Source organism: Biomphalaria glabrata, chromosome 12 (genome assembly GCF_947242115.1).
Source record: "Biomphalaria glabrata chromosome 12, xgBioGlab47.1, whole genome shotgun sequence".
NCBI lineage: Eukaryota > Metazoa > Mollusca > Gastropoda > Planorbidae > Biomphalaria > Biomphalaria glabrata.
In genome coordinates, this window is record NC_074722.1 from 33855130 (window position 1) to 33970414 (window position 115285).

A 115285-nucleotide genomic window follows, 5' to 3' on the forward strand; every position below is an offset into this window, starting at 1 on the left:
AAGCTAAACAAAAACGGTAAACTATTTCTATCACACAGATTTATATGTCTAAGTCGATTACGTTTATAATTAACGACTGATCAAAACTAATTGATACTTTTTTTTTTCTTTTTAGGAAACCTCAGCGTTTGCGCTATTCAATTTTAGCTTTATCATTATAGGAATCGTTGGGCCCTAGACCTCTTTTCTATTCCTCTTTTTGGGCTTTACTGCCTCTTTTGTGGGCCTCTTTTTATTTGTAACTGTATAAGTCCAGTTGGGGGATTTCTAGAGCATGCGGCATTCGTTTCACCTTGCTGTTAATGAATTTGCTGAATGTTTTTTGTAACAGTGATTAGTCGAATCCATAGTTTTCCATATGCCAATGGGTTCCACTCCATCCTAAATAAATTGGATCATCTAGCTATATATAATATATAGATAGGCTACTTCTGATGTCAGTGCATTTACAAAAAGGCATTCCCATCATGTATGCTAGAAATAATTTAATTACACAATAAAAGCTAAGTAAAATTAGGTAAGAATGTCAAATTTAAGTCTACATTTAATTTTCTTTTTAATTTTCAACCGTTTTTTGTTCTTTAAATGGCCAATATCGGACCCTATTGGTAATGAGCATGAGCCCATTGAATTTCTTTGTGCTATGGCTGCTAACTTTCTAAGCCGCTGCGTGTAATTGTATAGTTCCATGGTGTAACCAGTCTAGAACCGCTGGGTGGAAGGTTTTAATGTTTTTGTTTTTCTTCGATCACATGATATGTTCAAAATGGCTGCTGGCTCCAGGAATTTCTCCTTTCGGTTTGTAGATCAACACAATATAATGAATATTGCTAGGAAGTTAATTAGTTAATCAAGAGGCCGAACAAGACTGTGTCCTCCAAAACACCACAATAGAAAAAAAAAACTAGATCTAGATTTATATATTATATGGAGAGCTGCGTGACTTGGAAACCACTGCTCGGTTTATCTCAGATCATCATGATCATCTCCTAACTCATCTGAAAATTTTACTAGATTTAACTAGATTTATTATAATTTATAACTAGATCTAGATCTAGCCAATCTAGATGTAAATTGGATCTATAAATATAGAGATTATAGTAGAGTCTAGTCTAGTTACTAAAACTAAGTTAGATATAATCAATCTGATGCATAAAAATATCATTTTAAATATTATAGATCTAGTCTAGTATTATTATAATTATAGTATAATAATATATAGACCAATATATATAATCTAGTACGTATCATATAATAGACTATTGACTATATATAGATCTAGTCAATCTAGTAGATTTAATGAAACAATATAGAATTATTATAGATCTATTATTAATTATACAACACATTTCACATTGCAGATCTCTTATTTGTTTTATTAATGATGTTTGAGTTTGGGCTTATCAGGCTTATACTAGTATAGGTAATATGATGACAAAATCACATACTGACACACTATAGATCTAGATCTACAAAATAATAATAAGATATTATATCTGATTATATCATAGAAGATTACATTATAGAGACTAGAGATCTACTACTTAGTACTATACTATATATATATCTAGAATCTAGTAACTACATAGTAATAGTCATAATGATCTCGAGCTATAGATGATATAGATCTAATCTAGATCTAGATATTATTATGATTAAAGCTATAGCTTCAAGAATGTTAGCTGGCAATGTACTTCATATGTTATACATTACATATGTTAATTATAAACAGAAGATTCTGTTCACTATGGGTGCTAAGCACAGGTCAAGTTATTTATAGAGAAATGAACATGTCAAACAAACTGGACATTGCCTCTATTTCTTTCCCTGCAAGGAGTGATCTTTTAACTAAGAATAGGACACACATCTTCAAATTTTCACCAAAACAGAATACATCCTACACATATCCCTCTATAGACTCTGTGCCCACCCTTAGTATGCAGTCTATCATAGCTCAAAGAATGTTTATTTCACTTTCACCTTTACTCACCTGTCCCTTAGTCTCTTGGAACATTGGGGAACCACACAAGATTTGTTGACCATCTTTCTCCATTCCTGTCTTTTACCTTGGATAGAACCTCTTTCAATGGCAGACCAGTCCATGCTTTTATGTAGTCTTCTCATCGCTTTTTCTGTCTGTCTCTTCTTCTTTCTCCTGGTACTGTTCTCTGAAGGAAGGTCTTTGCAAGCCTTGAAGACCTTCCTAAATATTTTTTTGCAGTAGTTAGCAGGTCATTGTGGGATCCACTGGCTGTAAAAACACTGTCTCTAATCTCTTTATTTGTGATGCGGTCTTTAAATTACATTTAAAGACCACATGAATTCACTTTAGACAGACTCTATGACCACAACAACCTAGCATAACCAACACACTTTCTAGCAGTGTGGAACAGCAAAAAAAAACAACAACACACTATTTTCCCTTGGCACTGACTTATCTTATATCTTATATAATACAGACGTTACTTCAAAAAAGAAGATGATTACGTCCTATGCGTTATGCATTTAGTCATGCATATTAACCAATGACTTAAATTCTGCCAAGTCACTGGTTTTCCTGGCTAGCTCAGGCAACCCATTCCATGCTCTAATAGCGCTAGGGAAGAAGGAGTATTTGTACAAATTTGTCCTAGCATATGGGACGAGGAATGTGCCTTTATCTTTGTGTCTTTCAGAGTATTTTATTAAATTTTGTTTTTGTATTTGAAGATTATGGTTCAGTGTTTTATGTATAATTGCTACTGTACTTTTGAGTCTTCTGTCCTGAAGGCTTTCTAAATTTAGTGATTTTACTAAAGGTGTTACTCTGGTTAAGTGTGAATATTCGTTTGTTATGAATCTCACTGCTCTATTTTGTGTCTGTTCCAGTTTCTTAATGTTATCTTGAATTGAGGGGTCCCAAACGGAGGATGCATATTCTATTATTGGCCTAACCAAGGTTAAATAACATTTTAGTTTTATGTTCTTATTTGATTTATAGAAATTTCTTTTAATAAATCCTAATGCTTTGTTTGATTTTTTTATAGTTTCATCAATATGTGGATTCCATGACAGTTTTTCATTTATTATAACACCTAGGTATTTTGCGTTTTTAGTCTGTGTTACTGGTTTACAATGAATAAGATAAGTGGAATTAATTTGTTTTATTTTTTTTTTGTTACTCTTAATAACTGTCACCGTTGTTATTTTGGATATGATGAATGTCACTGTGGTTATGTTTGATGCTGTGCTACTATTGTCGGCTTCTCAATGTAGGCGTGGTGGTGACATTGGGTTCATGATATAAATCACAGAATAATGAAATGACGCTGGATATAGCAGACACAAATAAGTTTAATATAACATCACATGGTGAATACGATATACAATTCGACCCAGGAGTGGTCAGTATTAATCCAACAGAAATATCACCAACATAAGAACTTAGTAACTATTTTATAACCAACTACTTTAAACATCTAACTCTACTGCTTATATATTAAGTGACTCTATCAAGCGCTTGCTACAAGATCTCTATGTTAACTGACCGCCTTTAACTCTCTGGTTCACCTAAGGTCAAAAGTGTTCACCCTAGGGCAACATGAGTTGTGAATAAGATTACAATATTGATTTAACATTTACAATACAGAATTAGGGTTTCTACTCTATGGCACCAACTTTGAGGTGGTGACAATAACTAACATTTTTCAGGGTGGAAAGACATGCTCCAATTTGATTCCCATTTCTGTAATTCATCTAATTCTCTTTGTAAAATATCTGTGTCTTGTGTTGTTTTTATTGTTCTATATATTATGCAATCGTCTGCAAATAATCTGACTTTAGTTCCTGAGGTAATGCAATTTGGTAGATCATTTATGTAAATTAAGAATAGTAGTGGACCTAAGACAGTTCCTTGAGGTACACCTGAGTTTACTGTTATCAGTGTTGATTTAGAGCCATTTATTATTACAGTTTGTTCTCTCCCTATCGGAAAATCTTTAATCTACTGATGCAATGGACCATTAATGCCAAAATATTTTAATTTTTTAAGCAAACTATGGTGGTGAACTTTGTCAAAAGCCTTGTAAAAATCTAGTAAGATAGCATCTATTTTTTTCACTATTATCTAAACCTTTTGAAAAGTCATCAATTAGTCCTATTAGTTGTGTTTCACATGATCTATATTTCCTAAAGCCATGTTGGTATGGGGTGAGGACATTATGTTTGTCTAAGTGGTTTATGATGTTGCTAAATATTATGTGTTCTAGGACACAAAAGACTGCAAAAGAGAGCACAGCTCAGCAGCAAAAAAAGCTGGCTAGAAGAAGAAATACATTCACTTTCAATGACTGTTACATGCTATTGTCAATCGGCTGTTATCCTTTTATTATTTCAGACACGAGGGACACATGTTTTTTATATACAATCATAAAAAGAAAACAGAGGAGGATGATCCTAAAGACGCAATACTCTATTTTTATCCTCGTTCGGTAGGTTATGTATAATCATGGTCTAGCAATGATAATGTAGTTCAAAGAAACATGAGTTGTTTCCAGGCTGTATTTGGATTAAACAGATACAAATTTGATTGCACTCAATAGTCTGTTGTCTAATTTTAAGTGATTTAGTATGGTGACGTGACCTATTATTTTCAGGTGTCAGTCAATCATCAGGTTGCCCTGGTGGGTGGTATCATTGGATTGGCTGATTTTTGCCTCGAGTTCATACCCCAGTGTGTTCCTAGTATAGTCAAGTTGGCAGGTTATAACTTTGCTTTGCTACAGCATGAGGACTTTATTATTGTAAGTCAGCAATTTAATTAAGCAATTTAAGTAAGAAATTTTAGTGAGAGATTTTATTGTATTTCAATTTTTATTTCTTTAAAAAAGTTTTAGCAGTAAAAAGAGCTAACATATTGTATTGAAACGCTTTTACAAATGTATATTGTTACATTAGGAGTGACTAGCCATAAAAGTATGTAAAGTTCCCCTTTCAGACCTTGTGATCTATAGGGCAGATGATGTAAAGGTCATCTGTTTCTGTGGCCCACGGTTAATGAGGGTTCCATGTGGCCAGCACAATGACCAACTGCCTTTACTTTTCCCCAACTAATATCAGGCACCCATTAGAGCTGGGTGGACTCAGAGGTGCCCATAGATTCCAAAATTAAAAATCCCAGTCTTCATCAGGATTCGAACCTGGGACCCCCAGTTCGTAAGCCAAGCACTTTACCACTCTGCTACTTCGCCTCTATGAAAGTATGTGATAGTTTTGACTTATCCATAAAACACATGGAAAAACTAGTATGGTTCTGCAGTATGTTTAGACTGGAAATAAAGAAAAGAGAGAATATCTTGGTGAGTGTTGTTTGAAATTGAGGCCACCAAGAAAATCTTTCATTAAAAAAGTGATAAGGCTTTGTGGTGTTTCAAATATATGCTTTACTTAGAAGAAGTATGATTAACAAGTTTGACCTGAACTATAGCTACCGTCTTTCAATTTTTTCTCAAAACCTTGGGCTTGCAGACTGAGCAGGCTTAAGTGTCAAAAACTTAGCATCTTATGTCTCAAGTGAAAATCCCTGTCTTAACCTGGATGTGAACCTGTGCTTTTAACCAGGACCCTTATTTGGCCATCTATCATGAGAAACAAAAAAAAATCATTATGTAAATAGCATCAATAATTCCATAGTGTATGAATTTATACTACATTAGTGTAGAACAAATTTTTATATGGATCTATAAATCAATATACAATTTGATTTATTTTTATATATTTTATTCTAAATAATAAGTTATTTTTATATGGCTCTATAAATCAATATACAATTTGATTTATTTTTATATATTTTATTCTAAATAATAAGTTAGTTATTAATTTTAGGGTCTGGCAGACAGTCCAGATATTCCAGACCAGTTCCTGACGTCACACCTTCAGTTTGTCTGGACTACATTTATGTTGTATCAAGGAAGCCTTGATGCTATTAAAGAGGCAAGTAAAGTATATGACATGATCTGAGAGAGATGTTTTATATTGTTGAGGCTAGATAGGATAGTACTACATACTGCAAGGCTTAAAAATAAAAGAGAGGGTTATACTTGGTTCTTCATGACATGATACCATCAGTAAGTTTTGTAAAGTAAAGTTTCTCTTTCAGATCTTGTGGTCTGTAGAGCAGATGATATAAAGGTCATTTGTTTCTGTGTGCCATGGTAAATGAGGGTGTCATGGGGTGAGCACAATGACCATTGCATTTACTTTTCCCGAACTAATGTCAGTACCCATGAGAGCTGGGTGGACTGAGGCGTCCCAAAGAACCTGAATTAAAAATCCCAGTCATCACCAGGATTTGAACCTGGGGGCTGTTACCGGTCGCAGACATGTTCCAAACTGCTAGTAGACAACTAAACCGTTGTAGGCATTATATATCTAAACTAAGAAACCTTCAAATAATTTTGAAAAACTTCCTTGAAAGATAATTTCAAGATTTTCAATGACAGACCCATCCATTCTTTTATGTTGTCTTTCCATCACTTTCTCTGTCTGCCTCTTCTTCTTCTACCTAGTACTGTTACCTGAAGGAAGGTCTTTGCAAGCCCTGAAGACCTTGTAATATGGCCATAGAGTTTTAGCTTCCATTTTTTTACATTAGTTAGCAGGTCATCTAGTAGCCCTGTCTCTAATTGTGATGATCACACTTGCTGGGGATTATATTATCAAACTTGACAATTCAATGAAGTGAAGAAAGAAACATCTCTCTGTATTTTCTTAAAACTTCTTTAATAATACTTCTTCAACTTTCACATAAAATTAACTTCACAATTCAATAACAACTTGACTTGATACTTCATAAATAAAACTTAAAGATACATGAAACTTCATTTAGTATAACTTCAGCTTCAACTAATAAAACTTTAATTAATGGACCTGCTAATATCACAAAACTTATAACCATTACTAATCGAGGACTAAGCGAGGACCCCGTCTAACTGACTTTCTCTTAATTTATACCTTTCTTGATCGTACATTCCAGAATCATGGAAACTTCTCCCCTAATTATTTTAGTAACTTTGACCTTCTAGAAGCTGATGTGTGCTATTTTTTTCCCTTAACCTCTTTCTGTGATTGGATACCTAAAATTAACTTGTTTACGCTGGACACTTGCACTGGTTTGACCTCGCTTCTAGAAACTGGTCGAAATAGGTCACAGACTCGACTCGTGACACTAATCTCTGTGCTTGTGTCTTTAAATGTGATACCTAGGATCCTTCTCTAGCATCTCAATTCCATCGCTAGGATCCTCCTCTTTAGCTCTGCAGTCAGCAGAGACTATAGCTCTGAGGTATTTAAAATTACTGAAGCTTGTCAGCTTTTCACCTCTAATGCTTATGCCCTTTTAAAGCCCTGTTGGCTATTGGTCATTATTTGATTTTTTTTTCAGCATTTTTTTTTTGCTTACCATAATTTGCGGAAGGGACATCCATAATGTCTAAAACAAACAAATACTGTACAAATGTGGCATCAGCAAAATATCTTTATCTCTATTATGATCTTGACAGTTTTCTTTGGTGTATTTTTCTAGGACAGTGTAGATGGTGCCATAGAAAAGAAGAAATAAACTATTTTAAATGAAGAAAAATACTTATTTTTGGGGGGCTTGTGAAAATGATAAAATAAAGGATTGGTGTAAATTATTATGCTTGTTGATTATGATAATTTTCAGACACTTGAGTTATATTTGCGTAATATTTTATTTCAGCGTGTTTCTGATGCAAATTTTTTAAAAGAATTGAATCGTGTGTGGGACATGTATCTACCATTGTGTCAGATTCAAGGCGACCTGCTGTCTCAAGCTTTTCAAGTCTTGCCCTATGTCCAGTTGCACAAAGTAAGATATGTTATTCTAAGGCTTACAAACTATAAGTTCTTGAGCTTGAAATATATCTAGTGAAGTCTTTTTTTTTTTTTCTTGAATCATCTGACCTAAGTATAGTTAGTTTTTTTTAAGGTATCATAAATGAGTCAAACATCTTGAAATGACATTTATGTATGGGTTTATATAGTCAGCAATGATTATTGTAAAGTAAAGTTCTCCCTTTCAGACCTTGCGATCTATAGGGCAGATGATGTAAAGGTCATCTGTTTCTGTGGCCCACAGCTAACAAGGGTGTCATGTGGCCAGCACAATGACCAACCACCTTTACTTTTCCCCCAACTAATGTCAGGTACCTGTTAGAGCTGGGTTGACTCAGAGGAACCCAGAAATGTTTATTTAGGTTTAAGCATTTGTCACAATTATTAATGTATGCACAGGCAAGCTTGGTCAAGAGGCTGAGTACGATTGAACTTGGCTTGGCTTGGCTACATATGAAGGACGCTCGAGGTTTGACACCTGAGTAGAGTTGTGTTTACTGAATGCCTAAAGGCAGCATGGAAAACCTTCTCCCAAAAAAACCTCCCCCACACTGGTCCACAAACGAGATTGGACCATAGCGCTCTGAGCATGCTATAAGCATAAAAGGTTCAAGAGGCTAAGTACGTTTGAACTTGGCTTGGCTTGGCTACATATGAAGAAGGCTCGAGGTTTGACACCTGACTTGAGCAGAGTTGTGTTTACTGAGCGCCTAAAGGCAGTGCGGAAAACCTTCTCCCAAAAAAAAATTCACCACACTTGTCCACAAACGAGATTGGACCATAGCGCTCTGAGCATGCTTTAAGCATAAAAATAGTGCTATATAAAAGTTATAATTTATTATTTATATTTTACAGTTAGAGTAATTTAGTGGGTTTTTTTTTTCGTTTAATATTCAGATATAATGCACTTGTTGTTGTCAGTTCTATTGTTAATCTTGTTTCTTTAGTCTTGACGTATCTTATATATTAGAGTCAAGGCAATCTGTTCCTCCATGCGTCCCATATCTTGCAACGAAGTCTTAGATGTAAGGGTGTCATAGCAGGAGCACTCTTCAATAGAAATAAGTGAGTTTCAGTAGTCTAGGAAAGCTATGTTTGTGAGAGCCATGTTTAAGAGAACTATTTTTGTGAGAGCCATGTTTGAGAGAACTATGTTTGTGAGAGCCATGTTTGTGAGAACTATGTTTGTGCGAGCCATGTCTTTCATGTCCTACTGATCTCTTGCTGTAACATGATTCTTATGCTCATATTCTAATTGGCATGTAGAGATATTTCTTGAAGTATAAGATAGCTAAAGGTGATATCTTTCTGTTGTGTTGAGAAACAAACACATATTAGAAGTGCCATATTAGCATTTACTTTGACTGAAATGGACAGAAAACTTGGGGACAGCCTGAGAACTCTTGCAAAATTAAATGGTATTTACCCTTTTGAGACATTCACCATATCTTCTTGTTCCTTACACATCTAGGACCAGACTCTGGTCACTGGTACCAATCATACAGCCAGGGTTAAGTCTTTCTTTTTTTTTTCCACCCAACCTAGGAAAAAACACTTATCTCTAAGCATTATCAAAGTAGGATAAAATTTTGGTCTTTGATGCCTTGCATTTTATTAGGGACATGAGAGTTTTAACTCTAAGCACATAACAAGGGGAAAAAATTAGTTGTCCAAAGCCAAGTATTAGGACAATGGCTTAAAATTGATTCTTTATGTAATCTTGATTTCCTGAATGCCACCAAGTATTAAATTGCTATTATTACCCTTGCTCTCAATTGCAATAATTTTTGTGTTTCATTGAATAAGAATTGTCCAATTTCTTGTGTAATTCTAGCTACACTTTTCATTTTGAGATTTCTACTCACAAATAAAACTATTTCTTACTTCCTCTAATTATTTATGCTAACAGCATTTAATTGTAAACAGTCAATAATTTTGTTTGTTTTTTTGGTACTGGATAACTGAACACTTAAACTGTGACCTGTATTTGTTGTTTTTTTCTATCAGGGTTCTGTGCACTCAACTCAACAACAATTTGACTCGACAACTGCTACTCCTAATGTCCCACAGTCAGGTGATCTACACTTTTTTTTTCTTTTGCATAGATTGAGATGTGACCATTTATGTTCATTGATTATTCTTGCAATACCAGAATGGGTAGAAACTTCTTAACATGATGAAATATTTTTGAATTATGTTGTTTTTGTTTTTTTAAAAGTAACATAAACATTTTCATACTTTTCAGTTTCCCTGCGTGGAGGCCAATTCTTGTAAGTTTTAGTGCTATCAAATAAGTTGTTGTTTTTTTCATTTACAATGTGTTTTTTTTTTGTTAATTTATTATTTCAATTTTAAATAAAAAGTTATTGATGTTTCTTATTTTGAGATAAATTTCCAAATCAGAATGAAGAGTTTAGCCCTAATAATTGTGTTGAATTAATTTTCTGTAAAAATATCATTGTCCTTATTTAACTATTTATCTGATATTGTTTATGTTTTATGTAAATTTTTAAACATTATGCAAATTTCAGTGACTATTAATGTTTTAATATGTAACTATTATACATTTGTAATGTAATTTGTAATTTCATATCTCTTTCTAGTGCTGGAGCTACCAGGAGGTGTGCGTCTGCTGTATATTTTCTTACCACAAGATGAATATGCTTCACTTGGACACAGAAGAAAGAAGTCCTACACCCAGAAAACTTCAGAGGATCAAGATAGCACACAGAAACCGAATCATCTTTTGCTTCAGAGGCAGAAAGGCTCAACTTCTGGCAGCTTTCATTCTGATGGGACACATGGCAGAAGTGGCATCCAAAGTATCCCAGTATCCCCGCAGAGCAGGAGGGGATTCCCAGCTTCTCCTACTGCCACTGTTGCCTCTGGCACTGACTCTGAGGTATTCATGGACACTGTGTCTGAGTTAAACTTTGAGAATGACAGTAAGTCTGAAGAAACAAAGCTCTCAGATTCTGGGGATAATAAACCAAGGTCTTTCAGACAATCAAAGTTACCTTCCAGTACTGAAATCATTTCTGAAACTAGCCAGATTTTTCCCCCACCAAAAACAAGTGATGCCATGTCCGAAGCAGAAAAAGTTAAGCCGAATACTCTAACAGACATGTCATCCCAACAAAATGAAACGTCAACACAGATTAAAGATTTGAAACAAGTGGACACAAAAAATAAAGTTACAGAAGAAGAAGCACTATTTCCTTCATTAGATTTAACTGCTTTAGTTCCACCAGTTCAAAACTTAACATTAGTGACTGGGGACTCCACTGACAACAGCGTCAGTTTTACTCCCAGTGTCAATGCTAATAACGACGGCAAAACAGAATCTTTGGAAAGATTGAGCCTTGATGTTGATTCTTTAGAAAAAAATGACAAGTATGCTAGTAAAGCTGAGAACTCTATCTGCAGTAAAACCTCCTTTGATGAAGACCTTATTCAAGACAGTGATTTTAAGGATGATTCGGATGAAAAGAATTATAATTCCAATCGTTCATATTCTAGCACTTCAAATGATCGAGACATAGAGTACAAATTGTTGTCTTACGAAACAGACGCAACTTTTCTTACAACTAAATTAGAACAAGGCGCTCACAGTGCTGCTATGACTGATGGCAATTCCTCATTGACCTGTACAGATGAAATGGCTGCTGTTTACCAGGCAGATATTGATGACGCCAACCTTCAGACAACGCTTGCCAAGAGTCATAAAGATATTGATGCATCACTTGAGGTGCAGATTAGCAGCGAAGAAACATCCTCTGGACCTAGGCCAGAGAATTATGATGGGTCACAGCTGTCCCTGGCTGCAGGTGACAACATGAGCGCCAGCCGAGACCGCCTAACGTTTGAAATGGGGGATAGTGAATACTCGGAAGGAGGCATTATTTCCCCAGTGTCAGACCTGAGCAGGCTCTCCCCTGTTCTAGAGCTGACGGGTGATGACAGCCTTCTGTTATCTCCTTCTGATTACGATGTTCAGCTGCGAGTTAAAAATAGGTCTGGGCGTTCCTTTTCTGCTGCTTCAGATTCTAGAAGTTCATCGCAGATATCCCAACGCAATGGATTACAAGAAGTTTTAGTCTATGCTCAAGGCCATTCTGACACTCTTCTAGTCTTACTACTGTCCAGGAGTGCCAAGTGCAGCAAATCATTCATCAACTCTTTAGTAAGTACTTAAATATCAATTGTTTAGTTGTTGTTGTTTTGTAATACTGTGGCTGAGATTAAAACACTGCTTTGATTACCTGATAGTGTTTCATTCCAAACCTGGTAAAGCCAGTTTTTTTTTTTTTAGGGATTTTAGAAAATCCCTCACTGTTAGCTAAATTAAACTGAATAATGCTTTAAGTTGGAATAATGAATAATCAGCATTTACACAAGTCCAGGTGATACAATACACTCTGTTATAATACTAGACATTTCCCAAGTGGAGTAACTCTACTAAAGTTTGTATTATATAAGATAAGATACACTTGAACACATAATGTTCAGATTAAGTTCAACCATCTCTAATTGGCAAGAGTAAAGATGGTTGGTAAATTTCTCTCCATGCATCACCTTCACTCACCCACCCAGTTGAAAACAAAGCTTATTTCATAATGACATAGATCAGATAAGGTGGGAAGCGTGGTCGAGAGTCTAAGTACGCTTGAACTTGGCTTGGCTTGGCTACCTAGAAGGGGTCTCGAGGTTCGACACCCGACTTGGGCAGAGTTGTGTTTACTGAGCGCCTAAAGGCAGCACGGAAAACCAACTGCTAGATACAAGCATGAAAGTAGCGCTTTATAAAAGCTATAATAATAATAATAAGTCACTTGGTTGGGACCTTGGGCTCCAGAAATCAATCACAATTATGAACAAGAAATGTACTTTTAAAAAATGTTCATTCATTTTCTGGCTTTCAGCTGCCTCTGTTTATCATTAGGCTGTCAGATCATCTGCTAGCTGATAACATCTTATTGCTGTTTATCGTATTGTATATGTTATTGCTATATATCTAATTGCTGTGTGTATCTTATGGCTTGTGTATCTTATGACTGTGTATATCTTATGGCTTGTGTATCTTATCACTGTGTATATCTTATGGCTTGTATATTTTATGACTTGGTATTTTATATCTTATTGCTGTGTATATCTAATAGCTTGTGTATCTAATGTCTATGTATATATTATTGCTTTGTATATCTTTTTATTGCAGGTTTTTTTCCCATTCATTGTAGAATTCTTTACTGTTTACTGTTTTAGATAACAGAATAAACTCCTATCCCCCCTCCCACTGTAAACACTGCACCCACCCTTATGAACCTGTCTTCTTCTTCTTCTTCATCGTTCTCATTGTTATGTTGGAGTGTTCATATGACTAGACCAATACATGAGATGAACTGCGCAGTGGTTTCCAAATCAGGGAGCTCTCCATATAGTTTTCTTTCTATTGGGGTGATTTGGGGCCAATGTCTTATACGGGCCTCTTGGTAGAGAGAGCAGTTTTGGAGGACGTGGTCAGCATTTTCTGGTGATACTCCACATGGGCAGATTTCACTGGTTCCAATTTTGAGCTTCCGGAACATGTGTTGTCGCATTCTGTTGTGTCCGGTCCTGAGTCGAAAGATTAGACGTTGGTCTTGTCGGGATAGCTTATAGTAAGCATCATCTTTCTTGTGATTTGGATGGGAGCTCGTCCATTTCTCATTTATTTTATCTACAATTAATTTCTTCATTTTTTCTGGATAGAGTGCAGAGTTTACTTGTGAGTTTGTTCTCCCACTCTTGGCGAGTGTGTCAGCCTTCTCATTTCCTGCTAGTTGTATGTGAGCTGGTATGAACCTGTCAATGATACCCACTTTGAATGCCCAAATTTAGTTCCCCTCAGATCCTATTACCATAAGAACCCAGCATAACTCAGTATCACAATGAGAAAAAAAGCTGATTAAAAAAAACACAGCTTGCTAATTTTCTTTGGTACAGACTGCAATAGAGTTTACGGCTCAGCAGCAAAAAACTGGCTTGATGAAGAAGAATTACTTAAGATGAACACATCTTAAGATCCAATATCCACAGAGTTTATTAATCTGGAACAAATTGTTGCCTGTATGACACATTCTAGAGTATCAGATTCACAATTTTAGTCAATGTATAGAACTGATTTCATTTTACCATACTCATCTACTCAGTATCTTTAAAATTTCTATTTGACAATCTTTTCAGTGGAAATCTTGTCTGTCTCACTTGGCTGAGCTTGACTTTGAAGTGAAGGATGCTGAACGCCATGTTAAAGATGAAACAGAGGTATAATTTTGAAATTTGTACTTACTTTGAAAACTAAATATCAATAGGATTAGTGAAATTCTATGTAATAAAACCCTTTTTTTTTATAATCAACGATTGTTTTAAATAGATCCAAGACTGACTAGATTAATCTTTTGATCTTCAGTCTAGGGTTATGTTTTGATATTCTGTCTAGGTTTTTTCTTTTGATCTTCAGTCTAGGTTTATGTTTTGATCCTCTGTCTAGGTTTATGTTTTTTGTTCACTTCTTGAGTTATAAATAACAGACATTTTTTAATTTGTTTTTCCATTCTACACTTATTTGTGTCTTATTTATTAGTTTGTGTTGTCTTTATTTTCAGAATATTGGAGCCTCCTTTCAGTACATCAAATATGATTCATTCACACAGAGTTTAAAAGGTAACTTTGTCATTTATCTTCCATTATATTTTACAAAGTTATATTAACTCTGTCTGTCTTTCGGTCTGGTAAAAAGTTTGTACACATTATTTCTCTGACACCCAATCTTGGATTAAGCTGAAAATTCATATTTCTTTTACCAGACAACACAAGAATCAATAAAAAAAAAATTAACCTATTAGTTAATTAGCTATTGGTAATTAATTTTTTTTTTGTTATCTCAAATTTTTAAACTAATCAATTTAAATGTATAACATTTTTTAATGTTACACATTAAGAACTTTTTGTCACCTGTCATTGTTGACATTTGTTTTTAAATCATCTCCAAAACATGTACTAACCTAACAATTGAAACAGAAATGAAGTTTCAATCTTTGATACAGAATGAAAAATGAACATGATATGATACATATAAATATATATATATATATACAAGTTACAATGTTTAAAACTTTGATATGGGTACTCACTATTGAAAAAGATAAATGAAGCTTGACTGTTGATATTGAAGGAGATATCTATTGTTAATGGCGTTTTATGCGGACATGGGAAAACCTGTGGTGTTAACAAAAATGCAGAATAATTTTTCATTAATAATTTTGAAAACCTGTGGTATAGACCTTTCGCGAAAGTCAAGGGACTACTGTAATTTATTCAGAAACATTTTTGACTAATCAAAATACATTGTGATCAAACACATTTTAAGTTTAAAAATGTGAGGGTCCAATAGTTATTGAGAGAAAAAAGGGACGAAACATGATGAAGTATACCTAAGATAATCTCTGATGTGGACTCGCGCTATGGACCTCCGATCTGGCCACATGGCCTTGCATGAACCAGGCACCAAGCTAACATCTTGCCAGACAATCCAGGTTCTTAGAAAAGAACATTTTGAGTCAGTAGAATTATCAGGTCCCATATTGTCATCTAGGGTCGCCCTGCCTAGATCCCAGTTGTTTGTGCTTCAAATCCTGGTCAGAGCTCATTGACAAAATTCATTTAATAAATATTTCCCACAATGTTTTTTTTTAATTTTCTTCCATGTTTCCCTGCATTTTGTTCCATGTTTCCCTGCTTCCCAGGTTCAGCACTGCTTCCCATCACAAGTCTAGCCAATGAGATTGTGGACTCCAGTGTCAAGATGCACAAATCCTTCACAGAAATGCCAGATCTTCAAGATATAACTTACAGGTATAGACACTACTTGGTTTTTGGTATAAATAAAACAATCCCATGAACTGGTGGTTGATCCTTGGATGACTTTGTGGGAAACTTTCTCCATGCTTTCTTTGCTTCCTTTCAAAATTAGTTCAGAAAGTCAAGTTCCCCTTTCAGACCTTGTGATCTTTCGGGAAGATGATGCTTAGATCATCTATTTCATTGGCCAATGGTTAACAAGCAGGGTGTCATGTAGCCAGCACAACAACCAACCGCCTTTACTTTCCCCAACTAAAACTCAGGGGTGCCCTAAAAATCCAGAAATTCAAAATCCCAGTCTTCACTGAGATTCAAAAGCAGGATCACAGGTTCAGAAGCCATGTGCTTAACGACTCAGCCACCACACCACTGACTTTCAAAATTAGGTACCCATTTATGTTGGGTGGACTAATGAACAACTTAGAAATCCTGAAAATGTAAATCTTCGACCTGACCAGGATTCAAACTTGAAATCCCTTGCTTTGGAAGCTGAATCCCTTTATAACTCTGCCACCTGAAAATGTATATCTTCGACCTGACCAGGATTCAAACTTGAAATCCCTTGCTTTGGAAGCCAAATCCCTTTATAACTCTGCCACCTGAAAATGTAAATCTTCGACCTGACCAGGATTCAAACTTGAAATCCCTTGCTTTGGAAGCCAAATCCCTTTATAACTCTGCCACCTGAAAATGTAAATCTTCGACCTGACCAGGATTCAAACTTGAAATCCCTTGCTTTGGAAGCCAAATCCCTTATAACTCTGCCACCTGAAAATGTAAATCTTCGACCTGACCAGGATTCAAACTTGAAATCCCTTGCTTTGGAAGCTGAATCCCTTTATAACTCTGCCACCTGAAAATGTAAATCTTCGACCTGACCAGGATTCAAACTTGAAATCCCTTGCTTTGGAAGCCGAATCCCTTATAACTCTGCCACCTGAAAATGTAAATCTTCGACCTGACCAGGATTCAAACTTGAAATCCCTTGCTTTGGAAGCCGAATCCCTTTATAACTCTGCCACCTGAAAATGTAAATCTTCGACCTGACCAGGATTCAAACTTGAAATCCCTTGCTTTGGAAGCTGAATCCCTTTATAACTCTGCCACCTGAAAATGTAAATCTTCGACCTGACCAGGATTCAAACTTGAAATCCCTTGCTTTGGAAGCTGAATCCCTTTATAACTCTGCCACCTGAAAATGTATATCTTCGACCTGACCAGGATTCAAACTTGAAATCCCTTGCTTTGGAAGCCAAATCCCTTTATAACTCTGCCACCTGAAAATGTAAATCTTCGACCTGACCAGGATTCAAACTTGAAATCCCTTGCTTTGGAAGCCGAATCCCTTTATAACTCTGCCACCTGAAAATGTAAATCTTCGACCTGACCAGGATTCAAACTTGAAATCCCTTGCTTTGGAAGCCAAATCCCTTATAACTCTGCCACCTGAAAATGTAAATCTTCGACCTGACCAGGATTCAAACTTGAAATCCCTTGCTTTGGAAGCCGAATCCCTTTATAACTCTGCCACCTGAAAATGTAAATCTTCGACCTGACCAGGATTCAAACTTGAAATCCCTTGCTTTGGAAGCCAAATCCCTTTATAACTCTGCCACCTGAAAATGTAAATCTTCGACCTGACCAGGATTCAAACTTGAAATCCCTTGCTTTGGAAGCCAAATCCCTTATAACTCTGCCACCTGAAAATGTAAATCTTCGACCTGACCAGGATTCAAACTTGAAATCCCTTGCTTTGGAAGCCAAATCCCTTATAACTCTGCCACCTGAAAATGTAAATCTTCGACCTGACCAGGATTCAAACTTGAAATCCCTTGCTTTGGAAGCCAAATCCCTTATAACTCTGCCACCTGAAAATGTAAATCTTCGACCTGACCAGGATTCAAACTTGAAATCCCTTGCTTTGGAAGCCAAATCCCTTTATAACTCTGCCACCTGAAAATGTAAATCTTCGACCTGACCAGGATTCAAACTTGAAATCCCTTGCTTTGGAAGCCAAATCCCTTATAACTCTGCCACCTGAAAATGTAAATCTTCGACCTGACCAGGATTCAAACTTGAAATCCCTTGCTTTGGAAGCCAAATCCCTTTATAACTCTGCCACCTGAAAATGTAAATCTTCGACCTGACCAGGATTCAAACTTGAAATCCCTTGCTTTGGAAGCCAAATCCCTTTATAACTCTGCCACCTGAAAATGTAAATCTTCGACCTGACCAGGATTCAAACTTGAAATCCCTTGCTTTGGAAGCTGAATCCCTTTATAACTCTGCCACCTGAAAATGTAAATCTTCGACCTGACCAGGATTCAAACTTGAAATCCCTTGCTTTGGAAGCTGAATCCCTTTATAACTCTGCCACCTGAAAATGTAAATCTTCGACCTGACCAGGATTCAAACTTGAAATCCCTTGCTTTGGAAGCCAAATCCCTTTATAACTCTGCCACCTGAAAATGTAAATCTTCGACCTGACCAGGATTCAAACTTGAAATCCCTTGCTTTGGAAGCCAAATCCCTTTATAACTCTGCCACCTGAAAATGTAAATCTTCGACCTGACCAGGATTCAAACTTGAAATCCCTTGCTTTGGAAGCCAAATCCCTTTATAACTCTGCCACCTGAAAATGTAAATCTTCGACCTGACCAGGATTCAAACTTGAAATCCCTTGCTTTGGAAGCCAAATCCCTTATAACTCTGCCACCTGAAAATGTAAATCTTCGACCTGACCAGGATTCAAACTTGAAATCCCTTGCTTTGGAAGCCAAATCCCTTTATAACTCTGCCACCTGAAAATGTAAATCTTCGACCTGACCAGGATTCAAACTTGAAATCCCTTGCTTTGGAAGCCAAATCCCTTTATAACTCTGCCACCTGAAAATGTAAATCTTCGACCTGACCAGGATTCAAACTTGAAATCCCTTGCTTTGGAAGCCAAATCCCTTTATAACTCTGCCACCTGAAAATGTAAATCTTCGACCTGACCAGGATTCAAACTTGAAATCCCTTGCTTTGGAAGCCAAATCCCTTATAACTCTGCCACCTGAAAATGTAAATCTTCGACCTGACCAGGATTCAAACTTGAAATCCCTTGCTTTGGAAGCCAAATCCCTTATAACTCTGCCACCTGAAAATGTAAATCTTCGACCTGACCAGGATTCAAACTTGAAATCCCTTGCTTTGGAAGCCAAATCCCTTATAACTCTGCCACCAAGTGCCCTTGTTATCACAATGATACATTTTAAAAAATCTATAGTAAACTAGTGTCAATGTTTTATTCTGTCATTTTAATATTTATCTAAAAATAAACTGTCAATTCTACAATGTTTTTTTCACCACAGTCAGGTTTTTTATTTCATTGTTCATATTTATCTATACTAGTAATTCTTGGTATATATTAACACCTTTGATGACTAAATACAAGACAAATATTTTTGTTTCTGTATTCAGGTCTCACTCGGCCAGTTGTTATGGTCATCGATCTGTCAGCTCTGAGACGTACTTTCAACTAAGTCTGACTCCTTCTGCTGCTGGTATCTGTTCACCCCAAGATAAAACCTTCTCTCTGGAACAAATAGCGGAAAAAGTTTTGCAGAAAGAAGCCAAAATCTCAATGCTTTGAAGTTTAGAAATTTTTTTTTGTTCCCATCAAAAAAAATTAAATATTGGCCTCTTAGACCCATTAGCTAATAAATCCCTCCCAAAAGTCAAGCAGAAATTTTTGTTTGCATTATGATAAACAAAGAAAACATTTTGTTTAGCATTTCAAAATCTAGTCGTAACTCATTTACCAGCATTTCCTTTACCAGTATGCAATCTTTTATTAATTGTTTATAATAATTATTTTTAAATTATCAATTATGAATCTTAATATAGAGATTCAAAATTCTTTATTGGCTTGTTATACTTGTATAAATTCATAAATATAAAAAAAAATTCTGATAATAAATTTGACCTTTCTAACTTGGTCAGAACTTGTTCAGCATTCTATGTCTTTTCATCCTGAGCATCTACTCTTCCATCCCCTTGGGTGTACTGCTCTGGGACGAGTTCAACATTTTTTTTTTCCATTCAGATCTCACCAGAGCTTTTTTCTACAAGTCTGATCTGTTGTAGTAGATTATTCTCTACATCATTGATCCTCTATTCTATGACATTCAGATTCTTTCAAGCTACCAACAATGAAATCTGCTCTTTTAAATGTGCTATTATAAATGGGTCTTAACATAGTTGATATATATTGTGATTGGTGCTTGTCTTTGAATTCACTTTCATCACTTAAGCTTTATATATATTACTGGGAACCTTCCTTTTCCCAAGTATTTACAGATTTTCTGCTTTCTTTCTTTATGTGAGTGTCCAGGTCTTGCATGACTGCCTTGCCTTATGGAAATTTTTGTAAATAGTTTTCTTTGATTTCCTGAGATTTTCTTTTGGTTAAAGGATGAGATCTAATCAAATGTTTCATTCCATTTTTCTATCTCTTAAAAAAAACCATTAAAAAGCCATTAAAAAAACACAGACTTGGTTTTATTGTCTTTCTCTCGTTCTGTTCATCTATTAATATTTGTGAGTTCTGTAATAATAATAAGGCTTGTCTTCGAGTCGAAGATTAATGAGGATTGCAGTATTTACTGCCGCCACGCAGCCTCAGCTGTGACCTACATATTTCGCAACATCCAAGGCAAGCATAACCATTGTCCGCAGGTGATCGATTAAGATTTTCTTTCCACCGTCTGCATCTGTCCTATAAAAAAAAAGCCCCTTGCAATATCAATGACATTTAGCCCTTACTGTGTGTTGTTATCTACATATGGTAATGGATTGAAGGGTCTAGATCGTTGTGAGTTTGTGCATTTTGTTTCTAGTTCGTAAACATTTAATAGTGTTAATAAACATTAATTATTACTCTCTCTCTCTCTGTGTCATGTTGAAAAACATTATGATAGACAGTCTCCCTGTTTTATTTCTAGTTTAATTAAAAATATTATATCTTGGTTTTCTTCCAGGGTTATGACTTTACCTTCAGAGCTGTTCAACAGCATATAATTTTTTTTTTACTGCTTTTATACAATACATCTTTCAAGCTATATTCAAAACATGCTTTTGGACCAGTGGAGGGAGGGGTTATCTGGGATTAGGTTCCCGTGCTGCCTTTAGACACTCAGCAAACACACGCTCTCAGGATTCGAGCTCGAGCCCCCTTGATAGCAAGCCAAGCAGTTGTCTCTTGGCTACACATCCAACATGGCTGTTAGGCTGGCCAGTTGTATTTTGGAAAGTGCTGCCAGGAACTAAGTGACCCAAAATCAAATGATCCATGAATCTATTTCAAAGTAATGAAAAGTATATATATATTTAAAAAACGTATGGATGCGGCAAAAAATGTATATCGCAGCTTGGACTGCTTAGCCATGTGAAATATTGTACTCCTTCTTCATCTTAGGACTCTTATTATTATTATATTGTTCCAACTTGGTTAAGGGTTATTCTGTGGGCCATTATTAATACCCAAGTCCATATTTGTTTCGGAATGTTTATACTTGTCTATGCAACCATTGATGTATTATTTTCATCTCTGTTTATACACAATGTTTACAGTAGCATAGCCATGTTATCAGACTTTGATGTTCACAGTAGTATGTTCATTGTCACATTCCTTCTCGTCATATGTTCATAAACTTTTTAGATTTTTTGTCATTTGTTTGATATCAAAGCTATTTTGTCATAAAAACTTTTTTTTACAAGATTTTTTTTTAAAAGGCATCTTTATTTGATTCAATAGTGCCATTTTGTTTTTACTTTTTTATTTTGATTTGTAATAAAATGTACAAACACTGAAGGTAAATGAGAACCTGGCACAAAGTCTGTCCAAACATTCAATTGCTGTGCAGATCGACAATATACACATTACTTCCAGGCATAAAAATGTGTAAAAAAAAAAAGTTCCTCATCAGACCTTTCAATCTATAGAGCAGATGATGTTAAGGTCATCTGTTTCTTTAGCCAACATTTAATGAGCAGGTGTCATGTGGCCAGCACAACAACAAACCACCTTTACTTTCTACTATAGACAGGTACCCGTTAGAGTTTGGTGGACTCAGGGCGCCCTAAAAATCCCAAAATTCAATATCCCAGTCTTCACGTGATTCTCAGATGTTAAATTCTCAGAAACATCTGTGAAGAAAAAAAAAGAAAACTAAAGGTGATTTTTTTTTGTGGTAAAAACTATGTTTAGTGTTTAGATGTCGAGCAACATGGCAGTTTATTCTACATTGGCAGAAATCTTTGATGCAGAAGAAACATCTGAAAAGTCACTTTCTTCTATATTAGCTTTTCCATGGTTAGAATTGTTAATGCTGTGTAATTACCATTAGATTATACTATTATAAGTAAAGTTCCCCTTTCAGACCTTGTGGTCTATGTTTCTGCGACCAGGTACCCATTAGTGCTGGGTGGACTCAGAGGCGCCCAAAGATCTGAAATTAAAAATCCCAGTCTTCACAAGGATTCAAACCCGGGACCCCCGGTTTGGAAACCAAGCACCTTACCGCTCAGCCACTGTGCCTCATAGATAATACTATTATACTAATTATAAAATCAGTTCATATTCTAATACAGACTTCGATGTTGAATAAACTTTGTGAAACTTCCATTTTGCCTCGTTATTTATTTCTATATCATCTTTTCTATGGTCTTCCATTGCTTTAAACTCATGGTAGAGGAGCGCTTATCCTTTGAACAGCTCCATAGCCGCTAATTTTTAAAATTATTGTAGGCATGGGTAAAAATAATCAAAGTAGCTGTTATATTCCCTCAGAAACGGATAATCTAGAAAGATGTTTTATGTCTCAAACATAGAACTGATATTCTGGGTAGATTTTCTATGCCCAGCAAGAAATGATAAAACAGCTCTCTCTCTCACCTAAGACACCAGTCGGAAACTTGTACATTAAGTGATGTCAAATGTAGATGCCTAAAGTATTCAAGAGAACTAACTCCAACTAGTTTTTAAAGATTATATACTAATAGAACTAGTCTCTTCCGCAATTAAAACCCAAGGATAATTTTTCATATTATTTATTTCCAAGTAGACTAACTTCCTTTGAACACATTGCATTTCCATGAAACTCCTTTTGACCAAGATATATAGAAACATCTTTGCAAACATATTCCATGAACCCCCCCCCACCCCCCCCCCCCCCCCACCTTTCTTTCACAAAACATATACATAAATATATATAATTTATAGCTTATATACAGCACTACCATCAATCTTGTAGCATGCTCAGAGCACTATGGGTTGGGGGGGGGGGGGGGGGGGTATTTGGGAGAAGGTTTTCCGTGCTGCTGAGTTGGGGGTGTTGAACCTCGAGCCCCCTTCATAGGTAACCAAGCCAAGTTCATGTGTACTTATCCTCTCGACCAAGCTTCCCACTTATCCTTTAAACAGCTCCAATATTTGCTTTGCAAATACATATAACCAGGGGCGTAACTAGAGATTTGGGGGCCCGGGGGGATTGACCTCTTTGGGGGCCCCTTGCATTTTGACATTCGACATATGACATGAGATAATGTAAAAATATATAAGCCCAAAATCAAACTGGTTCAGTATATGAGTAAACTTAAAAAAAAAATAATCATTAAGACTCTTTTAATGAATAATACAGTTGTTTATTAGTTAAATAATGCACAAGTGACAAATCTAAATTGATATCGCTTCACGTCGTGCATTATGTGCAGCAAAGAAATCTATAACATCATCTACATCGATACTTTCTAGTATTTGTGACTTCACTGACATTAAAGCCATGATAAGCCTTTCTTGCGTCATTGTGCTCCTGAGATAGTTTTTGATGAACTTGAGCTTTGAGAATGATCTCTCACATGACGTAATGGAAGTGGCCTGAGTTAGCGGTATGTATTTACAAATAAATTTTGGACACCCATTTGGCCCCCCCCCTCAGGTGGGGGCCCGGGGGGATCTTAAAATTCTCCCCTCCCTCCCCCCCCTCCCCCCTTTAGGTACGCCACTGCATATAACCATGTTTACAACTTCATTGTGTCATTAAGTATCTATGTTGAACAACACAAATTATAAATAAAGTCTCAATAAGGAAGCATACTAAAAGACAACACACAAGAAAACTATTTTGTAACATTTATTTTCCAGATCATACAATAATTACCTTCACTTTTGCATGTAACAGACTTTACAAAATGATTAAACATTATTTTTAAGAAGGAAAAAAAACACATATAAACCCAATTTACAATAAGAAGAAAATGGATGGACTGACGCTTAATAGCAGAATAGAATTACGTGGATACATGCATATATAATTCATTGGAAAACTGCAAGAAGAAATGTATAAAGTAATAATTTTATTTATTTTCTGTTTTAATATTATTATAAATTTTTAGGAACAAAAACAAATAATTTTAAAAAATTATAACTACTTTAGAAAACAAGAATGTAGAAAATTACAACACAAACACAAATATTTAACAAGAAAAAATAAACACTATACAGTTTAACATAATGCTAATTGACATTGAAAAAAAAGAAACAATATTTTAAATAATTTTACATTCAGAAAACTAATACACAATTTCATATATTTAAAAAAAAAAAAATATTCTTACCCTTGACAAGTTCATTGCAAATGACAATTTTGTTTATGATATTCATAGATATACAATAAGCTGTAGTCTTTTGTTTCAATGTCAGATAACAAAAATAGGCCTGTACAATAACAGCATTTGATTGAAGAGCCCACAAAGCTAACAACAGGAAATATGCTACCATATTTATCTATAGACTTATACCAATCAATTAAATGTAAAAATACATTGCTGCTAAAGTATGTTGGCATTTTAACACATCAGAGACTCCAGTACACATCATGAAATGTGCCAAATTTTTCCTTTGTTAGTGGACAGAACTCAATTTTTGACCCCAGACACAATGCTGATAAAACTCAGGGAAACACTAACATAGATGAAAGTAACCAATATAGATCTTTTCTAGATAACAGTGCATATAATGAATGTAACAGTACAAATACAAATTAAAAGATAAATAAATTACACACAAAAAAATGTTTAAGATTGAAAAAAATATTGCAATATTTGTATCTCTGAGTAAACCAGTAAAATGTACAATTCTATACAAATATATTATTAATCCTTGATCTTTGTATAAAGTTTTGATAAACACAACAGTAGTGAAACAAAAATACAACAATAAAATCTTCTTGATCAACTTAACCTAGCTAGATAATAAACCAAAGCATGCAAATAATGGACTACTCTCTTTGTCCCCACATCTAGCTCACACCCTGGTGTGTCTGTTTAGTACAGAAGAAAATACTTTTTAATGACATCAGAACACTATAAATCTTATCTTCTTATCTTATATAATACAGACGTTACTTCAAAAAAGAAGATGATTATGTCCTACGTCAGCCCTGTTTGACTTCCTGAATGAATCTCATTATGAGTGTCTAAATACTGTTCATTATTTTTTTTCTTCAGGCTAAGTAGTGTGTTGTGACTGTGAGGTCTGCTCAATGACTAGCCAACTTTAAAAAAAAAAAAAAAAAAAAGTAAAGTTCCCCTTTCAGACTTTGCGATCTACGGGGCAGATGATGTAAAGGTCATCTGTTTCTGTGGCCTATGGTTAATGAGACTGTCATGTGGCCAGAACAGCAACCAACCGCTTTTACTTTCCACCAACTAATGTCAGGTACCCATTAGAGCTGGGTGGACTCAGAGGCGCCCAAAAATCTCAAAATAAAAAATTCCAGTCTTCACCAGGATTCGAACCCGGAACCTCTGTTCAGAAGCCAAGCACTTTACTGCTCAGTCACTGGCCTCCCCTAGCCAACTTTAGTCTCTTATTAGTTCTGGCCGAGTTAAAGACTTATGCAGAAACCTTGACCTGCTTTGTTGTATAAAATGTCTGTGATGCAATATATTTCAAGTTAAACCCCTTCAATTGAACTTCCTCATGTATTTTGTTTTGTTAAATGGTGTGGTGGGGGTGTAAATGCTGTTCATGAAAGCTGTTCAACTGATTGCCTATTGTTTCATGTAGATTTTTCTAGTCCTTAGTTTACATCATTTATGAATTTATGAACTACAAACTAAGTTATTTCAATGTTTGAGGTTGAATTAAAACATATAATCTTCACACAGTCATCCTAATGATTTGGAGCATGTGCTCAAGCTGGTACTTTTAGATTTACGGTACACTCAATGCTCGGCAACCAGTTGAATGTCTGTAATTAAATTATAATTCTTCAGAGAACTGCACCAATTTGAGTGGCATTTTGTGTCCATTTCTGTTAATTGGACCAAACTTTGAGAGACTTTATAGTACATCTCTGTTAATTCTACCATCCTTTGAATGGAACTTATTGTACATTTCTGTTAATTCTACCATCCTTTGAATGGGATTTATTGTACATTTCTGTTAATTGTACCAACTCTAACTTTATGGTACTAATAAATGGAGATTGTCAGAAAAGAAGCATAACATTTAAGTACAAAAAGTCATTTACACCACCAACTAGTTTTATAAAGTTAACCATCACTTTGTCACTTAGGATGGTGTTGGCTCTTACGAGATATGTTTATCATAAATTTCTCTAAAATAATAACTTTGTAAAATATTTTAGAGCAGGTAGTGAAAACATTTTAAAATGTTACAACATAGATCCAGATGATGATTTGATAGAATAAAAAAATGTATCAACACCATGTATCATAATTAATCAAGGCTGCACCAAAATAATATATATATATATATATATTTATAGTTATTGTATAAAGCATTAATGATTACAGGTTTCACAATAAATAAGCCACTATATCAATGAACATATAAATAAAGGAGGTCTAGTTAATAACACTTGGACATTGTAGACAAAAGCTAGGCCTACATTAGGATTATATAGCTTGCCCTTCAGACAGTGGTTGGTCCTAAGTTTAGAATAGCCACACTATCACAATAAATATAATACAAATGTCTTACAGTTAAAAATAAGAAATAAAACGAAATTTTAAAAATTGTACAAAGGATATTCATTTTATGGCACTTTGTAAGCCAACAAAAAAATAGTGGAAAAAAAAAATAGAATAGTACAACTAGAAAAACTGTGGTTAATATAAAAATCTTTATGTCAAAACTGGTATCATTAAAGAAAAAGTTTCAATGAAACCCATTTCAGATTTTGCGATCTATTGATGTAAAGCTCATCTGTTTCTATGGCCGATGGTTGCAGAGGTTGTCAGGTGGTCAGCATAAGGACTAACCACCTTCACTTACCCAAAGTATGTCACCCCCCCCTCCCCTATTTGAGTTTGGTGGACTCCATCAAGATTCCAAGACAACCCCCCACCCCCCGTTCTTCTAGCCAGATATTTACTGCTGAGCTGTGAGCTCTTTTGCAGACTGTGCTAAGGAAAAATAGTTTGCTGTTCTCTTCAGTTGTTCAGCACTGCCGTACAGGGTGTTGGTTATGTTGGGCTGTAGTGGTAGTAGGATCTGCCAAAGGTGGATTAGGAAGGAGCATTCAAAGAGGATGTAGTTAACGGTTTCATAAGGGTGGGCGCAGATGGGGGAGTTGTGTGGAATTTATTTTGTTAACATGGTAATTTAACAGAAGTGTGTGTCCTGTTCTAAGTTGGAAGATTGTAGATTGCTCTTTACCTAGCCTATACTAAATGCTGCCCCCTCTTCAACCCATATCATTTCAATACAGAATACATTTTTCTATTAGAAAAAAAGTGTGAAAACACATTGAAATCTCTCAAATATAAGATAAATTTGTACAAATATTTAATTTTTTCATCAATTGGTTATTATTTAAGTTTCATAGTAGAACATTCATACATGCAACAGGACTTTGTTTATAATAAGAGACAAATATTAAGACTTTGACACTGATACATAGGCCCTGCTTTATTTCATTGGTAACATTTTTTTTATTTAACTGTCTCAGTTGAAATATGACAAAATTAGTTTCTGCTGAATTCAAGATAATTGAAACTAAGAAACAAAACTACAGTAAGGTCAACACCTGATACATGGCAAACCTTTCAGTATGATGCCCAATGGTAGAAATAACATGAGGCTGATATGAGGAAAATGTAAAAAGGGGCATCCTTGAATCACCTGGTGCCACACCTTCATGGATGACCTACGGGCAGTGGACACCAGTTGGGAAGAGGTTACAGACATTGTTGGAGGCAGTTTTCTATGGAGAATGCTTTCTGCCTAATGTAAAGAACAGCAATGGATTATTGAATCTAAGTCTAAGTAACTTGACTTATATCAGGATAATTGAAACCTAAACATCATCCAACTAATACAGTAAATTCTGTGTTGATAAGGTTGGATTTTCAAATATTGACAACCTCCAAGAGGCAAAAGTATTAACTAAGAAATGAGGAGTACATGCTCATTCATTCTAATTATGCATAAAATGTTTTTTAAAATGCCTGATGCTACTCAATGTCACCATGTAGCAATGTCCTGAGCTTATCCATTCAACACCCTATCAAGGGAAGGGATCCATTTAGCGAGAAACAAAGGGAGCTCTTACAAACCAAACTATTATGTATAGACCGTAACCCAGACACAAGCCTTGCGACATAATCAATACAAATCCTACAAGGAAACAGTCCACAGATAATCAATAGTAAACACACAAAAAATGGCCACAGCTTTCATCTTTCTACATAAATAAACTATTCACAGTTCAATTTATTATAAACTTTCTGTGTATATTATAAGTTAAACATTATAAAGTATTTTTGAAGCATTTTTTTAAGATAATGGTTCCAATTCTATCTTAACAAATGCTTGTACTCAATGTAACACCCTGCTTTCAAGTAATTTGACAAATTACAATCAAAACATAAATGATATTTCCTACATAACAAGTCACACAGTAAAATGCCTTGAAAATAAACAAAAATTGAAATATAGAAAAATAAATGTAGTTTAAAAAAAAAGAGAAGAGAGAGAAAACAAATATATATTCAAGTGAAATGAAATAAAATTCAAGAAATGTCAAATGAAATAAAATATTTTAAAATGCCAACAGGAATAAACCCAGATAAACCAAGATGAAATGTTTACTTGTTATAAAGGTGCTAATCCATTCTGTAAGCAATAGTCCAGCTGAAATAGAAAACAAGCAGAAATAAAATGTACATTTCTGTGAAAAGTAAAGCAATCGACTTAAACTAACCTTAATAATATCAGAATTGTAGTTGAATAATCAAATCCTATCATACCATGAGTTCATAGTATTTTTTGGCCATTGTTTCATTAAAGAAGGACAACTCTTTCTTGAAAGTTGCTCCCTGAACTCCTTGTTTTTTGATTTTCTCCTCCAACATGTTCAGGACATACTCCTGGAGAGTTGGACTGTTAGCTGGCGCCTTCACTGTCTGCAGATACTGCTCAGAACTGCCCACAACATCCAGCAGAGGTCTGTGAACCTACAGATACAAATTGAATTGGTGACTTAACAGTAAATTTCTGCATGTAGGCGTCTATCGTTTGACCTTGCTCTTGTTTGCAAGTAGCTAACCTGTGCCTAGCAAACACCTCATTCTTTGGTTGAATGTAGATGCCATTTAGAGTCTGGATTGCTTCATCAAATGTCTCTTTATCAAGTATCATTTGATATACAGCAGGAGAGATATAGTTTATCAGTAGTTTCTTAGTATCAAGATTATCTACTGATATTACTGATATAAAATATGGAATATAATTTTCATAACATATAGTTTAGCTATTCGAGATCATTATGGAAATCACTGTAGGCCGTGCTTGAATCAGATTCTTGAAAATGACTTTTCTTTGAAGTCATTGTCAGGGGGAAACAGTTTCAGGATTTGGCTACCAGTACTGTATTTTCCTTAGTATGACTCTCTCTGGCATTTTATGTTATGAATGTTTCCCCTTTGCAACTGCCAATGTGACTAAAGAGGCCAATCTTTGAAACACATCTAAGGTGGCAGGTTAGACATTTGTAAATCAATCACCAGATGCTGCGTTTTCTGCCTTTTTACAAAGCTTATATCAACTCATTCAGTCTAGTACAAATTTTGAAGCTATTATTTCTTCTTGAATCAAGTTGAAACTTTGCACAATTTCCCATTATCCCCAACAACAGAAATCAATCAAACAATTAACCATTAGTTAATTAAATAGTGGTAATTAATTTATTTTGTTTCATCCTGAAAAAGGAAAATAAATCTTTGCACTGTTTTTTTTTTTTAAAGTACTTTTTATATTTTGCTAGTTTTTGCCTCTGGTTCACCAAGTGCCAATGCAGGAGCTCTCATTTATGCTTGCCCTAGATGTGGGCCCACATACAAGTCTCACAGCATTGACTAAAAGCACTTGGAGAAGTAATGGACACAACTTAGAATTGTACACAAAGAAATAATAGGCACAGTGTAAGATTGTGTAGTCTCCAAAGAGGTCAGGCCTTGACCAACATATCAAAGCAGCTCCTTGGACAACACACACAATCAACGTTTTTGAATGTAAGCTTTTTTTTTTTTTTGTTGACCCACTCACCTGAGGCTCAGGTAACTCTGAGAAATTAAAGTGAGAGTCCCACACATTGACTTGAATACTTGCCCCTGGCTAGAGATACAAATGAAACCTTTTCATTAAATATTCAAATACGATGAACCAAATATTAGTTGATGTACATATATTTATGTATGAATGTCACTCTGCAGATCCACATACATGGTCCAATAGAATATTTAATAAGAGATATGGATAATTATAGCAGCAGTACTTCACTAGTAAAAAGTAATGTTAAGTATCCCTTTCAGACCTTATGATCGATGGGGCAGATGATATAAAAGTCATCTGTTTCTATGGCACACACAGTTAACAAGGGTGTCATGTGGCCAGCACAACGACCAACTGCCTTAAATTTTCCCTGACTCATGTAAAGTACTCACTTGAGCTGGCTGGACTAAATTCTAAAAATCCCAAAAATTCAAAATCCCAGTCTTCACCAGGACTTGAACCCAACACCTTCAAAATTCAAGCACCTTTACCTGTCAGCCACCATGCACCTATTTCACGAGTGTATCTATTTTTGGTTTTACAATTCTGTTAAAACAGTACAACGGTAAAAGTAAAGTAGTTAAGTTCCCCTTTCAGACCTGGTGGTCTATAGGGCAGATGATGTAAAGCTCATCTGTCTACTTTTGTATTAACCAACTATTGACCTTAACACATTGTCATTCTAAGACTGATTTCTATTAACATATTAATATATAAATGAAGTCAGACATTCGCATTGTTTTATAAGGTTCATTGGTCATTTACATTTAAATGCTAAACTATAATAAACTAATGAAACAATTGCACAATATTTTTTAAACGCAAATGTTACTGGACATTGTCAAACTTACTATCTTTGTGCTATTGTTCCAAACAGTTTTACTCAGAGCTGGAACAACAGATAAGTTGGACAGATCCTCTAACAGTTGGTCATTCAGAGTCTTGGTCAGTACAGGGGCAATGTGGGTGCCAGACATGACTGCATTGCTGGAAGGAGACAAAACACAAAGTGAAAAAATAATTCCAACAAACTTTGTCAAGTAGGGTTGGCACCAAAGTACTAGAACAATGGCCTAATAAACCATTAAGATTAATGAGGAATGCAGTATTTCCTGTGACTACGCTGCCCCAGCTGTGACCTACATATTTTGCCACATCCAGGGCAAGCATAATCATTGTATTACATATAATAACAAGGACTGAAAGCAGAAGCCTATAGAGCAGTGGGCAAAAAAAAATGTTTTTCTGTGCACTTAAAATTCAAAGCTACAAAGACTATGAAAACAATGTTTAATTCAAATGTATAAAATCAATTTATTTGACGATCTAGAAAGGAGATGAAGCATCAATAAAACGTAAGTAAATTATTATTTATTATTAATGCGTTTGTAAAATGTCTTCCATGATGAGTACACTACGTTCCAATCTCTTTTATGGACTTGTGGGTAGAGGGGTCATCAGGAGAAAGTTTTCATGCTCCCTTTACATTGTTATTCTATGGACTGAGTTTGAACAAGATTGAATCCTACGTCAGCGATGTGTGGAATTCCATGGGTTTATCCACTGAAAGACAAAGAATTATGCACAGACATCAACTCTCAAACAGAACATAAAACTCACCAATCAAACAAGGGCACTGCAGCCCAACCAATCAGCTCCCTGTCAGTGATTTCCAGAGGAGTGCCATCGGCTTTGTGCACAGTCCCAGCAGTCTTGTGGTCTGCTTGAGCTTTGTACAGCACTTTGAACTTCAGGAGTTGCACAATCAGGCAAGTGTTGCCATCGTAAAAAGGATGCAGCTCCTAACAATGACAAAAAGGTATATCATGCAGCACTAGGTCTAGCTTTTATGCTTTCTGTTAACCCACTTCTGCCTATTGCATTAGCCCCGAATGAAGTTGATCTCCCAGTAATGCAAAGCTTCACTTATAATAAGCTAAGGACAGATGTACCTGATTCAGCAACAAGGTAAGTTTATTTTAAGTAAAAAAATTAACATTTTAAATTTTGTCAGAGGTAAATAATGTTTCAAACAGATGAAGAGATAATTCTATAGCTAATAAAGTGCTAATATTACTGCTAGTCTGAAGGCAAGCAACTGGCACCAGTAAGGTTCAGGCAGGAGGGGCTCAGTCTCTAAGAGAAAACTCTGAATCCAAACCTCTGCTGTCTTGGGGCTATACCCAAACATGGAAAAGGCCTTGAGAGTCAACACTGATAAACAATCAGGAGCTGGTGACACTTAGGCATCTTGCAGCACACAGTGCTACACCCTGGAAGAACTTACAGAGCTATTGATCCCCAATGTACTGGGGAGGAACCACAGCTAATGCCCAGAACTTCTCTCATTTCTATGAGGTACTCAAGAAGGCCATAAAATGTTACTGTATATATACTGCGTTTAAGAATTATTTTAAACAGGGTTAATAAAATAAGTTGTTTTTGTTTATTTTAATAAAACAATAGTTTTTATTAGTTGTTGTTTTTTTCCATTCAAAGAAGTTCTTCCTTTGGCTTTGGAAAAAGAAAGTTTTAAATTAAGATAGGCAGAACTTAGTTTAACAGTCTAATGGAGAAAACAAAGAAGACTCTGAGTTAACAGTTCTACCTTAGCTCCATCCTCCCAGATTGGTGCTGTGATGTGACTTGTTGGCACCAGTTTGGTGGTGATAAATTTTTCTTCTTTGCCAAAGCCCTCTTCTGACGGGGTCATGTATTTAGCTTGTCGTCCTGGGATGATGCGGGCAAAACATTGGATGTAATGGCCATCTGCTCAGTAAAAAGTGGACATGAAAAGAATGATGTAAATATACTGTAAAATTATTTAAGACATCAAAAAAAATATTTTTTTTAAAGTATAACTCTTTAAAATACACATTTTCTCTTTGCAATAAAATATTCTTTAAAAGTTACTGAGATTGATGTTTGTAAAAGAATTACTATGTTGGTGTCTAATGTCATAAGTTATGTCATATAACTCGTATGATATGTAATATAGACTATAAAAATGACTCAAATGACAGTGGTTTGAATCTCAATATGACAAAAAAATTGCTCACGACCATTCCTCTTTGTTTTGGGGTACAAAGCAAAAGTTGCTAAGAGACAAGAAAAGGTAAAACCTAGCAGTCCATTTATTCATAATTGATTGGTCAACCTAAACCTACACAAAGTGAACTAGATCAGCAATGCCAACGCTAAGGTTTCTGAACAATCTTCACCAATGACATGAATCCTTATGTTTATAAACGTTACAATAACCTCAAATTGTGACTATCACCTACCAGGTAAACCATACGCAGACTTGATTTCTACTTTCAGTCCAACCTTTACTCTGTAACGTATACATCTGTTCAAAACTAGGTCACCCGCTAGTTCAGTAACTCCTTGCTTTTTAATGTCCAGTTTTTCTAAGAGCCAGTTAGTGAGCTGAATGTCTGATCCACCTAGAGTCCATCAAAATTTGAACGTATTCATAAAATTTCAATTTTATCCTTAATTGATTTGAAATATTTATTACTATCCAAAATAAAGTTCTATTAAAAATTCCACATCACCTCTAATAAAAGTCAAAATGTAAAACTAGTTTTAAATGAAATTCTATGATTTTAATAACTAATCATCATACAAAACTGTACCCGAGTTTGTCACATTTTCAAACTGTTGTAAGCGTAGGATCATGTCTTTTTCACTTCTAGGATTGATCTTGTGTTCAGTCTCGTAAGTCGCAAACAATCTGTTCTCTGAGACAGTTGGCTTGCTAGACTCTGATTTGTAATAACCAGATGAGTAGCTTGGAGCTGGCACTGGATCCTATAAAAGATATGAGAAAATACTGTAATTGTAATAATAGAGCTGTCTATAGCACTGAATATAAGATCTGCTACTGCTTTGTCATTATCTACATAAACTTAGAAATGACATACCTCACTATAAGGCAGGAGTCGGATAAGCAAGGAACATCCAGGAACCACTGGGTTAGTGTCAAGGTCAGTTGAATTCATCTGACTCAAACCTTTTGTGTTGGGCATACCAGAATGTAGTCTCAGCTGATGCCCTCCAACATGTAACAAGCCCTCCTGAAATGTGACATTTTATTGAGCTCCTGACAAGACACAAAACAAGTTTCAGAGAAGCACAATCCATTTTTTTAAACTAATTTTGCTCCTAAGAGACTCGACTCATGGCAGGGGCAACATTTTAGTTCATGTCTTTGATCCCCAGCTGTTCACAGAAAATTTATATTTTCTTACAACCAAACTTTTACTTTCTACATCAACAATCTTGTATGAAATACTTGCTCAAGTTTTATGGAGAATATACACATTTTGAACAACCAGGCGAGGATTTAAACCCATAAATATTTGCATATTAACACTCTATTAATCAATTGTTATTTCCAATTAGAACAGAGCTCAAGGGTCTCCATTTGTTTTAAACTGAAGTAATAACAATCACTGTATTAACTAAATTGTGAGGCCAAGTGACGACCAAACCAAGGGGACTGAAGAAAACTGAATTTTTCATTAGAGATGTAACTTAGTTGTGTTTGTTATACACCTCAAGACAGCACAAAAAAACTTTCTTTAGTTTACCCAATTCTCCTGCCTGTCCAGAAAAGAGATTGAACCACAGCATAACGAGGATGACGTGGTTGTATCTGTAGCATATTTTTTTAAAGGGTGAGGTTTCAAGCCTCATGCCCAACCCTCATCCTTTTCCTGGGCTTGGGACCGGCAAGGTGCTTCCTAAGGTTGCCTCTTGGCAGAGGTATAATGAGGATGCTTCAGACGCATCGAGAAGTAGACAGACAAAACTAAAATCTTTGTTTTTGATCATCCTCTACTCACCCCTTTCTTCTTGCCTGGATTAAAAACCCTGACCAATGCGCTGCCCACCATGACCATCTTCTTGGTCTCCAGGTCGTAGGTGGCCACTCTCAAAAACACTAGCAGCTCAGGGTCTGCTACCTGACCTCCCTGGTTGATTACCATCCTAAAGTTGAAGGTGGGTGACCTGGAAGGACTTTCCAAGTTGGGCACAGCCTGAATGTCTTGGAGATTTGTTATGTTGCCAGCTCTAAGAATTCGTCCAGTAACCTAAAATAATACAAATTCAAGAACATATATAACTATTACAAGATTATCTACCTTAGGTATAGGACTAAATACATCTGAAACAAAAAATTATTTTAAAAACACTGTCTCTTTAATGTGAAAGTGCTACATAATTTTGATGATATATTTATATCATTTGAATGATTGATTTATTTCATTGAAACTAGGGTAAAAGTATAGCATTTTGAACTAAAGTACATCTATTTATATTATATGAACTTAGCTATTCTAATGTGGTTTAGAAAAAAGTGATATGTCTGGAAAGATTATTAACTACATTTTAGGGATAGATGAGCATCAAAAAATAACTAGTCTGCTAATTTGGTGAATAATTAGAGAGAGAAAAAAACAAAACAAAGCTTTACAGAATCATGATCCAAATATGCACTAAGAATAATGCTAAGAAAAAAAATCAAAACTCTATTCACCTATAAAATATTCATATTTTATAAATATATGTCCAAATATATTCAAATGTAACTTTTCCTAGAACTGAGTGAGATTGTTTGAAAGCATGAGTCCAGAGATAAAAAAGGTGCAGTAATTTATGCGGCTATAAAGAATCAACTATGACCTACATATTTTGGCACATAGATGGCGCATGGATATAGGTAGGTTTTTCAAACAGAGAAAATTATCAAACTTATAACAATGTCTAGATACATAACCATTTTTTTTACCTTAACTATAGTGGCACTGTCAGGAAGATATCGGACTGAGTCAATGTATAGAACAAAGGGATCCCTGTTGGTTGTAGGTTTGGGATCCGACTTGGCTGCAATGGGTTTAGTTGGCACCCATGGGTCCTCCACCTGTTCTTGACGAGGGGTAGGCTTGGGGGCAGCTTGGGCAGGGACAGGTGGTGGTGGTGTGGGCTCTTTCTTTGGTGCAGCAGCTGGTCTGTTGATATTAAAAGATAGCGCTGATAAATATATAGACAGAATTATGAAAAGTATTGGCATAATTATATAAAAAAAAATTTTTTTAATGCAGTCAAGTAAAACAATACAAATGCAACAAAAACTATGCCTTTAACTTTAAAATATTATTTCAAACTGTCAATAGTCAATATTATTCTAACACATTTGAATTACTTTGTAGGTCTCGTGTCCAAAGGAGGAACAGGGGGTGGCAACTCAGGTTGTGGTTTGAATGGCTTCACCTTGCGGCTGGTTGGCTCGTTGTTGGGGTCAAAGACATAAGCAGAGAAGGTACAGTTGTACCCAAGGAGATTCCCTGTTCATATGAAGTATATTAAATCAATTGTCCTCAATGATTACTTAATGCAAGATCTTTTCACTGCAATTCTTAGAAAATGACCTTGCGTCTGCTAGTCCACTGCAGCTGTGCAGTGCAATAATAATTAAATAACTGAAATTATTCCATTTAATTTATCCATTTTATCCAATTTAATTTATCCACTTTAATTTATCCAGTTTACCTAATTTAATTTATCCATTTTAATTTATGCAGTTTATACAATTTAATTTAATGAATAACCAAAAGAATAACATTAATAATATGAGAAAAAAAATATCTAAAACTATGAAAATCTTTACATAATTTTTTTTTATTCTAAGAAGTTGATTTATTTAACAGACGGACCTGATGAACTTTGGTTAAAATAAAATGACTTGAAAAAAAAAAAAAAAGATACATAAATCTACTGACCTTCAACCCTGTCCTCACTGGACGGAGTCTGCGGCTGAGTTGAGATCAGACTGTCAGGGATGTCTCCAGGATGAAGGGCCACAGTGACATCACCATCCAGCAATGAGTAACCCTGATTGTCACGGTGGCTGGCCTGACGATGCAGTGGGATGCGGCACCAGCCCAGAGTTACTGGTCCTGTCAATAATTTAGTATATTCGCACTAATGAAAGGAAACTATTTTTGTGTAGAACGCTGGCTGAGTTAAGAAGTGCAGGGAAAACTCTTTTTCTTACATTTGATGTACTAAATGTAAGATCAATTCAAGATCACAAACATTTCTACGTATTCCAACACCAACTGAGACCCAGTCTACTTTGATTTTTGCCCAAATCACTACGTAGGCTTTTGGATGTTGGGCTAACATTTTTATTAAGTGTTCTACATTTATAGATAACATATGTCTAAAGTGTTATACATTTATAGATAACATATGTCTAAAGTGTTATACATTTATAGATAACATATGTCTAAAGTGTTATACATTTTTAGATAACATATGTCTAAAGTGTTATAAATACATGGATAACATAACTATAAACTGTTTCAATGTTTAAATAGGGATAAAATATTCCAAATCTTAGGACCATTGAGAGACGAAGGATAAGTAAAGGAAAAAAAAAAAAGTAAAAAGGAAGCTATCCCTTTCAGACCTTGCGATCTTTTAGGCAAATGAGGTCAAGCTGATCTGTTTCTATGGCTGATGGTTAACGAAGATGTCATGTGGCCAGCACTATGACCAACCACATTTCCTTGCCAACGTCTTTTGGGCACCCATCAGAGCTGGATGGACTCAGGGGTCTCCTAAAGATCCTGAAGTTCAAAATCCTCATTTTTCACTGGGATTCAAAGTGCTATACCTCTCAGCCACCACGCTCCATAAGAAAAAGTAAAGAGGTGTTTCCTTCACTCAAGTAGAGTGTTAATAAAGTAGTCCATAATATGGTGGACAATTAAAAACGACGACAAAGAGGAATGTCTTATATGCCTCCGAGTTACTAATTATTGCTCAGTACAAATTATTTTTTTTTTTAAGTTTCATTTTTTTTCTTTTCTCCTTCCCACTTAAATTTGAAATATTTGTTTTCTTTCTTTGGGCACAGTTTTTATCCTTCCTTACATTTTCAAATCATATTAGTGTTCATAAACAAATATACCTTAATGCCTATATTTGATCTCTATATCATTTAAGAATAAACAACTTCAAGGAGGCAACAGACCTGATTTTCTTCCACTTTTATGATTCAACCGCTCCAGTTTCATGATGACATAGGGATATGCTCCCAGCTCTCGCTCAACATCGTACTGCGACAGGTCCAACATGTCATAAATGTAGCGCTCTTCTGGAAACTCTAGGTCCAGGAGCAAGGAGCCATAGGTGTCTTTGCTCTTGGAGGTGACCACAGAGAGGCTGTGAGAGAATCTGGAGTGGAGCTTGACACTGCCGAAATAGACAGCCACATTGAGACGCAAATCTTGAGGCTGGAGGTCAGATAGCCATGATTCCTTTGGGAGAAACCAAGACAGCATTTATTTACATGTTTTAATTATTTCCATTCTTGTTTTTAGCATGTATATTCTGTCATAATGGTAATTTACAATAAATTATTCTTAGCAAGCATATTATGTCATCATGGTAATTTAACTTAAATTGGGGTATTATTTTTTTAATGTAATTCCATTAATGCATATTTTCAAGATAGTTCAAATCAAAACATTGTTATCTCTGTCATTTACATGTCAAGGTCTCAAGAGATGTGTAAACAGGTAGTTTATTTACACAATGCTTTCTAGAAACTTGAAGTCTCCATAGAAGATCGGAGAATAAAGGGAGTTAATTAGAAATGAAATGTTTTTACATCAAGATGTTCCTATATTTGAAACCTATAAAAGGGAAGACAAGATTATGAGGGGGGGGGGGGGGGGGGTGTCATTCATCAAACAAGTTTCAAGCTTCAAGTTAAATAATTTGTGAATCTATTACTGAAATTAAATTACACAGTGTTAATAGTGGGTGTTCAATCTTTTAGTGATTATTATTTGTGATTTCTTGGTGTATTAAAAGTGTTTTATTTTGTAAAGTGGCTTTCTGTGATTTCTTGACCTAAACAGAAGACTTTGGACATTGGGTCATTAGATAAAACTTTTATGAATACCAAAACTTGCAAACCACTTAATTCTATCTTCACAATCCTTATTTTTTAAGTAAATTTTTTTTTTTTTACCACTCAGATTGTAATCCAAGGTTTAGTTTAATGGGGAATATTTATACATGGAGCTTCCAGTATATCCAGAATATAAGGTATCTAATTTGAATAGCATTGTAGTATCACATCTATAAGCTATTTCCTTTCTCTAATACTGTCCTAAAATCTAATATTAATCCTATCCTAAGTCAGTCTGACATCATTGATGTTTATAAAAACCCATACCTACACTTAATCTGTCCATAAATCTAACACTAAATCTCCAGACAAAAGGATTTTCAAGCAAGATGTACATAGTAGTCCTTGCACTAGAAACTTATTTTAATTTGTTTTGCTCTATTTTCTAAGGAGTGCTTTCTTGGAAGATGTGTTCTACTGATGTTGACTATTACCTTCAAGACTGAACTGGAGGGAATCGTTAAACTGGTTCTCATGTTTTTGATGCCACAAGGTTTCAAAACTCCTGAGTCGGGTGACTCTCTATCTGTGATGGGTTCACTTAAGGCTGAACTCACAGATCTGAAACAGAATATGGCAACATTATCCAGATAGGACAGAAAATAACTCTGAAATAATTGTTACCTTAATAACAGAGTTTCTATTCCAAGCATACTCACAACTTGGTGTCTATGATTACTTCAAGTAATGATATGCAACAGTTGTTTGTTTTTTTTTAAAAAGGAAGATTCTATAAGTAAATGTAATCTTTAATAGCCAGTGCTCAATTCTATTATCATTTGTTATAATAGAGCTCTTATGTTTTTCCTTTGCAATTATATAAAATATTTGTTAATGTTAAATAAAAAGTAAAAGCCTAAACAAAAAAATAATTATAAAGAGTTAGATTTCAGACACTCCAAAATGTGTTAATATGCCATGAGAAGCAGCGTCTTTATTGATATGTTCAAAATAAATTTTAACTAGATGATTGTATCACAAACGACATCTTTTCTTTGATTTTTTTTTTCCAGTCATTTGATGTTTTTAGCTACCATTCAGCACAATGATATTTCACATAGGTTCAAACTAGTACCACTTACATTGGTCGCTGCCTGTTGAACTGGGAGTTGATATCCATCAAATCTTTCCCATTCTCCACATGTATCCAGGCCATCTGAAAGTCTACTGTGTACAACTTGCAGGGCTCCATTAAAAAAACCTAAATGACCCAGAATGAACAAACAAGTTTTTTTTTAATCCATGAAAATATCACAAGATAAACATAGATATCTATATTAGATCTTTATTTTGATATGTCAAATAAAATCTACCTCTATGTAACCATGTGTCTAGTTTATTTCATCCTCAGGTTTTCATAAATGTAGGCAAATCAGTAAATTAACTTTTTTGGTGTATTCGGTGTACAGAATATGGAAGTCTTCATAAGTGAAGTATCTTAAAAACCATATTATAATTTCTGTGCACTTTTCAGCACTTCAGAAAAAAATTTCCAAGTTCTTTCCCTTGAAGCTCAAGTAATTTTTATTATTTATTTGGCAACAGTGATCTTTCAATACCACCTCCTTGACATTGGTTATTATTTGGTCGATTCTTTCATAAATATTTCCCCATCTTCCTCTTTTCATTTTCTTACTATTTTCTTTAGGTACCATTATATTTCTTACATGTCTTAATATTGCTTTCTCTTTTTTTCTCTTTCTGTACTTCTATTACTTAAACAATGTAGTCCGGATTTAAAAAATCAAAGTGTAAATTGTTTCTAATTAATTGAATCACAGCTAGGATTGAGGGAATAAAGCATGACAATGTTGGGTATGGATGCTGGCTAGAGCAAACTTTGTGCCATATTTGCATTGGATCAAAATGAATGCTGATAGATTTTTAGTTTCTGTCTACTCGCATACTTCTATCTGGTTTTATTTTAAGTGATTTTCATGTCACAATGAGAAAATTAATATTAAGACTCAATTTCTACAAACTGTAAGTTTTTACATTTCGAAAAATAATGTGTACCTCTTTCATTGTGATATAATCATAGGCTTCCATAAACTTATGCCGCAGCAGTTCCATGAGGCTAAGACAAACATTGATGATCGCTGACTGGGACCAGTTCTGCATAAAGAGTTGATCCCATATGTACATTACACCTGGAGTGTCTAGCACACTCACAAAACCCTGTGTCAGAATATACAGAGATTTTAATGAATGAACTAAGTTTGAATTAACATGCAGGACTATCTTCATAAAAACTTATTTCAATTGCACGGAGACAATACAAGACACTGATCACAAACACACTAAAGAACTCTTTTGTTCCATTGACATAAAAGTAATTGAATATAAAAGCGAGCTGTCTGACCTAAACTTCACATGCAATATCTGAGTGAAAACTGATGTGAATGCTTGCTGTCCTAATGTTTTGCTATGTGGAAAGCTCAATTGTGAGATGAGTTTCCTCATGTATAATAAAGATATATTATTATTAAATGTTTAAATACAAAATTGTGTTTTCAAATCATTTCATTTATTTAATAAAACAATTCATGAATATAAACTGTGTATTTTAAATGTTTGACTGTGATTGTTAAATGAATGTAAAATGCATTTGTATATTCAACTTTAATTTAAGTATCATTGCATTGTGTTAAAAGACGTTTTTATAAAACAATTTCCTTCAGGATTATAAAGCAAGTTATCATTGTTATTTATTGGCTCCCAATTACAGCAGAATATATTATCTGTTATTATCATTTAGATAAAATATTATTAAGCCATGAACCAGTCTAGCCATACATTTGTATATATTTGTAATGACTAACATGGAAATAAAGGCTCTAGATCAGTGATCTCCAAACTGTGTTCTGCAGAACACTAGGCTTGAATAGATGTTCCACAAACTACTGGAATAATTAACTAGTAGGGAAGTGTTCCGCTAAATACTCCAAATGTGCAAAGTGTTCCATTAAGGAAAAAGTTTGGGAACCACTGCTCTAGACAAACACTGTAGGAGAAAAAATAGCATAGAAGCTGTGAGAAAGATAAGACAGGGGCTGAACAAAACCTAAAAGAGAGCAACCCATCTCATAGCAAACATTTGTCCAAGTTAATCCAGCCTCTTATAGCTAGCACTACTAATACATCCTAAGTACCACAAAAATCACCTCATTTATCAGAATTAAATATTTAGCTGAATAATAAATGCACAGAAGCTTTATTATCCTGTAGGGAAGTGTGTTTTACAGTAGTGTCTTTTACACTTTTAAACAATATTCATGAAAATGAGTTTAAGACACATACAAATATGGTAGAATGTAATCTCTTTCAATGTAATGCCTGTATTTTTTTAAAAATTCAAGACAATGGGAGCTATGTCCATCATTCCTACATTCAAGTAACCACACTGTCCTAACAGTCTTAATTATTGAAAACAGCACTTCTCTACCTCTCCTATCCATCTCCTGAGAAATATTGTAGGGTCTGCCAAGAACTGTGTTGAGGAACTAGGGGCCCTTGGTGTGTTGGTGGAGGTCAGCTGGAGAAGTGCCTCAGCCTTTTCTCTCTCTTGGTGAAGTAGCTGGACCAGGAACTCCTGTGGGTTATTACAAAACATACATTAGTGTCATCATTTTCCCTTACAGACAAATTGTGTATGTCAAGCAATAACTGTTAATACATTTTGTACTCAAATGTTCTACAATTTGTTCAAAAAACTCAAAACATGCTCCTCTTCATTCCTTGTCATCCTGCAAGAGGTTTGGATTAAGACATAATTGTCTGAAGAATGCCTAAGACTTGAAAACCAAGTTCCATAAGAGTTATGAATATACATTGAGAGTTCATATTTTTCTATTATCAAATTTCTTTCTTTTTTTTCAAAGATTTTGTTCTTGGTGTCAAAAGTCAGAGCATTTTACTTTTAATTAGCATGAAGATTAAAACCCAAAGTAAAATGGAATTAATAATGTACAGTTTGAGTTTTGAGTTTAGGCACATCGGCACAATTTAGGCCATGTCGTGCCTAATAATGTACAAAATAACTCATTTCAACTGAAGAAGTTTAGATGTATCAGACAACTATTGGTCAAGAAAATATAGCAAAACATATGCCCAAAGTCTCATCATAGCTTGGAAAAGGCTTAAAAGAAAATATAAATAAAAGGTGTAGCCAAGCAGCAGGCTAATATGGCTTCCAGATCAAGGAATCTCAAGTTCAATTCCTGGTGTCTACCAAACTTCAAAGATATGGATACCTGGCCTACACTGGGGAAAGAAAGATTTGTCATTGCGCTGGCAGTGAGCTATAGAAACAGATGAGCTTTACATTATCTGCCCCTATGGAACTCAAGGGGTAATAAGATGGAGAGGGGCTAACGTGTAGGTATTGTTAATCTGTCACCTTCATTGAAAAGTGGGGGGAAAAAAAATAATTTTAATGCCATCTTCTCAGTGCTCAAAGTTGATGCAACAGCAAATCTTATGATCTCTCTATCGGTTATTTTGTATTCATTAGGCAATTAGCTTACCTTTGCATTGACCAAAGCATTTATAGGAGCTATACGTTTCAAATGATCATAAAGCTGGGGGTCATCACTTTGTAGCCTCATCATCACCTGCTCAGCCATGGCAAAGACGTGAGGCCAAGTCGGAAAACAGTTACAGTTTAGCATGTCCAGATACATGGCTAGCTCCAAAACATGTTCACCTACAAAATAATTCCAATCATAATCATCCTATGATTTATAAGGATATGTTTTATACAACATAGGACAATGGTGGCAAAATATTCAAACAAAAACTATTTGAATGACTAATCTCAAAGCCAAAAGTAATAATAATACTTGTACAATTAGACAGATGCCACATAAAATAAAGCAACTGTTACTTTAAGTTTTATTGTTAGATTGTATTTCTGCAGCGAAAGGTCATGGTTGACAAGTAATGACAAGTTTATTTAAAACGATGACGGTTGGTGCATAAGCTCTAAAAAAATAGTTCAGACATGACTAAGAAAGGGGGAAAAAGGTAGTATTTAAAGGACGGATATTAAGAAAATTCTAACATCAGAAACACATTGTCTGATCAACACAATCTCATCGTAACATCAAGACATCGTTGTCATCTGGCACTCAAACATATATCGTCACAACAGTTAATTAGTTCATAAGAAGAAATTAGGAGGCAAGCACAATGACACAAATGCATTTGAAAAATAATCTGTCTTAGCATAATTCTGATCTTCACCAGAAATTGAAGCAAGGATCATTAAGATTTGAGCGCTCTGGTCTTTGGACACACTCTTCCATTTAATTCAAAACATTAGTTTCTATTTAAATTGTTGGAGTTTCTGTTAGTAAATGAAATAATATCTAACTATGTTACCTTTGTCATCCAACATAGCTTCTTTATTCCTGAACGCCAGCTGAAGTGGAAACAGCCAGTAGACGAGGTAAGGCTCATAGCTTCTATCATAGACATAAAGAACGTTCAATGCCCTGATGGCTTCTTTTAAGTGATCCATGTGTTTGTATGGTACCATGCTTGTAGTTTTACTGTAGGTCTGTATAAAGTAAGAACCAATCAATAGAGAACTATTTTATTCAATGTTTTTTAATGTGGTGTGGTGTGAAAGGTAGGCGATGTAATGCTTAAAAGACCAGCTCTTGCATCAGTTTGCTTTAAAACAGACCAACGGCAGATAATGGTTATGTCTGCAGTGAAGTTGGCACAATATGTAGATCACGTTGCTTCCCAATGCACCATGGCACAAGGTAAGCACATCGAAAGTAAATGCAGCCATACTTTAATATCAAACTCTGCTAATAAAACCAGATGAAGCTGTGATTTGATGCAAGCAATTAATGATGCTTGGGTGTGAGTAGATTATTATGTCAAAGAAACCATTCAACTTCACAGCTTTTTAGGAAGTTAAAGCAAACCTTTAAAATCCTCAACTCAAAACCCTACATTAAGAAAAAGTTCTTTAAACCTAAACTCTCTCATTTTTTGCATAGCCACATGAAGTATGATACTCCTCCTTAATCTTTGGACTGGAAGACAAGTCTTATCATTAATGATGAAAAGGAAAATTAGGTAATAGGAAAAGTTAATACAACAGTCTTCAGTGATCATCACAATTCATAGAATGGAAGTCAAACTTGGAATGATTGTAATAACTCTAATGTACACAAGAAGATCCTACCTCCACTACAGCATTCTGTAAAAACTCTAATGTACATAAGAAGATCCTACCTCCACTACAGCATTCTGAATAAGTCCATTGATTGGAGACTGAGTTGGCTTCTTTATCCGCAGCTCTGTCAGTCCTCGTGTCACAGCAACTGCAAACCTCTCTCTCACTATCTTCTCAACAAAACTGTTACAATGTCAACAAGAAATTATATGAAACGAGAACCTAAAAAATTGTTTTGGTTGGGTTTTTCATAATTATTATCAATTACACAAGCAAAAAATGAAAATGAAATGTTATGTTTCAAAAAATATTTTTGTGTTAATGTATACAACTCAATTAGTCAATGATTAATGAACAATAATTGGGTCGGTATTGACTACACCATACATACAAACTCACATAAAAATATTTTATTAATGTTAATTAATTGCATGTATATTATTCTTATGTTAGAGGCTATACATTTTTTATACAGGCAGTAAAAAATGTAGAAAATCAAATTTTTCAGTAATGAGATTAGAACAAAAAATTTTCGATATTCAAACACTGCAATGATGCTTTATTTCTTAATTATTATTTAATTCGATAAACAAATGACTAAAATATAGCTCTATCTAATAAAGATATAGATACACATGTATGTTGTAATACAAATCTTACACTTCTTTCATCTTTTTCCTTTCTGCTTTGAAAAGTATGTCAGCCCACATGTAGGCCCGTAGAGTCCCAGGCAATTGGCGACCATGAAGATGGCTGGCCACCACTTCAAACCTTCTGGGGTCCCTCTGAAGAAGGGACACCACTGCTGCTCCGATTGTGTCACTCTGTGGACCCCATAGTGGCGGTGGGTCCCCTTCAAGCGTATGGACCTTGGCTGGGGAGAAAGTGCAACAGTAGACTTTCCTTCTAGGATAAATGTTTAGTGTTGTGTAGCAAGAGCTCTTCACCCTGTTACTGTCATAACTCAACATGTTAATACTTTAACTTTAAACTCAACATGTTTATAAAACAATTTCGATAGTCTGTTGCCCATAAAACATTTGATTTAAAAAAATGATATTTATTTGACATAATATACATTTCCATGTCGATATTTAATATAGTACTTTAAGGATGTCAGGAAAAAGCAATAGATGAATTATATTCTTTAAAAATAATTGACTAGCCAATTCTTAATCTGTAATCAAATAACAGCAGAGGGAAAATAAAACTATTCTTTTTTTTGTAGTTGTTGAAGGGGTTCCAATAAGAAAAATGTTTTTTTCTTAAACTAAGCACAGGTTTTTATCATTTTAACTGCTAAATTTTTTTAGTTGAGAAAACAAGTAAAAATTGTTATCAAAATATCAATCATAAATGTTTATTTTCAAGTGAACCATTTGGCAATATGAAACTATATATAAACTACTTTACTGGGCTTATAAAAAGCAATTCACTATACTAACTTTTAAATTAACTAATTTGCAATACTTTACTCTATATGGACTACTAGACAAAGCTTAACTGTATATTAACTATTTACAATATTAAACTGTAATAAACTATGGGTTTTACAACATGAATTATTTTGGTTGAAAAATGTACAATAATTATCTAAAATCTTTTATTTTCTTCAACAATATCAATTCTTTCTTCTTCGCACCATCTCAAAAAGCACATTGAAAAAAACAACTACTTCTGATGTTTATTTCAACTCTTTCTTTCCGTAATTTTTTTCCTCGTTTCGACGGAATTATTCATTTCACTCATATATATTCCACTACCCTGTAATGATTAAACTTTAATAACTTTTTTGTTTGTTATCAGAAAATGTTATATTTGTTATACAATTAAAGGAAAATGCATACCCTTTTTAGATAATTTAAATTGATGTTTATGAAATGAAAAAAAAAATTATTTTGGATAGTGAAACTTCAAAGTTAAAACTTATTGACTATGGACAAGTCTCCCTTAAAACTAGATCTCGACTAGATCTAGGCAATATTTTATGATCCAAATTAAATAAAAAGTCTTTTTTTTTATGATATTTATTTGTATTCTTACTAATCTTAATATATAAAATATGTAAAACATTTATATTAATTGTCTTGAGGTCACTATCCCATGTACCCCCTATAACAATTAATATGAAAAAATAGAGCCTTTTTTAGCCCATATTCTTTAAAAATGTTTCTTTTGTAAAAACACAATCAAAATGAAAAAATCCGTAATTTTTTTCCCAAAGGAAAACTACTTAAGATTTATTTATAAGCAATTAAAAGCATTTTGTATGTAAAGATAACAAAATAACTGACTTTTTAAAAATAGACAATAATATCATTGATTAGGCTGAATAATGGGATAAAATCAACGATGATATCGTCGGTTAGGAGAGAATGAGTTAAACTTTGAGATGAGAAGACTCCACCCAAATAATGTTTCAACAAAAAAGTGAGTACTTACTCCTAATTTGTGCTGTGGTTGGTACAGAAACTTTTGCTGCTCCTGAATCAGTTGCCCCTATTTGTTTCAGCCTGCTGGGTGCAGGAACTTTGTAGATGTCAGAGTTGTCTGCCTTTCTTGTTACCACTTCACTCTCCTTAGCTTTCTGAGAAGTTACATAATGAAAGAAATCATGTTAGATTTGTACCAGTGAAGCCAAAAATTTCATCATATACAAACGCTCATTACTGCATAGATGTCACCACTTAACAAGTAGAACCTATCTGATTTAATATAGAATGTGTGATTTAATAACAAAAAGATGTACATGTTTGTTCTCTCAAAACCTACCAGCAATCTTTTCTCTTGTAAATAAAGTTCTCTGTCAAGTCCTGTAGTGAATATGTTAAACGTTTCTTGCAGGAACTCTGCATAGTATCCAGTAGGAGGTGGCTCTCTACAAAAATGTGTTATTAAATATTTCAAAAAGACTTATATAGTATATTTTCTTGACAAAACAAAAATGATTGGGGAATTAAGGTTCAATCATAACTTAGAATAAAAGAGGAAACTTTGAGAAAAAAAACATTCAATAAGAAACCAAGAAGTGAAGAAAAGAAGTAAACATAGTGTAACAATATACATGCTAGTAATTTGAAGCCATTATAATAGTCAGACTGTTGTAATACATACCCAGGACCTATGCCAGTCAAAAGGTAACCATGACCTGTTTCTTTGACTGCCTTGTACATCTGACTATTAAGCCAGTTTTGAGCATCAGTCTTTAAACGGTTTTTCTCCTTGGCTGAAATATGGATGGGTTCCTGAAATGGAAAGAATGTTCATATGCAATTTACATCATTTAATTCACACATAACCATGCAATTGCGGAAAGAGTTTGTTTTACACAAACTCATAGGTGGCTCCTGTGAGTTATTCATATTCATACACATTATGTAACACACAAACTTATGAATATATCACATCCACAACACTGATCTTGAATTAACTAATATGGAACCATCATTTCATAAACAGATTTTGTATATTAAAATTAAGTTTTTTGACAACTTGTAACCTTTTCAAAGTTGCAATACACCCTCTGAACCACACAAAGTGGTAAAAAAAAGTTTTGTATACAACTTATTAGCTTAGCCTAAAAGTCCATTTGAAAAAAACAACAACTGACCAACATTTCTGGGTTCCTCTGTACATGGGACAAATATTTCTCTACAAAATGTTTCCCCAGGACTTCCAGCAACATCTCTTTCCTCTGAGGCTGATGAAACTGTTTCTCTACTTTCTGCGCCAAATTGTGACAGATTTCTTCTTCCAGCTGAAAAAACAACACCATGTAGGAGGTAACTATTCATGACTAATTGAAATGGATAAAACTGAGATTCTTTTCATTATGACTAAAACATCGTTCACTGAGATCATCTTATCGCCAAGTTTATCCTGATCTCATTACATCCAAGCACATCGACAGCTTGTCACATTTATCACAAGCACATCAATGAGTTATTAAGCACCTCAGCATAAAAACACAATTATAATAGAGAGTTGTAATGACTCAATAATAATACGCGTAGAAGTTGGGTCTCTTCCTCATCCGTTAGTCTGTCTCTTCTAACTTTTTAATGTACCGCCGCGTCACTAATGAAATACTCGATTAAACCCAACTTCTACACATCTTGCTATTGAGTCATTACAGAGTTACTAAAACTATGAGGTAGGAAATTACATTAAAAAGACATAGATTAAGATATTGGATTGTTCACTGCTCAATTTTCATGCTACAAACATGCTCAGGGAGGGCACTCTTGTCCAATCTCTTTTGTTGACTTGTTGGGGGGAGGGGTATCTGAAGATGATTTCCATACTATCTTTAGGTGTTGAGCACAACTCTGTTCGAGTCAGGATTCAACTTCGAACCTCCTTGATAACCAGCCAAGCGGTTCATACCAGTCAGCCACACATGACATTTATTAATTCTAAAATTAATTTAGTTAGACAAAAGAAAATGAAATAATGAGTTATGTTGTCTTAACATATTTTTCAACAGGCTACAACTTCCTAAAAAGCTGTGAAGTTGTATGGTTTCTATGACATAACAATCTGCTCACAGCCAAGCATCATTAATAGCTTGCATTAAATCACAGCTTCATCTGGTTTTATAAGCAGAATTTGATATTAAAGTTTGACTGCATTCACTTTCAAATGCTTACCTTGTGCCAAGGTGCATTGGGCAGCAATGTCTGCTGGTAACAGGAGTTGATCCAAAGCTGATTAAAGGGACGGTAGTCTGCTTGTTGTTTAGAGCTCCGAGACGCGAGGGTTAACTTTTCCTTCTGAGATTTATCCATGTTTAGTATTAATGTAGATGAAAATGTTTTTCTTTTATTTACAATATATCACAGCTACGCTTTTATTTAAAATATGTATAAGGGACTTAACCCATGTTTGGTTGTCTTGTACTGTAGACTAATTAGTCAAGTTCATTAACAGCATTGGTTGTGTTTTGATTAACAGTTCATGACGCTATGTCTGGTATTCAGCTGTTGATGATTTGTAAATCTGGAGGCTTGTCCCCATAGCAATATTTTATGCTGGAATCCCTGTACGAGTTTTCATGTTGAACACTCTACACAAAAAAAAATATATAAAAAATTAAACAAATGAATAGTCAACAACTGACAAGTATATTAAATTAACCCAATAGCTCCTATTTCCGGTTAGGGAGGTCCTAAGCAAAGAGGGATAACCCCAAATTTACAAAATCATAAGGAATAAATATTTTGAAAAAATAATCAAATTTAAGATCTAATACTAATAAATAAACAAACAACTTTCAAAAATAGAACAATATGTCTAGTTTCAAAAATTAAATACTTCTAATACCTTTAGAATATAAAAAAGCTTAAAAAATACTCATTTTCTCATGTAGGGGTTTATACACTGGGGTAAAAGGGCCTGTTCAGTTGAAAAGTCATTTATGATTTATTACAATGATTTGTAATCATGCTCGAAACAAGACTTAAAGAAATCTTCTATTTAAAAAGTTTAAAGCAAGTTTATTGAACAGTGAATTTTAGAAACGTTCTACAACGGTTTACAAAAAAAAAAACGAGAAAACGTTTTGGACTGCAGAAGAGCTAATTGGTTAAAAACAGAACATAATAGGAGAATCTGTAGCTCTAAAGAAATGCCAATCTTTCTCCTTAGACAAAGAGCACCATCTAGTAACATAAATAATAATAATATTTATTTATCAAAAGCGCTGTAACCATGTAGGCTCAAAGCGCTGTGATAACATTACAAACACAAAATGAGAGATAACATGACAAACTAATCTAAAAAAGTTTTAAACAGGCAGGTCTTAATGTTCTTAAAAGTAGTGTAGCATGTTGTATGTCTGAGATAAATGGGGAGTGAGTTCCAAACCTTTGGTCCGTGCACAGAAAAAGTCCGCAAATAAAAGAATCAATATGGAGCAAATGACAATAAAAGCAAAACACACAAAAAACGGCAGTAAAGAGACTAGTTAGATATCCATCATGTTAAGGTTGTGGAGGATTGATACACTCAATATGAACATGAAAAGGCGACAAAGCTGCCTTGCAAGAAGATTAAATAAAATTTTTTTTTTAAAGAATCAAGTGGAAGGGACAGATCTGAAAGAATTGAAATTAATTAACTAATATCATTTAATATGGTTATCTCAATAAGTTGCCCCCTAGCACAGGATGTGCAAGGTAAAAAAATTTAACAAGACACAGTCTGAGCTGTGCTAAATTTAAACTAAATTCCTGCATACATTGTCCAAGGCATGCTGATTACATATAATTAAATTCCACCAATTACCTGAGAGGAGGTCCTACATTTGGCTAAGCACAAGTCAAACAGGTTCTCCACTTCCCTTACAAACAAGTTGTACGGAGCTTCCTGGTTTTCTTTTAAGATTTTATTGAGCAAATGTTGCTGAAAATAAATGTATTGGAAATATTTTCTCAGCTCTGGTGTAATTACATCTAGATTATATGATTACTTACTGGCCATGGCTATCCATCATTAATTGTAAAGTTGTAAATGTTTATATGCATATAGTACACACAAAATAGACACAATTTTGATCAAATGGAATGAGGGAGACCCATCAAGTAATTATGAAGATATTTTCTAATTATGCATATCTTTATGCAGCCTATATCTTCTTGGTTCTCATTATCATGTTGGAGATGCAGATAACCAATCTCAAATCTGCAATGAACTGTGCATTGTGTCCATTTAAAACATCTCTCCATAGTTATTTTAAAGCAGATTCTCGTTCACCACTATCTCAATTGAACCGCCTGATAAAGTATTCTGCTTTGAAAAAGCACAGCTTTTCTGCTGACACTCCACAAGTGCATGTTTCACTTATTCCAAATTTCTGAAACGTATGCTTTCTCATCAATAAATAAGATATATCACCTGAAGTCCACAAGCTAACTTCACACTAGAAACATGACTTAGTTGACATTTAAGAAAAGAAAAAAAAAAAAAAAGAATTGTAGGAACTAGACAAGATTAATATGCCACTACATACACTATCCCAAATATCTGAAAAAGATAAACTGTTACAATAATTGCAATCAAAAAATGTTTAAAAATTAAGAAAAAAACAAACAACATAGGTTTTTATATAGTTAAGTACAAATTAAGTAATACAAGCAATAGATAACAATAAATCTCTAAAAAAAACGGAAGCCATGTTTCAGAAGTCACCCAATTAAATTTACTCAGCCCCAAAGATTCCAGTGAATAGACACCTCCTTAAAGTGGAGGACAACTATACATATCTGGGAAGCACAGTATCAAATGATGCATCACTTTTAAGAGACGTTCATAATTGTCTGGCTAGTAGTGCTTTTGGATGTCTCCAAGCAAGAGAGGTGGAACAAATTGCTCCAACTCCCTACAAAAAACCAGTGTCTACCAATCAGTGGTTCTCTCAACCCTTCTATAGGATCATATGGATCTGAGACATGGGCACTACAGGCCATAGAGAAGTAAAGTTCCCCTCTCAGACCTTGTGGTCTATAGGGCAGATGATGTAAAGGTCAAATGTTTCTTTGGCCTACGGTTAAAGGGTGCCATGTGGCCAGCACAACAACCAACCCCCTTTACTTTTCTCTTACTAATGTCAGGTACCCATTAGAGCTGGGTGGACTCGAGGTGCCCAAAGATCCCGAAATTAAAAATCCCAGTCTTCACCAGGATTCAAACCCGGTACCCCCGGTTCAGAAGACAAGCGCTTTACCGCTTAGCTACCACGCCCCCAGACTATAGAGAAAGCAGCTAAGAATTCTTGAAAACTTTCACCAAAGATGTCTACGCTCTATCATGGGCATATGTTGGCAAGACAGCACTACAAATAATAAATGCAAATGCAGGTAGGGCAGTATACTAATAGTTACTACTTATAGCTCAACAGCTATGCTAGGCAGGGCATGTATCTCATATAAGGGATGACCCTGCCAAAGGCAATCTTTTTTGGTGAGATGAAAGGTGGTTGGCATAACAGATGTGCCCCATCGAAACACTTTAAAGATCAGCTTAAGTGCCAACTAGCTTGAACTTTAATAGAAATTCAGTTGTTATTATTATATGGGAAGACAACATAAAAGAATGAACAAGCTTGCCATTAAAAGAGGTTCTATCCAAGGTAAAAGACAGAGAGGAATTGAAAAAGACGGTTTACAAACCTTCTTGTGCCCCAATGGTCCAAGAGACTAAGGGATAGGTGAAGGTGAACTATATGATCTACACAATAGCGACAGGTTAAAAAAAAAATGATAAATAGAACCAGCTGGTGGATGTAGAAAGATATAAAGTGTGGAATGTGGTGAGACAAAATAGACTGTCAGAAAAACTGCCGAGAATTATTCAACCTTTCTAAACTTCAAGGTAAGGTAAAAGTGTGAAAAACATTTAATAAAGATCACATCATACAGAAACCAACATTCAATCTAATGCCTGCAACTAGTGCTGTTATATCTGTACACTTGTTATGTCAAAAAGTAACAATGGCTGAATGGATAACAAGTAATGAATTAGTGATGACATACTAATATAACAGACTCACATTCTTTGGCTGCAGACAACAGGAGACACAGTACTCATACACACTACAGCAAGCATTAGATAAACAGGTCTCACAGGTTTGATGCTTTGTTGATGGATTTTTTGGATTGCAACAGTTGTTGACCCCTACATGCTCTCTCCGACAAACATTACCTGCCGAAAAAAAAGACATCCCATATGATTACTATTTATACTAGAAGAGACACCAAGTACAGAAAATGTATTCTTATTGTAGTATATTTAATAAATAAAGAGTAACTATAAACAGAATCATTAAACCAATAATATAAGCAAACCATTTTTGTCTAATAGAGTAATTTTTTTTTTTAAATTCTGCATACCTTTGTGGTCAACTATCAGCCAGCGACCTTGCCTAGAATTTCTACACTTAACAATCTCTGTATCATTAGAATCTTCAGAAGGCTGCCACTGAAAAGGTTGCCTTAGAGTTCTCTTTGATTCATACTCAGAAAGAATATAATCAGATGACTGAGGAATAGATTAAAATACCATTAAACAATCATTGTTAACTCAAAGCATCTCTAGTAAAACCCCTCATCAATAGGCCAGCATGTGAAGTAAATTATTAAATAGTATTAGTCTTTTTCTGTCCTTGGGAAATCATAGTAAACTAATTGGCATTATACAGAAACAAAATCTAAACACACTATCAGATAAAAGCTTAAAGAGTACATATGATGATTAAATCTTAACACACCATTAAATAGATGCTCTAGAGAACACAAATGTGTTGTGGAGTGTGTGTTTCTATGTCAATGGTGGGAAGAGGTTAGCAATTGGTTGAGTGATGCAAGAAAATACATGTTATTGTAGTGTTAGATTTTTATACCACTACTAAAGTCTGCTACATTGTTTCATTTTATCTGAAGTTGAATTTGTTTATACTGTAATAGAAGTTATATTTAGTATTGTTCAAATAGATGTTATTTGTGTTATTTAAAGTTTTTAAGGTTAAAAAGTTAAGTTATATTACGCCTACAATGATTTAGTTAGCAGTTTGGTGCTACAAATCAATGACTGTCTACAACAATATGATAGTATCAATGTGAATAAAGTCAACAGTCTTCTGACTGGTTAGTTGGCTGCTATATGTTTAATTGTCTTGGGGTGTGTAATTGGGATGTATGGGTGACAGGCATAAACCACTTGGCTATCTATCAAGAGGGCTTGAGTTCAAGCTGGGTTGTGTATGCTGAGCGCCATGGAAACATTCTGACAAAAGAGATTGGACCATAGCGCACTAAGCATGCTATAAACAAGATAGTTTTGGTACTTAAAACACACTCTCTCTCTCCTGCCGAATACAAGGCAGGCAGCTAGAATTTATAACTAGAAACACACACATATATATATACAGGGCTTTTTTTTTACGGTAGGCACAGGTACAGCGTACCAGCACCTTTTTGAATGTGGGAAAAACATTATTGCTTTTCTTGTATTCCACCATGGCACATACATAGAGTGAAAGACTCTGTAATTATAAAATTTAGCTCTAGAAATAACTAAATAATCTTTATGTAGACTAGATCTCGACTAAAGAAGTCTAGCTAACAACTGATGAGTTTAGCTCTAGAGAGTCTATTACTTTACTAAAACTATCTAGTCTAGATTAATAAATTTAATAATAATCTAGTCTAATATATAAAAAAAAATGAGACGAAATTAAGTTAGACTTAGATTAGTTAGATTTAGATCTATACTTTTTATAGGCTTAGGCTTACTCAGACATTGAGTTACTGGATCTCAAGTCTTAGTAAGTAAGACTAATCTAGTCACTAGAATCTAGATGGATCTGGAGAAAGACTGTCATCACTGGTCTTCAGACTTGGCCCTAAATGTCTAATATTAATAAAAATTATAACTTTATATGGAGTAGATCTAGCTCTATGATAAATCTAGAGTAGACTAGAATCAAGTGACTAGATCTAGTTCATTCTAGATGATACTGATAGCATATATATATATAGACTCTAATTCAAATAAGTATAGTCACTTTAGATATATATATATATATATATATATATATATATATATATATATATATATATATATATATATATATATATATATATATATATATATATATATATATATATATATGATATATTTAAACATATTATATCTATATTAACTATACTCTATAAACTCTATAAGACTTTAGTAGACTAGATCACTAGATCTAGATCTATATATAGATTAGATTTATAAGAGATAGATTTAAAAAAAAAATAATAGTAGATCTTGACATAATAACAATAAATAGATGTAGACTCTAGACTGACTAGACTAGTAGTAGTACTAGACTTTTACTAGACATAATTTGTCATACTGACATAATTGTAGACAATTCAATGAATTTCAATGTAGTACTACTAGTAACTAGTAGATAAAATTTAGATCTAATGACTAGAGTAGAAGTCTCTATAAAAAATAATAAATTTAAATATAAAATAAACTCTTATACTTATTAGAATCTATAAATATAATAATAATATAATCTTATAATGTCTATTAGTATTACTATAGACTATAGAGTATAGATCTAGATGGCTGCCTGGTCGTGCGGTTTGCACGCTGGACTGTCGTTCAGATTTATCGATGGTCCCGGGTTCAAACCCTGCCCGCTCCCATCCCCCGTCGTCCTGCGGGAGGTTTGGACTAGGAAGTAATTATCTTCAACTCTGAAGGAACATCCGAAACATGTAAAACATTTTACAAAACATTTTACAAACATTTAATTAAAATGTATTATTTTTATATTATAAACTTTTATATAGATTATAGATCTAGACTCTAGTAGACAATAAACTATTATAAACTAACTTAATAAATTACTTACTTAACTTACTAAGTCTAAGTCAGTCTAAGTCCTAAGTAATAAGTATAACTATTACTAAGAGTAAGACAAAGACACTAGATAGTAGATCTAAAATCTAAGTATTACTATTAAAAAAGTATTATTTAGAATTAGATTGTTACTAGATCTATAACTATAACTGACTATAACTAGATTAACTAGATCTAGAATATAAATTAATGTATTTAAAGAAAAGTAGACTCTATATGAGTATATCTATAATTATAATAAACTAGTTTATTAGTTACTAATAAACTCATAAAGATGATAAAGACTAAAAGGAGTAAAAGTAAAAGTAGTAAGTAAAAGTAAAGACTTTACTTTACTTTACTAAAGTCACTATTAGTATTTAACTATTATCTTATTATACCTTTGACAGCGTGGCTGATAAGAAATAGATAAAATAACAAATAAATATCACAGCTAATACCCAACGTTTTCGCAAAACGCGAGGGTACAACATTGGAATCTTAGTAGCCTAGTCTAGAATCTAGATCTAGAGTCTAGATACCTCTATATTCTAGATCTAGATAACTGCATCCGCCATGGGGCATAATAAACAAAACATTATATCTAGTTGTACAGATTTTTATAGATCTAGTGACAATAGTCCATTTACTTCATTTAGATGAGAAAAATTGTTCATTTTAAATATTTTTAAATATGTTCAATGTTTATTTACAGATTTTTTACTTTAGGGAATAAAATAATATTTAAAACTTTTTTTTTAAAATAAACCCTTCTTCTGTATAGATTCTAGGATCTATTTATTTATTTTTGGCAAATTGAATAGTTTGGGAAGGTGGGGGAGACTATTTTTTTTGTCACTACAACGCTTTAAAAACAAAAGTAGAACTTTTAGCATTAAAAAAATAACTTGAATCATCTAGATCTATAATTATTGTGCCGTGACCGTCGCCTTGATCTACTATATAATATATACAGGTTTTAGAGGTTTGACTAGAATAAAGATCTATTATGGACGTATACTACTCTATAAATACTATAATAATTAATAATAATAATATATTTTATGCTATCTCGTCTTAGACATATAATCTAGATGTAATATCTAATTTTAAAGTTAAATTATAAATGTAAATATATTATTATTAGAATAAGAAGTGTTTTTTTTGGTAATAACAACATTTATTTTGTAGCCGCAGAAAAAAAATATGAAAAGAATTAAAGATCAATATTACTTGTTATGGTGACTGATAGATTTCTATATTTTTTAACGCATACTCCCCTTCGTCTGAGATTTACGTCATCAAATATTACTGTCCTTTCTAAATTAATAAAACGCAAAGTACACAGTGTCAGTGTGTCAGTAGGTTTGAGTAGATCTATAAAGACCTAGATTATAGTCTAGATCTAGTCTACACTTAACTAAGACTAAGCTTTGTCTGGATCTAGACTGGGAAGAGACGTGTCGATCGGCACGTAAAAAATACTTGGATTTGTAACTTGTTCTTTTACATTTTGATTTTGTAAGTTCCTAATAAATTTTAAAGGCTAATAATCTGAAATCTGACTTACTTACTCTTCAAAGACCCTTGTCTTAGACTTAGACTTAGATCTACATCTAGTGTCACTTAGTAAGAGTTAGTAGTCTTAGAAAGTTAGATTTTAGATCTAGAGTCTACTATCTAGATTAGAATATCAATATAGTATATAGAATCTAGACTAGATCTATTATAATTCTATACTTATAATAGCTATATTATACTATATTAGTGAGTGTATATACTAGTTACTACTTTTCAATAGTCTATGAATGTATGATGTCTATCATAATTAAGTATAGACTAGTAAAGAATATAATTATATATATATATATTATATATATAATAGTAATAGTAAATTAAATAGATCTAATTTTATAGTAATTATTCTAATAAACTATCAGCATCATCTAAAATCTAATATAAAGTAAAGTAACTAAATTTAATAATTTAAACTAAAGTTATACTCACAGTCACATACTGTGACATGATAGTATAATTCTATAATTTACTATAAAATAAAATATATTAATTATAGACTATATAGATTATAGATCTAGTTACTCTTTTAGTCTTATCATAAGACTTATGTATAGTACTATATTGTCCATAGTTGATACTATAGTATATATAATATAATATGTCTGATTCTGATGAGTTATCTTTTCTTCTTTTAATGCTTATATTTGTTATTTATTGTAGATCTATATATTTTCTAATTCTATTAATAATATTAATATATACTAATACTATATATAGTAATTGATATATAGATCTATAAATATATATATATATATGAGGCGCTGTGGCTGAGCGGTAAAGTTCGAATCCTGGTGAAGACTAGGATTTTTAATTTCGGGATCTTCGGGCGCCTCTGAGTCCACCCAGCTCTAATGGGTACCTGACATTAGTAAGAGAAAAGTAAAGGCGGTTGGTCGTGCTGGCCACATGACACCCTTGTTAACCGTAGGCCACAGAAACAGATGACCTTTACATCATCTGCCCTATAGACCACAAGGTCTGAAAGGGGAACTTTACTTTTTTTACTATAAATAAATATAAATATATATATATATATATATAATCTAATATTAAATATATTTAACTGATCTAGACTAATGCTAGAGTCTAGACTTAGGACCAAGTCTAGTTCTAGTGAAGTCTAGTCAGTCTGGTAATAATACTATATAATTATTATAGTAATCTGCTCTAGTCTCGTACCATCTACTCTAGTCTCGTCTACTCTAGATTTAGATTTTTTTTTTCTAGAGTTCTAGTCTAAAAGTAAATCTTAAACTTTTTCCCCATCAAATTAGAATCTATTTCAGATAGCTCTTATAATCCGAACACCTGACCTAGTCAAATTCTCACTCACCGAACGCATCACTTTTTTAAATTAGTAATTTATGTTTTTTTGTTTGGCCAATTTAGAAAGTTTCTTTATTTTTGTTCTATTTCTCCAAAGCAGATGTCAGTTTGTTTGATTCTCGGTAACCATGTATGTAAAAGGAAAGATATTGCTTTTACTTTTACCTTCCCTGGCAACTTGCATGCATATAAAGGATGAGGGCTAGATTATGAGCCTGTTTGCATGTTGTTTTGTGTGTGTGTGTGCGCGCATGTGCGTTTGTGTGTGTGCATGTGTGTATATATTGGTGTATACAGAGAGAGAGAGAGATGTCTTATTAGCATCCTTTTTAAGAAATACCCTTTAACTTTGATACCTCCACATTTTCAATGACACCCGAGACCTCTTCCTAGAATCATTTGTTATGTGTGATGTTAGGCCCCTGATGATTTCACATAGTCCCACCCTCCCGCCATGGGAAATGCTTTCAGAGTCAACCATGAGTAAACATCAGGAACCGGAAACCCTTAGGTAGTTAGAAGTACTCAGTGCTACAACCAGGCAGAGTCTTCAACGACGCTTATCCCAAAAATGTATTGGCATTTTTTACCATTCCCTTGGATACATCAGCTACGTTAGGAGGGGTAACTGCTGTGTGGGCAACATTGTTGCAACCATAGTGTCCAGGAAAGTTATCTCATTCTTGAGATGATCCATAGTCGCTTTGCAATGGTCGGAGGCCATAGACTATAAATATATTTTGCATAGGGGAATCTACCTCTTTTAATACAATCTTAATAATTTTATAAGTACACAAATATAATTTCTTAGCAATTACATAAGTGACTGCAATCAGTGTTCAATGAAAGGGAAAGCAAGAAAACTGCATTTGGTGTAGAGGTGAAGTAACCCGATTTATTTTAAAATAAAATCTTAACTTTGTCGTAATACATAGGAATACAGCTACTTTTATTGTCCATTAGTTGAGGAAGAAGAATCTTCTTTCAGTTTTTTATATGTTAACCTTTACCAAATTAAAAAAAAAAAATTCTCCTAGTTCCCGAAAGCTGTGTTCAGATAAAAGAATCTATGATAGATAATATTAATATATATATATAATATAAGATATACTATAGATATAGAGTGACTAGATTCTAGATCTAGATAGAATCTATTATTGTTTTTAACATTAGTAGGCGTAGATTTGCAATGTAAAATCTTTGTTTGAGTCAGTACTACAGTAGAATTCAATACAGTTAGAATTTAGGTGAGTCACCCTTGGGGAGCCGGAGACCCTTAAGTAGTTTGCAGTGCTCAGTGCTACAATCTGGAGGAGCCTGCGATGCCGCTGATCCCAAAATGAATTTATCTCATTCTTGATCCATAGCGCTGGTCTGCGTTGTCAGTGTCAGCTGATTATGCACACAATTACCTCAAACCGCTTTGCCAGGACAGTTATAACAATATACAGGTGTAAGTCATATAAAAAAATGTGATGATATAGATTTAAGATCTATCTAGATTATAGAGCATATATATATATATCTAATCAAATCTCTAGAATATCTAATCTATTGTAGTGATCTAATTTATCTTCAGACTGAGTGTAATATTAAAATATAATTCTTGATTCTAGACTTTCTATTAGCAGTTTGATAAAAGTCTCATACAGACAATACACTAATAAAACATGTTAAAAATATCTTGAAAATAAAATTCCAATCACAATAATTTTATCATTGATTTTTTTTTTTTTGAAGAAGAATTTATAATAATACATAAAGCATATCAGCATATTAGTGTCCTTTTAAATTATTATTTTTTTATTTGTCAATTCTTTTTATTGTATACACATGTGTCTTTTTTATTTTAAGATTGGATAATTGATTTTGATCTAGATCTATCTTCTATGTAATGTGTAATGCTGTACATGTATACTACAAAGAGATAAGAATTATGGGATATGTCTAATGTCTAATCATGGGGTTTATTGAATCATAAGGCTTAAAAAATTACTAATTGTTTTTAGGACTCTGGTATATTTAGGTTATAAATATTGTTCGATTCTATCTGTTCTATTTGTTTGAAATGAAATTTATAACCTTACTATTTTAATGTGGTGAACCACAGATTTCATTGTCACTGTATTTATACATATGTTCCTGTTGTGGTTTGATAGTATTGAAAAGGCGAACACACTTAACATTGTATACAGTTACAGGAGAAATGAATGTCTGAGAAATGCAGGACAGAATTGATGAATAAGTTTTGTAAGAGTCAGGTTGAAGTGGTTGTATTTGTATTTTTTTTTTAAATGTTGCTGTATTCTAGAGGCTCTTTGAATGTAAATTATTGATATACTGGTATTTTGTATTGGAAGGTCAAACCATTAATGTTTTCTTTTTTTTTTTAACCCAGTGACTGATAAATATTTTTTTAAAACAACTTTTGTTGACTTAATGTTTGAGGTGGTACTGGGCTGACTAATCTAAGATTTCAGGTCCACTTATTCACTAGAGCTTATCACCACTTTAGACTGTGTGTAGTTGCACACTCACACAATGAAACAATAGTTCAATATTTTAGTGATTTTTAGTTTTTCTCCTTAAAAAAAAAAGACTTTTTAGGTTATAAACGTAACTTATCTGTTGTAAACTACTGTTTGTTTACCTGCTTCGGATGTTCCTTCAGAATTGAAAATTATTACTGGACAGTGGGAGGTTCAAACCTTTAATCCTCAAAATGACAGTCCAGAGCCACAGAGTGTACACCACACAACTAGGCAGCTATGTATGCTTACGTTGTCTACTATTCTTCCTTTTATATCACAGATCTAGTGGTAGTGTGTTATAACACAAAGCTTTCTAGATATTGTATTTAGGTGATGGGCTGCTCACACCTAACTGTTAATCCAAAATAGATTAGTATTTTTTATATGCTGTTATTCTTGTGCCTATATAAAGATATGGGGTCGTGATGGCTGGGTGCTTAAGTGCTTGGCTTTTGAACCTGGGCTTCAATCTCTGAAGGCTGGGAGCTTCAATTTCAGGATTTTCAAGACATTCCTGAGTCCACCCAACTCTAATGGGTGCCTGACTTTAGTTGGGGAGAGTAAAGATAGTTGGTCGTTGTGTTGGACACATAACACCCTGCTAGTTAACGGTTGGCCAAAGAAGCATGATCTTAACGTCATCTTCCTGTAGATAGCAAGGTCTGAAAGGGGAACTTCACTTTTACTTACATATAAGATACTTTCCTCTCTTTTTTTTCTTGTATGTGTGTGTGTGTGTTTGCACTACTTGGAGCAGGGTGGCTAAGTGATGCTAGTTATTAGTGCACAATGTTCATCATTTTTTTTTTTTTTAGAAATTGTTTATTGTGTGCGTATGTGTGGGATGACACAGGTGTATTTTATCAATCACTAATTAGTTTCATTAGCATTCATTTTTTGTACACAGTGGAATAAGGGGAGGGGTGGAATAATGAGCACAAAAAGAGAAACAATAATCCCCTGTCATGATATGAACTAGGCCAGCTGAGCTCTCATTTTGATAATGAGTTTCTGCTAAGCCACAACTATAGACAGGAGGCGTTACAATACTCTCCCCCCCCCCCCCCCCAGTGACTCATATTTAGTGTTTGTTTTGTTTTGTCATTATGTAACTTCTCATTATAAGCTTTATTATCTATTTGATGAAAACCCAATGAGCCATTAGGTAATCATAGTTTGCGATGTGTCAACGAGCCGACTTGAATGTTCGGTATCGTATTTCAGCCGGGTTGATGACCAATTTAATAATATTAAAGTTTACACCCTTTAACATGCTGTCTGTAGGCTCAGGTCACTTCAACCTTTGACAAAATTACAATTAACGGACGAAAACAATAATTCTAGATCTATTAGGAAATAAAATTATTTAAATTAATAGAAATCTTGACCCACAAGTACTGTTTACTTCTCATCCACTATTTAAAAAAAAATGCTTATCTGGCATATATAATCAAATTGTATTTCTACTGCATGTAAATAAAAGGTCAAAATGTGTAAGGGGGTTAGGTTGGGTTAGTTTCGGGCGTTCCTGTTGTTGACTGAACAAAAATACTTCTAAATGTTTTGATTCAAACAAGAGCCATGATTATATAGGTGCCGGTTAGGCTCGTTTTAAAGACCGCAGGAGAGAATCGCATTAGTAGAGATCACTTCTGCAACTTGTAAATGCCTCCGTGTTTCAAGTACATTGAATGTCTGTAAAACTTGCGTCAACTGCCGAATAAAACCATCCAACTTTCAAAGAGACGGCAGCGACGTCATGTCACTTATCCCCGTTACGATATCCCCGAGCAGACGAGTGTTTCTGAGGAGTAAACTTGTGGCCACTGTTGAATCTTGGAGACATGGATAGATTCTAATTCTAGTTTCAGGCACTCTCTAAATACTAGAATATCTAACTATGGTTGAATAGTAGCCCTACGCGACGTAACTCTGTGCATAGGCTACATTTAGAGTTTGAAAAGGTTTACAAATTAAAAATCAATAGATTCAAGTATCCATTGTAATGAATAAACTGCGTCTATTTACCGCGTTTGTTGTTCTTATTCGATACATTTTGTTATTCTTAGTGTTCAATGTTTATATACCGGTAGATTTCTGGTTAATTCTAGATATACCTTACCCTCACGGTTTCTAAGTCCACAGCGTACACTTTGACACGCGTTTGATGGAACCAATCACTCGGTACGTGTAGGAATGTTGTCTTCCTTGGTGCCGTGTCAACTCTTAGTGATCACCAACACATATAGATCTTGTACCGCTACCTCGCCTTAACATGCGTGTGTGTGTGTGTGTTCCGCCACGGCCCCTTACCTTTTTTTTTTTTTTTTTATTCGGCCAGTCACCACAACATTGAATTTAATTGGGCGTATTACTGTCACTACGTGAGTTGAAACTGGATATTGATCTACTGTCAAATGTAGTGATTGTAAGGGACATTGTAGATCTGCCGTAGACTGGGAACGAAGCGACTGGTTTGATATAGCGATATCGACATTGGCCTAGATTGTAACGCTTGACTATGTGAGCTCATCCCCGACTGAAGATGCGTTTGTAAACAATCTTGCCTTGCCTGTAGACCTAGACCTATTTGTCACATGTTCCACGACGTAACGGGATGTCCGCGTACTTCAAACAAAATTTGTTTGGCTTGTTGCGCCAGGAGTTGGGGGTCACAATAATAGGACTTGTTATGTTCTAGTTCTTGAACTTTTGACCTCTGCTGCTCGCGACGATGTAGGTTGCCAGATAGGCTGAGCTAGATCTAGAACCCAGTGTTCTGATGCTAGACTTGTAAAACGATAGATCTGTATGAGGACATTTCTCTAGATCTATATTGTTCGGTAATAATAGAATTACTAATGACTAATTTTATAATATGACGTATTTTAAAGTTGTTTTTTTTAAGTTTGTGTGTGTTTCTTGACGCCCTAGATCTAAGTGCTCTATGGATTATGGAGATTTTTTTTTTGTTTTTTTCCCCGTCATGTGTCATGATGTAAAGTAATATTGCCTGCAAATAGACCTTTCTCCCATTACGTAATTCTGCTGGTTTATTTATCTAATTTTGTAAACAGCATTGCTTTATGCTATGTTACTCATTTTGATACATTTAGCAAGGGTTCTGCAAATTTTTACTTTTTTTTTCATGTGTCTATATCTACCAGTATATTATTGAGATCAGGGTTGATATTTAAAATATAAATTGGTTACATAGTTTTTATGCCCTTTTGAAGTTTTTCTAAATGGAGCCCAGTTGTTTATTTAGAATAGAAAAAAAAAAGTTTTCTTTTATATCCACAATATATATGCGTATATATATGTATATATATATAGAGAGAAATAAAGTTCATCAAATAGTTTTGATTACCAACTTTGTCCAGAAAGTTGAAGCTTAAGACCTACATGCCATACTATTAGTTTTGCCAGTTCAAATAAATGTCTGTACATTTTTTTTTTTTAAGATTCCTGATCTACTGATGCACCCAAGATGAGCACAGTTCCTGAATCTGACATGGCGGCAGGGTCTTTAGTCTCCTTGACGGATATATTTATCCTGTCATTAGCCGGAGGCTTTGCTCTTTACTGGTTCTTCATCAGAAATAAAAAACAAGAAACACCTAATTTTAAGAAACTCACTATTGCGTAAGTTTTTTTTTTTTTTGTCTTTTTAATTTTTCATTGAGAGAATTTTATCTGTAAACAATTTGATGTGTTGTTGTATATAATTATTTTTAACCTGGACAAAAATTACCTTAGTATTAAGTTTATTTAATTTGCATATTTTATATTCTTTAGTTTCTTAATAATTGTCTGGTATGCCCTTCTTTCTCCCATGTTGATGGATCTGAGTTAGAATCCTGCCTGCAGCAAACTCCTGCTGTCCTCCAGACGGTTTAGGTTTGGATGTAATGATCTTTATTTCTGTCCTAAATGTTTTAACACATGTGACTGACCTACATCTGTGGACCTTCCTGACAACACAGAGCTTCCATCTAATTCTTTCCAATATTTGAACCTTTTTGCTGAAGTTATCACTGAAGTCTTAATGCCACTAACCATATTTAGATCTTTTTGTATGCCCACTTTTATCTTCTGCTTTGGGCTCTGATTCAGTTCTTGAATTTAGTATTCTGCTCATCGGTGATAATGAGAGTGGATTTTTTTTCTTTATGTTTAAGTAAATGTTTCTCTCTTTTTTCCTTGTCTTTTTTTAGGCCAGTACTTGAAAGATCAGAGTCTAGTGATACGTCATTTATAACTAAGATGAAGAATACAGTGAGTACATTTGTAGCTTTAGTAGTAGTATTCAGTATTAATGATGTAAATGTAGAGATAGTGTACCTTGTGTGCTCTGCATGCAACTAATACTGGTCCAATTGGTGGTAAGGAAATTCTGTATCCATATTATTCTTATTTAGACTTAGATCCTCCCATGCTGTTAGGCCCATTGGACGGAAAGCTGTCTCCATAAAGATCTGTGACTGGCTATATCGGAAGCCTCTTCCCACGTTGTGTCCAGTGCTCTGAGGTCCTCCATGAAAGTGTGGGGACAATTTATACAAGGATATTCCTGTTTCCTCGTATTGGCCTCAATGTCATTGCAATTCAGTACAGTTTAAATAATTATGTCTTATATGGACCTGATGATACTTTGGGCTAGTTAGGGAAGTGTGGCTGAGTAGCTTAAATCGCTTGGCTATCTATCAGTGGGGTTTGATTTCCAGTCCTCACTTTGAGCTTTTTGAGTTTTTTTTTAGCTGAGTGCTAAAAGGTGGTACTGAAACGTTCTCCCAGATACCCCCCTCCCCCATATGTCCACAAAAGAGATTTGACTCAAGTGCATTGAGCATACTACAGCATGACAGATGTGCTATATTAAAGCTATGTAAAATATGGTAATAACTGTTTGGTTTGTATACACCATTGAAGCTGGATTGTAATTATATTTGAAAAATGTGTGTATTCTAATAAAGGGTTTGGTTGTGTAACCTCTTCCCAATGGAGGCCAAAGTTTTTTTTGTCTGGTTTATGCATTCAGCTCAAGTTTGTATGTTTTTTCCTTTAAAAAATTTATTGAAAAAAACTGGAACTGTTTGTTTGACTAGAGATTTGGGTATGATGGGGTAACAAGAATAAGTGACTACAGGGTTGTCATATGTTTCTAAATATAGTTTCATCTGGATAGAAATAAAGAGCATAGGCCCTAGATAGAACTTGAAAATCTTTACATACATATGTATATACCTATATTGTTATAATTTAACAACATAAAAAGTCTACGTCTGTTTTTGATTAGTTTAAAAATGTGTCTAAATTGTCCTTTTTATTCAGTGTAATTTTAAAATCTTATGCAAGTTGTATTCTTTTATTTTAAATATATACAAAGCACTTGCTGATGTAGTATACTTGTGTAAATGATTTTTTCTTTGCCATAGAAATTAATGAAGTAAAATTGATATCAGTAATTGAAATCGTTTGATTTTTTTTTAATGTTATTATTAAATGTAAGAGCTCAACAACTAAAGACAATTAGTACCTGAGGGTAACTAAAGTTTTACTGAATTGTAGATGTTTGAGACTAGTAATTTACCATACATAAATAACAATTAGTACCTGATGGTTGATATTTGTGAAAAAATAACTAAAGTTTTACTGAATTGTAGATGTTTGAGACTAGTAATTTACCATACATAAATAACAATTAGTACCTGATGGTTGATATATATATAGTTGTGAAAACAGAAAACTAAAGTAGAACAGCATAGTCTTGGGTAGAACTTAGTGCTACCAAAATCCATTTGTTTTTTTTTTTATTTGTTAAAAACCTTTGTTTTTGTAATAGTGAATTAGCTTTTAAATCTTTCTTGTCCTAGCAGTCATTGTTGATACTGTCACAAATGTCTGTTTTTAATCTAAACAGAATAGGAATGTAGTGGTCTTTTATGGATCGCAGACTGGAACAGCTGAAGAGTTTGCAACACGGTTAGCTAAAGATGCCTCTCGGTATGGCATGAAAGGAATGGTTGCTGATCCAGAAGAGTGTGAAATGGTAAGTAATTGTGTGGTACACAGCTGATGATATAATATTATATATAAGTGAATTTACTTTGTTGGATTTGAGCACTATAAATATTCAATATATATATAGAATCCACCTCTCTAAAGTTGTTTTGGCTTCTGTCTACCAGGAAGACTTGACCAAGTTAACAGAAATAGAAAATAGTCTGGCTATCTTTTGTATGGCTACATATGGTGAGGGTGATCCAACAGATAATGCCCAGGAATTGCATGAATATTTATCCAATGGGAATGACAAACTGACAGGATTGAGATATGCAGTATGTATTCATCATTTATAGGTTAACTTTTTTTTTTCCCTCATTACAAATGTTTTTCATTATGTTTTTACTGAATTGCTGATGTCTGAGACTAGTAATGGACATAAATGTATATATCTTTTTCTCTCTTTTTTTTTTTTATGTTGGTGTTAAAGAATTGGATATTTTGTTAAGAAGATTTGAGGTATAAACAGTGTTGTTGAATTGATTGTGTACATAGCTAGTAGGAATAGGAAGTAGTTTTATTTATTGTCTCCTTGTTATAAGCTAGAAACAAATTGGTAGACATGGTTAGCCAGAAAGGTTAGAGATGAATTAGTTAGAGACAGGATTGTAAAGAAACAAAGAAACAATATTTTTCTTTAGACAGCAAACCTTATTATTATAGAATACATTTTGTGAATTATTGATTATTAGTGATCTGATAGAATTTTTGTTGAAGCTTAATTTATGTTTTGGGTTTGTAAAAATCTTAAAGTAATGTTCAACATTTCTGTTCATTCATCCAATGTTTGATGTTCTTTATATATAAATATATATAAATATATATATATTATGAAATGTTTTGTACATAGCTCTAACAAAAGTATTCTGTACATGTCTTGCCAGGTGTTCGGTCTCGGAAATAAAACCTATGAACATTACAACTCAATGGGCATATTTGTGGATAAACGTTTGGAAGAGCTTGGAGCAGAGAGAGTGTTTGAGTTAGGCCTTGGGGATGACGATGCCAAGTGAGTAAATAGATATGTTCATGTACTGGCTGTCCTTTAATAATCTTCTGTCTTTTCAGTTTTTAAATTACAGAATCTTCTTCTTCTTCTTCTAGCAGACTTTATTGCTGCTGATCTGTGAGCTCTTTTGCAGACTGTGCTAAGAAAAAAAAGTGTATTGTTTTCTTCAGTTGTTCAGTACAGGGTGTTGGTTATGTTGGGCTGCCTAAGGAGGGTTAGGAAGGGGCATTCAAAAAGGATATGGTTTATGGTTTCATAAGGGTGGGCGCAGTGTCTGCAAAGGGGGAGTTGTGTGGAGTTTATTTTGTTCAGATGGTCATTTAATAGAGGTGTGTGTCCTGTTCTTAGTTGGAAAATTGTAGATTGTTCTTTACAGAATCTAATCACTCACATCTGATTATTCAAAAATTCTTTTTCCTTTCAGCATTGAAGAAGATTTTGTGACATGGAAGGAAAAGTTCTGGCCTGCTGTTTGTGCTTATTTTGGTGTTGAAGCCACTGGGGAAAATGTCAAGTAAGTTTCAAGATTCTACATCTTTTTGACTGAAGTCTTCTGAATTTGTACTATTGTATATAAGAGAAAAAGAACATGAATGATTTATAATTTAAACAACTGAATTAGTTTGTGCTTTTACAAACGGTACCAAGTCTCTATTTATCTTATCTTTTAGTACAAGGCAGTATGCTCTCACTCCCATTGCTGAAGATTTTCCAAAAGAAAAAATATTTACTGGAGAAGTGGCTAGAATTGGAGCCTTTGCAAATCAAAAACCGTAAGTTGCTTCTGAATCTTTACCCATCTGAATAGTTTGTTGTTTTTTTTTAAGTAAATTACTCAAATAATTCTCATGAATAGGCTCCATATCTAACTAGAATTATTTATTTTAATATAGGTTTGTTCGAATTCAGATCGATTTGTTGTTAATCTAATTTCTCATCTATTTTTTCTCCAACTCCACAAGGGCGGGTTTCGCTAGTCTCGACTTTTAGCTTCCAGAACATATGTTATCTCACTCTGTTGTCTTTGTACACACACCATTTGTCATATTGTGTAGCTCTGACATCTTTAAGAATAACACTTAGATATTCTGCCATGGTAATATTTTAAGTGAGATTATCACTTAATATACCACAAATTGTTTTATTTTTGGAATAGCTTTAAGAACATTGCGTAAATCTATAAGAATGTATGTATACTTGGTTTAGGAGCACTGGGAAAGAAAATGATCACAATCATTCCTTCTCTTAACATGTTAAAAGTTTTGATTTCTATCTCTTTGCTTGCAAAAAGGTTTTTATTAAATTTCAGAATCGGTAACTGTTTAAAGGGCACATGATCTTTATGAGTGACTTTGACTTAATATGTTGCAAAACATTATTTTCTTGAATATAATATGTTTGTGTTGTTTTTCTCTGGCTAGACCATTTGATGTGAAAAATCCCTATTTAGCACCAATCCTAGTCAACAGAGAACTTCACAAAGGTGGAGACAGATCTTGCATGCATATAGAGCTGGATATATCTGAATCAAAAATAAGGTCAGTGGAAATATTGAAATATATTCCTTAAGCTTCTCATTTATGAAAGATTTTATCTGATATTTGTTTTTATAAATATCTTTATGCATTGTTATGCGCAGATATGAAACTGGTGACCATGTAGCTATCTACCCAATAAACGACACAGAGATTGTGGAGAAACTTGGACAAAGACTTGGAGTAGACTTGGATACAGTGTTCTCGCTTACTAATATTGATGGTATGTTGTCAGTTAATTAATGTGTCCTGTGCGTAATGAATGGCATTAAAGCTAGGTCTTGAAAGATAGGTTATAATTCACATTTTACAAAGCTGTCTCGGATTCGAATCTCTGTGAAGACTGGGATTTTGAACTACCAGATTTTTAGGATGCCCTCGAGTCCACCTGACATTAGTTGAGGAATGTAAAGGTGGTTGGTAGTTATGCTGGCCACATTATACCCTCATTTACTGTCTGTCTTAGAAACAGATGTCTTACATATTGCAATGCCTGTAAGGAGTATTTACTTATTAAACATTAACATGACCAGTAAACCACATTACAAATACAAACATGATTACAAAATATACTTACATGAATACAAGTGTGAACATCACACAGAGTCCACAGATATAAGTACATGACTAAACGAGTGTGGTACTGCTTTTAGAATTATGCTGAATGTGCATGTTAATGCCAGTGTTTGACTTATTCCAGAGGATGCCAGCAAGAAACACCCATTCCCCTGTCCTTGCTCTTACAGAACGGCCTTAATGCACTATGTTGATATCACCAACCCACCCCGCACCCATGTCCTGGGAGAGCTGGCCGAGTACACTGACAGCCCACAGGACAAAGAATTTCTTCAAAAGATGACACAAGCAACTGACGAAGGAAAGGTCAGTCAATTCACCTCTTTAGATTCACATTCAATGCAAGATTTATTTCTGGTATACCAATCAGTTGATCTAATGGCATTGTCAGACCTGCCTACCGTTACTCAAAATGCGTATTCGTTACGCAAAATCTCCCAAAAATGATAGTCAGTACGCAAATATGCATTTAACCCGTCGCGTTACGCATTTCGTATCCTTTTTTTTTTTTTCTCTCTTGACTAGCTTACGAGCGGTCACGAAGGTCACGCTAAGCCATCCTGTTGGGAAGGGGGGGGGGGGACAGAAAAGGTGGGGGAACACATTGTGTCCAAATCTATACGTTGATTGATTCTTAAAAGCAATTAGATGTAATCTTATAAATGAAGAACGCAGAGTGAGGGAGTAGCAGGTTGGTACCGTCAGTTAGCTGATACACCAACGTGACTTTTTTTTCTTTTGTAAGTTCATTAGTAGAAATTAATTATGTTGAATCCCTGATTCCTGTATTCATTTGTATAGAAAAAAATATCGAAGTGCTATCGATTCAAAACACATTGAGTGACATTGTAGATATCTAGTCTAGATCTAGATCCGGATTGTAGATCTAGAATCTAGATAAATTGTTATACAGGAATAGATCTAGCTAGAGTCTAGCTAGTCATTACGTCAAATGTCATGATTCTCTACATTACTCTACAATAGTCTACACTCTAGATCCAATTTAGTTGTAGTAAGATTTAGAATTTAGATTGACTAGATCTAGATCGATAACATCTACTACCATCTAGTCTAGATCTAGACTAGATTCTTAGTCTTAGTATAGAATAGATCAAGGATGAAGGTAGGCCTACGAAGTTTGGAGTAGACCTACGTTTGTAGCGGATCCACGGCATCGGTAACACTCTTGATCCCAGATCTAGAGTAGATTATATTATATAGACATAGATCCAGATCTAGGCTAGATATCATCTCTATTGTCGTATTGATCTAGATTTAGATTGTAGATCTAATCATGACATCTAGATCTAATATAATATATATATATATTTATATATATATATATATATGACAAAATAGTGGATCGCGAAAGTGTTAAGCATTCTGGTGCCAAAATATGCATTTTGACCATCAGCGTTACGCATTTGGACTTTTTTTGGTAGGCAGGTCTGCATTGTTTATTATTATTTTTATAAATAGGTTCATTAACCTTTTATGAGTTTTATTGTTTCCATTTTATAATATGCTTTTAAACTTTGTACCAATTAATAGAATTGCCCCTTAATTTCCTCTATCAAAATCATTTTGGAGAAAGTCTTGGTGTAAATTAATTCATTCACACTAAGAATTAGCCATTATTACAAAAATGTGGTCTATTGTCAATAATTATTTTGGTAAAAGTTCAATTAATTGAACTGGGTAGGTTCTGAGAGCTGAGACATTCTGTGTTGGCATCAAGTTCAAGTCCAAAGGCATTGAGGAGCCATTTACGATAGGGCGACATCTAAAAAGGACCTGCTTTTAGTAGCCTTTATTTGGAACAACTATTTAACATGTAAACCTTTTTAAAATACTGCACTTATTAATAAGTTTAGTAATTAGTAAGAGCACATTTTTTGTTGAAATTTGACCTATGGTATGTATTTCTCTTGAAGAAACTGTACCAAGACTGGATTCATAATGACCATAGAAACATCTTGGCTGTGTTAGAAGACATTCCCTCCTTGAAGCCACCAATTGATCACCTATGTGAACTGTTACCACGCTTGCAGCCGAGGTTCTATTCAATATCATCCTCTCCTAAGGTATGTGCTCAGCAGTCTATGTATTTGTAATTTTAGTTTTAAATTCTGAATGTTTTTTTTCAAGAGGATTGTTTGTTTGTTTTTTGATAATGCCCTTTTTTGTCACTTAACTATTGGAGTTTCTTACTAACCCCACTTTGTGCTTATAGAAGAAAAAAAAATTTAAGATCAACATTTTAGCACGGCCGGTTATCAACAGTGTATGAACTGAATAAGTAATTGTAGCCTAAAGCTTTTGTTTTCATTGTGTAGGCTAGAAAGTCAAAACTGTAGAGTTTTTTTTTTTTTTTTGTGGCATCTGGCTGAGTGGCATAAACCACTTAGCTACTTATCAAGAGGCTCCAGCTCAAAACCAGACTTAGGCTGTGTTGTGTTTGCTGAGTTGCCTAAAAGGCAGCACAGAAACCTTTGCCTAGATACCTCCTCCCTTTATCCACAAAAGAGATTGCATGAAAGATGTTCTAAGCTAAGGAAATTTAAAACATAATCTTTTTGGGGATTTTCAGTAATCTGAATAAGTCAGTTTGAATGTTGACAAGCGTTTTGCTTTTCTTTAAATTCTTGTGAATTTCATCTGTGAAACTTGCTTTATTTTGTCATCTTGAAGATGTCTTTGAATATTTCATTGCAATTTTTTGACTTTCCTTGTTGTCTAGGTCCATCCTAAGAGCATCCACATCACCGCTGTCCTCATCCAGTACACCACTCCAACTAAACGTCTTAGCAAAGGTGTCTGCACATCTTGGTTGGCCACCAAGAAGCCATCAGGAGATGGAGCACAGATGCGAGTCCCTATCTACGTCAGGAAATCCCAGTTCAGGTTACCCTTCAAGACAGTGACCCCTATTGTCATGATAGGACCTGGCACTGGATTAGCACCTTTCAGAGGCTTCATACAAGAGAGAAATTACTTCCGCGAAGAAGGTATTTTGTAATACATGTAGTTTATAGTTTTTCCTTCCAACGTCAATGTATTTGTTTTACAATGCTATCCATCTAGTTATGGTTACATTAAAAGAAGAGAACTTTGAATTATTTCCCCATTTAGTTGATAGCTTTATGTTTTACATGTTCAGTGTGCTTTATATCTGATGCTAACAGACTCATTTGAAATAGAACCTTTTGAAAAAATTGCCCTTATGAAGTTTGGTGCATTAATGTTGACTTCATTAAAAATACTTCTTAAAAAAAAATGAAGAACCCAAATAGTTTTCAACATTGTTAAGAATAACTACAAATTGTTAGGATGCAAACCCCTTTACATAAATAAACTGTAATTCTTCATTAAATTTTAGTAATATTTGTTGACCTCCCTCAGTGGTGGAATGACTATGGTCCATCTCATAAGAAATGAGTTGAAAGCATGAGCTTTAGCTAAATTCCGAACATTGTTGTCCACACAACACAGTTCCCACATCTCCGCCCAGCTATAGAATGGCAATAGTCAATACAATTTTAAATAAGCCACGTCACAGGTTCATCCAGAGTATAGCACTGTGTATAGCAAGCTTCAGCTCCTGATTTTTCTCAGGGTTCTTCTTTCTTCTTCTTCTAGCCAGCTTAATTACTGCTGAGCTGTGAGCTCTTTTGCAGACTGTGCCAAGGAAAAATAGTGTGCTGTTTTTTCTCAGGGTTAAGTCTAGATGTTAGGGTAGAGCCGCAAAGCAGCAGAAGTTGAAATTCAGAGTTTTCCTTCTCCATGGTGGGCAGCCAGCTAAGGCTGCTTGTTAACCAGCCCCTCCAAGCCAAAGCTTACAGTTACTCAACTTTTCCCCTACTTCTCTCAGTGATAACAGTTCTGCCAGACCCATGATCTGAGCCACATGTAAAAGCTAGGAGTTGGACAGGTTGTGAAAGCATTTTTATATGTAGTGGAGTGCTTATTTCCATTAACACTTCTGTCAACGACAACCTTACCTTAGTAATCTAATGTCCCTAAAAGATGTTTACCTGCGTTCTTGTCAGGGAAACCTGTGGGGGACACTATCCTGTATTTTGGATGTCGCAACAAGAGTGTGGATTTCATCTATGAGCAGGAGCTGTTGGACTATCAGGAGAAGAAGGTGCTAACACTGCACACAGCCTTTTCAAGGGACCAGGAACATAAAGTGTATGTCCAGCACTTGATTGACCAGAACCATGATGAGATCTGGAATGTCCTCAACAATAATGGCCACATCTACATATGTGGGTAAGTCCAGACATGGGTACATAGAATTGTAAATGTTTTGGTGTGTCAGCCTCACACTTTTTTGTTTAAATATATTTAAAAAATTGGAGATATTTTCATAGTGATCTTGGTTTCAAGTGCTTCTTGAAGAAATGGGTAAAATGGTCTCTCTCTATATGTTTGCAACTTGCTGCAACTTATTTTATTTTGGTTATTTTCTAAATCTTCTTTCTACCTTACAGTGATGCTAAAAATATGGCCAGAGATGTCCACGCCATGTTAGTGAAAATATTGACCACTAAAGGTCAGATGAGTACAGCTGATGCCGAAGACTACATTAAAAAGTTGCAATCAAAGGGACGCTACTCTGCCGATGTTTGGAGTTAGTCCCAATCATCTAGTTATTTTGTTTATTCTATTTTTAAAAAATTTCAATGTAAAAAAAATTCAGTTCGGACATTATTGGCAATAATCAATTACTTTTACAAATTTATTTTTAAATGTATATAAAAAGTATTTCTACATTTATTTGAAGAATACATTTACACCAAATAAAAACTTAGCAAATTTTATCTCTGTTTTATAATAACCATGTTTCTCATCTTATGTCCCATATTGTAAAAGTTATTTCAATCTGATAGAGAAAGTGAATGATATAGGATGTGTTTATACAAGAACCATCAGTGTATATAGTCACCTGTTTTATGTATTTCTTTTATAGCATATTAAAACTTAACATATTCCCAGGGGATTTATAGCAGTGAAACCTCAAGATATGTATTCACTTTGCAGACACATTTTTTTATAGCATTTTAACTTCATCTAAAAATGTCTCGAAAAAATATTTTATAATCACAAGTTGTTTAGTGCCAACAATAGTGTGTTGATAGAATTTATTAAAATGACAGAAGTCATTGCAGGGCATATGAAATCTAATAGCTCTTGATTAGGAGTGGCCAAAAGGCAATTTAGTTTCCTATTTGATAATGGCTTCATTTATATATACTTTAAGTTAATGGAGATCCACCAATTAACAGATTGCAACAAAATTAGCAATATGCTAGCACGAAAAACAAAAAGGATTATTCTTGTTCATTGTCATATTACCGGTACTGCAACAACAAAAAATCAGTTATTTCTTGACTAATTTTACAAACACCTTTGTTGTTCTTTTGTATCCCATTTCCTTTATATTTCCATAATCCAGTGCAAACCAGTAATGCTTTTGATGCGTCACTGTTAAGTGCTATACAGGTTTAGTGCTACACAGGTTTGTTTTTGTTTGACTGAGCTAAGTGTAGCTGTTTTGAGCAACAGCTAATGAAAATGTATGTTTCAATCAATGGCATTTACTGATTTAATGTTGCCTGATTTAGGGTCACCGGTTATGAATCCAGAAGAATAATAATGTATTTGATATTTTTGTTTGTTTTTCAATGTTGTCTGTTATGAATTGTGAGAATAATGTATTAGTATGTTTATGTAAATTTTTAGTTTTAGATCACACAATTTGAAAGTTTTGGTTGGATGGGGAAACACAAAAAGTTGGATTTGTTAAGATGAAATAATTGTTTGATTTTGCTCATGCACCTGTTGTAATGGAATCATGCACAATAAAACTGAAAACATGGCCCCTCAGTGTTTTATGCAAAGAGCCTTGTTTTGTTTGTACCTGGGTTACCTGTTGAGCTGGGTTTGTGTTCCATAAGATGTAACTGTGTTGACATGCACATAGATGAATTTTGATTGGTGTTTTTATCTATCATTTGTAATATTTTGTTTTTTTAAAGGATATATTTTCAACTGGTATTAATCAGTATCTTTTGTGTCAGACTTTTGTAATGAATTCAATAAATCCTGTGATGAAGAGCTGAATAAAAAGTTCAAATGACTGTGTTCTTTAGTATGACTAGTTTGTAATGTTTTCACTTTTTTGAAGGTAGGTAGCACCACACATAATCAGGCTGAAACAGTTGCCACTAAAAGAAAACACATTTAAATATCGACTGTTCTATTGTTGTTGCTGCTGTAGTTTTATTTATTTATTTTTTAACTTATGAGATGAACCAGGTTCAAATCTTGCTAGGCATAAACTATAGCTCTGAGATCTGAGCCAAATTTAAAACATTGCTTTATAATTAACTTTGATCCTGGGCCAAATTTAAAACATTGCTTCATAATTAGCTTTGTTCTGAGCCAAATTTAAAACATTGCTTCATAATTAACTTTGATTTGCTTACATTGGTTTCCAGCAACTTATCTCACTAACACACATAAGCACACAGCTATCAGGACACACAGTTCTCATCTTTTGTCTAAATAGCTGCGGGAATGTTACTGTCTTTAGATCACTTATATTTTCAAAATAACTTACCAGTACATAAAAAAAAACAATATTCAAGAAATATTGAAATGTTAGTTTCTTTCGGAGATTTACATAAATGGTGTCCAATCCTAAAAGAGCAAGCTTTTTGGTGCAGCCATTGTACAGATCATGGAGTGATAAAGTATTTTTAGAAACCATACAATTGGTGTGCACTTGTCAGCACTCTAGAATCAAATTGATAAGCTTGTAGCACAAAGTAGCATTTAAAATCCTTACATCAACTCACTCTCTCCGGTAAAAAGTTTGCGCACGTTATTTCTCCCATTCCCGATCTCGGATTAAGCTGAAATTGTGCACAGTCTTTTACCTAACAACACAATCAATTTTTAAAAAATTAACCAATTAGTTAATAAACTATTGGTAATTATTTTGTTTGGCATCTTGAACAAGGGAAAGATAGATTAAGATAGATTTCAGAAAGAGTGGTCGAGTGACGCACGGACTGCGGATTGACGCTTCACCGATGCAGCAGGTGGGGTCGTATAGGTATCTGGGCGTCATCATTGATGCATGCGTTCGTGGGAGGACCACCATGGAGCTCTGTCGGGGAAGGCAGCCCGGCGGCTGTTTTTCCTATACAGACTTGAGTGGCTTTGAACTAGATGGGAGAATCCTAGATGGTTTTTGCGCGCGGCTATCCAAAATCTGATAACATACGGAATAACTTGTTGGTAAGACAACGCTTCATCTAAATGGTTGCGCCGCTTAGAAAACATATAAAGGGCATCAAAAGTCACACGCACAACACTACCATATTTAAATAAACTTTTTAAACAAAAATATCTAGGAAAAATCTTGGAAGACAATAGCCACCCGCTCCATCATAACTACGTCTAGTCGTCGCGAAGTGGGCAACTTATGTCAATAGAAACAAGAACAGAGCGGTACAAAAACTCATTCATTCCTTATTCGGTCAGACTATACCAACGCCACTTGTTGATCAAGAAACATGAAAAGGACCACTATATCTGTGTGTAGCCGCTGAATGAACTCTTTATGTTGTGTCAGTTCTATTTATGTGAATGTTTCTGTTGTAATATGAGAAAAGATTCCTTGTAATCACAACAAACTTCCATAAGGATCAATAAAACAGTCTTAGTTTTAAAAATCATACTTGGCAGATGCGGTGGTATAGGTTGAATTAGTCCAATTTATAAACAGTTGTCTGAGTCTTAGTGAACACAACATGAATAATAGGACAAGATAACCAAGGCATGCGTTCTTAGCAAGCTACTGTACGGCACTGAGTCGTGGACTAGCCTACCTTTTCAAAGCAAGAGAGAAAACTCATTCCACTTGCCCTGTCTCCGAAGGATCTTGAAAATAACATGGAAAGAAAGAGTGTGCAATACTGAGATCCTCGCGCGAACGGGCCTTCTCAGCATCTTTACAGTTCTCATGCAACGCCGCCTGCGCTGGCTCGGACATGTTCGCCGGATGGGGGAAAATCGCATCCCAAAAATCATTCTCTACGGGCAACTCGCGTCTGGCTCAAGAAAATCTGGACGCCTCTACCTCCGTTACGTGGATGTGATAAAACGGGATAAAATCAGTGAACATTGATACTGACCATTGGGTAGACATAGCCTTAGACCGCACTAGTTGGAGAGAGACGGTGACCAAGAAAGCTATGGACAGCGAGAAAACATGGGCCTCAGCTGTTGAAGAAAAGCGTGCCATATGAAAAATGGCCAGCTCCTCTACCACCAAATCGAAAGATTTGTTGATTTGATTTGTTGATTTGAGGCACATCGGCACAATTTAGGCCATGTCGTGCCTGCAGTCCCTTAAGGACTACTCTCTCTCTAAACAACAAGGCCAAATCGAAAGCCACCTTGACCTGCAATATATGTGGACGGGAGTGTCTCTCCAAAATAGCCATAGTCATATGAAAAAGTGTTCGAGATGAACCATAGTCGTTCTACGACTGAAGGAGGCCAATGACGGAGAAAACTATACAATCTTCCAAGTTCATAAGCTCTCCACTAGCAGAGTGGTTACCGTGTTGGCTTGAGAAGGATTGAGCTCAGTTCGAATTCAGGCCATTCCCTCTTTCTTTTTTTACTTTTATAAATGCTTTTTTATTGTTAGTCTAGATCTATTACAAATTTAATTACACGACTGATCCAAACTAATTGATACTAATACGCTTAATATAAGTTCTGTTGTTTTTTTTTAAAGTATTTTAAAATGTGTTTCTTGTTATAAATTTGTTTACCATTCTACATTTTAATCCAACTACACCATTTCATAGAATGTAAAAATATATTGATAAATAAGAATAGATGTCTGTGTGTGCATGCATTATTTTCAATGTACTGAAATTCCTACATTTTGTCATGTTTTAAACTATTTGTATGATAATATGACTATCAGCTTTTTTTTTTTGATGCAAACATAATAATCAGACCATCATCAACAAAACAAACTGTTTTGTTTTTCTTTTAATTTTTTTTCACAGATGAATGTGTCTAAAGTTGTATGAGTCTTACGAGAACGTATTATTAAACAATACAACAGCAAATAATTTTAAAATAAAATAATAATAATGCAAGGAAAACAGTTTTATGAGATTTGAATATTATTTTCTAAATGATTACAATGCAGATAGAATCTATGTTTTAATAATGTGCAAGTTTATCTTCCAGCAATGTTTGATAAAATCCTTTAAAAAAAAATAAAACCAGCTTACATTACATACCATATAGGTTTGTTGTCCAATAAGGATAAACCATTTACATTTGGGTTATCAGTGGACATTAATAGAGTTCTATACTCTACTTTGTATGTATGTGTGCATTCATTTTTGTGTTTAGTGATATATTTCTCTTTCCTATATTTTTATGAACACATATTATAAGTTTTAAGACTTAAAGTTACTCTTCTGGTCTTGCGATTTCAATTCGCCTGCTATCTTGTATGTCAATAAAAGTCCCATTTGTGCTTTGACATAAGTGGTGTTAAAGAAAAAAAAAAGGAAGTTGTTTAATTCTGAATCCTGGAGCTTCCATCATGAAAGACTGACGTGTTTAGCCACTTAGCTGTTAAAATACTTATAAAAGTAACATTTGTGAAAACAATCAAAACAAAAGCATCAACAAATATTTGTTTTTGAAAGGATCATTTTTATTTTTTCCTTTCTATTATAAATGTGTAGATTTACAATTCAATTTAATAATCAAAGTTAATGTCCAAATAGTTGGCATCAAAGTAGTGTACACGAACGTAGCCATCCTCACCACCACTGCTGTAGCTGAAAAAAGAAAAAAAATTCATGGATTAAATCCATCTACATGGTAGATGGTACCATTAAGAATTCTGTAAGATTTCATGGGCTGATGCAGACATAATTTTTTTTTAAAGATTTATTTAGGAGTGTGACTTGCTAGGATATAGTGACTTTTAAAGGTTCATTTTTGTTTTATTCTAGTTTTACCTAAGTGTGAGCTTGCGCTCCCAGAGCTATTTTTTATTTTTGTTGCATAGGTTAGAGCTATTTTTATATATTTTATTTTTATAGGTTAGTGTCAGATTTTATAATTGTACTTCCGCATATGTTATATAGGTTAGTGCGGGATAGTATAAAAAGTGATGTACGTTCGTTATTGCTTCTTCTTAGTTAGTTTAGTCTAGGTTAGTATGTCTGGTTACTTAGGGGACTCTAGCCCCTTGGTCGTAGACTGAGGTGCACAGATTGAGCCCACCCAGTAGCGCTAACATCTGCCTACTGTATAAAATTTAATGTTGGGCAGAGAAAAGGTCTTCCAGCGCCTCTTGACCTGCTCACATAAGTGAAAAAAAAACAAACAATCTTATAGTAGTGCAAATTTCCCACATTTCTCTAAAAGCACCATCATTCATTTCCATAAGTCAGTCCCATGAATCAACTGTTTAGGTATGTAAAATCTCAATCACCATATTAAGCCTCATCATATCTACACATAATGGCATCACATCTTCTTATAGTTTACAGACGTTACTTCAGAAAGAGAAGATAATTACATCCTAAGCAATTCATGTGTTAATCTAGTCAAGTATGTTACTTAAACTCTGCTAAGTCAGTTGAGTTTTTCCTGGATGATTCAGACAACTTCCATTCTCTTATACTAGGGTAGAAGGAGCACTTGCACAAATGTACTTCTTAGTGTTTTTCTGAGTATTTTATTAGGCTTTGGTTTTTGTATTTGTAAATTATGGTTCAGTGATTTAAGGATTATTGCAACCTTTTGTTTACTCTTCTACTAAATGACCCAACAGTTCAAGCTTCGTGAATTCATTGAGTATAGCATGTAATGGATACATATAACAATGCCAGCTTGCCATAACATATATAAATTCTACTTCTAAGTGAAGAGTATTGTAACTGCCTTTAAGTTTCAGGATTTATCATGTCTGTTTATTTTGGTTTCTGAGTTTATACAAATGAAAGATTCAAATTTCTGGGTTAAATTTTAAAGATATAAATATCAGACCCAAGGACTAGTCAATAAAGACTTTAAAGCAACTGCAAGAAAAAGTAAGCCAGAAACATTTACCTCTTTCCATCTGGGTGAAAGGCAACACTGTTAATAGGTCCAAAGTGGCCCTTAACCCTGCCAAATTCCTCTTCAAAGACTAGGTGGAAGAAGCGAGCGTCAAATTTGCCGACTCTTGTGTTAGTGGTTGTTACCTGCATAGCCTCTTGGCCTCCACCAAGCACAACCTGAATGATCACAACAAAACATTTGTTGAAACAAAGTGACCTATATATATATTGTACATTTTTATAAATGACCTGTTCAAATGAATGTATTACTATGCATATTTGTAAAAGTATAGTACCCCTTATAGACCTTGAAGATTTATGATGTAAAGGTCATCTGTTTCTATGGCCCATTGTTAACGAGGGTATCATGTGGCCAGCACAACCGTTACTTTTCCCCAACTTATGTCAGGTACTCATTAGAGCTAGGTGGACTCAGAGGTGCCCTAAAGATCCCGAAATTAAAATTCCCAGTCTTTACCAGAATTCGAACCTGGGACCCCCGGTTTGGAAACCAAGTGATTTACCACCCAGCCTCAGTATCTCCTGCACATTTGTTAACAAGCTTAAAAAATAAGAGAAAAATTGTACAAAATCAGCCATTAACACAAGATGACAACATCAGTACAACAAAAAATTCTCACATGCTCATGTAAAGGAGATATTGCAGCTGAATTAACTGGCCTTTCTGTTCTGTAGGTTTTCTTCAGCTCTAGAGTATCCATATCAAACAGCTGATGATTACAAAACAAGAAAAACATTTTTAAAAAAACTTCCTTTATACAACTTCTAGAGCAATTGTTTTTCCTCTTTAATAACTTATGAATCTTAGATTAGATAACTATGAAACATTTTACCCCCCCCCCCCTCCAAAGGAAGAATCCTGGTCTACAACAATTTATAATATTCCAATGATAGGCCTTTAGATTTAGACTTATGAGACAATGCGTACAATTTTCCTGAACATTTATTTATTAAACTCTTGATCTGTCTTACATTCAGCCATTCCAGGACATAATAGTCCTTTCAAAACCAATTTTTGGATTTAAATCTAGCCAAATTTAAGTTTATTTCTATTTTTACTTTAAAAAATCATAACCGTCAAGTTTCTAGGATAAAAGCTCGAGCCATTTTTGAGATCAGCGTCCAGATTCCATGAAGTTCTAACTTGAATAGAGGTATTGTAATAACAATCATATTCCCGTCAACAAATACACAAGTAATGCTAAGGTTAACATAAAGTGAGCTGGGTAGTTGTCTACCTTGGCAGTGTTATCTTTAGAAGCTGTTATGAACATGGTGTAATCCTTGTAAGGCTGGATGTCATTGATTTGTTTAGTGTGATCTTTGCAGCTCTGCACTGTCTTGCCAGACTAAAAATATGGAAAAATAAATACATGTATCAACAGATATAATAAGAAATATTGTTCCTAAACACACAACTCCAAATCATTAGAGTAAAACTGAAATTTTTGTTTTTAAATCTAATACTTTATTTTAGCCAAAGATTTTTCAGCAAATTGCATAAATTATAAGGATTGTTTATGTGCACAAATTTATCAATAACTTGTTTGGCTAATAAAATGTGCATGTAAAGGACAGGATACAAAAGTGCCCTTTAGATAAAACCTCATAATCCATAGGCTTAACTTCTTCAACAAGATTTTTTTTTTTTTAAATATTTAAACCTTTTTTTTTTAAGGATTCCATTTAAAACAACATATACCACGTTTTAATACCTATATTTTCTCAAGTATCTACTGCATTGACTTACTTTTATATCAAATATGCAAATTTCTCCATTTTCATGACCTGTGACTATAGACTCCTCATATGGACCCCAGATAGCTGAAGTTATTTTTGATCCTTCAATAGGTATTGTCAACAGTGGAGTGTTAGAAGCTGAACAAAACAAAAAAAAAACATATTTAAGTTATCTAAGTACATATATATATCTTTTCTTAGTACACTTACAAAAATATGCAAGAATAGAAAAGCTTATCATCAATCAAAATGATTATAACGCTGTGTATAATGATATAAAACATACATAATGTTACAATTCAATTATATTAGGTTATTTTTTTTGGAACTAATTAAAAACGATTTTACTTTGAGATGTAAAAGATAGATAGTAATATTCAGTGGCGTGGCTAGGGATTTGGGGACACAGGGGGCTGCTTGACCTTTTTAGGGGCCCCCACATTTTGGCATTCAACATAATGACATGAGATAATGTATTTGATAAATATACAAGTCTAAATTCCAATAAGTTCAGTATATAACTAAAAATACCATAACACAAAATAATCATTAAGACTATTTTAATGAATAATACCGTTGTTTATTGTCAAGGCAATGCACAAGTGACAAATCTCAATTCTTATCGCATATCGTTGTGCTTTCTATGCAGCAAAGACATCTATAACATCATCTAGCAATGCTGCCTAGTATTTTGGAATACAAGTAAATAGCAAGATTTCATGGCAGTGGCGTAATATTTAATATTTAGTGTAAAGAAATTTAGGACATTCATTTGGGGTGGGGGCCTTTCAAAATTTCGACCCCCCTCCCCCCAACCTAGCTATGCCAATGGTGCTATTCTTTTTGTTGTAGAAAAAATAAACTCTACAATGAATGAAGAAAACAGAACTCTTACATTACAAAGAAAAAAAAAATGAAATAAATTCAGAGAAAATTCCCTTAAAACAGTTATTGCTCACCTAGTTGGTCACCATCTCTTAAATCGTATACATGAATTTCACAATTACAGCCCATAGTCTTATCAGTAGTAAACATGATGAGGTTGCCACTGTATGAGAACCCATTAGACCTGACTGCAGTCCTAGTTTCTATGGAGTGCAACTGTGAACCTGGCAAACATAATTTAACAAATATTGGAATTGAAGAAAAATCAGTACTGCTAAAATGTGAACGAAAATGACTTAAATGATAAATTTAAAACAAAGAACAATATTAAATAAAAACCAAGATTAAAATTTTTAAATAATTGTTAATTATGCTAAGTACAATTTTGCAAATGTCACTGATATGATAGTACCTGAGTTATGGGAGAATTAGTTTTAAGGTTTAGTGGCTATTTTCATAACTTTGATAGAAAAACATGAAATAACTATCTTTTTTGGTAACACAGCATTCCAGAGTGATCACTGGCAGTTATATTAATTATAGAAAACATAAGATTATAATAAAAAAATAATTATAACATATGAATCATGGATGCAAGCAACAGAGCCCCATTATTTCACCTGTATGGAAAGAGGGAGGGGGGGGGGGGGGGGGGGGCTATTCTAAAAACAAAACAAAAAAAAAGCCTGCAAGCATATTGTATGATACTAAGCTGTTGTATGATATTCTGGATGATACCAACCTGTTTCACAATCCCAAACTTTACAGAAGTTGTCTGCAGCACCAGTCAAGACTTTACTTGTGTCCCCTGATTATTATAGTTAAGGCTTTGTCCTTGATGTTATAACATAGAAGCTAGTCAAAACATCTCTAGTTAGGATTAAATTATCATTAAATGCATTAGAACTGGGAAACGCTGTCTCCACCAGGACTCAAACCAAGAGACCTTCAGATTAGCAGCCAAGAAAACCAACTTTGCCTTCCCATCCCAATTCACCTTAACTTTAAAAAGTGTTAAGTTGAACCAATCTGAGTCACTAAAACATTATGTTAACAGTTTATAAGTGCACTAAAAAAAAAAAAAAAAAACAGACAAAAAGTGCAGGTTTTGCATCATTAAAAATTGTAGGCTATTCAAATTAATTTAATTTTAAAAAGAAAAGAGGCTTTAATTTTTTAGGTTCATTAATGTAAATTTTTTAATGAAAAAAAAATTAAGACACTCAAGCATCCCTGGGAGTTTCAACATCCAAGCTGCTGCTCTGGAGATCAAAGGAAACAACAGTTAGTTAGCTTACTGTCTATTTCACGACAGCTAACAATATTTTTTTTTATAAAATGCAATTCCAAGTCCACTAGATGACAGAATCTAAGTGGTCATAAAAGGCTAAAATCAATAAACTTGATACAGCAATATAAAACTGTTTTCTATCAGATTTAAAACATCTAAATGCCAATAACCAAATGCCCAGACAAACGATTCAACATAAGGAATGTGTGACTGAGCTGTTACATTGTCATAAAAATATACCATGAACTTATTAAGGATACAGCTACAGTCAATGCACCACACAGCACCATTGTGACCAACAAATGTTCCAAGCCTTTCACCATTCAAAGAGTACCAAACATTGGGCTGGGAATCTTTAGCACAAGAAAAAATAAGATCCCCTTCTCTGTTGTACTTGATTTGAGTTATGGACCTCTCATGGCCATGAAGCATAATAGGTTTCTGAAAATTAAAATAAAAAAAAAAAAGATAACTTTGGCTAACATGTATATATATATATATATATAATATATATATATATATATATATATATATATATTATGTTTAAATTATAATATATTTTACTCAGACCACTGCTAATGCAAACAAGACTGAAGTCAAATATATGCATCTATGTAAGTCAAGCTAATTATTCTGAATCATTTAACAAAAATAAATATATTATAATACTAAGGGGTAAGAGTAATGTGGCATTGTTTATTTCAAAGTTTGTGTATCTAAATATTTGTGTAATTATTAGTCTATCAACAAAACAGCAACATTAGCAGATTTGTAATTTGTTAAATTGTCACTGAAGCGACAATTAAGTTTAATCCTTTTAAATTCGATCCAGAGAATACAATATAAATCCCAATGTTGAAATGAATCAGAAATCAGTAATAAACTGACCTCATTAGTGACAAAATTTTGTTTTGTTTCCGCTATCAATGATTCATTCTTTAATTTACTTAATATCTTAAAAATAAATTATTCCTCATACGAAAAAATATGTGGCTCCTCTACCACCAAAACCAAAGCCAAAGCCACCTGAACCTGTGATATGTGGACAAGAGTGTCTCTCCAAAATATGGCTCCACAGTCACATGAAAAAGTGAGATGAACCATAGTCCATAGATCTATAAATCTAGTCATTCTACAAATGAATGAGGCCAACTTCTTAAACTTAAGGCAGGCGTCTTATGGCTTATGGTATGTGATGGCTTCAGTCTTAAGGCAAGCCGCTGCAAGGCAAGGCAATTACCTGTAAATACCTGTTAGTAGTGTTAGTACTTTAATTAAAGACACTTTAAATTAAATTTTAATAGTCTTAGCGATAATGACTAGAATAGATCTATCTCAACTATCTGCTATCATCTGGGTCATTGACTCATAAACTCATTCTAAGTCTTAGACAGTCTTAAAACACTTAAGACGAAAGAGTAGGACTTAGTCGACTTATACTGACTCACTGACTTAGACCTAGATCTCTAGAAACTATTCTATGATTATATAAATTATAAAGTAATATGATATCATATGGACTCTAGATTAGTCTAGAGTCTAGATTAGATATAGAATCCAGAGTTAGAAATTCAACATTCAAGTTACATTGAATCACATTGTGACTGATTGTCCTACTAGACGACTATAGTCCTAGAAAAGGCAAACTTCAGTACAAAGAATCTAAAGTTAGTCTAAAGATATCTAAATTATAGATATAGACTGTCATGTCGTTATTGACAATGACTGACAGTCACTGACTTACACAGTATTCTGAGTATTATGATATTAAGACATATTATGAATGAATACAGAATAGGGGGGATTATTTTTCATGATTTGTATCCAGATGCCTGAGAAGTTTATTATTATTTATACATCTAGATTCTCTAGTAATTTACACAAAAATAGATCTAGTTTTATAAACAATGATAATTACCATGATTAGTTCTGTGTTAAGCTCTTGATTAATCCAAAATTAAAGTAAACGTAGATATATTTTGTAATGTTGTTATACAGCCTTGTTGTACAAGCATGTTTTTCTAAACATCAACCGGAAGTGACAGATTCGCATGTTCCATCAACAGGATTGTCCAGGGAAACCACCATTTGTAAAATTGACATTTTAAAAAATTGCCTTTGTATTTATATAATTACTCTGTTTAATTTTATTAATATTAATTTTCAAAATGTATAATTTACAACTAAACCTATATCATTGGGACAAATTTGGGACAAGTGCAGTAATGTTCTTTTTCTCTGTACTAGTATATTGACCCCCACCCACTTTACATTGACTCTCCCAAACAAAGGTAGCCTTACATGATGTCATCTAGTTAACGGCCCCTGATAGGGGGAAAACCTCTACAACATCTAGATCTAGATAATAGTTGTGTGTGGCCTATCCGTCTATCCGACTTTGTTCTCAAAATCTAAAAAGATATTGAAAATCCGATTTCAAGTTATTTTGTTGAAACGTTGGGGCACCACATAGATCTGTCCGCCGTCTTCGACCATTCCTCTCTCGTGTTTCACCATCTTATGAAATACGGACGTTACTTAAAAAAAAAACAACAACAGAAGATGATTACGTCCTACGCGTTCTCCCTAGGTAGAATATCTTTCAGTGACAGGCCTGTCCTCTCCTTGATGTTGTCTTCTCATCGCTTTCTTTGTCTGCCTTTTCTTCTTTTCCCATGTGCTTTTCTTTGAAAACAATTTCTGTAGCAGCGTCTACTTTTGTGTTCTTAGTAGCCTAGTCAACTTATGTATTTTCTGTTGTATGAACTATTGGGCCTAATAATTTAACAATTTCATAAAAAAAAAGAAAGATTGCGTTTTGTAATTCTGTACTGTAAGTAAGCATTTTTTAAAAACAAGATTTAATAAGCATCAATAGTACTATTCCCATTGTTATTTTTTTATAGGTAGTCTATTATGATACTACCCTGTTTAGACAGTTGACAAAAGGTTAATGCTTCTTCCAAAGACCAAGTATAAGAGAGGTCAACCATCAATAATTTAATCACATTCTTTAGTCTTAGGCCTAATGAAATACTCAGAAAGACACACAGATAGAGGCACATTCCTTGTTCCATAGGACAGAAAAAAATCATATAAATCCTCCCTCTTCCCTACTGACATTAGAGAATGTAATGGGTTGCCTGAATCAGCCAGGAAAACCAACGACTTGGCAAAGTTGTAGTCATTGATTAACATGCCTGACTAGATTGACACTTGAAATGCGTAGAACGTAATTATCTTCTTTTTGAAGTAACGTCTGTAATATATAAGATAGCACCATAAAAATCAGTTCATTGAATAGGCCTACGTAAGAATATTAACGAATAATAACAACGTCAACGGACCCTGTTACGTCCCCTGCATATTCGTCTATTTTGTATAGAGGGAGGATTGTGGTTTGTTGATAGTTTGTACTTCATAGCTGCTGATATTCTTGCTGAAGAGATCGAAACCTGCCTTTGTACTTTCATTGCTTACCAAACACGCGTGAACTTTTCGGGGGCCGAAACGCAAACTCTTTTTTTATTCCTCATTAATCTTCGGACTCGAAGACAAGCCTTTTTGGTTTATTCATCGTAATTTAAGACTATCTTTGCGTTTAGGAAGGCCTCGAGCACTACGCCTTTTTAAGGCCTGTTTTGGTCAGCAGAAAAATTCAAAAGAATAATGGTCAAATGCTCTGGGAAAATTAGAAAGTTTAAATGCGCATAAGCCTGCTTGAACAAACCGCTCTGTCTGGAAGAGGTCCAAGTCATTTTCCTATGTTTTACCAAGCTAACCGTTCAGGAGTCGCCATTATTGTGACGGTCCCTTGGGGAACGGCGCATTGATTATCGACAGGGACGAGGAAGCTCTCTTTCAACTCCGCACCGTGCAATGGAAAAGCTCTCGCATTTTACCAATGCATTCATACAGAATTTAATATATAGATTTAATTATACTAATTAAGAGTTGTTGTAATAGCTCTATACGTTGTTAGCAAATAGCGTTAAACAAAAAAAACAAAAAAAAAACGAAACTGGGTATTTCTAAAATCTGATACTTGTGTAATAGTAAAACAGGACCTACCAAAATAAATTGTAAATAGAGAGCAAATACCTATATTTATTGTAGTAAATATAGGTCTGTGTTTTTATATAATATAATTTTCGTAACTTCTTCTATAGAGAAATGACTTTTGTAATTTCATTTACTGAAAATTTGGGCTATTCGAGTCTGACACATATATACTTTTGATGTGCAGCAACAAAGCCCATTCTTACTGTAACTTTTTTTTTTTACTAAGACGAGATAAAATAATTCGTAGAAGCGATATTGGGTAAGGACTATTCTTATATATTGAAGATATTTTTAGTTACCAGTAGGTAAGCATTCTATTGTTATTATTCTAATTAGGAAACAATTTACAATGTTGCAAAAGTTAAAAATGCAACATGCTTTCTGATACGTTCGCGCGGTGCTTTTGTAATATATGTGTGTTTAAAAAAAAGGTAAGGAGGGAGGGAAGGAATGGGTTTCACTAAAAAAAAAAAAAAAAGACAATTATTATTGATTGACCTATGGATAAACTACTTGTAGGACGTAAAAAAATAGATTGACCTAGGGATAAACTACTCGTATGACGTAATAAATAGATTGACCTAGTGATAAACTACTCGTAGGACGTCATCATCTTTTTTTAAAAAAAAAACGTCTCCGTATTTTATAAGATAAGATAAAACTCCCAATAAATATGATTTTTGTTAATGTAAACAAATTCATCTCAAAAAGATTGATGCAAACACACATTAGGATAGGTAGAGCAGAATTCGTACTTTTACCGTATGTTATAAATTAATTTTAAAGAAACATTTCTGTATTTTATAAGATAAGACTGTATTTCATTTATAAGATAAGATATACGTCCCAATAAATATGATTTTTGTTTTGGGTAAATGCTTTAAATTAAAAACAAAATAGTAATAAAATAAAGCTCAAGTAGGCTCCCTATTTAAAAATTTAAGCCATAAAATATAGATCCATATGAGACATTTCTAACGTACAATTCGAAGCAACATCACAGCAGACGTGGAGGTGGGTAAGAAGGGCAAGCGGGGTAAATTTAAAAAAATCATCTCTCCAATCGCACATTTACACTGAGATGACACTTTCATCCATGAAATGAAACAACCGAAACAAAATTTACAGGAACGGTCGCAATAACAACACAAAAAAGACCTACACTAGAATCTACAGATGCATCTTAACCCGACCGGCATGCAACCCAATCAGACGCCAGCACACACCCATTAAGGACCTGCCCTCGAACAAAATGAAGCACCATGACATGGAAACTTGGTGGGGAGGGGGGAGAGGAAGGGGTGGTGAAACTTTTGGCGGGGTGAGAAGATACACATTTCCTTCACACACTCATACTGCGACTTCATTTGCAACCTGAAAATTGTACACTCGAAAACAAAAACTCAGTTCCGGATTTAACAGAGCAACCAGGACCCAACCTCGAACTAGATGCATCTTAATGTAAACAAATTCATCTCAAACAGATTGATGCAAACACACATTAGGATAGGTAGAGCAGAATTCGTACTTTTACCGTATGTTATAAATTAATTTTAAAGAAACATTTCTGTATTTTATAAGATAAGACTGTATTTCATTTATAAGATAAGATATACGTCCCAATAAATATGATTTTTGTTTTGGGTAAATGCTTTAAATTAAAAACAAAATAGTAATAAAATAAAGCTCAAGTAGGCTCCCTATTTAAAAATTTAAGCCATAAAATATAGATCCATATGAGACATTTCTAACGTACAATTCGAAGCAACATCACAGCAGACGTGGAGGTGGGTAAGAAGGGCAAGCGGGGTAAATTTAAAAAAATCAGCTCTCCAATCGGACATTTACACTGAGATGACACTTTCATCCATGAAATGAATCAGCCGAAACAAATTACAGGAACGGTCGCATTAGAACGCATGCAGTAGCAACACAAAAAAGACCTACACTAGAATCTACAGATGCATCTTAACCCAACCGGCATGCAACCCAATCACTTGGCAATCAGACGCTAGCACACACACCCATTAAGGACCTGCCCTCTAACAAAATGAAGCACCATGACATGGAAACTTGGTGGGGAGGGGGGAGAGGAAGGGGTGGTGAAACTTTTGGCGGGGTGAGAAGATACACATTTCCTTCACACACTCATACTGCGACTTCATTTGCAACCTGAAAATTGTACACTCGAAAACAAAAACTCAGTCCCGGATTTAACAGAGCAAACAGGACCCATCCTCGAACTAGATGCATCTTAATGTAAACATATTAATCTCAAACAGATTGATGCAAACACACATTAGGATAGGTAGAGCAGAATTCGTACTTTTACCGTATGTTATAAATTATTTTTTTAAAAGAAACATTTCTGTAATTTATACATTATATATCTCCACTAACAAATGACACAAACTAGTTAACTCCTGCAGATTAAAGTCTTTAAAGGATTTGAGTAAAAGTTTTTAGGGTTAGTTTTTTTTTTTCACCCCTCTAAAATTGTCCTTTGAAAGTGGCCACATACCGTAGAGACATGTTTATCTCCCGTAATGTATATAAGAAAATTATTAGATCGTTCATGGTGCATTAGATTTTGCCTTTAGTATTCTTATTGTAGCCACAAATTATTCCGACTTTGAGCTGACAATGCTAAAAATATCATTACAATAGAAAAAAAGCTTTTTAAAAAAAAGACCATAAACTTCTAATAGAGCGATTTTTTTTTTGCTATTATAACTAATCAATGTTAGACTTTTTTTTTGCAGGACGATGCAAGTTATCACCCATGGCTTAAATAGTAGCTTCCACTTTCTCGTTATTGAGAATGGTAGAGAAAAGAACAGGTAATAATGATTTAATAATCTACCCCTTCAACATCCATGTGTGAATATTAAGTGCATTGTAAAATACTTGTTTAAAAAATTAAATAAAATATTAAACATGTGAACAATTTAATGTGCAAGTTGTTAAGTGTATCCGTGTCTCTCTACGGTCGATCAAAAAAAAAAAAAACAACTGCAAACGTCGACTGTGGAGGCCGAAACTGTCAATAACTTTACTAATGAATCGCTTATCGTGCTTAGTGCAGATATTCTTCTTCACGTTCCAGCTCTTGTATCGTTTTAGGATGCAGACAAAACAAGTTGAACTGAGCATTATTATTGCTTGAAAAACGAGGACGTTAATGAAGCTTTTTTTTTTTTGTAATGAGTTAATGTTGAGCGGCCTTAACAGACAGACTGCAACATCTGGGCAACTGGTTTAAGAACAGATGAATAAATGACAACAATGAAAAGACAAATCAGAAACACACGAGAAGCAGTCACTAATTACACATGTGCAGTTTGTATTGTTTCACTTGCAGCCGTTATTTTAAGATCTGCCAAACAGTCAAAGATCTTTGCAAAGTTGTGATTGGGTTCGTATTTCTTAGTTCATCGTGTCTGGCACCATCCAGAAGAGATGATCTTTTTGATGACACCAACAGCATTACGTACATTTGAAACGTCATAAGGATATTAAATCTATATATATATATATATCCAAATCTTTTATTAAGCAGCATTTATCCCCCTTATTTCGATATCAAACAAAATAATCAGGTTCAATGAATGATGGACCTCATTCACCAATCGTAAACAATGAATAATGGGCCTCATTCACCAATCGTAAACAATGAATAATATGGACCTCATTCACCAATCGTAAACAATGAATAATGGGCCTCATTCACCAATTGTAAACAATGAATAATGGGCCTCATTCACCAATTGTAAACAATGAATCATGGGCATCATTACCAATCGTAAACAATGAATAATGGGCCTCATTCACTAATCATAAACAATGAATAATGGACCTCGCTCACCAAAAGTAAACAATGAATAATGGACCTCATTCACCAATCGTAAACAAACAACATTTAGCCACGTGATTCTACATTACTTCTCTACAAGTTACGTAATACACAATGGCTATCACGTGACAGTTTTTTTTTCGCTGTTTTATCCATATTATCATGTGGCTAAATGTTGTTTGTTTATTGTGCAAAGGTTTAACTTGATCCGATAATGGGAAATGGGAGAAAGCAATCTTTTTACTAGACAGACATAGTGAGTTGATATAAGCTTTTTTAAAAATAGTTTATGAAATTAAAGAGCATTTGTAACTAAAAGGTTAAGATACGATATAATTTAATAATATGATGTTTTGTAAGCTGCTAACTTTATAAATTCACCTTCCTGTGAAAAATTAAATACTTTAGAAAAGGTTTATTATTAATATCAATTAACAAGACATCTTTCGGGCCACCCACGGGGGGGGGGGGGGATGCTGTACCCAGCAGTTTCTTCTTCTCCATTGGTTAAAAAATAAATCAGACAGAGGAAAGATAAACACAAATGAACACAAATAACACAGATAAACACAGATAAACACAGATAAACACAGATAAACTTAGTGAAGGTCGTAAAAAGATTAAATGCAACAAATTCATAAAAATCAAGAGACAAAGGGCCAGCTTTAAGTATGTGGAGACATTGGGCAGGATTTTTAGGAGACCCCCACATTTTTTTTTTGTTGAAAGTTTTAAGGTACTGTATGTAAAAAAAAAAAAAAATGCGAATACTTTTATTTAGTGGGCCCCTTTCTTGTGGAGTCCCCCGGGTAGTAGCCTCGCCTGCCCTCTTTTGCCTGGCTGCCTGGTTGTGTGGTTTGCGCGCTGGACTGTCGTTCGGATTTATCGATGGTCGAGGGTTCAAACCCTGCCCGCTCCCATCCCCCGTCGTCCTGCGGGAGGTTTGGACTAGGAAGTAAACTATCTTCAACTCTGAAGGAACATCAGAAACATGTTAAACATTTTACAAACAAACAAATCCGACCCTGCAGTGATATATCCTTAACAAATAAGTAAGGACATTAAGTTTGGGACGACAGTGCAATATGGATAATTCATGTCATGTGAGAAATATGGCATGACAGGACTAAAAATAAATCAAGTTTTAACAACTGTATAATATAATTCTCATTCATGTAAGCTGTATCAAATGTAACTCTTTCTCTTCGTAATTATTCTCCACGGTCCGATGGAATTCTTCATTTTAGTATTTTTTTGTACCCTGTTATGATTAAGTTTGAATAACTTTGTCGATTGCTTTCAGAAACTGTTTTATTTGATCTAGAATTAAAGGTCTCTTTGCTCTTTTATATGACACAAAGTAAAGTTTATAATATTGTTATAACTCTGCCATGCCATCCAGGCTAGTGCTAGAAGGTGCGCACTGTGATAGACTAGACCTCAAAGGATGTCAACATTAGAGAGGAGAACGATTTCCGCCCAAGTTGAGAGCCGAAGTGAAAAGACTGTGCCTAAGAAAGATGATGTTTTATGAACTTGTGATGTCGTGTAAATAAAGATAAATGTGCATCGTTGAGTTGCCTCACTTAAGTTATTACAATATTGTTGTAACCCTGCCTTGCACCAGTGCTTGAGGTGCGCACTAGCGCACTAGTGAACGTAAATAGGAAGACACTAGAATGGAGATAATAACATTGCATCAGGGATTGTGAAGAGTCTGAATGTTTGGAAACTAAGACGCCAGCTTTTGGTGCTGCCTGAAGGTTGTAGAAGGGACCTGGAGCGAAGCGGGGAAGGCTGTCGTTGGTCCACATTCGGGTTGCTGTCTAAAGGACTGGTAAATTAGTAGAAAGACTCTGAGGAAGCTGAAGGATGCTATGTGTTTGTCCTAGTGAATAAACACCTGTATTTATTTCCTGTTACACTGTGTTGAGTTGCATGCCTATTCGTTGAGTGCCTAACCTAGAGTTATAGCAATTGGTGTCAGAAGTGGGATATGGGCAGCTCAACGAAAGGAAAGAATGACAACGCTGAAGAAGTTAGACGAACTGAGCTACAAACAGTTGAAGGAAGAGCTCCGAGACAGAGAGTTAAATATCGATTTTGCCAAAGAAAAGATGAGAGAACGCCTTCGACAAGCCTTGCTGGACGAAGATAAAGATCCAGACTCGTATCTTATCGAAGTACAACCAGATATCAGAGAGCTCATGAATACCGTGACAGATAAGATGAACTCGTTCCAGGTACAGCTAAAAGAGGTCAACGAGCAGATCTGTACCATGATTAAACAGATAGGTATCAGTACCACGCTGAACAAGACAGATGAAACGTTTGATACCGTGATGAGCAAGACCGAAGATCAGATGGCTACCATGTCGACAGGTATAAACAATCCGTTACGCAACGGAGACGCCGTTGATGGTGGCGCTGTCTATGACTGTAATAGTGAGCCGTGCAATCTTGGCTCCTACGACAAGAATCCTAACATTTGTTGTGAAAGCACTGAGCACAGATCTGATCATGCTATCGTGATTCCTGCCTACACTCAGACGTTGAACAATAACTGTGATGACGGGACCTCCTCAAAGGGAGAATTCGAGCACCGAAAGACCTGCCAACTAAGTATTTGTCCTGATACCAGTATCAGCAAAAGAAGCGCTGATGGTGGTACAGCAGATGGACACATAGGACGTTGTAAACGTGCCCCACAGATATGTCTTTCATACAAGCTTAAGATTATACCGTGTTTGACAACCTGGCCTCCTGGGGGCCCACGGCACATCGAGAAAGCCTGCTGGAGCAACGTGTAAGACAAATGGTCTTGATGACCTACGCTATGACATCCACTGCATCGCTTCTTGCCATGAGTCTGCCGTCGGTGGTAACTAAGAGAAAGGCCAGACAACGAAAACGACTTCCCCTTAACCAAAGGCAGGTCAATTGGAGCAGAAAAAGAAAGCGGCACCTGCAGAGAGCAGTGTGGATTGCTTTGTGGGGAGCACGATCAATGCAATCTGTGACTCCCACTGACCGACCTCCACCTGCACTGGCCAACCGTGAACATGTTTCTTTTCGGGACGAAAAGACTAAGGTGGGGGTAGTGTTGTAACCCTGCCTTGCACCAGTGCTTGAGGTGCGCACTAGCGCACTAGTGAACGTAAATAGGAAGACACTAGAATGGAGATAATAACATTGCATCAGGGATTGTGAAGAGTCTGAATGTTTGGAAACTAAGACGCCAGCTTTTGGTGCTGCCTGAAGGTTGTAGAAGGGACCTGGAGCGAAGCGGGGAAGGCTGTCGTTGGTCCACATTCGGGTTGCTGTCTAAAGGACTGGTAAATTAGTAGAAAGACTCTGAGGAAGCTGAAGGATGCTATGTGTTTGTCCTAGTGAATAAACACCTGCATTTATTTCCTGTTACACTGTGTTGAGTTGCATGCCTATTCGTTGAGTGCCTAACCTAGAGTTATAGCAATATCAAAAACAAATTTAATTTAATGAGGTCAAATTGGTTTTGCGTAGTCACGAGAAACACTGCAATCATCCTTAATCTTCGTAATCGAAGACATTGTTATTATTATTATAGGTTGGGATGTAACTTCGTATTATTGATGACTTCGTATTGCCAAGAGGATCCCAGATTTAGTGCGAAATAATCAATGCGAAAACTTTGAAACCATGTAGATCTAATGATGAAATGAAGCTGCCGTATTAGGAGATCGCTTATTCAGTGATTTATATTTACCAGCCTAGATTAGTTTCAAACTTATTGCACGTCGATCATAATAACTAAAGTCAATATCTTCTTTCAGCATTAACATTGATTTCTTTTTATTGTATTATTGTAGAACATAAAAGATCGAACAGACTTTGATCTTAAAAACGCTCGGTTGCTATTCCAAATGTATAGTTTCATGGTTTTCATTCGCGATTTTCTTTTAAATTGCCCTTAAATTAGTTTTCATAGACATAAATAAATATAGACTGGAAAAAGGAAATAACTTCATGTAACTTGAAAACATGTATATACATGGAGAGAGAGCATAAAGGAAGGGTCACGGATTGCAGATGTCATACACAACAGAAGCAGAAAGAAGGGTGAAAATGCAACGGCGCCTGGTGATTACATATGCGCAACCTGCGATCGCAGCTGTGTATCAAGGATTGGCCTCTTTAGTCACACAAGAAGTTGCAAAGGGAAAAGATCGTCTCTCGAGACGTAAAATGCCACAGAGAGAGAGAATTGTTGTCGGATTTCCGAATTCTGAAAAGTTGCATGATCTTCAGTCATAGAGATTAAACAAAACTATACTGCTTATAAATGCTGTATATTAAAGGACACAAAATTGGGAAGCGTGGCCGAGAGGCCAAGTGCGCTTGACTACCTAGAAGGGGGCTCGAGGTTCGACACCCGACTCGGGCAAAGTTATGTTTACTGAGCGCCTAAAGGCAGCACGGAAAACCAACTCCTAGATACCCCCCCCCACCCCACTGATCCACAAATGAGATTGGACCAAAGCGCTCTGAGCATGCTATAAGCATGAAAGTAGCGCTATATAAAAGCTATAATAAAAGTCACAAATTTTCGTTTCATATTTATGTCTATGTTAGTTTTATTTTTAGAAGCCACATTGTTTCTTTTCTAATTTCATTGCGTACTTTTTAATTTGCTACCAGATCTAGGTGAACAAACTATCTAAGCTAAATTTTTGCTCTTTTTATATAAAGTAAGTCTGCTTTGAAAAGATGTTAAGTGAGTGTTTTTTTTCCTTGAAAAATATATAAATTAACTAGGGTATGCTAGATATGACTAGTTTTTGAATATAGAATGTAAATTAATTTTATTTGAAGAAACGTCTGTAATCTACTAATCTAGATCTATAGTATAAGATAAAAGTAAGCTCTGCCCTCTAGCATATCAACAATTACAGTTGTTGACTTTTATTTATCCTTTTCTTTCTCACATAAACCTATTTTAAGGCCAAAGTCCTAGCTAAATGATTATCATTATCTATCCCAATCTAGAGATGATTAAAAACATTGGCCTCATTAAATTATTGTTTTATTGATTAACATTAAACAGGCATGACTAGATTGACATATAAATAGCGCAAGACGAAGATCTAATTATCTTTTTTTTAAAGTAACCTCCTTAATTAATTAAGATAAGATAAAATGAATTTCCTCTAGATATTGCTTAACATATAATTAGAATAACCAAGAATTTTTTAAAACCATTAATTCCAATCATTATAATTACGCCAAGTTGTTTGTTTTTATTTCCGCTTCCTTTGCTGTCAAAGACACTTAAAAAACATGTTTCAACAACGCGCAGGCATTTTATTATAGTGTAGACAGATCTAATTACTGAAACCATATATTGTACAATGGACCTCTTTCACCAATCGTAAACAAACAACATTTAGCCACGTGATAATAGTGATAAAACAATGAAAATTACGTATCACGTGACAGCCTTTATGGATTGCGTAATTTGTATAGAAGAGATAGAGAACTACGTGGCACGTCCATTGCAGTGAACCTGTCCGATAAAGTTGTATTTACAACTCGCGCCGTGAGTTATTTAATACTATGCTTCCCAGATTTGTGAAACTGTCTAACACAGGGGTTCTCAATCTGTGGGTCGCGACCCCCTTGGGAGTCGATTGACGATTTGCCAGGGGTCGCATAAGACCATCGAAAATAAGGATTGTTTTTGTCTATTCTTCTATTGCTGTATGGCCGGGGGGGGGGGGGTCGGTCGCGACAGAGTGGGGGATTCTAAAATGGGGTCGCCGAGCTTAAAAGGTTGAGAACCGCTGGTCTACCACGTTAAGGGGGTGACTATTCGCGGTGACCTTTGGGGTTTAGTAGATTTTATTGGGTGACTTCTGGAACATGACTTTCCGAGGTTTATAGTTAAACCAAAAGAAGCGACAGCGTACGTAAATTCGTTGACCGCGAGCTGGAGATCATGTTCAGTGTGCGCAAGTAAGACTTAGAGAAACTGTGTTATGACCATTTCCTTTGTTTTGGTATGGGACAGTAGACTTTGAAGATTGAACATATTGTAATAATTCACCAGCAAATATAAAATATGAGCCTACATAGTAGGACTATGTTAATTATTCTAAGCTATCTAAACTGGGAATAGTTAGTCACTGTGACGGCCGTCTTGTATTGCTTGTTTGGTGTCTAGGGGATGATAATTTTGAATTTGCAACACACTGGGCCATCAGAGATATATCGGAAGCAGGCACGCAATTAAAAAAGACAATGGAGAAGGATACAAAACTGTTTATTTACACTTGAATTGCGAGAGCGTGTAGGTGTTTTTTTTCCTTTGCTGACAAGTCAAATAGAACCTACAAAAAGATGGTGCGCAAATGATTAATTAGGCCTATTAATTCATTAAAACTTGTTCATGTTTACACAGAAATGTTTTAGTGTACAGCAATAAGCCTAGTGACGTAAGCGGTGTCAAGGTTTTTCCTTGACGTCATATTGACAGTTTTCATTCCAGAAACTTTGTATCCAAAATTAACTTTTTCGATAATGTTAATTTTCAAAATGGCCTCTTTGAAACAACTAGATTTACAATGCACATATCTAAAGGATTTTTTTTTATTGGAAATGTTAGGATAAATAGGAGATTGAACCTTTACAAAACAATTAGATCAATTAGATAGTCATTATATGACATCAGTTAGGTCATGTTCACATTCAAAGCCACCTTCACTTTCACCTATCACGTGGTCTGCTGGACCGTTGGGGCACCACACAAGATCTGTCAACCTTCTTTCACCATTTGCCTTTGATAGAATTTTATTCTTATATTCTTTCTGAAAATATTGAAACCGGCCTTCTTACCTGCCTGGGTGGATCACTTTGGGGGCCGATTTTTGAGTTAGTGTTTCCACACAAACTGTCTTTTGTAACCTTGTTTTATTTTAATGTTAGCATTATTTTCAGTCATTTTGCAGGAAAAAATTTTAGAGGTCTTAAAATATGTTTATGCAAACATAATTCAAGAATAATAATAAGCTTAAATTAAAAATTTCAACATATATATATATATATATATATGTAGTGGAGTGGATGCCTTGTCAGGAAACACCGGCCACCCCGATATCCACGTGACCCTTCCGCCTAGATGGCACCTTATCCGCGCATAAAAAGGCAGACCAACGTGGGCACTGTCCATTCGACCGGCATCTTTTGTCACTGTAGTGTCCGTACGTTACTGGACCTACGTCGTCTCCACTCCCTGTTTGTGTCTGGTTCTACACCATGTGTTTATATATGGCTGCAGGTAATTGCATTTTACTTTTTTATGTTATATTGTAATTTTATTTAGTAGTCTACATAGAATATCGCTACCCCCGGATTTCGTCCATATTGTTGGACTATCGTTATTTTTAGGAAACCAGTATGTAAATGTTTCCATTTGTTGAATTGTGTACCTTTAGTATACCATACGAATTAGATCATATATATAATGTTAAATGTCCATCTTGTTAATCTAATTCTACAACCAGTGTGTAGATACTGGCTTTTATGAACCAGTTGTTCTATTTAATTGTTATTGTTTTTTATTTTTTATAATGTTTCGGGTGTTCCATATCTCTCTTGTGTTTGTATAAGAGATGGTTGGTATACACTATATGATATTCTTTTCGTTTTAGTATTTAGACTTTGATGTTGTGTGTACAACTTGGTCTAACCATTTAGGCTTATTAATTATTTTTAGTTAATGCTAATTTGTTATTATGTTTTATGTTTGCCTTTGGCAGGTCTTTAATGCATAATAAACAGTTGGAATCGTCCTACGAGTTCCTCTCATCATTTAAAATTTAGTTGTCTTCTGTGCCAAACCCACCACATATATATATATATATATATATATATATATACATATATATATATATATATATATATATATATATATATATATATATATATATATATATATATATATATATATATATTGTTGATTATGATCTATGTTTACAGTCAGCAATAAACAAACAACAACCATTAGTGCCATGGCGGAAAACAATACTTTACTATATTGAACGCGTGTTTTGCGCATCATATCAACATCCCCTTTTCGTAATTTAAATAATTAAAAAATTAAAACATTTCAGGGAGTATCATTTTAAAAATTAAAAAAAAATACAACAAACTTAAACAACATAACATACACATATACGCTTCAACGAAAATGAAACATATCACATTTAAAAATCAACATTCAATAGTTCATTAACACACATAGTCATTGAATCTTGTCGGTTTGTTCAACTGATCCCTCGGTCGCAGGATGTTGTATGTCCTCAAGGTGTGAGGAATACAATGCTGTCGAGGTATTATTACCTATGAAAAATCAGGCTGCGGGTTCTGAAAATTGACTTCATGTGTAGAACTGGGTACTCACTGTTTGCGTGTATTCGCTGACATAAACGTTCCCCCCCCCTTTAGCCATGGAGTCGTGGATGGTTCTCCTGCGATGTAGTCTCAGGTTTACCTGTTAAACTCAGGAATGATAGGACTAACATGAATTTAGGAATCCGGAAAAGGAGTTCAGGAAGTCGTAGAAATGACAGTGGTAAGAACAGTATCAGGAACCAGACGGTGTCTCTAGCCGCCATCAGGCTGAAATGAAAAACACCGGGCTTAAAACTTTCATTACACAAAAGGATATTGTGTTCTCTTCGGGCATTGCCGTCAATCAGAGAATCACACAATGTTCAATTACAAGTAATTAAGGTCAATGAGATCGCATCAATGCATGTATAAAGGAAGTATATCAATGTATACAGGAAGTATATCAATGTACAAAGGAAGTATATCAATGTATAAAGGAAGTATATCAATGTATAAGGATGTATATCAATGTATAAAGGAAGTACATCAATATATATAGGAAGTATATCAATGTATAAAGGAAGTATATCAATATATATAGGAAGTATATCAATGTATAAAGGAAGTATATCAATGTATAAAGGAAGTATATCAATGTATAAAGGAAGTACATCAATATATAAAGGAAGTATATCAATGTATAAAGGAAGTATATCAATGTATAAAGGAAGTATATCAATGTATAAAGGAAGTATATCAATGTATAAAGGAAGTATATCAATATATATAGGAAGTACATCAATGTATAAAGGAAGTACATCAATGTATAAAGGAAGTATATCATTGTATAAAGGAAGTATATGAATGTATAAAGGAAGTATATCAATGTATAAAGGAAGTATATCAATGTATAAAGGAAGTATATCAATGTACAAAAGAAGTATATCAATGTATAAAGAAAGTACATCAATGTATAAAGGAAGTATATCAATGTATACAGGAAGTATATCAATGTATAAAGGAAGTGACAATAATACCGAAGGGAAGATGAACACGAACAATGGATAATGGCCAGTGATCAAGACGTCCTTGTTTACAAATGTATGGTTTACAAAACAGATCTTTCCTAAACGTTCTTGCGTCATCTAGGGTCACGGTTGACCGCCGCCACTATTCACAGTTGACCACTCTGTTAGCACTGGCACGGGTAATTTTTATCAGATGACAATTGGATTAAAAGAAAGCAAACAAATAAATACCGATTTGTAAAATTGTCTTAAATTGACCATAATGGTCATTTATGGTGCGTAATCTGATCTCTAAAAGGGCTCGGTTATTATTTAATCCATTTAATTATTAAGTGGGAGAATTAGAGAATCAGTTTCTAAGTTTTAGATTTATCTCAAAACATTTGACAGCATCTATGTTTTCTTGTAAACAAAAAAGGGGAAAATATATTTTTCTGTTATTACATATTAGTATAGTTTGCTTTATAATTGAGAAAAAATCCTTTTGAGAAAAAAAAATATCCACTGTCATTTCGAACATGAAAGGTGATTCGCTGTTCTAGGCGCATAGTAAGTAATAACATACAATTCTTATTTTTTCGTCAATGCCAAGTTGGTAATTAGAAATGAGTTTTGATTGATTAATCTGTCAGGGTTCTTGTAAATACACTTATGCCTTTATTTGTGTGTTCCCCAGACGGATCCGTTGCTGAACGTGATGATAAGGGCCACAGAAGGAGAGCAGTAGAAATTGGATCCTCAGATATGGAAGAGAAACAAGCGCCTAAAAGGATGAAGCTGGCAGATGACAATGGCCTCGATCTTCACACTCCAAGAAATGTTATGCTGGTAATAAAACATTCTTTCCAAAGTCATCTGGCATAGAAAAAGACTTTAAAAATTGTGATTAGTATTTGAGGAAAAGATTCTGTTCTGTCTTCGGGTCTAACCTTTGCTCAGTTAAAATATCAAATTTAAAATTCCTAGTCTACGCTAAGGTAGCCTGGATGGCTGCCTGGTCGTGCGGTTTGCACGCTGGACTGTCGTTCAGATTTATCGGTGGTCCCGGGTTCAAACCCTGCCCGCTCCCATCCCCCGTCGTCCTGCGGGAGGTTTGGACTAGGAAGTAATTATCTTCAATTCTGAAGGAACATCCGAAACATGTAAAATATTTTACAAACAAACAAACATTTAAAAAAAAAGTGGGAATTATTTGATTTTTAAACAATTTATCTGATATTGGGAGATCACAGAACCAAACTTAGCTTTAAATTGTTTCATCCAATAGGCGTGTCTGTGACACAATGAGAAAAACAAACCTCGTGGTTTCAATCGTTGATACAAACTAAACTGTAAAAACGTTCCCGTTCACAGCTTTTTAAAAGTCTAATACGAAACGAAATGATTTGATGCTGAGTCTCTTTCTAATTTTAACATTAACAAGATTACAAAGAGAATTTGTGTGATAACACAAACTCAGAGGCGGCCCCCCATCGAAGTCACCAATGGACCGGGAATATTTAAGCCATAGTCTTGTTTTGATCGTTTAAATTAATAAAATTGTCAAAAATCAATTGGCGTTTTTTTTTTTCTTCACATAAACAGGACAACACTTCGTCTTTACTGATCACCTAAAAATCTAATAAGGAACAAAATAATTTGATGCTGAGTCTCTTTCTAATTTTAATATTAAAAGCTTCTCATTTTTATAGATAACTTTTGATAAAATGTCAAAAGAATAAAATCTATTTTTTTAATTGAATCGATTCTAATTACAGTTGCGCAACCTCTTCGTGATTGTCCAAAGAGCACTGGCAAATTCAGGTTTGGGGGGGGGGGGCGGTAAGGACGATTGACCCCCTCACTTGGATGATACGGAGGTATGGGCGAATTTTAGTAAAGAAATTATACAATTTGTATACGGTTTCTTTACTTATGTTAATAAAATATACTAATTATTTAATTTTAACTTTTTTTTTTTAGATTATGTCGCCCTTCCCTCATATATACCGGCTAATTTGCTGGGTTGGGGTGGAAAGCGATTGCATCAATGCCCCTGCCAGTAGCGGCTCTTTGGGGGTGGCAAGTTGATCAAACGCCCCAGGCCCCGCGCCTAAGGGGGGCCCCGCGATCGTAGATTTCCTTGTCACCTTCAGCTTCGCAATCTAGATCAGTTCTCATAAATTAGTAATTGTTACTCAATATTTTTGAAGCATTTCCGGCATCTATATGATATCAATTAGCCTACCATGCAAGTACTTAATATGACATTTTTGGTTTTAAATACAGTTCAATTTCGGTAAAGACAGCATCTTATGACCTGTCGATTCAACGAGGCTATCATTGTTTAACAGTTCACCTTGGCATCAATAAAAACAAGTGGCCGGAAACGACCCAAAAACATCGTTTATTTCCGTAAATAAACGACATCGAATCGGATCTGAATAGGAAAACGCGCTGCAGAGCTATAGTTATTTTTTTCTAATGAAATGGTTATTTGAGGAGATTTGAGACGCATGTCGTTAGGAAGCATTTTATAGGTAGTGGATTGCTTAAATCCATTACCACTTCCAGTAACAACAACCTGTAATAATAGTAACATTAATAAATCTCAGTATCCTGTGGTATCTTCTACACGGGCACGTCCCTTCTTTTAGTATCGACGGAGATAGGGTTGTAGTTGTTGATATAGTTGTAGTTGTTGATAGGGTTGTAGTTGTTGATAGGTTTGTAGTTGTTGATATAGTTGTAGTTGTTGATAGGGTTGTAGTTGTTGATAGGGTTGTAGTTGTTGATAATGTTGTAATTGTTGATAATGTTGTAGTTGTTGATAAGGTTGTAGTTGTTGATAGGGTTGTAGTTGTTGATAGTTTGTTGTTCATAGTTCCTGATATTCTTTCTGAAAATATTGAAACCTGCCTTTTTCTCTACCTGAACGGACCACTTCGGGGACCGATTTTGAGTTCACACACAAACTGTCTTGTTAACCTTGTTTAAAGTACACATTTCGGCTATTAAACACTAGAATGTCTGCTTTTATAAAAGCGTCTTGGGGACTAACTGCAAATAATAAATCATTTGGGAAAAAAACTTAACCTATGCCATTTGCATCGTGAAAAGTGCTTAGTAATTGTACGTATTTGTTCCATCCCGATTGGGAGAATTAGCGATGAGTGTTAAATTAGAGTTTCTTGAATTATTTTACGAATATATATATTTTTTAAAATGTTTCCATTATCTGTTTACATCCCAACATTTCACCACAAATGTACAGTAGTATATATGAAGTATATAACTGTTTACTCTCGTGCATAATGTTCCGGAACCGTGGAACTAGCTTACTAGTTGTTTTTTTCTGGTGACTGCTGTCAAATACAGCCAATAAGCATCGACCTGTTCTAACACTTGATAATTTTCAAACAAAAGAAAAACTTGTTTACAGATGAAAATATTCCCAAGCAAAGTGTACTAGAAAGCAAAGTAAAGGGGTTTTTACATTTAACTCTATCAGTATCGCGTTACTCCCATTGACCTACTTCTCTAGAACTGGCGGTACTCTCAGCGAATAACGTGGTATATAAAATTTATTTCATTGTCATTAAAATGTAAAACTTTTTATTAGCGGCCCCCGTAAGGGGAAAAGCCGCTATTAGGTTTGTGCAAAATGGCTGTCTGTCCGTGGCCAATGTGTTTTACTTTTAAAAAAATCAACTATTTTAGATTATTTAATAAATTGAAAAAGGTTTGACTAATTCTACCCCCTTGCACGTTTTGGCTTGCTCCGGTAAACTCCATTTTTGTTCGATCAAAATAATACGCACTGAAAGATTTAAAGGCCATTAGATTTCAATGGTTGAAGTTGTTTATTTATTTGCCAGTTTATGTGTTATAATGTCAGTTGCTCCATTGAAGGATAAAAAAAAATGAAGGCTTTGCTCAAAATAATGAGATATTGATATAATTAGCAATATATAATAAAAAAAAAGTAAATAAAGTTCCCCTTTCAGACCGTATGGTCTATAGGGCAGATGATGTAAAGATCATCTGTTTCTGTGGCCTACGGTTAACGACCAACCATTACTTTTACCCAACTAATGTCAGGAACCCATTAGAGCTGGGTGGACTCAGAGGCGCCCGAAGATCCAGAAATTAAAAATCCCAGTCTTCACCAGGATTCGAACCCCGGTCCCCGGTTCGGAAGCCAAGCGCTTTACCGCTTTACTTGGCCTGCACAACGACCAACAGCCTTTACTTTTCCCTAACTAATGTCAGGTACCCATTAGAGCTGGGTGGACTCAGAGGCGCCCGAAGATCCAGAAATTAAAAATCCCAGTCTTCACCAGGATTTGAACCCCGGTCCCCGGTTGGGAAGCCAAGCGCTTTACCGCTCAGCCACCGCGCCTCCGCCTTATATAATAGAAAGTTCATATTTATTTCAAACTAGATCTAAATCTCGTATAAATCTAAATCTAGATGTAGATGTGGCAACATTTTGGAGAAAAAAAATACTTGTATTCCGTTTAAACCTTTAATATCTTTAAATTGATTAATTATCTATTTCGGAATTTTACTTTAGCACAGTTTGATTGGTTACTTCACATTAATTGCCATTTACAATATTGATCCCCAAATTTTTGACGGGTGTCCAATGTCCTAAATTATATTGTGATTTTTGGTTTCTTAGAATAATGAACCTGACTGGAGCCTATTGCCTTACACTGTACTAAAGTGTATATACAGTCTTTTACCGAGGAGGCACCAGTGCAACATGTCCCTGGCGTGCCGAAACTGGTTTGAGCACTTTAAGGCATCGAGTATCTCAAGGACTCTTATATTGAATTTCAACGGTGTAGATGATTCCATGGCCATGAGGTTTTTTAAAGGGATCTTTCCCCGTGGCCTACTTTACTTAAATATTGATTGCAGAGGTAAGAGGTGCACACTGTTTCTAACTCTTGAAGCAAATCTTATTTTAATTTCTTATGTCAGGAGTTCTATTTCTTTAGTAAATGACAGACATTTCTAACACCTAGCCAATTATGAACCAAGTCGGACTGGCTAATTAAGGCAGCCCAGTCAATTAATTGTGAAACGTTGAAGAGTAACAAAATTAAAAAGGCATTCATTCATTCATTCGTTCATTCATTCATTCATTCATTCATTTATTCATTCATTCATTCATACATTCATTCATTCATACATACATTCATTCATTCATTCATTCATTCATAAATACATACATACATTCATTCATTCATTCATTCATTCATTAATTCATACATTAATTCATACATTCATTCATACATACATACATTCATTCATACATTCATTCATTCATTCATACATTCATTCTTTCATACATTCATTCATTCATACATTCATTCATACATTCATTCATTCATACATTCATTCATTCATTCATACAGACATTCATTCATTCATTCATTCATACAGACATTCATTCATTCATTCATTCATTCATACATTCATTCATACATTCATTCATACATTCATTCATTCATTCATTTAAACTAAGACATAACATTATTATCTTTTATTGTATTTCTCTTTATATTTAGATTTCATTTGATATTTAATGTATTTGCGCTTCTTACGAATACCATAAAAATGTTTTTAAATAAATGTATTGAAATAAAAAAGTCATATTCTAAGAACAAGCCCGGGCAGATGGCATACGCTTCACTACCATCCCCAGCAGCGGAGGTGTGACCTTGGGCGTAATAATCTTCATTTCTAAATGAATGTCCAAAACTTGTCAAACAAAACTAAAATCTATGAAACTTCTGACAGAATCTGACGGACGTCCTCGTATAGATGAATGGGACTCACTGGAATATTTATTAATGATGATGAAACGCATGCTGACCCTAAGAGTTGAAAAGCTTGTCTGTTTACGGCTGGCTAATATGAGTCGAATGATCAAAGATTACACAGAAAAGGGCAAAAGAAAAGATCTTGTCATGGCATTGAGAGGATTCATATCAAATCAAAGGCAACTAAGAGTTCTAAATCTGTCATGTGCAGGTTTAAAATTACAACATGGTAAGATTTATTCGAATGTCAATCCATCCATACAAACCATCCATTCCATCCATTTAAGCTTTTTCAATCTATTCATTCAACCCATCCAACGAATCAATCCATCCAATCCAATCTCTTTCATCCAATCCAATACCTCTGATTCATCCATCAAACCATTGAATCCATATAATTATTCCAGTCTATCCCATCCATCAAATCCTTCCATTAAATCCATCCACCCATCCATCCTATCCATCCCACCCATCATATTTCTATATCAATTAGTCCAATCCATCCATCCAATCCATTCATTTGATCCAAATCCAATCATATATATTATCCGATCCATCCAGTCCATTCATTTAATCCAATTCATGGAATCCAATCCATGCAGTTATCTATTCAAAATCACCTTTGCGTAAACGGCCATAATATAAAATGTAAGAAAGGGATAATCGAACAGAGAATAGAACCCAAAATTTCCAGTAGGCTTCCTACATTGCACCTGGTATAGAAGAGAAGAAAGGCTAGTTAACCTTTGTCGATTCCGCCAGGTGGAGTGAGGCCGCGAGGATGATGGCTGAAAGAGCCGTGAAAACATTCAGAGTACTCCTGTTCTCAGTATACTCCTGTTCTCAGTGTACTCCTGTTCTCAGTGTATTCCTGTTTTCAGTGTACTTCTGTTCTCAGTGTACTTCTGTTCTCAGTGTACTTCTGTTCTCAGTGTACTCCTGTTCTCAGTGTACTCCTGTTCTCAGTGTACTTTTGTTCTCAGTGTACTTCTGTTCTCAGTGTACTCCTGTTCTCAGTGTACTCCTGTTCTCAGTGTACTTCTGTTCTCAGTGTACTTCTGTTCTCAGTGTACTCCTGTTCTCAGTGTACTCCTGTTCTCAGTGTACTTCTGTTCTCAGTGTACTTCTGTTCTCAGTGTACTCCTGTTCTCAGTGTACTTCTGTTCTCAGTGTACTTCTGTTCTCAGTGTACTCCTGTTCTCAGTGTACTCCTGTTCTCAGTGTACTTCTGTTCTCAGTGTACTCCTGTTCTCAGTGTACTCCTGTTCTCAGTGTACTTCTGTTCTCAGTGTACTCCTGTTCTCAGTGTACTTCTGTTCTCAGTGTACTCCTGTTCTCAGTGTACTCCAGCTTTCTCAGGAAGGAATGATCAATTTTTAGATATTGGAGATATCACTATCAATAGAAAGCTGAAATACATAGTGCCATCCCACCACTGAACTGTTTGTTCGTGATAGATTGCCCTGTACTGGATCTCTAACATTCCATATTGTATCAGAATTCTTGTAGTCACTCGGTTTCGTTTCTGGTGACTGGTGACCAATAAAATTAGATTTCCGATGATATGATATAAAACACATGTTTAGCACACATGTTTAACACACAAGTTTAACACAATTATCATGAGATACCTCACCTGTGAACTGGATCACCACATTTTAAAAACATATTTTTTTTAAACAAACATGCACTTTAAACATTAGTAAATAAGGAAAATGAGATGTAAGTTTCAAGTACTCAATTTCTTTCTGAACAAATATGACACTTTGAGATGTATTAACATTAAGCTTGAAGAAGTTCAAGCCCTCATCAAAAGATTTATGCCCAGGACGTTCTCTTAAAAAAAATAATATTTATTATACATATCATACATAGGTCCGTGCTATTTTGTAGGGAAATTTCACCGGCTAAAAATATGTGTTTTGTAGGGGTAGCATTATAAATATGTGTTTTGGAGGGGTAACATTATAAATATGTGTTTTGGAGGGGTAACATTATAAATATGTGTTTGGGAAGGGTAGCATTATAAATATGTGTTTTTTGAGGGGTAGCATTATAAATATGTCTTTTGGAGGGGTAGCGTTATAAATATGTGTTTTGTAGGGGTAGCATTATAAATATGTGTTTAGGAGGGGTAGCATTATAAATATGTGTTTTGGAGGGGTAGCATTATAAATATGTGTTTTGGAGGGGTAGCAGTATAAATATGTGTTTTTGAGGGGTAACATTATAAATATGTGTTTGGGAGGGGTAGCATTATAAATATGTGTTTTGGAGGGGTAGCAGTATAAATAGGCCTATGTGTTTTGGAGGGGTAGCATTATAAATATGTGTTTGGGAGGTGGTAGCATTATAAATATGTGTTTAGGAGGGGTAGCATTATAAATATGTGTTTAGGAGGGGTAGCATTATAAATATGTGTTTTGGAGGGGTAGCAGTATAAATATGTGTTTTTGAGGGGTAACATTATAAATATGTGTTTGGGATGGGTAGCATTATAAATATGTGTTTGGGAGGGGTAGCATTATAAATATGTGTTTTGGAGGGGTAGCAGTATAAATATGTGTTTGGGAGGGGTAGCATTATAAATATGTGTTTTGGAGGGGTAACATTATAAATATGTGTTTTGGAGGGGTAGCATTATAAATATGTGTTTGGGAGGGGTAGCATTATAAATATGTGTTTTGGAGGGGTAGCAGTATAAATAGGCCTATGTGTTTTGGAGGGGTAGCATTATAAATATGTGTTTGGGAGGTGGTAGCATTATAAATATGTGTTTTGGAGGGGTAGCATTATAAATATGTGTTTGGGAGGTGGTAGCATTATAAATATGTGTTTTGGAGGGGTAGCATTATAAATATATGTTTTGGAGGGGTAGCAGTATACATATGTGTTTTGGAGGGGTAGCATTATAAATATGTCTTTTGGAGGGGTAGCATTATAAATATGTGTTTTGGAGGGGTAGCATTATAAATGGGGGCGTGCAATAAGATGTATGAAATACCAAATACTGAAATTCCAGTGTTTTAACTCTTCTCTCCGTAATTATTTTCTTCGTTTCGATAGTATTATTCATTTTGATCATTCTCATTTCACTCTCCTGTTATGATTATACTCAAATAACTTTTTTGTTTGTTATCAGAAAATGTTATATTTGGTATTAAATTGTAGGAGAAAGCATGTTCTTTTTACACAACACAAATTAAAGTTAATAAGCCCCAAAACCAATTTAGTTTAATGGGAGTTACATCAACATTGGCATCGTCAGTTAGGAGAGAAAGAGTTAAGGGACGGGGAGGGACGAAACAAGAGAGGGTAGAGAAACGTGATATAGAGTTCACATAGCAGAATTCAGTGCGTTTAGGAGGATGATTTAAAGCGGGCCATTGCAATTAAAAGTAGCCTATACTAGAATACACTGGCCGAACGGGGGTTGTTGAAATGCGGCCAGTTTTATTGAAAGTGCAAACAAAAAAAAAAGGGGGTACGTATTATGTGATCATTTGCAGGACGTAATAAGAAAAAAAAAATTTACACGCGAAGCCGGTGGGTAATGCTCTATTTATCTACCTATTTTATTACCCTTTTTTTTTTCTTCTTAATTAATGTAATGTATCTAATTTTTCCACATAACTAAACATGCTGGCACGTTCTTGGTTGGTTATCTGATAATGTCCAAAGGAAGTGAAGTGATAGCTAAAGCAGGAAGAAATTGCGGGTCAAAGATTAAAAAACTGATCATCGATGATTTGTTTTCAATGGACAATGAGGATGAAGACTTCACTGACCAACTGAGCACTGTTCTACTAGAACCACTTAGATATTATACTGGACTCACCTGTGAGTTTAATAAACTTTATTGAGATACACTTTACCCCCCCCCCCCCCAACTAACGAATTAAATAATGCTGTTTGTAAAATGTTTACAATATGTTATTATTATTATTATTATTATTATTATTATTATTTTGGAAAAAAAAAAAGAAAAATGATAATAAATTTACGATAACTCTATTTCCTTCTTTAAAAAAATATGCCATGATTTCAAGAATGCTTTCGACAGAGTATGGCATAGTGCGTTCTGGGCAACAATGGAAAAAAAAACGCAATGTAAATCAAAGCATTATAAAAGTTACACAAGTCTTCTATGATGCGGCCACTAGTGCATTGTAATTCAACAATAACACTGTAGACTGGTTTAAAACCAGAAGGCTGCCTACTCTTACCAACTATTTTCAATATCTTCCATGTAACGATAATGGAAGATGCTCTCGACGACTACGAAGGTTCTGTAAACACAGGAGGACGACATAGATGGTCTGGTAGGGACACAAGAAGAATTAGCTGACTTGGTGATGTGCATAGACAAGGCTTTTGCAGCATATGGTATGCAAATCAATACCAAAAAAAAAAAAACAGAAAAAACACAAATTATGACCAATAGCTAGCGGGGTTTTAATAGGGACATCAGTGGCATAAAGGGAGAAAGTTTTAAATACCTTGGAGCCATTGTCTCAGATGAAGGAACCAAACCAGAACTATTGACCAGAATTGCAGTCTACAGCAGCACTGGCAAAACTCAAAATAATTTGGAAAGATAAAAGCATAGCCATCAACACTGAAATCAGACTGAATCGCTCCCTGGTCACGGCTATATTCTTACATGCATGCGAATCTTGGACGCTAACCGCAGATGTCAAGAAGAGGATCCTAGCAATGGTACTAAGATGCTACTGAAATATCATAAGTGTCACTTTCAAAGACCGCATCACGAATGAGGAGATTAGTAACAGGATTAATACAGACATTGAAACACTGTCTAAAAACGTAAACTCAGACTCTATGGCCATATCACAAGCTCGCAAAGACCTTCTTTCGGGGAACAGTACCAGAAGAAGACGAAGACTGGAAGAGATGGGAGAACATCAAAGAATAGACAGTCATTGAATGAAATTCTATCCAAGGCAAAGAGGAATGGAGAAAGACGGTTGACAGATCTTGTGCAGTGCCCCAACTGTTCAACAGACTAAAGGATAGATGAAAGTGAAGGTGACAAAAGCCATGACTAATAGTGATATAGTAAATGTAAATTGCGGGTTCCTGCCAGGCGCCGGGCCCACTTTGGAGCAATAGGTAAAATTGGCTTAAGGCCGGCCTTAATGCATTTTATTTCATCTCATTCTTATTACAAAATTCGGTACTTTAAAAAAATATTTGTCTATTAACAGCATTAGCATGCAGCTATCAAAACCTCAGTCCTGAGATTTTGAATGTTCTCGCCACTTCGGGTGTCCTCAAACTCCTACGGGTCTACGTTGTCAAAGTAATGGACCCTGGACACATGACAACGGGGGACTGGGAAAATCTACAGGCTTCGTGCCCACAGCTGGAGGCACATTTTATTTGTACTGTAGGTTTCTTATTTAAACTCCATGTTTTAATTTT

At 34.6% G+C, this 115285-nt stretch overlaps 6 protein-coding genes and 1 long non-coding RNA gene across 13 annotated transcripts in view; 3 read left to right on the forward strand and 4 right to left on the reverse strand.

The window, feature by feature from the left end:
- The first annotated feature begins 717 nt into the window (after positions 1-717).
- Positions 718-20284, forward strand: LOC106068303 (BLOC-3 complex member HPS4-like). 2 transcript variants are annotated; one of them, XM_056006430.1, is made up of 13 exons: positions 718-798; positions 4376-4469; positions 4635-4781; positions 5863-5970; positions 7739-7867; positions 8864-8958; positions 9901-9967; positions 10139-10163; positions 10497-12076; positions 14116-14196; positions 14538-14595; positions 15678-15786; positions 19255-20284. In XM_056006430.1, exons 1-13 carry the CDS (start codon positions 758-760, stop codon positions 19424-19426), a joined length of 2706 nt encoding a protein of 901 aa, XP_055862405.1. In that variant the 5' UTR covers positions 718-757; the 3' UTR covers positions 19427-20284. The 2 variants fall into 2 exon arrangements, with proteins under 2 accessions (XP_055862405.1, XP_055862407.1); XM_056006432.1 differs by lacking the exon at positions 718-798 and adding an exon at positions 1358-1423.
- Positions 20285-27877: 7593 nt separating this feature from the next.
- On the reverse strand, positions 27878-50389 carry LOC106068297 (uncharacterized). The gene is made up of 27 exons (XM_056005230.1): positions 50250-50389; positions 49211-49357; positions 48715-48845; positions 48373-48478; positions 48043-48187; positions 46261-46474; positions 45660-45783; positions 44790-44967; positions 43934-44112; positions 42853-42999; positions 41424-41585; positions 40490-40608; positions 39842-39968; positions 38463-38748; positions 37204-37380; positions 36627-36768; positions 36213-36432; positions 35266-35514; positions 34342-34494; positions 34054-34228; positions 33700-33861; positions 33024-33184; positions 32036-32217; positions 31267-31402; positions 30410-30478; positions 29113-29319; positions 27878-28996 (listed from the first exon to the last, which is right to left on the reverse strand). Exons 1-27 carry the CDS (start codon positions 50385-50387, stop codon positions 28958-28960), a joined length of 4275 nt encoding a protein of 1424 aa, XP_055861205.1. The 5' UTR covers positions 50388-50389; the 3' UTR covers positions 27878-28957.
- Positions 50390-50531: 142 nt separating this feature from the next.
- LOC106068348 (SREBP regulating gene protein-like) lies at positions 50532-57588 on the reverse strand. Its single transcript, XM_013227699.2, has 5 exons — positions 57396-57588; positions 54489-54636; positions 54149-54300; positions 51886-52002; positions 50532-50665 (listed from the first exon to the last, which is right to left on the reverse strand). Exons 1-5 carry the CDS (start codon positions 57486-57488, stop codon positions 50576-50578), a joined length of 600 nt encoding a protein of 199 aa, XP_013083153.2. The 5' UTR covers positions 57489-57588; the 3' UTR covers positions 50532-50575.
- Positions 57589-57963: 375 nt separating this feature from the next.
- LOC106068321 (NADPH--cytochrome P450 reductase-like) lies at positions 57964-77761 on the forward strand. Of its 4 annotated transcripts, none has more exons than XM_056005228.1 (15): positions 57964-57979; positions 65894-66074; positions 66647-66707; positions 68353-68481; positions 68621-68770; positions 69380-69504; positions 69929-70018; positions 70176-70277; positions 70926-71042; positions 71144-71262; positions 71740-71921; positions 73550-73699; positions 74356-74623; positions 75665-75890; positions 76112-77761. In XM_056005228.1, exons 2-15 carry the CDS (start codon positions 65920-65922, stop codon positions 76254-76256), a joined length of 2019 nt encoding a protein of 672 aa, XP_055861203.1. In that variant the 5' UTR covers positions 57964-57979; positions 65894-65919; the 3' UTR covers positions 76257-77761. The 4 variants fall into 4 exon arrangements, with proteins under 4 accessions (XP_055861203.1, XP_013083111.2, XP_055861202.1 ...); XM_013227657.2 differs by lacking the exon at positions 57964-57979 and adding an exon at positions 58309-58515; XM_056005227.1 differs by lacking the exon at positions 57964-57979 and adding an exon at positions 58338-58355.
- Positions 77762-81359: 3598 nt separating this feature from the next.
- LOC106068394 (eukaryotic translation initiation factor 3 subunit I-like) lies at positions 81360-88788 on the reverse strand. The gene is made up of 9 exons (XM_056006932.1): positions 88636-88788; positions 86978-87158; positions 86169-86234; positions 85501-85650; positions 84552-84679; positions 84040-84150; positions 83422-83511; positions 82791-82957; positions 81360-81508 (listed from the first exon to the last, which is right to left on the reverse strand). The coding sequence occupies exons 1-9, from the start codon at positions 88636-88638 to the stop codon at positions 81427-81429; spliced, it is 978 nt and encodes a 325-aa protein (XP_055862907.1). The 5' UTR covers positions 88639-88788; the 3' UTR covers positions 81360-81426.
- Positions 88789-91403: 2615 nt separating this feature from the next.
- On the reverse strand, positions 91404-91702 carry LOC129921921 (uncharacterized). The gene is made up of 2 exons (XR_008773869.1): positions 91623-91702; positions 91404-91440 (listed from the first exon to the last, which is right to left on the reverse strand). It is a non-coding gene; the product is annotated as an uncharacterized LOC129921921 (long non-coding RNA).
- A 7601-nt stretch (positions 91703-99303) lies between these two features.
- The window catches only part of LOC106068395 (uncharacterized), a 21000-nt gene continuing 5018 nt past the window's right edge, over positions 99304-115285 (forward strand). For 2 of the 3 annotated variants that reach the window (XM_056005175.1, XM_056005177.1), the window contains exons 1-6: positions 99306-99385; positions 104704-104855; positions 108691-108934; positions 109818-110069; positions 113522-113680; positions 115069-115250. In XM_056005175.1, the coding sequence (XP_055861150.1) occupies positions 99379-99385; positions 104704-104855; positions 108691-108934; positions 109818-110069; positions 113522-113680; positions 115069-115250 (996 nt within the window). In that variant the 5' untranslated portion in view covers positions 99306-99378. Of the gene's footprint in view, positions 99386-104703; positions 104856-108690; positions 108935-109817; positions 110070-113521; positions 113681-115068; positions 115251-115285 lie in introns of all 3 variants that reach the window. The other variant, XM_056005176.1, reaches the window with a different exon arrangement.

Bases quoted from the DNA above. Each gene is read 5' to 3' on its own strand.
- LOC106068303 (XM_056006430.1), top strand. From the start codon at position 758: ATGTTCAAAATGGCTGCTGGCTCCAGGAATTTCTCCTTTCG. The intron at 4,782-5,862 runs GTAAGTCAGCAA...TATTAATTTTAG, and splicing joins AGCATGAGGACTTTATTATT to GGTCTGGCAGACAGTCCAGA. The intron at 14,596-15,677 runs GTAACTTTGTCA...CCTGCTTCCCAG, and splicing joins ATTCACACAGAGTTTAAAAG to GTTCAGCACTGCTTCCCATC.
- LOC106068297 (XM_056005230.1), bottom strand. From the start codon at position 50,387: ATGGATAAATCTCAGAAGGAAAAGTTAACCCTCGCGTCTCGGAGCTCT. The intron at 48,846-49,210 runs GTCAGTTGTTGT...TTTCCATTTCAG, and splicing joins AGAGGAACCCAGAAATGTTG to GAACCCATCCATATTTCAGC. The intron at 31,403-32,035 runs GTGAGTTTTATG...GTCTCCTTCCAG, and splicing joins GCAGTGCCCTTGTTTGATTG to CAATGCAGTCATGTCTGGCA.
- LOC106068348 (XM_013227699.2), bottom strand. From the start codon at position 57,488: ATGTTGTACCCTCGCGTTTTGCGAAAACGTTGGGTATTAGCTGTGATA. The intron at 52,003-54,148 runs GTGAGTCTGTTA...ATTTATTTTCAG, and splicing joins GTTGTCTGCAGCCAAAGAAT to CAACATTTGCTCAATAAAAT. The intron at 50,666-51,885 runs GTAATTGGTGGA...TTTTTTGTGTAG, and splicing joins AATGTAGGACCTCCTCTCAG to AGTGTTCAACATGAAAACTC.
- LOC106068321 (XM_056005228.1), top strand. From the start codon at position 65,920: ATGAGCACAGTTCCTGAATCTGACATGGCGGCAGGGTCTTTAGTCTCC. The intron at 69,505-69,928 runs GTGAGTAAATAG...TTTTCCTTTCAG, and splicing joins CTTGGGGATGACGATGCCAA to CATTGAAGAAGATTTTGTGA. The intron at 70,278-70,925 runs GTAAGTTGCTTC...TTCTCTGGCTAG, and splicing joins GCCTTTGCAAATCAAAAACC to ACCATTTGATGTGAAAAATC.
- LOC106068394 (XM_056006932.1), bottom strand. The intron at 84,680-85,500 runs GTGAGCAATAAC...TGTTTTGTTCAG, and splicing joins AAGAGATGGTGACCAACTAG to CTTCTAACACTCCACTGTTG. The intron at 83,512-84,039 runs GTAGACAACTAC...TGTAATCATCAG, and splicing joins CTAAAGATAACACTGCCAAG to CTGTTTGATATGGATACTCT.